The sequence below is a fragment of the Ranitomeya imitator genome, chromosome 1 (genome assembly GCF_032444005.1).
Source record: "Ranitomeya imitator isolate aRanImi1 chromosome 1, aRanImi1.pri, whole genome shotgun sequence".
Classification (NCBI taxonomy): Eukaryota; Metazoa; Chordata; class Amphibia; order Anura; family Dendrobatidae; genus Ranitomeya; species Ranitomeya imitator.
Window position 1 is genome coordinate 255,058,369 of NC_091282.1, and position 144,179 is coordinate 255,202,547.

A 144,179-nucleotide genomic window follows, 5' to 3' on the forward strand; every position below is an offset into this window, starting at 1 on the left:
CTCAAAACCACATTCCAGAAGTTTATTAACCCTTCAGGTGCTTCACAGCAGCAGAAGCAACATGGAAGGAAAAAATGAACATTTAACTTTTTAGTCACAAAAATTATCTTTTAGCAACAATTTTTTTATTTTCCCAATGGTAAAAGGAGAAACTGAACCACGAAAGTTGTTGTCCAATTTGTCCTGAGTACGCTGATACCTCATATGTGGGGGTAAACCACTGTTTGGGCGCACGGCAGGGCTTGGAAGGGAAGGAGCGCCATTTGACTTTTTGAATCAAAAATTGGCTCCACTCTTTAGCGGACACCATGTCACGTTTGGAAAGCTCCTGTGTGCCTAAACATTGGAGCTCCCCCACAAGTGACCCCATTTTGGAAACTAGACCCCCCAAGGAACTTATTTAGATGCCTAGTGAGCACTTTAAACCCTCAGGTGCTTCACAAATTGATCTGTAAAAATGAAAAAGTACTTTTTTTTCACAAAAAAATTCTTTTCGCCTCAATTTTTTCATTATCACATGGGCAATAGGATAAAATGGATCATAAAATTTGTTGGGCAATTTCTCCCGAGTACGCCGATACCTCATATGTGGGGGTAAACCACTGTTTGGGCACTCGGCAGGGCTCGGAAGGGAAGGCGCGCCATTTGACTTTTTGAATGGAAAATTAGCTCCAATTGTTAGCGGACACCATGTCGCGTTTGGAGAGCCCCTGTGTGCCTAAACATTGGAGCTCCCCCACAAGTGACCCCATTTTGGAAACTAGACCCCCCAAGGAACTTATCTAGATGCATATTGAGCACTTTAAACCCCCAGGTGCTTCACAGAAGTTTATAACGCAGAGCCATGAAAATAAAAAATAATTTTTCTTTCCTCAAAAATTATTTTTTAGCCTGGAATTTCCTATTTTGCCAAGGGTAATAGGAGAAATTGGACCCCAAATGTTGTTGTCCAGTTTGTCCTGAGTACGCTGATACCCCATATGTGGGGGTAAACCACTGTTGGGGCGCACGGCAGGGCTCGGAAGGGAAGGCACGCCATTTGGCTTTTTAAATGGAAAATTAGCTCCAATCATTAGCGGACACCATGTCACGTTTGGAGAGCCCCTGTGTGCCTAAACATTGGAGATCCCCCAGAAATGACCCCATTTTGGAAACTAGTCCACCAAAGGAACTAATCTAGATGTGTGGTGAGGACTTTGAACCCCCAAGTGCTCCACAGAAGTTTATAACGCAGAGCCATGAAAATAAAAAATTATTTTCTCAAAAATGATCTTTTAGCCTGCAATTTTTTATTTTCCCAAGGGTATCAGGAGAAATTTGACCCCAAAAGTTGTTGTCCAGTTTCTCCTGAGTACGCTGATACCCCATATGTGGGGGTAAACCACTGTTTGGGCACATGCCGGGGCTCGGAAGTGAAGTAGTGACGTTTTGAAATGCAGACTTTGATGGAATGCTCTGCGGGCGTCACGTTGCGTTTGCAGAGCCCCTGATGTGGCTAAACAGTAGAAACCCCCCACAAGTGACCCCATTTTGGAAACTAGACCCCGAAAGGAACTTATCTAGATGTGTGGTGAGCACTTTGAACCCCCAAGTGCTTCATAGAAGTATATAATGCAGAGCCGTGAAAATAATAAATACGTTTTCTTTCCTCAAAAATAATTATTTAGCCCAGAATTTTTTATTTTCCCAAGGGTTACAGGAGAAATTGGACCCCAAAAGTTGTTGTTCAGTTTCTCCTGAGTACGCTGATACCCCATGTGTGGAGGTAAACCACTGTTTGGGCACACGTCGGGGCTCAGAAGGGAAGTAGTGACTTTTGAAATGCAGACTTTGATGGAATGGTCTGCGGGCGTCACGTTGCGTTTGCAGAGCCCCTGGTGTGCCTAAACAGTAGAAACCTCCCACAAGTGACCCCATTTTAGAAACTAGACCCCCCAAGGAACTTATCTAGATATGTGGTGAGCACTTTGAACCCCCAAGTGCTTCACAGACGTTTACAACGTAGAGCCGTGAAAATAATAAATCATTTTTCTTTCCTCAAAAATTATGTTTTAGCAAGCATTTTTTTATTTTCACAAGGGTAACAGGAGAAATTGGACCCCAGTAATTGTTGCGCAGTTTATCCTGAGTATGCTGGTACCCCATATGTGGGGGTAAACCACTGTTTGGGCACACGTCAGGGCTCGGAATTGAGGGAGCACCATTTGACTTTTTGAATACGAGATTGGCTGGAATCAATGGTGGCGCCATGTTGTGTTTGGAGACCCCTGATGTGCCTAAACAGTGGTAACCCCTCAATTCTACCTCCAACACTAACCCCAACACACCCCTAACCCTAATCCCAACTGTAGCCATAACCCTAATCACAACCCTAACCCCAACACACCCCTAACCACAACCCTAACCCCAACACACCCCTAACCCTAACCACAACCCTAATTCCAACTGTAACCATAACCCTAATCACAGCCCTAACCCTAACCCCAACACATCCCTAACCCTAATCCCAACTGTAGCCATAACCCTAATCACAACCCTAACCCTAACCCCAACACACCCCTAACCCTAATCCCAACTGTAGCCATAACCCTAATCACAACCCTAACCACAACACACCCCTAACCACAACCCTAATTCCAACCCTAACCCTAAGGCTATGTGCCCACGTTGCGGATTCGTGTGAGATATTTCCGCACCATTTTTGAAAAATCCGCGGGTAAAAGGCACTGCATTTTACCTGTGGATTTTCTGCGGATTTCCAATGTTTTTTGTGCGGATTTCACCTGCGGATTCCTATTGAGGAACAGGTGTAAAACGCTGCGGAATCCGCACAAAGAATTGACATGCTGCGGAAAATACAACGCAGCGTTTCCGCGCGGTATTTTCCGCACCATGGGCACAGCGGATTTGGTTTACATGGTACTGTACACCTGATGGAACACTGCTGCGAATCCGCAGCGGCCAATCCACTGCGGATCCGCAGCCAAATCCGCACCGTGTGCACATGTCCTAATTCTAAAGGTATGTGCACATGCTGCGGAAAACGCTGCGGATCCGCAGCAGTTTCCCATGAGTTTACAGTTCAATGTAAACCTATGGGAAACAAAAATCGCTGTACACACGCTGCGGAAAAACTGCACGGAAACGCAGCGGTTTACATTCCGCAGCATGTCACTTCTTTGTGCGGATTCCGCAGCGGTTTTACAACTGCTCCAATAGAAAATCGCAGTTGTAAAACCGCAGTGAAATGCGCAGAAAAAACGCGGTAAATCCGCCATAAATCCGCAGCGGTTTAGCACTGCGGATTTATCAAATCCGCAGCGGAAAAATCCGCAGAGGACCAGAATACGTGTGCACATACCCTACCCCTAACCCTACCCCTAACCCTACCCCTAACCCTACCCCTAACCCTACCCCTAACCCTAGCCCTAACCCTAACCCTACCCCTAACCCTATTCTAACATTAGTGGAAAAAAAAAAATTTTCTTTATTTTTTTATTGTCCCTACCTATGGGGGTGACAAAGGGGGGGGTCATTTATTATTTTTTTTATTTTGATCACTGAGATAGATTATATCTCAGTGATCAAAATGCACTTTGGAACGAATCTGCCGGCCGGCAGATTCGGCGGGCGCACTGCGCATGCGCCCGCCATTTCGGAAGATGGCGGCGCCCGGGGAGAAGACGGACGGACATCGGCAGGATCGGTAAGTATGATAGGGTGGGGGGTGAGCACGGGGGGGGGAGTCGGAGCATGGGGGGGTGAATCGGAGCGCGGGAGGGGTGGAACGGAGCACAGGGGTAGAACGGAGCACGGGGGGGTGGAACGGAGCACGGGGGTGGAACGGAGCACGGAGGGGGGTGGATCGGAGTGCAGGGGGGGTGATCGGAGCACGGGGGGGGTGATTGAAGCACGGGGGAGCGGACAAGAGCACGGGGGGGAGCGGAGCACAGGACAGAGGGGAGCCGGAGCAGTGTTCCGGACAGATCGGGGGGCTGGGGGGGCGATCGATGGGGTGGGGGCACATTAGTATTTCCAGCCATGGCCGATGATATTGCAGCATCGGCCATGGCTGGATTGTAATATTTCACCCGTTATAATAGGTGAAATATTACAAATCGCTCTGATTGGCAGTTTCACTTTCAACAGCCAATCAGAGCGATTGTAGCCACGAGGGGGTGAAGCCACCCCCCCTGGGCTAAACTACCACTCCCCCTGTCCTTGCAGATCGGGTGAAATGGGAGTTAACCCTTTCACCCGGCCTGCAGGGACGCGATCTTTCCATGACGCCACATAGGCGTCATGGGTCGGATTGGCACCGACTTTCATGACGCCTACGTGGCGTCAAAGGTCGGGAAGGGGTTAAACACTATAGGTTGGATTTGGGGGCTTCCTCTGATCTCACATTCGGGTTAAGGGTGCTACAGGCTATAGTCCCTCCCTAAGGTACCTTACATCTCTGTAATTCTCTCGTCGTGCTGTCATGGGAGTCCGAGTAAAGCATTAAGCTACTTACTGGTAGCGGCATTTCTCGGAGGCCCATGACAGCACCCTTAGTTCCCTCCCTATTCACGTGGGGGTTGCACTTCCTATAAATGTATATATCTCACATATGATACCAGTTCCAATAGATGGCTGAAATTTTGTATATAATCTGTATATAGTGTATATTTTTGTGTGTCACTAACCGAGGTAGTCCTCTCAAGACTCTGAAATACAACTGAGGCAAGGGAGAGGTGCCGCCCTTTTGTATCTGTAGGTTTCCTGTTCCTAATGGGCGGATCCCCTCTCTCGTCGTGCTGTCATGGGCCTCCGAGAAATGCCGCTACCAGTAAGTAGCTTAATGCTTTTTGCATACCCCTGGCATCCCAGACGCTGACAGCTTGCTTCACTTACACCTTCCTGGTGAGGCGCTTCCTCACCTAGTCATTGGGACCACTCCCCCCCACTATATACTTCGACCGCAGATTGAATCGCACCCTCCCTATAAGACAACCCCCGACTTTTGAGAAGATTTTATATTTTAACTGGAAAAGTTGGGGGTAGTCTTATACACCGAATGGTCTTATACGCCGGAAAATACGGTATATATTTTTTTTTACACATGTGAATATTTTTTTTTTTACTTTATAACATTTCATGTTATAGTGACAGATTGCTGATCTGACACTTTGCACAGCACTGTGTCAGATCAGCGATCTGACATGCAGGGCTGCAGGCTTACCAACGCTTGCTCTGAGCAGGCGCTGGTAAGCCACCTTCCTGCAGGACCCGGATGTAGCCCCGCGGCCATTTTGGATCCGGGGCCTGCAGGGAGGAGGTAGGAGACCCTCGGAGCAACGCGATAACATCGCGTTGCTCTGAGTGTCTCAGGGAAGCACGCAGGGAGCCCCCTCCCTGCGTGATGCTTCCCTATGCCACCAAAACACTGCAATCATGTTTGATCACAGTGTGCTGGGGGTTAATGTGCCAGGGGTGGTCCGTGATCGCTCCTGGCACATAGTGCCGGATGTCAGATGTGATAGTCAGCTGACACCCGCCAGCGATCGGCCGTGCTCCCCCCGTGAGCGCAGCCGATCGCATATGACGTACTGTCCCGTCACTGGGAATTAAGTCCCAGGTCACCTTGACGGGATACTACGTCATATGGGATTAATGGGTTAAAGATTTTTCTGTATTTTCAGGACTATGAAAATTGTACATTCACACTGAAGGCATCAAAACTATGAATTATCACATGTGGAATTATATACTTAACAAAAGTGTGAAACAACTGAAAATATGTCTTATATTCTAGGTTCATCAAAGTAGCCACCTTTTGGTTTGATGACTGCTTTGCACACTCTTGGCATTCTCTTGATGAGCTTCAAGAGATAGTCACCGGGAATAATTTTCCCTTCACAGGTGTGCCCTGTCAGATTTAATAAGTGGGATTTCTTGCCTTATAAATGGGGTTGGGACCATAAGTTGTTTTGTGCAGAAGGCTAGTGGATACACAGCTATCCTACTGAATAGACTGTTAGAATGTGTATTATGGCAAGAAAAAAGCAGCTAAGTAAAGAAAAAGGAGTGGCCATCATTACTTTAAGAAATGAAGGTCAGTCAGTCCGAAAAATTGGGAAAACTTTGAAAGTGTCCCCAAGTGCAGTGGCAAAAACCATCAAACACTACAAAGAAACTGGCTCACATGAGGACCGCCCAAGGAAAGGAAGACCATGAGTCACCTCTGCTTCTGAGGATAAGTTTATCCGAGTCACCAGCCTCAGAAATCACAGGTTAACAGCAGCTCAGATTAGAGACCAGGTCAATGCCACACAGAGTTCTAGCAGCAGACACATCTCTACAACCATGAATGAAATGATGGTAACGTAGCTTCGGGGACTTGCAGTGCCGTCACCGAAGCTGCGCCTCCTGGTGGCATAAACTCAATTGAACTGTAGCATGAGAAAATATTCAGAAAAATTCCCACGCTACAGTTCAAATGAGTTTATGCCACCAGGGGGCACAGGTTCAGTGATGACACTGCAAGTCCCTGAAGCTACTTTACATCAATTCCCCAGTCTTTTACAGCAGGATCAGCTGCATTAGCAGGCTCCTGGTTGTAACTGTATTTGACCCCTTCAGATGGATTTACATCGTTGGACCTGACTATACGGCGGACAGGTAAGGGATATTGTTGCTTTTTTATTTTCCTTTCAGGAGAACGAGGGTCTTCAGTTGGATTGAGCATACAATAAAGATAATAAAATCCCATGTGTTTATTTATTTCAATAAAATACTTTATTCTTACTGTGTGTGTATTTTTAACCCTTTACTAATATTGGATTAACAATGGATAGGTGTCTTATTTACATCTCTCCATTATTAACCAGGCTCAATGTCACCTTACAATTGCAATATTAATAGTAGGTGATATTAACCCCTTATTACCCCATATCCCACTGCTACAGGGGAGTGGGAAGAGAGTTGCCAGAATAGGCGCATATTACAGATGTGCCTTTTCTGGGGTGGCTAGGGGCAGATGTTTTTAGCCGGGGGGGGGGGGGAGGCAATAACCATGGTCCCTCTCTAGGCTATTAATATCTGCCCTCAGTCACTGGCAATTTTGCCCTTATCTACATAATGGGGAAAAAGTGAAAGGAAAAGTGTTGGAAGCGTCGCAGCTACAGCAACAAAATTTTGCACAGTCACACGACTGGACCCTGAGAGCGTCATAGGCTACGTTGTGAGGTGAAATTTTAACCCCGCGCTTTCCAATTCACCAAACAATTTTGCCCCTATCTACATAATGGGGAAAAAAGTGAAAGGAAAAGTGTTGGAGGCGTCGCAGCTACAGAAACAAAATTTTGCACAGTCACACGTCTGGACCCTGAGGGCATCATAGGCTATGTTGTGAGGTGAAATTTTAACTCCACGCTTTCCAATTCACCAAACTATTTTTCCCCTATCTACATAATGGGGAAAAGTGAAAGGAAAAATGTTGGAGGCAAATTGACAGCTGCCAGATGTGAACAAGGGGGACTTAAAGAATGAGAGCGATGGCGCCAAAGAGTATATACCGTACAGTTGCTAAGGTGGGACCCCGACATGGGATACTCACCACACACGGGGATATGAACACACACACAAAATGCGCCACACACTACCACGTGCTTGAACACATATACCACCCTCAGCACACATTTCACCACACATACACCAACCTCGCCACATAAAAGTCGAAACACAAAAGTCGCCGCTCAAAACTCACCACGCGCAAAACTCGCCACATGCAAAAAATAGGCTCACGCAAAACTCGCCACAAGTGCAAAACTCACCTCATGGAAAACTCGCCACACGCAAAACTTGCACATGCGGAAAAATTGCCACATGCACAAAATTTGCAACACATGCAAAAGTTGCCTCACACAAAACTTGCACATACTCAAAAGGCACCAGACATAAAACTCACCACGCGCAAAACTCGCCATGCGCAAAACTTGCTGCACACAACTTGCTACACTAACCTGTCACATGCAACTCGACACACAAAAAGTTGCTACACACATGTTGCCACACAAAACTCATCTCACAAAAGTCGCTACATGCATGTCGCCACACACAACTCAACACACACAACTTGACAAACGAAACTCGCCCTAAAACACACACAAGTCTGGTATTAGCCTTCAAAAATAAAAATCTGATTAATAAGCAGACAAACTACAAGAGCAACAAATGTACCATATAGGAAATACGGCAGCTGTCAGTCACATGACCTGTCTATTATGTGTATGTGTGAGCTAATATATACTGCCAGGGGGAGGGCTTCCTGTTGGCTGGGGATTTATCAGGCTGCCAATTTATCTTACAAATACTGAGGTAAAAATACTGAGCAAATAACGTGTTAACGAGGTCTAATACAGGAGATCACACAGGTATATACTATATACAGGGGAGATGACACACAGATATATACTATATACAGGAGAGATGACACACAGGTATATACTATATAAAGGAGGAGATGACATACAGGTACATACTATATACAGGAGGAGATGACACACAGGTATATACTATATACAGGAGCAGATTACCTACAGGTATATACTATATACAGGAGGAGATGACATACAGGTATATGCTATATATAGAAGATGACATACAGGTATATACTATATACAGGAGGAGATGACACACAGATATATACTATATACAGGGGAGATGACACACAGGTATATACTATATACAGGAGGAGATGACATACAGGTATATACTATATATAGAAGGAGATGACATACAGGTATATACTATATATAGGAGGAGATGACATACAGGTATATACTATATATAGGAGGAGATGACATACAGGTATATACTATATATAGGAGGAGATGACATACAGGTATATACTATATATAGGAGGAGATGACATACAGGTATATACTATATACAGGGGAGATGACACACAGCAGGTATATACTATATACAGGGGAGATGACATACAGGTATATACTATATACAGGAGATGACATACAGGTGTATACTATATATAAGGGAGAAGACAAACATGTATATACTGAGGTGAAAATGTGAGGTGAAAATGAAAAGGTGTGAGTGCAAAATGAGAGGAGTGAGGGAAAATAGTGTAGTGATCGGAAAATGACAGATGTGAGGTCGAACTGACAAGTGTTAGGCGGGAATGAGAGGAGTGAGGGAGAAAATGAGAGGTGTGAGGGAGAAAATGAGAGATGTGAGGGGGAAAATTAAAGATGTGATTGGGAAAATGAGAGGCGTGATGGGAAAATAAGAGAAGTGACGTGCTATAACTAACCACAGATATTTACTATGCCCAGGCAACGCCGGGCTCTTCAGCTAGTATATATGTATATATGTATATATATATATATATATATATATATATATATATATATATATATATATATATATATATATATATATATATATATATATATACACACACAATGCCTACAAGTAAGTATTCAACCCCCTGCAGATTTAGCAGGTTTAATAATATGCAAATAAGTTAGAGCCTTCAAACAAGAGCAGGATTTATTAACAGATGCATAAATCTTACAAACCAAAAAGTTTTGTTGCTCAGTTAAATTTTTATAAATTTTAAACATAAAAGTGTGGGTCAATTATTATTCAACCCCTAGGTTTAATATTTTGTGGAATAACCTTTGTTTGCAATTACAGCTAATAATCGTCTTTTATAAGACCTGATCAGGTCGGCACAGGTCTCTGGAGTTATCTTGGCCCACTCCTCCATGCAGATCTTCTCCAAGTTATCTAGGTTCTTTGGGTGTCTCATGTGGACTTTAATCTTGAGATCCTTCCACAAGTTTTCAATTGGGTTAAGGTCAGGAGACTGACTAGGCCACTGACACACCTTGATTTTTTGCCTATTGAACCAGGCCTTGGATTTCTTGGCTGTGTGCTTTGGGTCGTTGTCTTGTTGGAAGATGAAATGACGACCCATCTTAAGATCCTTGATGGGGGAGCGGAGGTTCTTGGCCAAAATCTCCAGGTAGGCCGTGCTATCCATCTTCCCATGGATGCGGACCAGATGGCCAGGCCCCTTGGCTGAGAAACAGCCCCACAGCATGATGCTGCCACCACCATGCTTGACTGTAGGGATGGTATTCTTGGGGTCGTATGCAGTGCCATCCAGTTTCCAAACGTCACATGTGTGGTTGGCACCAAAGATCTCGATCTTGGTCTCATCAGACCAGAGAACCTTGAACCAGTCAGTCTCAGAGTCCTCCAAGTGATCATGAGCAAACTGTAGACGAGCCTTGACATGACGCTTTGAAAGTAAAGGTACCTTACGGGCTCATCTGGAACGGAGACCATTGCGGTGGAGTACGTTACTTATGGTATTGACTGAAACCAATGTCCCCACTGCCATGAGATCTTCCCGGAGCTCCTTCCTTGTTGTCCTTGGGTTAGCCTTGACTCTTCGGACAAGCCTGGCCTCGGCACGGGAGGAAACTTTCAAAGGCTGTCCAGGCGGTGGAAGGCTAACAGTAGTTCCATAAGCCTTCCACTTCCGGATGATGCTCCCAACAGTGGAGACAGGTAGGCCCAACTCCTTGGAAAGGGTTTTGTACCCCTTGCCAGCCTTGTGACCCTCCACGATCTTGTCTCTGATGGCCTTGGAATGCTCCTTTGTCTTTCCCATGTTGACCATGTATGAGTGCTGTTCACAAGTTTGGGGAGGGTCTTAAATAGTCAGAAAAGGCTGGAAAAAGAGATAATTAATCCAAACATGTGAAGCTCATTGTTCTTTGTGCCTGAACTAGTTCTTAATACTTTAGGGGAACCAAACAGAATTCTGGTGGGTTGAGGGGTTGAATAATAAATGACCCTCTGAAAAGACTTTTCACAATTTAAAAAAAAAAATAAAGAAATAACATTCTTTTTTTGCTGCAGTGCATTTCACACTTCCAGGCTGATCTACAGTCCAAATGTCACAATGCCAAGTTAATTCCAAATGTGTAAACCTGCTAAATCTGCAGGGGGTTGAATACTACTTGTAGGCACTGTATGTGTGTGTGTGTGTGTGTGTGTCAATTACATACAGTCATGGCCAAAAGTATTAACACCCCTGTAATTCTGTCAGATAATACTCATTTTCTTTCTGAAAATGATTGCAAACATAAATTATTTGGTATTATTATCTTCATTTAATTTGTCTTAAATGAAAAAACACAAAAAGAATTGTCCTAAAGCCAAATTGGATATAATTCCACACCAAACATAAAAAAGGGAGTGGACAAAAGTATTGGCACTGTTCGAAAAATCATGTGATGCTTCTGTAATTTGTGTAATTAACAGCACCTGTAACTTACCTGTGACACCTAACAGGTGTTGGCAATAACTAAATCACACTTGCAGCCAGTTGACATGGATTAAAGTTGACTCAACCTGTGTCCTTGTGTGTACCACATTGAGCATGGAGAAAAGAAAGAAGACCAAAGAACTGTCTGAGGACTTGAGAAACCAAATTGTGAGGAAGCATGAGCAATCTCAAGGCTACAAGTCCATCTCCAAAGACCTGAATGTCCCTGTGTCTATCGTGTGCAGTGTCATCAAGAAGTTTAAAGCCCATGTCACTGTGGCTAACCTCCCTAGATGTGGAGGGAAAAGAAAAATTGACAAGAGATTTCAATGCAAGATTGTGCGGATGTTTGATAAAGAACCTAGACTAACATCCAAACAAGTTCATGCTGCCCTGCAGTCCGAGGGTACAGCAGTGTCAACCCGTACTATCCGTCGGCGTCTGAATGAAAAAGGACTGTATGGTAGGAGACCCAGGAAGACCCCACTTCTTACCCCGAGACATAAAAGAGCCAGGCTGGAGTTTGCCAAAACTTACCTGAAAAAGCCTAAAATGTTTTGGAAGAATGTTCTCTGGTCAGATGAGACAAAAGTAGAGCTTTTTGGGCAAAGGCATCAATATAGAGTTTACAGGAGGAAAAAAAAGAGGCATTCAAAGAAAAGAACACGGTCCCTACAGTCAAACATGGCGGAGGTTCCCTGATGTTTTGGGGTTGCTTTACTGCCTCTGGCACTTGACTGCTTGACCGTGTGCATGGCATTATGAAGTCTGAAGATTACCAACAAATTTTGCAGCATAATGTAGAGCCCAGTGTGAGAAAGCTGGGTCTCCCTCAGAGGTCATGGGTCTTCCAGCAGGACAATGACCCAAAACACACTTCAAAAAGCACTAGAAAATAGTTTGAGAGAAAGCACTGGAGACTTCTAAGGTGGCCAGCAATGAGTCCAGACCTGAATCCCATAGAACACCTGTGGAGATATCTAAACATTGCAGTTTGGAGAAGGCACCCTTCAAATATCAGGGACCTGGAGCAGTTTTCCAAAGAAGAATGGTCTAAAATTCCAGCAGAGCATTGTAAGAAGCTCATTGATGGTTACCGGAAGCGGTTGGTCGCAGTTATTTTGGCTAAAGGTTGTGCAACCATTAGGCTGAGGGTGCCAATACTTTTGTCTGGCCCATTTTTGGAGTGTTGTGTGAAATGATCAATGTTTTGCTTTTTGCTTCATTCACTTCTGTGTTTTTTTCATATACCTGTATGCCATCTCCTCCTGTATATAGTATGTACCTGTATGTCATCTCCTCTATATAGTATATACCTGTGTGTCATCTCTCCTGTATATAGTATATACCTGTGTGTTATCTCCCCTGTACATAGTATATATCTGTATGTCATCTCCTCCTGTATTAGACCTCGTTCACACGTTATTTTGTCAGTATTTTTACCTCAGTATTTGTAAGCTAAATTGTCAGCCTGATAAATCCCCAGCCAACAGGAAGCCCTCCCCCTGGCAGTATATATTAGCTCACACATACACATAATAGACAGGTCATGTGACTGACATCTGGCGTATTTCCTATTTGGTACATTTGTTGCTCTTGTAGTTTGTCTGCTTATTAATCAGATTTTTATTTTTGAAGGATAATACCAGACTTGTGTGTGTTTTAGGGCGAGTTTCGTGTGTTGAGTTGCGTGTGACGACGTGCATGTAGCGACTTTTGTGAGATGAATTTTGTGTGGCGACATGCGTGTAGCAACTTTTTGTGTGTCGAGTTGCATGTGACAGGTTAATGTAGCAAGTAGTGTGCAGCAAGTTTTGCGCATGGTGAGTTTTATGTGTGGTGCCTTTTGAGTATGTGCAAGTTTTGTGTGAGGCGACTTTTGCATGTGTTGCAACTTTTGTGCATGTGGCAATTTTTCTGCGGGTGCAAGTTTTGCGTGTGGCGAATTTTCCCATGAGGTGAGTTTTGCACGTGTGGCGAGTTTTGCGTGAGCCTAGTTTAGCATGTGGCGAGTATTACGTGTGGCGCGTTTTGAGCGGCGACTTTTGTGTTTCGACTTGTGGCGAGGTTGGTGTATGTGTGGTGAATTGTGTGCTGAGGGTGGTATATGTGTTCAAGCACGTGGTAGTGTGTGGCGCATTTTGTGTGCATATCCCCGTGTGTGGTGAGTATCCCATGTCGGGGCCCCACCTTAGCAACTGTACGGTATATACTCTTTGGCGCCATCGCTCTCATTCTTTAAGTCCCCCCTTTTCACATCTGGCAGCTGTCAATTTGCCTCCAACACTTTTCCTTTCACTTTTTCCCCATTATGTAGATAGGGGCAAAATTGTTTGGTGAATTGGAAAGCACGGGGTTAAAATTTCACCTCACAACATAGCCTATGACGCTCTCGGGGTCCAGACGTGTGACTGTGCAAAATTTTGTGGCTGTAGCTGCGACGCCTCCAACACTTTTCCTTTCAATTTTTCCCCATTATGTAGATAGGGGCAAAATTGTTTGGTGAATTGGAAAGCGCGGGGTTAAAATTTCACCTCACAACATAGCCTATGATGCTCTCGGGGTCCAGATGTGTGACTGTGCAAAATTTTGTGGCTGTAGCTGCGACGGTTCAGATGCCAATCCCGGACATACACACACGCATTCCGCTTTATATATTAGACTAGCTGAAGAGCGCAGCGTTGCCTGGGCATAGTAAATATCTGTGGTTAGTTATAGCACCTCACTTCTCTTATTTTCCCATCACGCCTCTCATTTTCCCCATCACATCTCTCATTTTCTCCCTCACACCTCTCATTTTCCCCTCACTCCTCTTATTTCCCCCCTCACTCCTCTCATTCCCCCCTAACACTTGTCATTTCGACTGTTGTGAATTCTGCTCTTGGGCTCCCTCCGGTGGTTATGAGTGGTAGTGCTGCTGTCTTTGGATCGCAGCATTTATCAGGTGTGTCCACTTATTGCAATTTGGACTGGGCTATTTAGTCTTGCTTTATCCTTTAGTCAGTGCCAGTTGTCCATTGTTTTTGGAGGATTCACATCCCTGACTGGTCTCTCCTGTTTTGCTGTTCTTTTCAACAAAGATAAGTTCTGGTTTTGTTTTTGCTGTCCACATGCTGTGGGCCTTATAGTTCTGTGCATTTTCATGTTTTGTCTTGTCCAGCTTTGTCTGTGTAAGGATTTTTTTGCAGCCAAGCTGTATCTCTGGAGATGCAGATATACCCTCCATGTCTTTAGTCAGATGTGGAGATTTGTATTTTCTGTGGTGGATATTTTCTAGTGTTTTAATACTGACCGCATAGTACTCTGTCCTATTCTTTCTTTTTAGCTAGAAAGGCCTCCTTTCCTAAATCCTGATTTCAGTCTGCGTATGTCATTTCCCTCTCCTCTCACAGTCAATATTTGGGGGCTGTCTATCCTTTGGGAATTTTCTCTGAGGCAAGATAGTTTTCCCGTTTCTATCTTTAGGGGAAGTTAGTCCTTAGGCTGTGTCGAGGTGTCTAGGGAGTGTTAGGTACATCCCACGGCTACTTCTATTAGCGGTGCTAAGTTCAGGGTCTGAGGTCAGTACAGGTACCACCTTCTCCAGGGTACGTCACTTGCTGCTCCTAGGCCACCAAATCATAACATTCGACCTCACAGCTGTCATTTTCCGATCACTCCACTATTTTCCCTCACTCCTCTCATTTTGCACTCACACCTTTTCATTTTCACCTCACACCTCTCATTTTCACCTCAGTATATACATGTTTGTCATCTCCCTTATATATAGTATACACCTGTATACCCCATGACGCAATTGTGTTTTTTTCTGATGAGGCACATTTTCACCTCAGTGGGTGTGTAAACAAACAAAATATGCGTTACTGGAGTGAAACAAACCCCAGAGAAGTTCACGAGAGACCTCTGCATTCGGACCGCGTCACTGTGTGGTGCGCCATATCACGAGTAGGCATCATTGGTCCTTACTTTTTTCAGGATAATGGTCGTGCCATAACTGTGAACTCCGAACGGTACTTGTCTATGATACAGGATTATTTTCAGCCGGCTCTTGAGGCAATGGAACTAGAGGATACATGGTTCCAACAGGATGGTGCCACTGCACACACAGCGAGGGTTACCATGAATTGTTTGAGGCAAATGTTTCCTGGACGGCTTATCTCTTTGAGGGGAGATGTGAACTGGCCAGCACGCTCACCAGATTTAGCCCCATGCGATTTTTTTCCTTTGGGGTTACCTGAAGTCTAAGGTGTATATCAACCGTCCCAACACCTTGGAAGACCTAAGGAACAATATTGAAGCTGAAATTGGCAGAATACCAGTGGACATGCTTGTTAGAGTTCATGAAAACTTCAGAAAACGTATGCAGCAGTTTGTGGATAGCGAAGGTCGACATTTGCCAGATACACTATTTAAAACCATGTAATTTAAAAATTCCATTACTGTTCAGTATAATTAAAATATAAAATAAATTTTTCTAATGATCATAATTTTTTTATTTCATTCCCAAATCAGCAAATTACCGCGCTCCACCCTGTATATACCTGTATGTCATCTCACCTGTATATAGTATATACCTGCTGTGTGTCATACAGATATATACTATATACAGGGGAGATGTCATCTCCTCCTATATATAGTATATACCTGTATGTCATCTCCTCCTGTGTATAGTATATACCTGTGTGTCATCTATATATATATATATATATATATATATATATATATATATATATATATATATACATACCTATTCTATGTGTGTAGACATTTATTTTTATCTATTCTATTCGCACCCTCGCAGAAATCTTAAACATCTTGACCTACATTCATTCTCTGAATCCCTCCTCCCTCTCACAGATATAAGTTCCTTATACAATGCGGATGACGCTACCGCTCTATATAACACCACAATAGCTGTAGCTTTGGAATCTGCTGCCCCACTAAGGCTGCCGTCACACTTGCGAGTTTTACGGACGTAAGAGCGCAGAAAATACGTCCGTAAAACTCGCAAAACAAACGGCACAATTATTCCCTATGCCCCTGCTCCTATCTGCCGTATTTTACTGATCAGTATTATACGGCTTTCTACGGCCGTAGAAAATCGCAGCATGCTGCGTTTGTCACCGTATTGCGCAAAAAAACGCCAATGAAAGTCTATGGAAGCCAGAAAAATACGGATTACACACGGACCAGCAGTGTGACTTGCGAGAAATACGCAGCGGTGTTAGAGAGAAAAGCTGGCAATTCAGTGCGGTGTACAGTAAAATCACACTGACCGCTTACATTAGAATAGGTAGAATAAATGTGTACACATAGAATAGGTATATATATATATATATATATATATATATATATGTCAGTGAGACACATATATGTATATATATTATTATTTCATACAGAGCTAGATAGCTTTAAAGCCGGTAATTCAATTGCCGGCTTTTGCTATCTCCTTCCTAAAACCCGACACGATATGAGACATGGTTTACATACAGTAAACCATCTCATATCACCTTTTTTTTGCATATTCCACACTACTAATGTTAGTAGTGTGTATATGCAAAATTTGGCCGTTCTATCTACTAAATTAAAGGGTTAAATGGCGGAAAAAATTGGCGTGGGCTCCCGCGCAATTTTCTCCGCCAGAGTAGTAAAGCCAGTGACTGAGGGCAGATATTAATAGCCTGGAGAGGGTCCACGGTTATTGCCCCCTCCTTCCCCCCCCCCCCCCCCCCCCCCGGCTAAAAACACCTGCCCCCAGCCACCCCAGAAAAGGCACATCTGGAAGATGCGCCTTTTCTGGCACTTGGCCACTCTCTTCCCATTCCCGTGTAGCGGTGGGATATGGGGTAATGAAGGGTTAATGCCACCTTGCTATTGTAAGGTGACATTAAGCCAAATTAATAATGGAGAGGCGTCAATTATGACACCTATCCATTATTAATCCAATAGTAGTAAAGGGTTAAAAAATACACAAACACATTATTAAAAATTATTTTAATGAAATAAACACAAAGGTTGTTGTAGTAATTTATTCTACGCTCAATCCAATCACTGAAGACTACTAACATTAGTAGTGTGGAATATGCAAAAAAAAAGGTGATATGACATGGTTTACTGTATGTAAACCATGTCACAAATCATGTCGGGTTTAGGAAGGAGATAGCTTGAATTACCGGCTTTAAAGCTATCTAGCGCTGTATGAAGTAATAATATATACATATATGTGTCTAATGACACATATATATATATATAGACAGTATATATATATAATTTTTTTTTTTTAACACATGGTTCCCAGGTATAGCAGTGTGTTGGTTTTGCAAGCCTGCGAGAAAAACACGCAGTACGGATGCCATACGGATTACATACGGAGGATGCCATGCGCAAAATACGCTGACACACCCTGCCTACGGAGGAGCTACGGACCACTTTTTTGGGGACTTTTCAGCATATTACGGCCGTAATATACGGACCGTATTGTCTTACGCTGAGTGTGACGCCGGCCTAACACATACCAAAGCTCGCAAAATCAACAGACAGCCCTGGCACACCAGCCTGACCAAAGAACTGAGGCGAGCTTCCAGGGCTGCTGAGCGCAGATGGAAAAGATCCCACTCCAACGAACACTTCATAGCATTCAAACAGTCCCTCAGTACTTTCAAGACCACACTCGCCACAGCTAAACAAACCTACTTCTCATCTCTCATATCCTCCATGTCTCACTACCCTAAACAGTTATTCAACTCCTTCAATTCTCTCCTCCGTCCCCCAGCACATCCTCCCTCCCCACTTATCTCCGCTGAAGACTTTGCCTTATTTTTCAAGCAGAAGATTGATAGCATCAGAGACAGTTTTGGTCAACAATCCCCAGAGCCCTTCCTCCCGACTTCCCAGCCCTCCACCTCCAAAACCAACTTCTCCACCATTACAGAAGATCAACTCTCCACTCTACTCTCAAGATCGCATCTCACCACCTGTGCACTTGACCCGCTCCCATCCCACCTCATCCCAAACCTCACCACAGTCTTCATCCCAACCCTAACCCATCTCTTCAACCTATCACTAACAACTGGTGTTTTCCTCTCAAGCTTTAAACATGCCTCCATCACACCTATCCTCAAAAAGCCCTATCTTGACCCATCCTCTGTATCTAGCTATCGCCCTATATCACTTCTCCCCTATGCCTCCAAACTACTGGAACAACACGTCTACCTTGAACTATCCTCCCATCTCTCTTCTTGCTCCCTCTTTGACCGCCTACAATCTGGCTTCCGGTCACACCACTCCACTGAAACTGCCCTAACTAAGGTCACCAATGACCTCTTAACCGCCAAGAGCAAGCGACACTACTCTATCCTCTTCCTCCTCGACCTGTCGGCTGCCTTTGACACAGTGGACCATTCCCTATTATTACAGACCCTTTCATCCCTTGGCATCACAGACTTGGCCCTATCCTGGATCTCATCATACCTAACAGACCGGACATTCAGCGTCTCCCACTCACACACCACCTCCTCACCTCGCCCCCTATCTGTCAGAGTCCCACAAGGTTCAGTCCTTGGGCCACTGCTCTTCTCCATTTACACCTTTGGCCTGGGACAGCTCATAGAATCTCATGGCTTTCAGTATCACCTCTATGCTGATGACACACAGATCTACATCTCTGGACCAGATATCACCTCCCTACTAACCAGAATCCTTCAATGTCTGTCCACTATTTCATCCTTCTTCTCCGCTAGATTTCTGAAACTTAACATGGACAAAACAGAATTCATCATCTTTCCCCCATCTCACGCGACCCCCCCAACGAACCTATCCATTACAGTAAATGGCTGCCCACTCTCCCCGGTCCCACAAGCTCACTGCCTCTGGGTAATCCTTGACGCTGATCTCTCCTTCAAACCACATATCCAAGCCCTTTCCACTTCCTGCCGACTTCAACTCAAAAATATTTCACGAATCCGTACATTCCTCAACCAAGAATCTGCAAAAACCCTAGTCCATGCCCTCATCATCTCTCGCCTTGACTACTGCAATGTCCTGCTCTGTGGCCTCCCCTCTAACACTCTCGCACCCCTCCAATCTATTCTAAACTCTGCTGCCCGACTAATCCACCTGTCCCCCCGCTATTCCCCGGCCTCTCCCCTCTGTCAATCCCTTCACTGGCTCCCCATTGCCCAGAGACTCCACTACAAAACCCTAACCATGACATGCAAAGCCATCCACAACCTGTCTCCTCCATACATCTGCGACCTCGTCTCCCGGTACTTACCTACACGCAACCTCCGATCCTCACAAGATCTCCTTCTCTACTCCCCTCTTATCTCCTCTTCCCACAATCGTATACAAGATTTCTCTCACGTATCACCCTTACTCTGGAACCCTCTACCACAACACATCAGACTCTCGCCTACCATCGAAACCTTCAAAAAGAACCTGAAGACCCACCTCTTCCGGCAAGCCTACAACCTGCAGTAACCACAGATCGACCAAACCGCTGCATGACCAGCTCTACCCTCGCCTACTGTATCCTCACCCATCCCTTGTAGATTGTGAGCCTTTGCGGGCAGGGTCCTCTCTCCTCCTGTACCAGTTACGACTTGTATTGTTCAAGATTATTGTACTTGTTTTATTATGCATACCCCTCCTCACATGTAAAGCGCCATGGAACAAATGGCGCTATAACAATAAATAATTATAATACCCTGTCAGTGTGATTTTACTGTACACCGCACTGAATTACCGGCTTTTCTATAGGACACCGATGCGTATTTCTCGCAAGGCAGACGTGTGGTCCGTGTGTAATCTGTATTTTTCTTGCCCCCATAGACTTTCAATGGCGTATTTTTAGAGGAATACACTGACAATCGCAGCATGCTGTGATTTTCTCAGCCCGTTAAATACGGCAGAGAAATATACAGCTGATGGAAGCTGCCCCATAGAGAAACATTGGTCTGAGTGCAATGCGTTGTTTTTGCACCGCTCCCTCGTCCGTATTTCTCACTGGTGTGACCCCGGCCTAACAACCACAAATTATGCAGGCACAGGAACTCAAACATAATATACGAGCATACCCAAGATACTAGGACAACACCCGAGCATGCTCGGATAATACGCTATTCGAGCACGTTCGATCATCTCTAGTTATTAATAGTAACTGTAGCTACCAGTACCTCTGATTTATGGCAGGAGCATGTTGGTATATTTGGAACACCACTTCCGCCCTAGGATAATGCCTATGCAGTGCATAGCATAATTTCTGCAGTTTTACTGCAGTGACCTTTATTGCTTAGTTAGTGTGCAATATTGTGGCAGACCTTTGGGCCATGTAGATTTTATATAAAGGAAAGCACAGCCTTCAAGCTCTATGACTGGCAGTGATCAGTTGATATTGCTAAACTTCTTTTGTTCTCTTGGCACTCTGGCATGGCTCTATAGTACTGCAAATGTCTGTCTTTACATGTTACACCTGCCACGCCTTGGCATCACCTTAATTAAATTTCTTCCTGCATACCTCTCTGCCTTCCCTTTCCACACCTATTATCAGTGACATAGTATTGCTCTGTGCAGACACACACCCTTCCTGTGAGGCTAAGTTCACACAAGCATATAAAAAGTCAGATTTTCATCCCCCCCAAAAAACGGATGTTTTTCATCTGTATGGCATCTGTTTATATAGATCAGTAGTTGTTAAAATTAGCAAGAACAAATGCAGCTTCTTGTGTTAAAAAATATTGCAGTGTATCTGTAAAAATCAGTTGCTCTACGGTTGTTGATCATTTTGCATCCTGATTATTTTGTACACCCATAGACTTGATTGGGCGAATCTCATCCTAAATATGGAAAAGTTTAGTGCATGCTGTGATTTTTCACAGGGACATTCTATCCTTGGAAAAAAAAAATCACCTGAACAGCTCTATCAAACACCATTGGTTTGAACGCTGTCAGTTATTTTTCAGACAGTACTCAGACCGAAAACATGGTTGTGAGTGTAACCTCAGGCCGGCGTCACACTCAGTGTAGGGAAATACGGTCCGTATTTTACATGCATAATACGCAGAAATTATCCCAAAACAGTGATCCGTATGTCATCCGTAGACAGGGTGTGGCAGTGTATTTTACGCATGTCATCCTCCGTATGTAATCCGTATGGCATCCGTACAGCGAGATTTTCTCGCCGGCTTGCAAAATGGACATACAACGGATCCATGGGCTCAAATATTCATGAAAACATATATACAGATATCAGGGACGCGGGATTTCCAGGACAGACAGACAGACAGACGGAAAAACCCTTAGACAATTATATCTATATAGATAGATAGATATATATACACACACCCCATATCCCACCGCTACACGGGAGTGGGAAGAGAGAAGCTAAGTGCCAGAATAGGCGCATCTTCCAGATGTGCCTTTTCTGGGGTGGCTGGGGACAGATGTTTTTAGCCAGGGGGGTCCTATAACCATGGTCCCTCTCTAGGGTATTAACCCCTTAGCGACCGCCGATACGCCTTTTAACGGCGGCCGCTAAGGGTACTTAAACCACAGCGCCGTTAATTAACGGCGCTGTGGAAAAAGTCCATAGCGCCCCCCAGAGGCCGATTTTCTCCGGGGTCTCGGCTGCCGAGGGTAGCCGAGACCCCAGAGAACATGATTCGGGGGTTTTTTAACCCACCCCGCATTTGCGATCGCCGGTAATTAACCGTTTACCGGCGATCGCAAAAAAAAAAAGCGATCTCTTTTTAATTTCTCTGTCCTCCGATGTGATCGCACATCGGAGGACAGAGAAAAGGGGTCCCAGGTGGCCCCCCAATACTCACCTAGCTCCCCCGATGCTCCTCGTGTCTCCCGGTGGGCGCCGCCATCTTCAAAATGGCGGGCGCATGCGCAGTGCGCCCGCCGGCCGGCACCGGGAGAATCTTTGGGGTCTCGGCTGCCGGGGGTAGCCGAGACCCCAAAGAGCACGATCGGGGTCGGTATTACCGACCCCTGTTTTGCGATCGCCGGTAATTAACTGTTTACCGGCGACCGCAAAAAAAAAAAAAGTAAAGTGTAATTCTCTGTCCTCTGATGTGATCGCACATCAGAGGACAGAGAAATAGGGGGATTCGGGGACCCTAGCATACTCACCTAGGTCCCTGGATCCTCTTGCTGCTCCTCCTGGCCGCCGGCAGCAGAACATGGCGGACGCATGCCCAGTGCGCCCGCCATCTGTCTCCATCTGCCGGCCGGCAGGAGAACAGCAGTTGGGGCTAAAATTAGGGGTAGGGTTAGGGGTAGGGTAAGGTTAGGGGTAGGGTTAGGGGTGGGGTTAGGTTAGGGGTAGGGTTAGGTTAGGGGTAGGGGTAGGGTTAGGTTAGGGGTAGGGTTAGGGCTAGGGTTGGGGCTAAATTTAGGGTTAGGGTTGGGGCTAAATTTAGGGTTAGGATTGGGGCTAAACTTAGGGTTAGGCTTCTTTCACACTTACGTCGGTACGGGGCCGTCGCAATGCGTCGGCCCGACATACCGACGCACGTTGTGAAAATTGTGCACAACGTGGGCAGCAGCTGTAGTTTTTCAACACATCCGCTGCCCAATCTATGTCCTGGGGAGGAGGGGGCGGAGTTACGGCAACGCATGCGCGGTCAGAAATGGCGGATGCGACGTACAAAAAAACGTTTCATTGAACGTTTTTTTGTGCCGACGCTCCGCCAAAACACAACTGATCCAGTGCACGACGGACGCGACGTGTGGCCATCTGTCACGATCCGTCGGCAATACAAGTCTATGGGCAAAAAACGCATCCTGCGGGCACATTTGCAGGATCCGTTTCTTGTCCAAAACGACGGATTGCGACGGAATGCCAAACGACGCAAGTGTGAAAGTAGCCCTAGGGCTAGGGTTAGGGTTGGGGCTAAAGTTAGGGCTAGGGTTGGGGCTAAAGTTAGGGTTAGAGCTGGGATTAGGGTTAGGGTTTGGATTAGGGTTCGTATTAGGGTTAGGGTTGGCATTAGGGTTACGCTTGGGATTAGGGTTAGGTTTGGGATTAGGGTTAAGGTTAGGGTTGTGATTAGGGGTGTATTGGGATTAGGGTTAGGTTTGAGGTTAGGGTTGAGATTAGGATTAGGGGTGTGTTGGATTTAGGGTTTTGATTAGGGTTATGGTTAGGGTTGACATTAGGGTTGTTTTGGGGTAAGGGTTGTGATTATGGTTAGGGTTAGTGATTAGGATTATGGATGAGGTTGGGATTAGGGTTAGTGGTGTGTTGGGGGTTAGGGTTGGAGCTAGAATTGGGGGGTTTCCACTGTTTAGGTACATCAGGGGGTCTCCAAACACGACAGCCAATTTTGCGCTCAAAAAGTCAAATGGTGCTCCCTCCCTTCTGAGCTCTGCCGTGCGCCCAAACAGTGGGTTACCCCCACATATGGGGCATCAGCGTACTCGGGATAAATTGGACAACAACTTCTGGGGTCCAATTTCTCTTGTTACCCTTGTGAAAATAAAAACTTGGGGGCTACAAAATCTTTTTTGTGAAAAAAAAATATTTTTTATTTTCACGACTCTGCATTCTAAACTTCTGTGAAGCACTTGGGCATTCAAAGTTCTCACCACACATCTAGGTAAGTTCCTTGGGGGGTCTAGTTTCCAAAATGGGGTCACTTGTGGAGGGTTTCTACTGGTTAGGTACATCAGGGGCTCTGCAAACGCAACATAATACCCGCAGACCATTCTATCAAAGTCTGCATTCCAAAACGGCGCTCCTTCCTTCCGAGCTCTGCCGTGCGCCCAAACAGTGGTTTACCCCCACATATGGGGTACCAGCATACTCAGGACAAATTGGACAACAACTTTTGGGGTCCAATTTCTCTTGTTACCCTTGTGAAAATAAAAATTTGGTGGCTAAAAAATCTTTTTTGTGGAAAAAAAAAATATTTTTTATTTTCACGGCTCTGCATTATAAACTTCTGTGAAGCACTTGGGCATTCAAGGTTCTCACCACACATCTAGATAAGTTCCATGGGGGGTCTAGTTTCCAAAACGGGGTCACTTGTGGGGGATTTCTACTGTTTAGGCACATCAGGGGCTCTCCAAACGTGACATGGCGTCCGATCTCAATTCCAGCCAATTCTACATTGAAAAAGTAAAACGGCACTCTTTCTCTTCCAAGCTCTGCGGTGCGCCCAAACAGTGGTTTACCCCCACATATTGGGTATCGACGTACTCAGGAGAAATTGCACAACAACTTTAGTGGTCTAATTTCTCCTGTTACCCTTGTGAAAATAAAAATTTGTGGGCAAAAAGATCATTTTTATAGAAAAAATGCAATTTTTTTTTTCACGGCTCTACGTTATAAACTTCTGTGAAGCACATGGGGGTTCAAAGTGCTCGCCACACATCTAGATAAGTTCCTTAAGGGGTCTAGTTTCCAAAATGGTGTCACTTGTGGGGGGTTTCCACTGTTTAGGCACATCAGGGGCTCTCCAAACGCGACATGGCGTCCAATCTCAATTCCAGCCAATTCTACATTGAAAAAGTAAAACGGCACTCCTTCTCTTCCAAGCTCTGCGGTGCGCCCTAACAGTTGTTTACCCCCACATATTGGGTATCAGCGTACTCAGGAGAAATTGCACAACAACTTTTGTGGTCTAATTTCTCCTGTTACCCTTGTGAAAATAAGAATTTGTGGGCGAAAAGATCATTTTTGTGTAAACAAAAGCGATTTTTTATTTTCACGGCTCTACGTTATAAACTTCTGTGAAGCACTTGGGGGTTCAAAGTGCTCACCACACATCTAGATAAGTTCCTTAAGGGGTCTAGTTTCCAAAATGGTGTCACTTGTGGGGAGTTTCCACTGTTTAGGTACATCAGGGGCTCTCTAAATGTGACATGGCGTCCGATCTCAATTCCAGCCAATTCTGCATTGAAAAAGTCAAACGGCGCTCCTTCACTTCTAAGTTCTGCGGTGCGCCCTAACAGTGGTTTACCCCCACATATGGGGTATTGGCGTATTCAGGAGAAATTGCCTAACAAAATTTATGGTTACATTTCTGTTTTTACACTTGTGAAAATAAAAAAAATGGTTCTGAATTAAGATGTTTGCAAAAAAAGTTAAATGTTCATTTTTTCCTTCCACATTGTTTCAGTTCCTGTGAAGCACGTAAAGGGTTAATAAACTTCTTGAATGTGGTTTTGAGAACCTTGAGGGGTGTAGTTTTTAGAATGGTGTAACACTTCATTATTTTCTATCATATAGACCCCTCAAAATGACTTCAAATGTGATGTGGTCCCTAAAAAAAAATGGTGTTGTAAAAATGAGAAATTGCTGGTCAACTTTTAACCCTTATAACTCCCTAACAAAAAAAAATTTTGTTTCCAAAATTGTGCTGATGTAAAGTAGACATGTGGGAAATGTTATTTATTAACTATTTTTCATGACATATCTCTCTGATTTAAGGGCATAAAAATACAAAGTTTGAAAATTGCAAAATTTTAAAAATTTTCGCCATATTTCCGTTTTTTTCATAAATAATCGCAAGTAATATCGAAGAAATGTTACCACTAACATGAAGTACAATATGTCACGAAAAAACAATCTCAGAATCAGCGGGATCCGTTGAAGCGTTCCAGAGTTATAACCTCATAAAGTGACAGTGGTCAGAATTGCAAAAATTGGCCTGGTCATTAAGTACCAAATTGGCTCTGTCACTAAGGGGTTAATATCTGCCCTCAGTCACTGGCTTTCCCACTCTGGCGGAGAAAATTGCACGGGAGCCCATGCCAATTTTTTCCGTGATTTAACCCTTTATTTTAACAGCTAGAGCCACCAAATTTTGCACACAGACACTTGTAACATTATTAGGGAGGAATATGTTAAAAAATAAGGGATATGAAGTGGTTTACTGTATGTAAACCATGTCTAATATCCTGTCGGGTTTGGGAAGGAGATAGGAAAAGACGGCAATTGAATTACCGACTATTCTGCTATCTAGCGCTGTATCTACTATATAATTGTTTAAGGGTCACTTCCGTCTTTCGGTCCTTCTGTCTGTCTGTCACGGATATTCATTGGTCGCGGCCTCTGTCTGTCATGGAAATCCAAGTCGCTGATTGGTTGTGGCTGTTTTGCCATGACCAATCAGTGACGGGCACAGTCCGGTGGCAACATGGCCGCTCCTTCCTCCCCGCAGTCAGTGCCCGCTCCATACTCCCCTCCAGTCAGCGCTCACACAGGGTTAATGGCAGCGTTGACCGCGGTGTAACGCACTAGGTTAGCGCTGCTATTAACCCTGTGTGACCAACTTTTTACTATTCATGCTGCCTATGCAGCATCAATAGTAAAAAGATCTAATGTTAAAAATAATTTAAAAAAAAAAAAATCGTTATATACTCACGTCCGTCGGCCCCCCAGATCAGGAACCGGCCTTTCCCGCTCCTCGCGACGCCCCAGTGACCGCTCCATGCATTGCGGTCTCGCAAGATGATGACGTAGAGACCGCTACGTCATCATCTCGCGAGACCGCAATGCACTCTTCAGACCGGAGCGCACGAGGAGCGTCGGTAACCGCTTCGATCCGGGGGCCAACGGAGGGTGAGTATATCACTATTTTTTATTTTAATTCTTTTTTTTTTAACAGGGATATGGTGCCCACATTGCTATATAATGCGTGGGCCGTGCAATATATTACGTGGGCTGGGCAATATACTACGTGGGCTGGGCAATATACTACATGGGTTGTTCTATATACTACGTGGGCTGTGCAATATACGCTGTGCAATGCACTTCGTGGGCTGTGCAATATAGTACGTGGGCTGTGCAATGTACTACGTGGGTTGTGCTATACACTACGTGGCCTGTGTTATATACTGCGTGCGTAGTACTGTGCGGGCTGTGCAATATACTACGCGGGCTGTGCAATATACTAAGGTGTGTGTGCAATATACTTTGCGGACTGTACATTATACTCCGTGGGCTGTGCTATATACTCCGTGGGCTGTGCTATATACGCTGTGCAATGTACTTTGCGGGCTGTGCAATATAGTACGCGGGCTGTGCAATGTACTACGAGGGCTGTGCTATACACTACGTGGCCTGTGTTATATACTGCGTGCGTGGTACTACGTGGGCTGTGCAATATATTAAGGGTGGTGTGCAATATACTACGCGGGCTGTGCTATATACTACGTGGCTGTGCTATATACTACGTGGCTGTGCTATATACTACCTGGCTGTGCAATATACTACGTGGCTGTGCTATATACTACGTGGCCGGCTGCGAACGATCAGTGACAGACGCAATCCGGCAGCGAATTGGCGCTGGATTTGAACCACGCTTCGCTAATTGGTCGCGGCCGGCCGAATCCTGTGTATCCAATGTATTATTCTAAAATCTTCATAAATAAACTACATACATATTCTAGAATAGCCGATGCGTTAGAATCGGGCTACCATCTAGTTATATATATATATACATGGTATATATATGTGTCTCACTGACATATCTACTATATAATTGTCTAAGGGTCACTTCCGTCTGTCTGTCTGTCACAGATATTCATTCGCTGATTGGTCTCGCCAGCTGCCTGTCATGGCTGCCGCGACCAATCAGCGACGGGCACAGTCCAGGAGAAAATGGCCGCTCATTACTCTCCGCAGTCAGTGCCTGTCGCCCGCATACTCCCCTCCGGTCACCGCTAACACAGGGTTAATGTTGGCAGTAACGGACCGCTAAAAGCCGCAGGTAACGCACTCCGTTACCGCCGCTATTAACCCTGTGTGTCCCCAACCTTTTACTATTGATGCTGCCTATGCGGCATCAATAGTAAAAAAGTAATGTTAAAAATAATTAAAAAAAAAAAAACCTGCTATACTCACCCTCCGTTGTACGCTGAGCAGCTCCCGCCGGCCGCCATCTTCTGCTGCAGTTTCCGGTGGCAAAGCTGGTATGGCAGAAGGACCTGCCATGATGTCACGGTCATGTGACCGCGACGTCATCACAGGCCCTGCGCGACAAGGACTATGTGGCTGCGCAATATTCTACGTCACTAGGCAATATACTACGTAACTGGGCAATATACTACGTAGCTGGGCAATATACTACGTCACTGGGCAATATACTACGTGACTGGGCAATATACTACGTGACTGGGCAATATACTATGTAACTGGGCAATATACTATGTGACTGGGCAATATACTATGTGGCTGGGCAATATACTATGTGGCTGAGCAATATACTACATCACTGGGCAATATACTACGTGGACATGCATATTCTAGAATACCCGACGCGTTAGAATCGGGCAACCATCTAGTCTACTATATAATTGTCTAAGGGTCACTTCCGTCTGTCTTTCTGTCTGTCACGGATATTCATTGGACGCGGCCTCTGTTTGTCATGGAAATCCAAGTCGCTGATTGGTCGTGGCAAAACACCCACGACCATTGCCATGACCAATCAGCGACGGGCACAGTCCGGCGGCAAAATGGCCGCTCCTTACTCCCCGCAGTCAGTGCCCGCTCCATACTCCCCTCCAGTCAGCCCTCACACAGGGTTAATGGCAGCGTTAATAGACTGCGTTATGCCGCGGTGTAACGCACTCCATTAACGCAGCTATTAACCCTGTGTGACCAACTTTTTCCTATTGATGCAGCGTATGCAGCATCAATAGTAAAAAGATCTAATGTTACAAACAATAATAATAATAATAAAAAGGTTATTCTCACCCTCCGACGTGGCGCGGTGTCCTCGGCAGTGCAAGCGGCAGGTTCCGGTGCTAAGGATGCTATGCGAGAAGGACCTGCCATGACGTCACGGTCATGTGACCGCGACGTCATCACAGGTCCTGTACTCATACCAACCCTGGGACCGGAAGCTGCCGCAACGTCATCACAGATCCTGCGCTCATACCAACCCTGGGACCGGAAGCTGCCGCATGCACCGCACACAGGAGCCAGGACTTCAAGGGGCCTTCGGAAGGTGAGTATATGTTTATTTTTTATTTTAAGTCTTTTTTAACCATGCATATATTGCCCACATTGCTATATACTACGTGGGCTGTGTTACATACTGCGTGGGCTGCGTTATATACTACATGGCTGCTATGTACTATGTGGGCAGTGTTATATACTATGTGGGCAATGTTATATACTGCATGGGCTGTGTTATATACTACATGGCTGCCATACTACGTGGGCAGTGTCATATACTGTGTGGACTGCGTTATATACTACATGGCTGCTATATACTACGTGGGCAGTGTTATATACTATGTGGGCAGTGTTATATACTGTGTGGGCTGCGTTATATACTGCATAGCTGCTATATACTACGTGGGCAGTGTTATATACTATGTGGGCAATGTTATATACTGTTTGGGCTGTGTTATATACTGCGTGGCCTGTATTGATGCATCGGGTATTCAAGAATATGTCGTGGCCTGTGCTATATACTATGTGGCTGCTATATACATACATATTCTAGAATACCCGATGAGTAAGGCTATGTGCACACGTATTCTGGTCTACTGCAGATTTTTCCGCAGCAGATTTCAGCAGATTTGATAAATCCGCAGTGGAAAACTGCTGCGGATTTACCGTGGTTTTTCTGCGGTTTTACAACTGCGGATTTCTATTGGAGCAGTTGTAAAACCGCTGCGGAATCCACAGAAAGAAGTGACGTGCTGCGGAATGTAAACCGCTGCGTTTCCGCGCGTTTTTTTCCGCAGCATGTGCACAGCGTTTTTTTTGTTTCCCATAGGTTTACATTGTACTGTAAACTGATGGGAAACTGCTGCGGATCTGCAGCTGCGGAAGCGCTGCGGATCCGCAGCAAAATCCGCATCGTGTGCACATACCCTTAGAATCGGGCCACCATCTACTATATATATATCTACCTATACTATGTGCAGACATTTATTTACACCACACTGAATTACCGGCTTTTCTATAGAACACCGCTGCGTATTTCTCGCAAGTCACACTGATGGTCCGTGTGTAATCCGTATTTTTCTCGCCCCCATTGACTTTCACTGGCGGATTTTTTGCGCAATACGCTGACAAACGCAGCATGCTGCGATTTTTTTATGCCCGTAAAATACGGCAGAGAAATATACGGCAGATAGGCGCTGCCCCATAGAGAATCATTGGTCAGTGTGCAATGCGTCGTTTTTGCGCCTCTCATACATCCATAAAACTCGCTATTGTGACGCCGGCCTCAGTTAGAGGTTCTCTGTTGCCCTCCAGGGTACGTTCCCACAGTCAGGATTTGCTGCGGCCAGATGTTACAGCATAGTGGATGGGATTTCTAGAAATCCCATGTCCGATGCATGTCTATGTGCACCTCAGGATTACTCGTGGAAACTGACATGCGGCGCGTCTTTCAGATCCACAGCATGTCACTTTCTCTTGTGGGTACGCATATTTTTCCCATAGACTTGCATTAATGAGTAAAAAACATAAATGCGTGTCAGCTAATTTGCATAATAGGTGTGGAAATGGTGCGGACATTCTGCAGGGTTAAAACCGCAGCAGATCCTGAACATGGGAATGTACCCTCAGGCTATATGCACATGTTGCAGATTATTTGCGGTTTTCTAGCGTTTTTGCGCTATAAAAACGCTATAAAACCGCAAATAATCTGCATACATTAAGCATCCTATCATTTTTAATGAAATCCGCAATTTCTGTGCACATGATGTGCGTTTTTCCACATGAAAAACGCATTGCGGAAAAATAATGAACCTGCTCATTAATTTTGCGTTTTTTTTCGCGGTTTTCCCACTGTCTAATGCATTGGGAAATGTCCGGAAAAAAACGCGTCAAAAACGCGCAAAAAAACGCATGCGGATTTCATGCGGAAATCTCCCAGAAATGTCCGGATTTTCACAGGAATTTTCTGCATGAATTCCTGAACGTGTGCACATAGCCTAAATGGCAGAGTGCACAGATATAATCTCTTGTGGCTCAGGACCTTGAGGCTATGTGCACACGTAGGAAAGGAGGTGCAGAATTTTCTGCACAAAATCCGCATCTCCTGGCAGAATCCGCAGCAGCGGATTTGCCGTGGATTTTGTGTGGTTTTTCTGCATTTTTTGAATAACATTATACTGTACATCACAGTGCGGGTCTGCAGCGTTTCTGTGCCGAAAAATTTGCTGCGGATCCGCAGCAAATCCGCATCATGTGCACATAGCCTGAAAGTTCGCTCACACCTTCCCACCATCACCTTAGTCATAAGATAACTTCAATGTAGTTATCAACTGCATCTAATAACAGTAGAATCCTATGGTGATCCAAGTTCAGTCCAGTAGAACCTCTACTAGAGATTTATGTGTTGTTCACATCTCTGCATCTCTGATGATGGTTCAAGCAATGACAGAAACGTCGCCTAATTCGGGCCTTTTTGGAAGCATAAAAAACCTTCAATGTTTGGTCAGGTTGAGAGTTGCTCTAATCTTTTATGGTTTACATTATGTTAACCCTTTTTCAACCTTATGGTGTAAAAGTACATTCTATGACAGGTACAGTTATATAGGGTGGGCTCAGGCATAACACAGCGGACATTGGCATTGAAGGTGTGCAGTCCAACACGGACATCCATGCTACTTGGTTCCCCTGTGACATAATGGCATGATGCCAGTGTCTTGCCAAGGAAGGTAGGGGCCAGTATAGACAGACCCCAGTCACCAACATCTTGGAGTTCTGGTACTGAAGTAAGTAAAATTAGTGACATAAACACCATCAAGCAAAAAAAAAATTAAAACAAATCCAGAATTGCTATTTTTCGGTTCTGCATGTTCCCCGATAAAATGCAATTAAAAGCAATCAAAACATTGTATGTACTTCAAAATGGTACTAGTAGAAAATAAAGCAAATCATGCATAACAAAACAATAGCTTTGTCGAATTAAAAAAAAAAAAAGTTACAGATCTCTGAAAATATAGCGACTATTTGAATAAAAAAAATAACTATTCATGTTCGGTCTCGCTGTAACATCACACTGCCAGGTAACTTTTTCTGTGCAATGAATACTGCAAAATAAAGCCCAAAATACAATGGTGGAATTGCAGGGGGGAGGGTGGGGTTGTCTCCATTTCACAGCACATAAAAGTTTTGTTGTCAATTTTTAGTACATTACATGGCAAAATGAATGGTGTTTTAAAAACAACTCATTCTGCAAAAACAAGTCCTCAGACAGCTGTGTGTCAATGGAAACATAAGAAAGGTTACTCTTAAACTAGAGGAGGGAAAACTGAAAATGTGAATACAAAAATTTGCTGAGGTATTATTTTGGCTGAGGTATTATTTTGGCTGAGCTATTACTTTGGCTGAGGTATTACTTTGGCTGAGGTATTACTTTGGCTGAGGTATTTCTTTGGCTGAGGTATTTCTTTGGCTGAGGTATTTCTTTGGCTGAGGTATTATTTTGGCTGAGCTATTACTTTGGCTGAGGTATTTCTTTGGCTGAGGTATTTCTTTGGCTGAGGTATTTCTTTGGCTGAGGTATTACTTTGGCTGAGGTATTATTTTGGCTGAGCTATTACTTTGGCTGAGGTATTACTTTGGCTGAGGTATTTCTTTGGCTGAGGTATTTGGCTGAGGTATTATATTGGCTGAGGTATTATTTTGGCTGAGCTATTACTTTGGCTGAGGTATTACTTTGGCTGAGGTATTACTTTGGCTGAGGTACTACTTTGGCTGGGGTATTACTTTGGCTGAGGTATTATTTTGGCTGAGGTATTACTTTGGCTGAGGTATTACTTTGGCTGAGGTATTACTTTGGCTGAGGTATTACTTTGGCTGAGGTATTACTTTGGCTGAGGTATTACTTTGGCTGAGGTATTATTTTGGCTGAGGTATTACTTTGGCTGAGGTATTACTTTGGCTGAAGTATTACTTTGGCTGAGGTATTACTTTGGCTGAGGTATTATTTTGGCTGCTGTATTACTTTGGCTGAAGTATTACTTTGGCTGAGGTATTACTTTGGCTGAGGTATTACTTTGGCTGAGGTATTACTTTGGCTGAGGTATTACTTTGGCTGAAGTATTACTTTGGCTGAGGTATTACTTTGGCTGAGGTATTACTTTGGCTGAGGTATTATTTTGGCTGAGGTATTACTTTGGCTGAGGAATTACTTTGGCTGAGGTATTACTTTGGCTGAAGTATTACTTTGGCTGAGGTATTATTTTGGCTGAGGTATTACTTTGGCTGAGGTATTATTTTGGCTGAGGTATTACTTTGGCTGAGGAATTACTTTGGCTGAGGTATTACTTTGGCTGAGGTATTATTTTGGCTGCTGTATTACTTTGGCTGAAGTATTACTTTGGCTGAGGTATTATTTTGGCTGAGGTATTACTTTATATGAGGCATTACTTTGGCTGAGGTATTACTTTGGCTGAGGTATTACTTTGGCTGCGGTATTTTGGCTGTTATTACTTTGGCTGAGGCATTACTTTGGCTGAGGTATTACTTTGGCTGAGGCATTACTTTGGCTGAGGCATTACTTTGGCTGAGGTATTACTTTGGCTGAGGCATTACTTTGGCTGAGGTATTATTTTGGCTGAGGTATTACTTTGGCTGAGGTATTACTTTGGCTGAGGTATTACTTTGGCTGAGGTATTACTTTGGCTGAGGTATTATTTTGGCTGAGGTATTACTTTGGCTGAGGTATTACTTTGGCTGAAGTATTACTTTGGCTGAGGTATTACTTTGGCTGAGGTATTATTTTGGCTGCTGTATTACTTTGGCTGAAGTATTACTTTGGCTGAGGTATTACTTTGGCTGAGGTATTACTTTGGCTGAGGTATTACTTTGGCTGAGGTATTACTTTGGCTGAAGTATTACTTTGGCTGAAGTATTACTTTGGCTGAGGTATTACTTTGGCTGAGGTATTACTTTGGCTGAGGTATTACTTTGGCTGAGGTATTACTTTGGCTGAGGAATTACTTTGGCTGAGGTATTACTTTGGCTGAAGTATTACTTTGGCTGAGGTATTATTTTGGCTGAGGTATTACTTTGGCTGAGGTATTATTTTGGCTGAGGTATTACTTTGGCTGAGGAATTACTTTGGCTGAGGTATTACTTTGGCTGAGGTATTATTTTGGCTGCTGTATTACTTTGGCTGAAGTATTACTTTGGCTGAGGTATTATTTTGGCTGAGGTATTACTTTATATGAGGCATTACTTTGGCTGAGGTATTACTTTGGCTGAGGTATTACTTTGGCTGCGGTATTTTGGCTGTTATTACTTTGGCTGAGGCATTACTTTGGCTGAGGTATTACTTTGGCTGAGGCATTACTTTGGCTGAGGCATTACTTTGGCTGAGGCATTACTTTGGCTGAGGCATTACTTTGGCTGAGGTATTATTTTGGCTGAGGTATTACTTTGGCTGAGGCATTACTTTGGCTGAGGCATTACTTTGGCTGAGGCATTACTTTGGCTGAGGCATTTCTTTGGCTGAGGTATTATTTTGGCTGAGGTATTACTTTGGAGGTTCCATCGCTTTTGATAGAACAGAGCCTTGGAAAATGTCCTCTCTGCGCTGGACCTAATATAGTTACTTAACTACTTTCTCTCCAGCGATGTTTATGCAGAAGACATATCTGCACTCGGACAGTCACTGGGTGGTTAATAATAAAAGAAGTTACATTTTTGTAATAATTCCGCAATAATTTACAAAGCTTTGTTATTAGGGACACATCACAGCACATGCATGTCTCAGCAGCTACAGGAGCTATATTATGTAGTCACATTGCTTGGAACTCGTCAACGTCTGGTCTCCGAGAAAATGGCCGCAAGTGATAAACACTCTAGTGTTTTTATTTCCGGAGAAAGAAGAGGATGACGGATCTTAGCGCATGCGTAGTGAGGGCCACCTAAGTGGTATGTACTTGCCGTATTTCTTGACATCTGTGTGTACTTGAAAGGTGACTTTGCTTCGTCGCTTAATGTCTCCTGTACTTTCTACGCTTCTCAGTTCACCTGCATTCTGTGGGGAGACCCCAGAGTCCTCCTTTGTTTACCGCTAGTAGATAGGGGAGCTATATATGTATAATATGGGGCAGACAGGATGTAAAGCTGTGCCAGCCAATCAGATTACAGCTTCCATTCTTTAAACTGAAGCTTGTAGTTCACAGTTCTGACCAGTGTCTCTGCTGATCGTCACGTGCTGGCTTCTGGGAAGCATATTCCTATTTCAAGGGATTGTCTCATTATAAAAAATATATTTATGCTTTTTTTTCTTTTGTTAAAGCCATCTCCATGACTATATACCATTACCATATGAGGGATATGTAGCTGCTATCAGCATCACTTGCAGCAATGGAGTGATACTGCAGAGAAGTCAGCGGGCTGCTACCTAGCTGCCCACAAACGGCCTCCCATTGATTTCAGTGGGAAATCTGATAAATAACAAGAGGTACAGTCTTCATTGAAATGAATTATATGTGGCAAACTCTGCCGGGCTCCCCTCAGATTACAGGAGGCGTCCGGTGAGAACAGATTATCCGCTATCTGCATTATAAATCACGGATAGTACTGTTTTTTTCACAGATGAGTGAAGGAGGCCTTAAAGGGATATTCCCATCTCAAAGATCCTATCCCAATAAGTAGTAGGTGTAATAATAATTATATTTTTAGCAAATACTTCCAATTACAAATGTACTATAGTTCTTCTGAGTCACTATGTTATTTTCCCATGTGTAGGCATTGCAGTAGTTTAGGTATCCATGGTTATGACTAGTGATGAGCGAGTGTACTCGTTGCTCGGGTGTCCTCCGAGTATTTGACTGCTCGGAGATTTAGTTTTCATCGCCCCAGCTGAATGATTTATAGCTACTAGCCAGGCTGAGTACATGTGGGGGTTGCCTGGTTGCTAGGGAATCCCCACATGTAATCAAGCTGGCTAGTAGCCACAAATCATGCAGCTTCGTCAACATAAACTAAATCTACGAGCATGCCGAAATACTCGGAGACCACTCGAGCATGCTTAGGGAAACCTGAGTAATGAGTATACTCACTCATCACTATTAGTTAGCTGTTAGTGGATCTAGCCATGGATATCTAAGCTACTGCAATGCCTGCACATGAGGTAAGCGACACAGTGAATCAGAGGAACTATACTACATTTCTAATTGGAGGTATTTGCTAATATTATTATAACACCTATTACATATTGGGATAGGATTTTGGCATAACCCTTTATAAGGTTATTGAATAGAGCTAATCTCTATGCTATATGTCATAAAGCAAATCTGTGATTGGATTTTTTTCCATAAGAAAAATCTGTCGTGACTACGCCCTTATATAATGCAACTGTGACAGGGCTAAAAAGTTGCTAAACTTGAATTAAAATAGGTCATGTGTAATGAATTGTGTGACATCACCTGGCTTTAACCTAAAGGTGCTGTTACTGTAGCTTTTTGTAATAAAGTCTTTAAATCCAATGTCAGAAGTTGATTGTAAGGCCCTGTTCACACTGCGTTTATGCAGTGTGTCTTGGGTTTCTATTTGTATTCTGTTTTTTGGTAGTGTTCATATTTTCAGACATAGTAGATTACGACTACAGAGACAGACACTTGAAAAAAAAACACATGGTGTCCTTTTGAACTCCATTTGTGTCATTGCATCTATGGAAATGCTGAAAACTTGACCTGTGGGGGGGCTGTGAGGACACTGGTCTAAGGTACCGTATATACTCGAAAATAAGCCGACCCAAGTATAAGCCGACCCCCTAATTTTGCCACAAAAAACTGGGAAAACTTATTGACTCGAGTATAAGCCTAGGGTGGAAAATACAGCAGCTACCGGTGAATTTCAAAAATAAAAATAGATGCTCCATACCGTTTATTATGGCCCCATAGCTGTGCCATATAGTGCTCTGCACCATTCATTATTGCCCCATAGATGTACCATAGAAAGGTGTGCCATATAGTGCTCTGCACCGTTCATTCTTGCCCCATAGCTGTGCCATATAGTGCTCTGCACCATTCATTATTGCCCCATACCTGTGCCATATAGTGCTCTGCACCGTTCATTATTGCCCCATAGCTGTGCCATATAGTGCTCTGCACCGTTCATTCTTTTTTTTAATTCAAATAAATTTTTATTAAGAATAACAAGGCAATTAACATGTTACATTTACATTTTCAATATAGAGTATTTCCCCCCCTCCCCCTTCAAACAGCCCCCTTCGATCCCAAAGCCCCCCACCCCCACCCCACAAAGCAGCTCATCTTGTTAATTACTACCATCATTAAAACAATAGAGTATCTAATCCCTCAACCATTCGTATAAGCCACACTTCACATTACTATCCCATAGCAATCCATGGAGACCACATTTTATTGAACGTTTCAGTTTTCCCTTTCTTCTTATAAATCCCTTTTTCTAGTGTCAGGCCCTGTTTCACATACTGGAGGAACTCTCCTCTTGACGGCGGCTCTTCCCTAATCCAGTTTCTAGCTATCACCTTCCTAGCCATATACAACAATCTGGCTATAGCTATCTTTAGGTGTTTATCTACTCCAATCTCATCCACGCATCCCAACAAACAGACAACTGGATCCCTTGGCACCGTGCATCCATACGCACCTTCCATACGACTCAAAACTACCACCCAGAAGGCAGCCAACCTCGGACATGTCCACATCATATGGAAAATGTCTGCATCCGTAGACTTACACCTCGGACATTCAGAATCATTACGCAATCCTGCCTTATATAGCACCATCGGAGACCTATAAACTCTGTGTATCACATAGAGCTGTGACAGTCTATACGGTTCACTCAGCGACAGTCTTGGGATCCATTCCAACACCGACTCCCAAGTCTCGTTATCTATTGGGCCCAAATCCCTTTCCCATTTAGCTCTTGCCATTATTGGAAACCCCAATAGAAAAGTGTGCAACAGATCCCTGTACAGAATGGATATGACTCCTCCAGTCGTCCCATCATTACACACATACTCCAGTACTATATCCCTTTGAATCCTAATACCTCCGTTCCTACTCTGAGCTCCAAAGGCATGCCTCATCCGCAAATATTGATACTTCCCTGCAGACCCAAGACCAAATTCCGCCTGCAATTGGGAAAATGATTTCAGTTCACCTTGTTCAATTATTTGATACACATACTGAATCCCTTTGCCCAACCACTCTATCAGTACCCCCAATGCCTCAAATTCTTTCAGTTTGTTATTATGCCATAGCGGCGAGTATCTAGTCAAGTCCGTGATCCCACGTATGTGCCTCAATCTACTCCACAGCTTGCGTATCAACAGCAAAGTCGGATATAGCTTCCCCAAACTCTCCAAGGATCCATCCTCCAAACATTGCACCACTGGCCTTCTTTTTGTCACCACCTCCATCAACCGCTGTACTGCCCCAGATGACCCCTCATGCGCCCAGCCCCTTAAATGCTGACTCTGGGCTGCAAGAAAGTACAACTCAGGGTTAGGCAATGCCAGACCCCCATCATCCTTGGGTCGCTGAAGTGTCTCCAGTTTGATACGCGGATGCTGCCTCCCCCAAATCAGATTCCTAAACAGAGAGTTGATCTGTCTAAATTTCCCACCTGATATCCAAACCAGCGCATTGTGAAGAATATACAGTATTTTCGGCATCAGAATCATTTTGATAAGATTCACCCTGCCTACCACAGACAAATGTAGCTTAAGCCATGCATCCGCTTTTGCCTTGAGGGCACCCAAGATTGGAGTCAGATTCTCATGTATATAGTCAGTGACCGGCATAGATACCCATATTCCCAGGTACTTAAATTTACTCGTCACCTCCAGTCGCCCGTCCTCCAATGGCTCCCCATCCACATCGTCCACCTTAAACAAGATAGACTTACTCCAATTTATCCTAAGTCCCGACACTGATCCGAATCGTTCAATAATCCCAATGGCTCCCTCCAAGGATGCAACCGGGTCAGCCAGAAATAGCAGAATGTCATCCGCATACAACGCCACCCTTTCTTCAATCACCCCATATTTAAACCCCGTCATCTCATCAGACTGTCGAAGTGTAGCGGCCAGTGGTTCCACCGCCAGAGCAAACAAAAGGGGGGAAAGCGGACACCCCAGTCTCGTCCCTCTAGCCAATTGTATGGTCCGTGACAACTCCCCGTTTACCCTAACCCTGGCCATCGGCATCGAGTACATTAATTGAATCCATGATATGAACTGCGGTCCAAACCCCATTCTTCGCAACACCTGCCAGAGATACCCCCACTCCACACTATCAAACGCCTTGTGAGCGTCTAAAGATGCAATAACTCTCTGGCCACAGTTATCGGCTTTGAGTTGCAAGTTCATATACAGCCTTCGTAGATTAATCGCAGTTGACCTATCAGGCATAAAGCCAGACTGGTCTGAGTGTATCAGGCCAGAAATAACACTTGTCAACCTCATCGCCAACACCTTAGCCAGGAGTTTAACGTCGATAGTAAGCAAAGAAATTGGCCGATATGAATCCGGCTGTGTCGGGTCTTTCCCCTCCTTTGGAATCACCACTATTGTGGCCTCCTGCATAGATGCCGGTAGCCTTCCACCATTCGTAGCCTCTTCCAAGACCGCCTTCAATTTAGGGATCAACACTTCCCCCAAGCTTTTATAAATTTCGGCAGGAAATCCGTCTACGCCAGGCGCCTTCCCATTAGCCATCGACTGCAATGCCCGTCCCAGTTCCTCCTCCGTAATGGGAGCCTCCAAATCCTCCCTAGCTGTGTCACTCAGCCTCGGGAGCTCCAACTCCTCAAGGAACGCCACCGTGTCCTCCATTGACCCATCTACCCGAGAGGAGTATAAGTCTGCGTAAAAATCTGCAAAAGTCTCCAAAATCTCTGAAGTCTCAGAAACAGCAACACCACTCCCAGTCACCAAAGAGTGAACAAAGGAAGTATTTCTCTGGGCAGATGCCACCAGCGAAAGCAAATGACCCACTGATTCACCCTCCTGATAATAGGCCAAATTCATGAATTCCCTCTTCCTTTCAGCCTTACTCAGCAAGACCGCCTCTAGCTGGCTTTGAGCTGCCTTTAACCTCCTCCCAGCCTCCAAAGTACCCATTATTACCATCTCATCTTCAGCCACCCTCAGCCCATCTATCGCCAGCCTCTCTGCCTCTCTCGATTTCCGCTTACACCTGCTAATATCCCTAAACAACAGCCCTCTCAAGTACGCTTTCATGGCTTCCCACACAGTAAGCACATCTACGCTACCCTCATTTATCTAAAAAAATTCCACCAATTCCTTCTTAATCTTCTCCAAGTCTATACTGTGTAGCCAATTAGGGTGAATTTTCCACTCACTTCTGCTCCCGTTCCGTGTCCCCACTGATCGAAATTCCACTTCAACTGGACTATGGTCTGAGAGAGCCCTAGGTAAATATCTCACGTCCCTTACCATCGTATCTAGTAATCGGTTACCCAGTGCCAGATCAATCCTAGACAGCGTACCATGAGCTGGTGAGTAGCATGAATACGCCCTTTCCCCGATATGCCTAACTCTCCATAAATCAACCATGCCCACTTCCCCGACATAAGTCCCAAACGTAGTGGTATGTCCCGCCGTCCTATTCTGGGGGTTTTTGTTCTTATCCCAAAAGTCATCACATATATTATTAAGGTCGCCGATAATTAGTAATGGTAACGGTCCCCAGCGCTCTACCCTCTCCAGCACCTCTCTTATCTTCTTGCTTGAGTATGGGGGCGGAATATACATTGCCACTATACACATCAATACTCCATTCATTTTACATTTCACCACCACATACTGACCATCGACATCCTCTTTTACCATTACCTCCTCATACTGCACCCCCGCAGGTATTAACACAGACACACCCCTAGAATACGTCGAGAAAGTAGAATGATACGCCCTCTGTATCCAGCGCCCATTCAGTACGTTCACCCTCTCCCGCACTAAATGTGTCTCTAACAAACATATCATTGAGACCTTCTGTTCTCGGACATACTGCAGACTTGCCGCCCGCCGTGTTTTATCTGCCAGACCTCTCACATTCCAACTCAATATTTTAATACAATCTCCCATCATGTGGCTCATCATTTCTTAAAGTATCCAATTTCCCAAGTATGAGCTGCCCCGGCACAGCAATCGCTTTTTCACACAGGGCCCTGTAGGTTTGGATTTCTTTTTCCATTTTAAGAACATTCATTTAAAAACTGCATTTTGTGTTATGTTTGTCTAATATTCACATTTATTTGGTGATCTAAAACATTTAAGTGTGACAAACATGCAAAAGAATTGGAAATCAGGAAAGGGGCAAACACTTTTTCACATCACTGTATAGAAAAGTCTATTTACCTGTTCCTGAATTCACATTTAATTTTAGTTGTTTAAAAAAAAAAAAACGGCATTAAAATAGCACGTGTGAAAGTAATCTTACATGTTAGAGTTCTTTCACACTTCAGTTGTGTGGCGTCAGTTAGGTCCGACATCGTGGCGGATCGACGGATCCGTCAAATTTGGTGGAAAAACGGTTCTAACGGATCCGTTTTTTTGACGGATCAGCTGCCCCGATCCGTTTAAAAAACGGATCCGTTAGAACCGTTGCGACCGTTTTTACATCCGTTGTAACCGTTTTTTGACGGATCCGTTTTTTAAAAGGGGAGGATTTCAATGTGATTGGCTACTGGATACTACTGCAAAACTAGATATAGCGTGTATTTACACCACATCTTTGAAAGGTTGTAGAGAAAGTGGCAGAAATGGAAGGAGTCCTGGCGAACATTGCAAAGATCTATGCGGATTTTACTTTTGAGGCAAATCAGTTGGCAGTCAGCGTTCGAGAGAGGGAGGAACAAAGACTGCGCATCCTACGGCAGCGGCGGAAGAGAAGGCTGTGGATCCATCCCATCACAGCACAACGTATGACCCGTGGTGTTTATTCCACGCTTTACATGGAACTAAGGGAAAACCCTCAAAAGTTCTTCAATTATGTGAGGATGAGAGCTGAAAATTTCGAGTTTTTATTGGGCTATGTGGAAGACTGTATACGTAGACGAGACACCCAGATGCGATTCTCAATATCACCAGCAGAGCGTCTCATGGTGACTATTCGGTAAGTAATTTTTTTTTTTTTAAATGATTCTCATTCATCAGACTTATAACTGTAATGTTGTTTTTTGAATTTTTTTATTAATTATTGTCTTTTCGTTTTGTTAACAGATTCCTTGCAACTGGAGAGTCGTTCTCATCCCTCCATTTTCAGTATCGACTTGGGATATCCACCATCTCGGGGATCATCAGAGATACCTGCCGGGCATTGTGGGAGTGCCTACAAGTGGAATACATCCCAGAGCCATCACAGGAGAGGTGGCTGGAGATCGCCCAAAATTTTCATCAAATTTGCCAGTTTCCAAATTGTGTTGGAGCAGTTGATGGAAAGCACATACGGATCGTCAAACCTTCAGGCTCTGGATCACAGTTTTATAACTATAAGAAGTACTTCTCTATTGTGTTGATGGCCATAGCCGATGCACAATGCAAGTTCATCGCTGTTGATATTGGTGCGTATGGACGCGCAAATGATTCACAAATCTTTAAAAATTCACCAATGGGGCGCCGTTTATATGGAGAGACATTTGATTTTCCGCCCCCTAGACCTCTCCCTGGAACCACTAGTCCACCATTACCATTTGTTTGTGTTGGAGATGATGCCTTCCAGCTTTCCCCACACTTGCTGAAACCCTTTGGAAGTAGTGGACTGACCCAGAGGAAAAAAATTTACAATTACCGCTTAACCAGAGCACGAAGAGTAGTGGAATGTGCTTTTGGCATCTTAACTGCCAAATGGAGAGTCCTGCTAACTGCAATTAAACTGCAGACTGAAACTGTCGATGATGTGGTCAAAGCGTGCGTTGTCCTGCACAATTTTGTTTTATCAAAAGAACAAGTTTCCCTGGAGGATAATGTTTCTGAAAGCACCTTACGGGATTACCAAAACCCCACTTTTCGCAGTCCAGTAGCAGTCTCCAGAATGCGGGACAGTTTTGCAGACTACTTCATGTCTCCTGCAGGATCAGTTGACTGGCAGTATGAAATGGTGTAAAAAAATTTTTCTTTTTACACTTGTAAAAATACAATTTTTTGTTTGCTTACAAAATCTTTGTACTTTAATGCAGCATTGTATGTTTTGCAACGGTACCCTTTAAACACTGTTATTGTTACTATTGCCATAACCTTGGTGATTTAAAAACTTTACAAAAAAAAAAAGAGAAAGACAATAAAATTGTTTTTAAACCAAAAAACTGTTTATTTATTTACAGATTCTCATGGTTTGGGGTGGAGATAGTAGCGGAGGGGCTGACAGGGCGGACCACGTCGAGAGTGGGGGACAGGACATCACGGGGAGGAACAGAAGTAGAATGGGTGGTGAAAACATGAGGTTGTGTAGAGAGTTGAGGTGCAGATGTGGTGTGTGGGAGGTATGAAGGTGTTGGTGGGATTGGGAACGGAGAAGTTAAAGGGGAAGAATGGAAGGGGGACGGTAAAAACTGGGAAAGACTAAGGGGGGAAGGAACAAATGACGAAGGAGTAGAATGGACGGGAGGAGGACGGACAGGAGGAGGACGGACGGGAGGATAGACGGTGGATTGAGAGGGGAAAGGTGTTGACACATGAAGGGTAGGTGGAGGGGCATGGGACATCGCCTGCGCTAGAGCAGTGTGGCAGCCTTGCATCACATGCATCTGCAGGTCAGGAGTTAGATTTTCCATGTGCCTGAGGACCGACTGAAAAAAACAGTGCCTTGGTGACTGATTTGCATCTGATTGCATCCTATCAAGACGACTGCTGAGTTCAAGTATGCTTTTGTTAAGCATATTGTACCCAGCAGACGTTTGCTCACTCAAAAGCTTGATGGCACTGTGAAAGGATGCATTCAGCTGCAAAAAGTCAGGCGCATAGCTCCTTTCCTGACCTCTCTGGCGCTGCCGTCCTGACCACAAAGTTGGTCTAGATGTTGCGGCAGTGGCAGAGGGGTGGGGTAAAGGGAACTCTAACTCATCACCTGCAGCTTCAAGTGACGAAGTCCGCCCTGCTGCTCCAGCGCTGGTGGATGAGGCTGAGGGATCAAACGAAAGGGAAGGTGCAGAAACAGAGGGGTCGACGTGGTCCCCGGTGGCGGACTCTTGAGGGATCGCTCCAGAGGGGTGCAACTCTGATGCAGGCTCCCGAGTGCTGCAGAAAGTGCTGTTAAAGAAGAAAAAAAAAATTAGTATCTGGATATTACAATTGCCCTTGCTGCAAAAAAAATTGAAGGTTACACATTTTTACAGTTTGACTGAAAATATGTGGTGTTGAATATTTACCTTCTGCTCAGCAGCGTCGACCGGAGGAACGACAGGGCTCTGGCATGTTTGTATCTGCTCCTGCGTCCTCTAGATCCACTCGGGGCCTGCATCTCCTTATTAAACTCCCTCTTGAAGCGATCCCTGAGTGACCGCCACCGCACGATAATCCTGTTACCTGGAAAGAGAAAGCAAAAATTGGTTACTATACACCACATTAAATCATGCCTAACATAAGGTTATGAAGTGTGAATACTTACGCGCTAGATCCTGGGCCCCAGCATCGAGTTCCTCCCAGTTATCCATAACAGCACTGCACACTTCCTCCCATAGCCGTCGGGTGATTAACTGGTCAGCATGGCGGCGGTCCGACATGTTCCACAGCGGCTCCCGACTTTGTACTGCTTCGATGAGGGTGTTCACATCGATGCCCTCCTCTTCATCATCTTGTTCGGGAGCACGCTGTGAAGCCTAACAAAAAGATAAGAATAAAAAGGGAAAGATTACAACACATGAATTTTACATTTTACTAAACACCAAACCAAAAAGGAACTTACTCTTCGGCGACCGCCGCGATTATCATTCCGACGACTATGGGAGGTGCTTTGAGGAACTCTACGTCGAGCCCCGGATTGTGAAGACTAATTTAAAAAAAAAAATAAAATTAATAATGTTCTTTGATCGAGGCATATGTATTGTGTGCTGTGCTGAATGTTTGTGTTGGGTGTAGTGCATTGTATGTGAGGATCGGTCTGTTCAAAACTTACACTATGCGCTCCCGCTCCTTGTATTTCTCCACCCTGTCCGTCTCCTTCTGTTAGCCCCTCTGCTTCATATTCCTGTGAATACAGAATAAACACATAAAGGCTTAAAATACAATTGCCATTGTTGCACCAAAATAAAAAATTTATGAAGAAAACAAATTAACACCTCAGTTTGCTGATGATGTGCTGGGGGGCTCTCAGAAGAAGACATTATGATCTTGCGTCTATATTGGGTTGGTCGGTCCCTTGCTTGGGTCGTCTTGGTCCCTAGAATCTGTAAGCATAAAGGGAGTTCTAAGCTACTATACAAAAGGATAGATAGATAGATGCAGCTTTCAGGACTTTACACTTACATCTGTTTCCAAAACTTGGGGCTTGCGTATAGCTTGGGTCGGTCGGTCCCTTGCTTGGGTCCTCTTGGTCCCTAGAATCTGCAAGCATAAAGAGAGTTCTAAGCTACTATACAAAAGGATAGATGCAGCTATAGGGACTTTACACTTACAACTTTTAAAAAAAAATGGGGAGCCTGCTTGTGTACGTCTTGGGTCAGTACCTACTACAGTACCTACAGTGCCAACTTATTTTTGATTTCCCCCACCACAAAAGAAAAAAAAAATTCTACCGTCAAACTTGATGCACAAGCTGCCAAACCCTCTACCTCCTGTTTCCCCACAAAAAAAACCCCCAAAAAATCCCTTTAACCCCTTCAAGACCCAGCCTATTTTGACCTTAAAGACCTTGCCGTTTTTTGCAATTCTGACCAGTGTCCCTTTATGAGGTAATAACTCAGGAACGCTTCAACGGATCCTAGCGGTTCTGAGATTGTTTTTTCGTGACATATTGGGCTTCATGTTAGTGGTAAATTTAGGTCAATAAATTCTGCATTTATTTGTGATAAACACGGAAATTTGGCGAAAATTTTGAAAATTTCGCAATTTTCACATTTTGAATTTTTATTCTGTTAAACCAGAGAGATATGTGACACAAAATAGTTAATAAATAACATTTCCCACATGTTTACTTTACATCAGCACAATTTTGGAAACAAAATTTTTTTTTGTTAGGAAGTTATAAGGGTTAAAATTCGACCAGCGATTTGTCATTTTTACAACGAAATTTACAAAACCATTTTTTTTAGGGACCACCTCACATTTGAAGTCAGTTTGAGGGGTCTATATGGCTGAAAATACCCAAAAGTGACACCATTCTAAAAACTGCACCCCTCAAGGTACTCAAAACCACATTCAAGAAGTTTATTAACCCTTCAGGTGCTTCACAGCAGCAGAAGCAACATGGAAGGAAAAAATGAACATTTAACTTTTTAGTCACAAAAATTATCTTTTAGCAACAATTTTTTTATTTTCCCAATGGTAAAAGGAGAAACTGAACCACGAACGTTGTTGTCCAATTTGTCCTGAGTACGCTGATACCTCATATGTGGGGGTAAACCACTGTTTTGGCGCACGGCAGGGCTTGGAAGGGAAGGAGCGCCATTTGACTTTTTGAATCAAAAATTGGCTCCACTCTTTAGCGGACACCATGTCACGTTTGGAGAGCCCCCGTGTGCCTAAAAATTGGAGCTCCCCCACAAGTGACCCCATTTTGGAAACTAGACGCCCCAAGGAACTTATCTAGATGCATAGTGAGCACTTTGAACCCCCAGGTGCTTCACAAATTGATCCGTAAAAATGAAAAAGTACTTTTTTTTCACAAAAAAATTCTTTTAGCCTCAATTTTTTCATTTTCACATGGGCAACAGGATAAAATGGATCCTAAAATGTGTTGGGCAATTTCTCCTGAGTACACCAATACCTCACATGTGGAGGTAAACCACTGTTTGGGCACATGGTAAGGCTCGGAAGGGAAGGAGCGCCATTTGACTTTTTGAATGAAAAATTATTTCCATCGTTAGCGGACACCATGTCGCGTTTGGATAGCTCCTGTGTGCCTAAACATTGGCGCTCCCCCACAAGTGACCCCATTTTGGAAACTAGACCCCCCAAGGAACTAATTTAGATGCCTAGTGAGCACTTTAAACCCTCAGGTGCTTCACAAATTGATCTGTAAAAATGAAAAAGTAATTTTTTTTCACAAAAAAATTCTTTTCGCCTCAATTTTCTCATTTTCACATGGGCAGTAGGATAAAATGGATCATAAAATTTGTTGGGCAATTTCTCCCGAGTACGCCGATACCTCATATGTGGGGGTAAACCACTGTTTGGGCACTCGGCAGGGCTCGGAAGAGAAGGCGTGCCATTTGACTTTTTGAATGGAAAATTAGCTCCAATTGTTAGCGGACACCATGTCGCGTTTGGAGAGCCCCTGTGTGCCTAAACATTGGAGCTCCCCCACAAGTGACCCCATTTTGGAAACTAGACCCCCCAAGGAACTTATCTAGATGCATATTGAGCACTTTAAACCCCCAGGTGCTTCACAGAAGTTTATAACGCAGAGCCATGAAAATAAAAAATAATTTTTCTTTCCTCAAAAATGATTTTTTAGCCTGGAATTTCCTATTTTGCCAAGGATAATAGGAGAAATTGGACCCCAAATATTGTTGTCCAGTTTGTCCTGAGTACGCTGATACCCCATATGTGGGGGTAAACCACTGTTTGGGCGCACGGCAGGGCTCGGAAGGGATGGCACGCCATTTGGCTTTTTAAATGGAAAATTAGCTCCAATCATTAGCGGACACCATGTCACGTTTGGAGAGCCCCTGTGTGCCTAAACATTGGAGATCCCCCAGAAATGACACCATTTTAGAAACTAGACCCCCAAAGGAACTAATCTAGATGTGTGGTGAGGACTTTGAACCCCCAAGTGCTTCACAGAAGTTTATAACGCAGAGCCATGAAAATAAAAAAAAAAATTATTTTCTCAAAAATGATCTTTTAGCCTGCAATTTTTTATTTTCCCAAGGGTAACAGGAGAAATTTGACCCCAAAAGTTGTTGTCCAGTTTCTCCTGAGTACGCTGATACCCCATATGTGGGGGTAAACCACTGTTTGGGCACATGCCGGGGCTCGGAAGTGAAGTAGTGACGTTTTGAAATGCAGACTTTGATGGAATGCTCTGTGGGCGTCACGTTGCGTTTGCAGAGCCCCTGATGTGGCTTAACAGTAGAAACCCCCCACAAGTGACCCCATTTTGGAAACTAGACCCCCAAAGGAACTTATCTAGATGTGTGGTGAGCACTTTGAACCCCCAAGTGCTTCATAGAAGTTTATAATGCAGAGCCGTGAAAATAATAAATACGTTTTCTTTCCTCAAAAATAATTATTTAGCCCAGAATTTTTTAATTTTCCCAAGGGTAACAGGAGAAATTTGACCCCAATATTTGTTGTCCAGTTTCTCCTGAGTACGGTGATACCCCATATGTGGGGGTAAACTACTGTTTGGGCACATGCCGGGGCTTGGAATTGAAGTAGTGACGTTTTGAAATGCAGACTTTGATGGAATGCTCTGCGGGCGTCACGTTGCGTTTGCAGAGCCCCTGATGTGCCTAAACAGTAGAAACCCCCCACAAGTGACCCCATTTTGGAAACTAGACCCTGAAAGGAACTTATCTAGATGTGTGGTGAGCACTTTGAACCCCCAAGTGCTTCATAGAAGTTTATAATGCAGAGCCGTGAAAATAATAAATACGTTTTCTTTCCTCAAAAATAATTATTTAGCCCAGAATTTTTTATTTTCCCAAGGGTTACAGGAGAAATTGGACCCCAAAAGTTGTTGTCCAGTTTCTCCTGAGTACGCTGATACCCCATATGTGGGGGTAAACCACTGTTTGGGCACACGTCGGGGCTCAGAAGGGAAGTAGTGACTTTTGAAATGCAGACTTTGATGGAATGGTCTGCGGGTGTCACGTTGCGTTTGCAGAGCCCCTGGTGTGCCTAAACAGTAGAAACCCCCCACAAGTGACCCCATTTTAGAAACTAGACCCCCCAAGGAACTTATCTAGATATGTGGTGAGCACTTTGAACCCCCAAGTGCTTCACAGACGTTTACAACGCAGAGCCGTGAAAATAAAAAATCATTTTTCTTTCCTCAAAAATTATGTTTTAGCAAGCATTTTTTTAGATTCACAAGGGTAACAGGAGAAATTGGACCCCAGTAATTGTTGCGCAGTTTGTCCTGAGTATGCTGGTACCCCATATGTGGGGGTAAACCACTGTTTGGGCACACGTCAGGGCTCGGAAGTGAGGGAGCACCATTTGACTTTTTGAATACGAGATTGGCTGGAATCAATGGTGGCGCCATGTTGCGTTTGGAGACCCCTGATGTGCCTAAACAGTGGTAACCCCTCAATTCTACCTCCAACACTAACCCCAACACACCCCTAACCCTAATCCCAACTGTAGCCATAACCCTAATCACAGCCCTAACCGCAACACACCCCTAACCACAACCCTAACCCCAACACACCCCTAACCATAACCACAACCCTAATTCCAACCCTAACCCTAAGGCTATGTGCCCACGTTGCGGATTCGTGTGAGATATTTCCGCACCATTTTTGAAAAATCTGCAGGTAAAAGGCACTGTGTTTTACCTGCGGATTTTCCGCGGATTTCCAGTGTTTTTTGTGCGGATTTCACCTGCGGATTCCTATTGAGGAACAGGTGTAAAACGCTGCGGAATCCGCACAAAGAATTGACATGCTGCGGAAAATACAACGCAGCGTTCCCGCGCGGTATTTTCCGCACCATGGGCACAGCGGATTTGGTTTTTCATATGTTTACATGGTACTGTAAACCTGATGGAACACTGCTGCGAATCCGCAGCCAAATCCGCACCGTGTGCACATAGCCTAATTCTAAAGGTATGTGCACACGCTGCGGAAAACGCTGCAGATCCGCAGCAGTTTCCCATGAGTTTATAGTTCAATGTAAACCTATGGGAAACAAAAATCGCTGTACACATGCTGCGGAAAAACTGCACGGAAACGCAGCGGTTTACATTCCGCAGCATGTCACTTCTTTGTGCGGATTCCGCAGCGGTTTTACAACTGCTCCAATAGAAAATCGCAATTGTAAAACCGCAGTGAAATGCGCAGAAAAAAACGTGGTAAATCCGCCATAAATCCGCAGCGGTTTAGCACTGCGGATTTATCAAATCCGCAGCGGAAAAATCCGCAGAGGACCAGAATACGTGTGCACATTCCTAACCCTAACCCTAGCCCTAACCCTAACCCTACCCCTAACCCTAACCCTACCCCTACCCCTAACCCTACCCCTAACCCTAACCCTACCCCTAACCCTACCCCTAGCCCTACCCCTAACCCTACCCCTACCCCTAACCCTACCCCTAACCCTAACCCTAACCCTACCCCTAACCCTAACCCTACCCCTAACCCTAACCCTACCCCTAACCCTAACCCTACCCCTACCCCTATTCTAACAGTGGAAAAAAAAAAATTTCTTTATTTTTTTATTGTCCCTACCTATGGGGGTGACAAAGGGGGGGGTCATTTATTATTTTTTTTATTTTGATCACTGAGATAGATTATATCTCAGTGATCAAAATGCACTTTGGAACGAATCTGCCGGCCGGCAGATTCGGCGGGCGCACTGCGCATGCGCCCGCCATTTTGGAAGATGGCGGCGCCCGGGAGAAGAAGGACGGGACCACGGCTGGATCGGTAAGTATGATAGGGTGGGGGGGGACCACGGGGGGGGGGATCGGAGCACGGGGGGGGGGGGAATCGGAGCGCGGGAGGGGTGGAACGGAGCGCGGGGGGCGTGGAACGGAGCACGGGGGGGCTGGAATGGAGCACGGGGGGGTGGAACGGAGCACGGGGGGGGGTGGATCGGAGTGCAGGGGGGGTGATTGGAGCACGGGGGGGTGATTGGAGCACGGGGGGAGCGGGCACGAGCACGGGGGGGGAGCGGAGCACTGGACGGAGGGGAGCCGGAGCAGTGTACCGGCCAGATCGGGGGGGTGGGGGGGCGATCGGAGGGGTGGGGTGGGGGCACACTAGTATTTCCAGCCATGGCCGATGATATTTCAGCATCGGCCATGGCTGGATTGTAATATTTCACCCGTTATAATGGGTGAAATATTACAAATCGCTCTGATTGGCAGTTTCACTTTCAACAGCCAATCAGAGCGATCGTAGCCACGAGGGGGTGAAGCCACCCCCCCTGGGCTAAACTACCACTCCCCCTGTCCCTGCAGATCGGGTGAAATGGGAGTTAACCCTTTCACCCGATCTGCAGGGACGCGATCTTTCCATGACGCCGCATAGGCGTCATGGGTCGGAATGGCACCGACTTTCATGACGCCTACGTGGCGTCATGGGTCGGGAAGGGGTTAAAACAACACCAAAACTACTTAGAACTTGATATGCGCAATGCGCATGCTGGTAAAACCCACCTAAACAAAGTTTAACCTTATAAAAAATGTTCCTCATTCGAAATTAAAATACCAATCCCCAAAATTGTTAATTATGATTACCCTACAGTTTGTATTTTCTAAAACCAGATAACATATTCTATAGCAAAGATTTGCATTACACATTTGTATATATAACCTTTACTGCATGTTTACCCAATATTACATTTATCTTGAAATGAGACTACTGACATATTTGTGAAATTTTTATTACTATATTTTTTTAAATTTTCTTTTTTTTAGGGTACAGTAGGAGCTACACTGCTCTTTATTTGAAATACAAGTACATTATGGAAAACAACAAAGATGCAGAACACATCACACATCATTTATACACACACACAAAACAAATTTTACACCACAGCTATTCAAAATACCAGCATAGTATGAAAAACATATAAACAGGGCAGGCAGGCACACGCACGCACGCACGCACACACAGCCACCTTCTGTCTGTCCCTCGGCACTCTGCTTCTCTGCCCTGTGTAAGCACAGCGGCCGGAAAGCAGAGTGGTGACGTCACCGCTGTGCTCTGCTTTACGGCTGGCTGGCGCTCACAATGCAGAGAAGCACAGCACGGGGACAGACAGTGGAATTTACCTTTTTTTTTTTACTTTTACACTGGTAACCAGGGTAAACATCGGGTTACTAAGCGCGGCTCTGCAGTTAGTAACCCGATGTTTACTCTGGTTACCGGCATCGTTGGTCGCTGGAGAGCTGTCTGTGTGACAGCTCTCCAGCAACCAAACAGCGACGCTGCAGCGATCCGGATCGTTGTCGGTATCGCTGCAGCGTGTGACGGTACCTTTAGTAAATACATCAAAAATCAACATTAACCAATATGGCATTGACAAATGCACATGCAACCAACAAGATGCACACAAACATACCTGCAAGCAGAGTCATAACGCAAGCATAACACATGAACAGGCGTAATATTGACGAAGGCATAATAAGGTGCAGGCACATGAACACATACATACAAAAGCACACAGCAGTACAAAAATACACACACACACGGCCATCAGTCCTCCAGCTGGAGCTTGATATATTCACAGTGGCAGGCCTCGGGGTGGATCTGGACTGTAGCAGGGCACTGGCTGTTGCAGGACGACGGCAGGCCTCAGGTTGGATTCAGGTTTTAAAAGCTCTTGCTGTACTCAGTACGTCATACACAAATGCGCACACACACACACACACACACACACACACACACACACACACGCACGCTGGATGTCAGTACTCACATGGCTGTCTCAGGCAGGGTCTGGCTGGCACGGCCTCTCTGGCTGGCTGGCAGGGCCTCTCTGGCTGGCTGGCTGGCAGGGCCTCTCTGGCTGGCTGGCAGGGCCTGGCTGGCAAGGTCTTGCTTGCAGGGTCTGGCAGTGTGTCTCTGGCTGGCAGGGCCTCTCTGGCTAGCTGGCAGGGCCTCTCTGGCTGGCTGGCAAGGTCTTGCTGGCAGGGTCTGGCTGGGTCTCTCTTGCATTGAAGGGTCTGTCTTGCTGGCTGGTACATTTGGGAATGACCTGTCCTCTTTATATAGTTTTTGGGTTGTCTGGGCAAAGTATCCACTTTTTGGAGCATGCTCAATCAAAAAAAGCGGATTGAGGCGACGGATCCGCCAAAAAGCGGATCGCGACGGATCCGTCGCCCATAGGCGCCCATTCTAAAAAAAAGGCGGACACGACGGATCCGCCGCGGTCCGCCTTTTCGGCGGCGCCAAAAAACGTTACAAAGTCCGTCAATGTCTAGACAACGTCCGCCAAATATCGACAGATCCGTCGCATGGCGGATGGAACGGACGGCCATCCGCCACAATCCGTCTCTAATGCAAGTCAATGGGAAAATAGCGGATCCGCCAAAAAAAAAAAAAATGGCGGTTTTTGACTGACGCCGAAAGACTGAAGTGTGAAAGAGGCCTTACTGCTACCAATGGCGTGGTGCATAATAAGGGGTATTTTACAAGATCCTATAGTAGCCCTACTCCCTCATCTGTATTATCACAAGTCACAGTGCAACTAGGGGTGTTTTGACCAAAAGTAATAGCATCATACAGTATATGCTTATGAAACTGATAGATCCCACAGGCAATCCAAAACTCATGGCCGTTATATGTACATGCAAATTAGTCCTTGGCTTCCCAAGTGTAAGGGCTCATACAGACTGATTTTATTTGCAGCCAGAGTGCAATCCGACAAAACATCGGATTGTACTCAAACCAATGATATTATTCCATGGGACTTTGCAGCATGTAGTATTTTTATCCGTAAATCTGATCGCTCACGGCTTTACAAGTCTATGAGTCCGTGAAAAACATCGGACTGCACTCGGATAACATGCAAGTGTGATCTTATTTTCACAGACTGACAGAATGGAGACCTTTTTTTTCTATTTTCTCCTCATCCGAGCAAATTGTATCACACTCTGATCAAATTCTGTTTGATCATAGTGTGATTTGCATAATCTAGCCGATGCTCTTGGATGAGAGAAAATATGGTGGTGCGACCCTAGTCTACTACAGCAGTGTTCCCCAACTCCAGTGCTCAAGGCCCACCAACAGGTCATGTTTTCAGGATTTCCTTTGTAATGCACAGATGATGCAATTATCACCTGGGCACTACTAAGGAAATCCTGAAAACATGACCTGTTGGTGGGCCTTGAGCACTGGAGTTGGGGAACACTGTACTACAGCATAAGTTTTGCATCCACTCTACAGGCGAGATGTTTCACCCTGACTGCACATACGTAACAAGCGACCTTTCGGAGGGACAGTTCCTCATTTTGACCCAAATTTCTTATTTCCTCTTTGCTCCTTGATGATGGCTTTGCACAGAGAATTTATGGGAAAACGACACTGGAAGTTCTGGATGCCACCAAAAGCAGAAGTGTATTAAAATAATGGGAAATATGAATAAACATTAAGGCTTATTCAGACGCTGGTGTTTGTTTCCATATGCAAAAAAAAAAAGCCCTATTATTTATCCAGTGTAATGGAAAGGGGCAAAACAGAGCTTGACAGAACCCGATATACCCTATTACAAAAGTCAGTGTGGTTCATCGGGTGCCCATGTGCAACAGATCCAGCTGAGCGTTGAGTCCTAAATGGAGGCAGCAACACTAATGTGAACATAGCCTAATTGAAACAACCTGCGCAATACAGGTGATGTTATTTATATTTCGTGGAAAATGTAAAGAAATAGAAAATAAGGTGGAATTGCTCTGCGTTTTAGTGGCTTTCTTTTTTTTTTTTTTTTTTTAATCTGTCTAAACCCACCCCTCCCCCAACCCTTTCAAAAAAAAAAAAAATAAATAATTTGGAAACAAGGAAAAAATAGTTGTGATCTGGTGCTCAGGGCGTTAATAATGTAAGCATGCTGATACTATAATTGGGCCAATGAGCGATGTACAGCGTCAAAGGACATATCTATTATTAATAGTATTTGTCTTTTATTGTACAGATGTTCCCAATCCATGTCGTCGCCCGTCATCTTTTGTTTGCCTAAACTGCTGTCTTGGAAACCATGGATTCCTGCAAAGCAGCTCCATTTCTTAAAACCATGGACTGTGGGGATATTAACCCAAAGAGTGCTGACAAAAGATTCATTCTCTGGTTTACTAGAACTTGATGAAAAAGACTTGGAAGAACAGTTTGTCCGTGGACATGGCCCTGGAGGACAGGCTACGAACAAAACCAATAACTGTGTTGTATTAAAGCATATTCCTTCTGGTATCGTCGTTAAGGTATAACAACAGTAAATGGGAATAGTTTGCAGGACATTGTTCTAGATGTCTAAATGTATATTTTGTTGTTTGTTATTTTGCTTCTTAGAAACCGTAGCATCCGCTGAGTGTGATATCGTAATATTTTTTTCATTGATTTCAGTGGACAAAAAAAATATTCACCAAATAAGAACACGTTTATTTAAGGCTATGTTTACATTGCATGTTTGGCCGTTGTTTAGCTAGTTCCAGACTGCTTATAGACATGAAACTTCTAGGCAGTGTGCACTGATGATCTAAAATGTCAATGCAAAGTAAGCTGCTTGCAGAAGTTTGTGCAGCTTCAGGAGCAAGTGGGACCTGGCTGTCAGACACAGCCAGACTCCCCAGAGAGAAGGCAGAGATGGGTTATTACCATCTCTGCTTTTCTGATTTTGATACACACAGCACTGAACAACTGTTGTATGTAAAGTATATGAATTGTTGTCAGCACTGCCTCCTCCAGACTCAGGTGATCTCTTGGTGTAGGGAGAGAGCAGGAGCTGCTGGGTCTAAGTAGACCCAAGTCTTGTTTTGCTTTGCAGGTAGGTGGTTGAATTTCCCCTGTAACCGCTCTATCGGCCTCAGGTGCAGGGAAAATCAGCAATAGAATGTATTAACATGTTAATATCTTTTAAGACTTTATGGTGAGGTGGGGGGCACAGTGGGTGCAATAAGTACGGTAAATAAAAAAGCAAAGGAGAAAACAAAAAACAGCTAGCCTGAATTGCTAATCATGCGCCACATATGTAAAAAAAAAAAGATGTCCAGTATATAAAAGTCATTTCTACTGAAAGCTGATCACAATTTCAATTTTTTAGCGGTCCCTTATGTCTTATAAAAAAGTGAAACATTTTCACGTATTTCATATTTCTCCCTGATATCTGCAAAATATATAAGGTATATAATCAGAAAGGGGGAAAATGGCCCGGTCCTGAATGGGTTAATATACTGTATAAGCACTACATAAACCCTATTCTTTCCTGAACTTCACTAAGGACCCATAGAGGAGGACGGCAGCAGTGCATATAATATTTAGGCATTAATAGGAGGTTTTCTCTTAGCCTATCCATTAAGGTGATCACATTACAGCAAAGAGAAGTCATCTCCCTACTGCACCTTTATCCATTTTTCTGTTTAAAGAGGTTGTCCACTACTTTTAAATTGATATCCTATCCTTAGGATAGGTCATCACTGTCTGATCAGCTGGGTTCGACACCCGGCACCCTCACCGATCAGCTGTTATTAGTGTTGGTGGCAGGAAGTACTCACTTACTGAGCTGCTCCGTTTACTTGTAGTGGCCAACACAGGGTGCTACACATCCGCCTCCTATTGATTTGAACAGTAGGCGGAGGTACAGTACCAAGCACCGGCCACTACAAGTAGACAGGGCAGCTCAGCAAGCGAGTACTTCCTGCCACCAACACTAATAACAGCTGATCGGTGAGGGTGCCGGGAGTCTGACCCCGGCCGATCAGACATTGATTATGAAAAAGTCTTGCACTCAACTTAAGTGTCAATTTTGTAGATTTATTAGTAGCACTAGAAGTAGCACTGGAAACGTTTCAGTCCATAGGGATGTAGAGAGGAAACTGTGGAATAATAGGTAAATAGGCCACCGCCCCACGCCTGCTACATAGTAGTTCAAGGTATCTATATACTTGGGCACCATGGGCGTATATGGGCATTTCCTTATGCTATGGATATGCTCAACTTCACTCTAGCTAATGGTCAGTTTTTTTACCTATTATTCCACAGTTTCCTCTCTACACCCCTCTCATTTACCCTATCATATTATACGGCGGTATTTGTTTGTAAGTATACCCATCCCTTTATCCGTTTCTCGCTATTACCCACGGATAGCCATATAATCCTGATTTCTTCTGACGCCACATTAGGCATAACACGTGATCCGCTTTCTGATAAAGGAATTGTTGCCACAGACTAATAGGCACAGCACGGTACGTGTTCTATTCTTTTTCTTCTGTTTTCGGACAAACTCCTGTTGTATATCAGAGAGCACATTTAGCGAGGCTATTTAGTACGGTATCACTGCCATGTCTTAGCTAATGCGTGAAATATATCTACTGGCTTATATTTTGTTCTTTTGATATTTTGTATATACTTTGTTTTGCTTTATTTCTTTGGTTGTATATATACCACATTCGAATTTATTTTCTTTAATGTTGTAGTGACTGACGAAAGTCCCTATGGACTGAAACGTTTCCAGTGCTACTAATAAATCTACAAAATTGACACTTAAGTTGAGTGCGAGACTTTTTCATAATTTACTTGATGGTTTGGGTACCTAGTCTCTGCACCAGACTATAGCAGGGCACACGGTGTTTTTTCCGATCAGACATTGATGACCTATCCTAGGTCATCAATGTAAAAGTAGTGGACATCCTGTTTAATATACCTTTTTTCTCAATCGAGATACCATCTATAATATAACGCTGGGAGCGTCACTCTGTCCGAAGCCTCTATAGACTGCGCAAGCGCAAGCGCCGGCGCAGTCTGGGCCTCACAGAGCGACGCTCCCGGGAGATCGCGGTGTGCGTTCACACTGAACACACACCGCGATCTCCACCGCAGAAGCAGGGACCGCCAGGAGGGTGAGTATCGGCCTATATTCACCTGTCCCCGTTCCATCGCTGAGCGGCGCCATCTTCCCGGTCTTCGGTCTGTGGCCTTCAGTTCAGAGGGCGCGATGACGCGCTTAATGCGCGCCGGCGCCGCCCTCTGACTGAACAGTCACGGCCAGGAGACCGGGAAGATGGCGGCGCTCAGCGATGGAACGCCGGACAGGTGAGTATAGTAAGTGCTGGGGGGCCTGAGCTGGCGGCGATACCGGCACCTGACCCCCACAGCGCGCCGGTGTCCCCGCCTGCTCAGGCCCCCCAGCACTCGGCGCCGAGCGGGTCAGAGGCAGTATGGGGACGCAGGATGGAGCAGCACATAAGGATGGGGACGCAGGATGGAGCAGCACATAAGGATGGGGACGCAGGATGGAGCAGCACATAAGGATGGGGACGCAGGATGGAGCAGGACATAAGGATGGGGACGCAGGATGGAGCAGGACATAAGGATGGGGACGCAGGATGGAGCAGCACATAAGGATGGGGACGCAGGATGGAGCAGCACATAACAGTATGGGGACGCAGGATGGAGCAGGACATAAGTATGGGGACGCAGGATGGAGCAGGACATAAGGATGGGGACGCAGGATGGAGCAGGACATAAGGATGGGGACGCAGGATGGAGCAGGACATAAGGATGGGGACGCAGGATGGAGCAGGACATAAGGATGGGGACGCAGGATGGAGCAGCACATAAGGATGGGGACGCAGGATGGAGCAGCACATAAGGATGGGGACGCAGGATGGAGCAGCACATAAGGATGGGGACGCAGGATGGAGCAGCACATAAGGATGGGGACGCAGGATGGAGCAGCACATAACAGTATGGGGACGCAGGATGGAGCAGGACATAAGGATGGGGACGCAGGATGGAGCAGGACATAAGGATGGGGACGCAGGATGGAGCAGCACATAAGGATGGGGACGCAGGATGGAGCAGCACATAAGGATGGGGACGCAGGATGGAGCAGCACATAACAGGATGGGGACGCAGGATGGAGCAGCACATAAGGATGGGGACGCAGGATGGAGCAGCACATAAGGATGGGGACGCAGGATGGAGCAGCACATAAGGATGGGGACGCAGGATGGAGCAGCACATAAGGATGGGGACGCAGGATGGAGCAGCACATAACAGTATGGGGACGCAGGATGGAGCAGCACATGAGGATGGGGACGCAGGATGGAGCAGCACATAAGGATGGGGACGCAGGATGGAGCAGCACATAACAGTATGGGGACGCAGGATGCAGCAGCACATAAGGATGGGGACGCAGGATGCAGCAGCACATAAGGATGGGGACGCAGGATGCAGCAGCACATAAGGATGGGGACGCAGGATGCAGCAGCGCATGACAGGATGGGGACGCAGGATGCAGCAGCGCATGACAGGATGGGGACGCAGGATGCAGCAGCACATAAGGATGGGGACGCAGGATGCAGCAGCGCATGACAGGATGGGGACGCATGATGGAGCAGCGCATGACAGGATGGGGACGCAGGATGGAGCAGCACATGACAGGATGGGGACGCAGGATGGGAGCAGCGCATCACAGGATGGGAGCAGCGCATCACAGGATGGGGACGCAGGATGGGAGCAGCGCATGACAGGATGGGGACGCAGGATGGGAGCAGCGCATGACAGGAAAGGGAACGCAGGATGGAGCAGCGCATGACAGGATGGGGACGCAGGATGGAGCAGCACATGACAGGATGGGGACGCAGGATGGAGCAGCACATGACAGGATGGGGACGCAGGATGGAGCAGCACATGACAGGATGGGGACGCAGGATGGAGCAGCACATGACAGGATGGGGACGCAGGATGGAGCAGCACATACCATGATGGAGACAATATACCAATATAAATGCTCGCCACCCGGGCGTAGAACGGGTTCAATAGCTAGTACAGTATAACAGTGGTATCTGTCACACATAGATATAATGAGGTAAAATTATTTGGAACCTATCACGTCACAGTGCCTCTGAAGCCGGGTGTGTGCTTCCCGGCTTCAAAGGCACACTGCGCATGACCGGAAATGCAGAAGATGGCTCACGTAGATCTTCTGCCCTGTTAGTCGTGCGCCTCTGAAGCTGAGGAGCACACACCCGGCTTCAGAGGCACTGTGACTAGGCTTGAGCGAAACTGATCGGACAAATTCAAAAGTCGCCGACTTTTGGCAAAGTCGGGTTTCATGAAACCCGACCCTAGTGTGGGATCGGCCATGCGGTCGGCGATCTTCGCACCAAAGTCGCGTTTCGTATGACGCGTTTGGTGCCATTTTTTCAGCCAATGAAGGAGTGTGGGCAGAGTGATGACATAGGTCTTAGGGGCGTGCACGCCTATCGCCATCTTCTCGTGTGTGCGAGAGAGAGAGAATTTTTAGTATCAGAAAAATGGAGCTTATAAATACTGGATTTAAGTGACTACTATTATGAAGGGCTGGTTAGGCAGGGAATAGGTGATACATATATGAATGCTGCTGGGTTGGAGGGCATGGGGGACATGGCAGGTTCCCTTTAAAAAAAAAAACCTAAGCTTTTTAATAGGTTTTTATGACGTATCCGTTAAATGGTTGCCACTGTTGTGCATCTGTCATTCAAAAGCTATAAAGACCATTCTTTACTGGATACATAATGAAACGCTCATTATATCCACATTTACTGAATGCAATCCAGTGGCATCTGTTACCCAAAGAATTCTTGTAAAACATAAAAACAATACCTCATAATATACCAAATACAGTAGCATTGTACAGTACACTTCCATACCTTTGTCCATGTGATGATGGATCTACTGCCTTACCCGCAGACTTGTGAAATTTCTATGTGTAAGATCTTCACATCAGATTACTTTTAATGAACTCTGCTGTTTTTTTGTTTGATTTTTTTTTTTTTAGTGCCACCAAACAAGGTCCACAGAGGTTAATAGAATAAGAGCTCGAAGAATACTTCAAGAAAAAGTTGACTTTTTCTATAAAAGAGAAAGCAGCGATGTCTTCAAGCAAAAAGAAGAAACCGAAAAGAAGAAACAAGAGAAAAGGAGAAAAGCCAAAGACAATTTAGAAAGGAAAAAACTGTTCAAAGAGATGCAGAACTTAGAAATAAAGGAGTAGATTGTTGTACGGTAATAGCCATCGCTAGAGATAATTGATACTTATTGTTGGGTGGGTATACGGTTACAAAGGAAGGCTTTCTCAAGTTTCTCCTTCAGATGTTGTGGTCACAATTCTTGATGCAGAAAGAAAAATCAAGGAATAATTATAATATTGCTGCCACACTGATGCATTGGTTAGGGCTACATTCACATATATACAATGTGTTCTGCTTGCTGAATACCCTCGAACTACAAAATACTGTGTTCAGGCTTATACTAAAATGGATGTGATGTGGTAAGAAAATGTCTTTTGATTACGTGCTGTCAGGTTTATGTCATATTGTTGTTTTTTTGTTTGTTTTTTTTATGTGCAAATAATCTTAGTTGCCCCCACCACTCTTTTTGGTTCCAAAAAATGTATGGAATATGTATACTTTTTTTTTTCTCCATTACTCTCAATGAGACGTATTAGGCTATGTGCACACGATGTGGATCCGCAGCGGATTTTTCCGCGCAGAAACGCTGTAGATCCGCACTGTGATGTACAGTACAATGTTATTCAATGGGGAAAAAAAAGCTGTGCGGAAAAATCAGTGCAGAATTGCTGCGGATTTCAAAGAAGTGCATGTCACTTCTTTTGGGCGGATCTGCAGCGTTTCTGCACCCCTCCATGTTAAAAATCTGCATTAATTCCGCATAAAAACCGCACAAAATCCGCATAAAAACCACGGCAAATCCGCGGCTGCGGATTCTGCCAAGAGATGCGGATTTTGTGCAGATGATTCTGCACCTCTTTTCCTACGTGTGCACATAGCCTTAGAATAAATAGTAGCATGTTTCAATATGTCTAAAATGTTTGTTTTCCTATCTGTACTATTACAATCTAATTGAGATTTGTTGTTTATTTCTTAAAGTATACATTTAAAAACAAATGAATATAGATCTAGATGACACATTCACCAAAATTCAGACAAATTTCGCATATTTGTCTGCAGACAATTGTGAGTTTAGTGTAAAATGTAGATCTGTGTGGCAAAACATGTTGAGCTTGAAAAGCAATCAATATGTATGGATTCATCAATAATCTGGAAACCCATTAGTGAAGAAGTATTCTAATGCCCAACATATTGTAAACTTCACAAGCTTTTCTAAAATACAATTGGAGTTTTCATTAAATATTTAATAATACAAACAAAAAAAATCAATGTATTCTATTTCCTTTCATGAGATAAATATGCATACTAGTAAGCAGTATTGTTTTTTTCATCCGGTGTTTGTCCTTTTACCCATTGCTTAATGTCTAGTGAAAAAAGTCCAGTCAGCAATTGAAAATCTTGTGACACTCGTATATAACGATGGCGTCCCATGAATATATAGAGATAAGATGACTGGGGCCCACTTTTCACAAAGCTGTGGTTTAAGCTTTACTCAAATAAAGCATCCTACAAAATGACAGGTTTCAGGTTTGTAGTGATTGGTGAACCCCTGGATGTTCGAGTTCAGCCGAACAGTTAAAAACAAGTTTGGTTCAGGTACCAGAACAGCACCCGAACCCACACCCCATTCACATGAATGGGGGGCCCCGAACATCCATTGTTTGCCACGCTGTCATGTGTATGACAGCACGGCAAATGTTGCCTTTGATCTGCAGAAAGATTAATACCGCCAGCCAGAGCAAGTGGGAAGAGTCGGGCAAAGCGCCAGAATTGACACATCTAATAGATGCGCCTTTTCTGGGGCAGCTGTGAGCTGCTATTTTAAGGGACGGGGGACGACGTTTATGGCCCTTTACCAGCCTGAGAATACTATCTCCCAGCTGTCTGCTTTAGCTTGGTTGGTGGTCAAAAATGGGAGGTACCCCCCAAGCTGTTTTTTAAATTATTTAAAAGGAACCTGTCAGCAGGATTGTGCACAGTAACCTACAGACAGTGTCAGGTCGGCGCCGTTATACTGATAAAAATGATACCATGGTTGATGAAATTCATCTTGTTGTTTGAGTTACATATGCTCGTGCTTCGAGGCAGCCTGTGTGTTGGGGTCTTCATGTGGTGCTCTAATTAGCTATTCCTAATATATTAACATAATGAATACACCCTTTCTGCAGGCGCTGCAACATAATCGCATGAGTAATGTGCATATAATTATTATGGTGGGGGGATCCTGATATTTAAAAAAAAAAAATCCATTTCAAAATGGCGCCTGCTCAGTACCAGCTATCGTGGTATATAGAGGCGATCCGATAGCTGCCACTGTGCACGCGCCACCATCTTGCTAGAGAAAAAAAATCCAGGTTACTGTTACTGTGCACATTCCTGCTGACAGGTTCCCTTTAACCCCTCCATGACCCAGCCTATTTTGACCTTAATGACCTGTCCATTTTTTGCAATTCTGACCAGTGTCCCTTTATGAGGTAATAATTCAGGAATGCTTCAACGGATCCTAGCGGTTCTAAGACTGTTTTTTCGCGACATATTGGGCTTCATGTTAGTGGTAAATTTAGGTCGATAATTTTTGCTTTTATTTGTGAAAAAAATGGAAAATTGGATAAAATTTAGAAAATTTCGCAATTTTCAAATTTTGAATTTTTATTCGAGAGAGTTATGTGACACAAAATAGTTAATAAATAACATTACCCACATGCCTACTTTACATCAGCACAATTTTGGAAACAACATTTTTTTTTGCTAGGAAGTTATAAGGGTTAAAATTTGACCAGCGATTTCTCATTTTTACAACAAAATTTACAAAAAATTTTTTTAGGGACCACCTCACATTTGAAGTCAGTTTGAGGGGTCTATATGGCTGAAAATACCCAAAAGTGACACCATTCTAAAAACTGCACCCCTCAAGGTGCTCAAAACCACATTCGAGAAGCAACAAGGAAGGAAAAAACAAACATTTAACTTTTTAGTCACAAAAATGATCTTTTAGCAATATTTTTTTTTATTTTTCCAAGGGTAAAAGGAGAAACTGGACCCCAAAAGTTATTGTACAATTTGTCCTGAGTACGCCGATACCCCATATTTGGGGGGGAAACACTGTTTGGGCGCACGAAAGGGCTCGGAAGGGAAGGAGCGCCATTTGATTTTTTCAATGAAAAATTGGCTCCAATCTTTAGCAGACACCATGTCGCGTTTGGAGAGTTCCTGTGTGCCTAAATATTGGAGCTCCCCCATATGTGACCCCATTTTGGAAACTAGACCCCCCCCCCCAAGGAGTTTATCTAGATGCATAGTGAGCACTTTGAACCCCCAGGTGCTTCACAAATTGATCCGTAAAAATGAAAAAGTACTTTTCACAAAAAATTTCTTTTAGCCTTAATTTTTTCATTTCCACATGGGCAATAGGATAAAATGGATCCTAAAATTTATTGGGCAATTTCTCCTGAGTACACAGATACCTCACATGTGGGGGTAAACCACTGTTTGGGCACACGGCAGGGCTCGGAAGAGAAGGAACGCCGTTTGACTTTTTGAATGAAAAATTAGCTCCAATCGTTAAGACACCATGTAGCATTTGGACCCCATTTTGGAAACTAGACCCCCCAAGGAACTAATCTAGATGTGCGGTGACCACTTTAAGCCCCCAAGTGCTTCACAGAAGTTTATAACGCAGAGCCGTGAAAATAAAAAATCATTTTTCTTTTCTCAAAAATTATTTTTTAGCAAGCAATTTTTTTATTTTCCCAAGGGTAACAGGAGAAATTGGACCCCAAAGGTTGTTGTCCAGTTTGTCCCGAGTACGCTGATACCCCATATATGGGGGGGGGGGGGGGGAGAAACCACTGTTTAGAGCCCCTGATGGTGGGGTTAGACTTGAGCCACAGCTGGATGCCAGGTGCCACTCCAGGAGAGATTCCGGTACCATGGCAGCTGACCCCAAGGGTCAGGACAGTAGACGCAGACTCGAAGTCCAAGGCAGGACCATATTCTGATGGAACAGATATTGGAGATGTTTCAGATGGGATTAACACTAGTGCTGGTATAGATAATGCGGGTCTCAAGCATGGGTTCTGATTCAGGTACTGTCAGAGCAGTTTTCCAGTTCAGGTACCGTATGCGCAGTTTCAGGTGTGGATACTGCAGATATAGCTTCAGGTTCAGATACCGCCGGAGCGGTGTCAGGTTGAGGTACAGCAGGAATGGCTTTCAGGATCAGGTACCACAGGTGCGGTATCAGGATAGTCGTAAAAGAAACAAGTCATTACATTGCTAGTTGTGCAAAACTCAAGATGTTACAAGCAACTTTACTAAAGAAACCTGATAAAAGCTGTTTGAAGATTGTCTTGGAATTTCCAGTTAATCTGATGTATTCTAATTCCAGCAATTTGCCACGCTGAAATGGCCAAGAAAGAAGTGCGCAGAATGGTTACCGGGGGGGGGTTATTCTCATAGATGTTCTTGGACGTACCATCTAGAAAATCCAGTGGGTTTCACAGTAGCATCATTGTGGGTGAGATTTTACTAACTCTAATTCACACAATGCAAAGCAAATATGCAGCAGATTTCACCCCTTGCAATGCAAATAACGAAATGTGGAAATTTACACTTTTTCCACTGCAAAAGATTTGAAGTGAATAAGTCCTCTGTGACCGTAACATGTTCAGTATTTGGTTGGTATTTTACATCAGTATTTGTAAGACAAAACCAGGAGAGGAACAATCAGAGGCAAAGTATAATAGAAACAAGTCACCACTTCTGGTTTTAGCTTACAATTACTGATGTAAAATACTGACCAAGTACTGAATGTGTGAATGTGGCCTATTGGTGTAAATCTGGCATGGAGAAAGTCATTTAATAAAGTAGCTGATGAGGTTTGCAATAGAATGTCACTTTTTTTTCAATTCCAGCTATTTATTGAGCACGTTTAAGTTTGTAATCATTGTTTTCTTATGGATATATATTAATTAGTTGTAAAATAAGGGTACACCATACAGATCTTTAGTGAAAATAAGCTTTATTACATCAAGTAATAAATACATACAAAGATGCAAATTGTTAGACCTCATTGTTTTTTTTTTCCTTTCATGGACACAGCCTAGTGTGAATCAGAAATAACTATTTGGCTATGTTCATACATTTCGGTTTTGCTGCTTTTTTTTGCTGCTTTTTTATGCAAGTTTTCAGCTGTGTTTTACAGTACCAGCAAAGGCTACGAGATTTCAGAAATCTCATGCACACACACTGGGTTTTTTTTTTCCTGACTGATTTGAAAAACTGCTGCGTTTTGGCAAACTGCAGCATGTCACTTTCAGTGTTTTTGCAAAAAACCCAGGTGTCCGGTTTTGGTGCAAGAACCTAAGGAAGTTGAATCATGTTTTTTTCATGCCCTTAACTTTATCAACATGTACAAGTGACAAATATACCTGACAAAAACGCATTAAACACACAACAAAAACTCAGCAAAACCTCTCTTTACTGTCAAGAGAGCAGGTTTTGCCTGCAGGAAAAAAAAACGCAGCAAAAACGCAACGTATAAACATAGCCTTAGTTAGATTTTTAAATCTACCTATAGAAAAGTTTTTGTGCCCTCTTTCAGGTTAAAGCCGCATTCACATGTCCATGTGTCGTAGTCCGAGTATGGACCATGATTCACGCAGAGGCTGCGGGTCTCTAAACCTGAACTTGACAGCCTCACAGATGTACTGTATATATGGCTGTTGAGTTCGAGACTCATAACCGCTCCATGACTTATGGTCTGAGATGGCAGTGTGAATGTGGCCTAAAGAACACATGCATGTTGAATGGTTAGCAAAGCGTTTACATGCAGGTGCATAAGTCATTGGAAGAAACCTATTAAGAAAAAATAGAATCAACTGTATGTAATAACATTAATAACTATAGACTAAGAAAAAAATACAATGCAGCAAAACGAAAAAGCAACATACCGGAACTTATCCTCATATTTATCTTATAATGATTTGAAAGGAAAGCCATATTCAGAAAATGAGCCATAGATTACATCCGTTTGTGTCAAATGTATTTATTTTTTTTGGCATTTTTTTTCCTTTTCCATATCACAATCTGTATTAAAAATAAAAATAGAAATCTTGCAATTTTCATACAAGTAACTGGGGCTAAAACATGTGCATTAGCTGCCATGAACAGATCCTGACCCGGTCTTTGATATTGATGCATTCAATGAGCGGGTGCAATGGAGATTGTGAAGGTAGGAGGAGCAGCGTGACTTCGTCTATTGTGAATGGTGGATCCTGTAGTATATACTGTGCGTAGGGGTGTTACCTGTCACTATAATCCTGCCTCTGATGATAAGGAAACCGCTGTAAACTATTCCTGAAAGAACAGGAAATAGGAGTCGAAAAAAGCCTCAGTGGCCAGTGTGAATGTTGCATGACTACCAATTTAGTTTTTAATAAAAATTGTGATTTGAGAAAATATTTTTTTAAAACGCATGTAACACAAAAACCTGATTGAAGCAATATGGATTTTCTGATTATAGCTTGCTTGTAAAGCAGCTCTATCACTAGGTTTTAGTATGTATCTTTATACATTATTAAAATGATCTCTTATGAGGCTGGTGTATTTCCTTTGAAAATTAATTTCAAAATGCCTGGATAATTCTGCTATTAAATTGAGCATTTTATATGATATTCTCATTTTCATGTCAGGAGGGAGAACTTTGAATAAAAATGATAGATTCATTCTGACATGACTTTATAAAGGCAAGAACACCTGGCTCATCAGGTCCAAGAGGTATTTTTAATAATATATGCAGCTGGGTTGTCAAATCTGGTGACAGACCTGCTCTGAAAGTAACTTATTGGGCGATTCATGCTGCCTAAACTAGGACAGCATGAATCAAATACTGCTCCATTATTACAGATGTCTAAGTGTCACTCATTGTCCACGTGGTATTATTAAGTGCAGATACTTCTACAATAGTATACAAACATTTGACACCCCGTTTCCAATTTGGTCTGTGGATTTGCTCTTTATGTAATAAAGCCCTATTGTAGTTAACTTACTGAATTTATCATGGTCGACATGGTTTTATCTTTTATTCCTCTATATGCTCGGAAGTATAAAAATGCCAAACAGCTTTTGTGGTTCCAATGCACCTATCCAACACGGCTCTGGTCTTTGTTGATTGGCTGCAGCACTGTAAATAAGATGTCACTGAGCCCATTGATTGGCTGCAGAAGGTATGAGCATGTCATTGCTGCAGCTGATCAATAAAGGCCAAAGCAATGGTGGAGAGGCAGTGCTGGACCTAGGGAGGAGGCAGTGCTGGACCTAGAGAGGGTGGGTCCAACATACATGCTGGCATCGCTGCATGATCGGCAGGCATTGCTCACCTTTTCTATTATTAAAATATGACATGTACAATTACATTTATTTTGTGTGCATGCCATGTCTGCTCCAAATGTCTCCCTGTCTACATATGTTAACAACATGATATCACTTTCAATCCGTGGTCACATGCTGTACTGGTGATGGGAGTAGTACAGCACATAACCACCAGAAGGTCAGAGCTGGATCTGAGAGGAAACCAAGAGAAGGGGAGTATAGTATTTTGTTTTTCTACATTTTCACCTGTTTTAAAACATTTTGGACAACGACTTTAAAGCAAGGATGTAATTCTGTTAGCCTTTAGAAAATACAAAATTGGATAGATGGCTACAAGAAATGTTTGGAGTCAAGAATTTGCGTCATAGGTTGTTGACTGACAGGATGGCACATTTTGTGTTTTCATTTTTTTCCATTAAATTCAGCCAATAAACGATAACGTTGCATTAAATGTTGAAGACTTGTTACATTTGTTTCCTGCAAAGTCTGCTAACTGATTTTCAGTAGAAAATAAAAGCAAACAAGTAATTTGTCCAGGATAATGGTGAAAGTTTACTTTTGCGTACAGCTCTAGGTATCACTGTTAGGATTTGTTTATGTGGTTGGGCTCAGTAGAGAATCGAGAAGTGCTAACCACTTATGCCCCAATGTGCCTACACACTGTAAGGCCAGATTCACACATCCTCGCTTCACTACCCGAGAATGGTCCATGATGCAAGGAGAGGCCGCTGGTTTCCGTACCTAACCTGACAGCCTCACATGCCTATGTGGCAGTTGATTTTGGATCAGGAGATCCGCGATCCGTCCTTGCATTGTCATCTGTATTTGGACAACAAAACACAGTTGTGTCAATCCAGCCTAATAGTCAAACATACAGTTAAAAAATACCAAAAAGAAATGTGACTGTATGTTTTCTTACCATTTTGAAACCTAAACAGTTTGTATTATCATAATGAAGTTGCTTTTGTCTTCAAAATGTTGCCCTACAATCACAAATTAGAACTTTTGAATTCCGATAGGTAATAAATGTCCAATCCGAGGGACCATTTAGGCTGTGTGCACACGTTGCATTTTTTTCCGCGTTTTTTCGCTATAAAAACGCATACATATGCATCCCATCAATTATAATGCATTCTGCAATTTTTGTGCACATGATGCGTCTTTTTCCGTGAAAAAACGCATCATGTTCATTAATTTTGCGGATTTTCGCGTTTTTCCTGCTATTTAACCTTCGTCCGGCTGAGTAGGTACAATTGTAACTATTCCGTTTTAAAATTGCAATAATTTTTTTTTCGAAAAGCCGTAGAGGGCTGAAATTTCGTGACATCTCTGCAGTTTTGGTCCAGAATATATTGGCCAAATTTCAATAAAATATATATGAAGGTACAATTGTACCTCTGCAGCCTGTTAATGTTGTAAAATTATGCAGCCTGACGAAGGTTAATGCATTGGGAAAAAACGCGAAAAAAACGCATGCGGATTTCTTGCAGAAAATGTCCGGTTTTCTTCAGGCATTTTCTGCAAGAAATTCTGACGTGTGCACATACCCTTTTGCCCTCGTTTGGATGAAGTGGCAGTCACACTACCGTGCTGAAACTCCATTCCCTGTTTATGGGATTGAAGAAAGATAGTGGAGAGACATATTCAGGTACCTCAATCAGACCCATAGAGAGTGAATTGACTGCTGTGCCTATGCGTGACCACCACTCCATTCAAACGGGATGCAGGACATCCCTTCCTGTGAACGATGGGGGTCCTAGTCATGGGACTGCCAGACATTTATCACATATTCTGGGGATAGGTGATAAGTTGTGACTGAGGAGTGACTTTTTTAACATGGTGATCAATACTGCAAACAAAAAAAAGTATCAACAAAGAAAAACATGCGTTGTTCTTGTACAACCAGAACAAGGTAATAAGCATCAAATCAGAATGCAGAAAAGTTGTTAGAACCTGAATATCAATGTACAAGAAAGATAAACAAAATATATTGTTGCTTATGATGCAAGAAATCATGAATTTCCTTGGACTCTTAGAAAAAGAATCGGAGAGCCTTCAATACTTTACTACATGTGGAAATTCTAGTTGCTAGTAAAAATTGCATCTTGTGTTTAGCAGCTTTACAGTACATTAGAGGGATACCAAGAGTTAGTGAATCCCACTGGCTAGATATTCAGAAAGACTGCCCTGAAGATAAAAAAAAAACAAAAAAAACGGATTTAGCTTTGTATGCCTCAGAGAGGTTTCACTTGGCATGGCTAGGATCTGGCATTTCGCTCTGTCTCAGCCAAACATTCTCGTACTAAACCCCTTGCATGAATAATTCCTGAAGAAGAAGAAGAAAAGTGTATTGTTATTACACAATGTATAGAGAAATCGGATTAATGTTACACTTTACATATTTCTGTATAACACATACAAGCTAGGTACAGTTTTTGCATGCAGTTTTGGATTGTAAGTCTCCCTTAAATATTTTCATTCTATATATGTATACTAAATGCACCAAAAATATATTTGAACAAGTCTTACAGCTTGATATAAGCATCATGTAAATATCTTCAGTGAATCGCCAAAAATCTAATGATTATTCAGCAGCCAAACTGAGGTGTCTACCAGCTCCCTTATTGTACAATAAAACAATTTATTGTTTAATATTGATTACGCTCCTGCAGTGTGTAGCACTGACAAGAGAAAGATAGCTGACGTCACCGCTCGCTGCGTGATGTACGCTTACAAAACAGAACAATTCTAGCATCTTCGCAGCACCTAAATTGCACAAGTCTTCTGAATCAATAATAGGTCAGTAATCTGAAGTTATTCTATATTTCATTCCACACAAGCCCTTTTTGCAAGCTCCTTCCCTTTCTTTCCTTATTGCCCCCTCTTCCCCCCTCCTCCCCCACCCCCATCTTTACTTTTGATTGATTTAACTATGTAATAACCTACTGGTGGTGTATGTTTATACAAACTACTATTGTTCATTTTTACCCATGTCTGCTATTGTTCATTTCTACCCATGTCTGTTTAAATTGAATTTCATTTTTGCTTATATTTTTATAATCTTGTAAAGTTGTATATACCATATGATTGATTTATATCTACTTGTCTTTCAGCGTCGTTTGAAAAAGACACTATAAGGGGTCGAAACATTACACGCTTCTTGATCCTCTGTTTTACACACCAAACTCAAATTTCTTTTTTTGTGGTGCCAAATGTTTACTTATTAAACAATTTTTGCAAACAAAGTGAGAGTGCAGCCGTTTTGACCTTCTGTACAAAACAAAGCTGACAACAACCCCAATACTATTACCCCACTTGCCCCAGGTCAAGTGGAAAGAGCGGAGGCCAAACTCCAGAATTGGCCCATCTAAAGGATGCCCAATTTCTGGGGAGGCTGATGTTTTTAGTCAGGGATAGGGTCAATATCCATGGCCCCTTCCTAGGCTATTAATGTCAGCCCACAGCTGTCTGCCTAGCTTTTCCTAGTCATTAAAAATAGGGGAACCCCACATAATTTTTTTGGGAGGTCATGGCTTATTAACCCGTTTCTGACATTGGGCACTGAGCCCACATCTTTCCAGGTATATGCCAGCTGTTTTGAACAACTGACATGTGCCTCTAACAGCCACAGATGGAATCGTGTATAAAATAGAAAGGTGGCTGACAGCACTCACTTATTGGGATGCCCGTTCCATGTCAAGGGAACCCTCCTGGGTAATCTAGATAATCCAAATCAGAAGAACAGTGCTCCAGCCGGGTGTAGTAATCAAGTAGAAAAGGTCTTTATTCAGCCATGGTAAAGCGACGTTTCGACAACAAGTCGGTCTTTTTCAAGCATACAAAATGGTGTCAAAAGCTGTCTTAAATAGTGTGGATACCACGCAGGTCACCAATCACTATTAAGTCACAGCCCACATTAAAATACCATACAAAAATATAGCAAATAACAAACATCAGACACTTGTGTATAAACAAATCTCATATGGACATACCATCACCACATAAATCAATATAATAATCAATATACAAATATAAATAAATGCCTTGTTTTATCCTATAGTCTGCAAATTCACTGGATGCATCTTCGTTCCCATGGAGATCTTCCACCAATGGATCCCTTTCTGTTGTGGACTTCCCGTTTAGTTAGATCCAATAGAAGCTAGCGGCGCCAAAGGGACAAACAACCTATCCAACACCTTCATATAACTCGGCGCTTCTCTGCTAATCAATCCAGCATATTTACTTATAATTAGCATGCTTACATCATCGCCAAGCGTCCTCTCTCCAGCATCATTGCTGCGCCGCAGATCATTGCATAGACCACTGTGTGTGAGCGCAGGCGCAACACGTCCCAACCGCACTCCATCACAAGATCGAAATGGAGCCACGCCCAGACGTGACGCGCATCCGCGTCATCCAACAGCGGCCACACGTGACCGCCACTCAGACTGGTTACCTGGGGGACGCAAGTAAACAACATGGCGCTTCACTAGTGACCAGTCCGGTACACCTACTCATCTATAGCTTGTCTATATCGGCATGAAGCGTCCATATCACGGCAACAGCACTGAGCTGTAGACCGTTAGAGGCCCCAGCGCATATGCGCAGGCGCATCACGTTACAGCTGCGCTCCATCCCTTATTGCGATGGAGACACGCCTGCACGTGATGCGTGCCTACGCCACACAACAGTGGTCACCTACGATCCCCACCCAGACCAGTTACCCAGGAGGCCCTAATGAGTAACAAATAGTAATTCACAACATAAAAAGTATCTACAAAACGTGATAGACTTAAGAAGGAAACATAATAACTATAGAGAAACACAATCATGCTAATCAACAGTGGGAAAAAAACAGTAGAAAGAAACCACAGACATGACAAACATAATGGGACAGTCAGAATATAGACAGGAGGCAGCAAATATAGCATCACCATGCTTTATATAAGATATATTCCATGTGCCAATCATGCACATAATCCACATCTTGAATCATCCTAAACCTCCGTCCACCGACAGTCACATTCATTGTCCGCATCTAATAAAACAAAAACATATATTAAAACACAAATACATACACCCGTGTCATAAAAACATCATAAAAACAATGACGACAATAACCTTAAAGAGAGGAATCATCATATTAAGGGGTACAGCTATGTAAATTAAAATCTATATTTAAACCCCTAGGTTGTAATGAGCCCAGGGTATAGATCCATCTCATTTCCTTAGTCTTAAGCATCTGTAATCTATCCCCTCCCCTCCTCAAGGTTGGAACACTATCTATGACTCTAAGGGCTCCTTCCCACTTGCTAGAAAAAACGGATGTAACGTATGCGATTGTCATGTGAGTGTCATGTGATTCGTATTGCTGTCCGATTTTTATGCACGGGTCTCCTTTGAAAAGCCGGTAATTCAGCGCAGTGTACAGTAAAATCACACTGACAGGTTAGATTAGAGTAGATATATACACATAGAATAGGTACATATACATATATGTCAGGGAGACACCTATATATATATATTTATATTTAATACAGTGCTAGATAGCTTAAAAGCCGGTAATTCAATTGCCGGCTTTTGCTATCTCCTTCACACACCCGACATGATATGAGACATGGTTTACATACAGTAAACCATCTCATATCCCCTTTTCTTTTTGCAAATTCCACACTACTAATGTTAGTAGTGTGTATGTGCAAAATTTGGGTGCCCTAGCTATTATATTTAAGGGTTAAATTGCGGAAAAAATTGGCGTGGGCTCCCGCCCAATTTTCTCTGCCAGAATGGTAAAGCCAGTGACTGAGGGCAGATATTAATAGCCTGGAGAGGGTCCATGGTTATTGCCCCCCCCCCTCCCTGACTAAAAGCATCTGCCCCCAGCCACCCCAGGAAAAGGCACATCTGGAAGATGCGCCTATTCTGGCACTTGGCCACTCTCTTCCCATTCCCGTGTAGCGGTGGGATATGGGGTAATGAAGGGTTAATGTCACCTTAATAATGGAGAGGTGTCAATTATGACACCTATCCATTATTAATACAACTGTATGAAATGGTTAAAAAACACACACACACATTATTACAAAGTATTTTAACGAAATAAAGACACAGGTTTTTGTAATATTTTATTATACTGGTAATCCACCTGAAGCCCCTCGTTCTGTAAAAAAGGTAAAATAAAAAAACAACAATATCCCATACCTTCCGATGATCAGTCTCGTCCCACGCTGTAAATCGAATATGAACTCGAGCCTGGGAACTTTTCTGAATATTTTCCCACGCTCAAGTTCATATGAGGACTTCCAGCAGAGGGTGCATAACCGCAACTGAAGGTAACTAATTTTACAAGTAGAAGCTCTGCTAATGCAGCTGTGCTCCTGCCTGTAAAACCCCAGGGAATTAATGGAATGTAGGTCAATGACCTGTAGTTACCTTCAGTTGCGGTTATGCACCCTCTGCTGGAAGTCCTTTTTTACAGAACGAGGGTCTTCAGGTGGATTACCAGTATAATAAAATATTACAAAAACCTGTGTCTTTATTTCATTAAAATACTTTGCAATAATGTGTGTGTTGATGGATAGGTGTCATAATTGACGCCTCTCCATTATTAATCTGGCTTACGGTAATGTCACCTTACAATAGCAAGGTGACATTAACCCTTCATTACATTACCCCATATCCCACCGCTACACGGGAATGGGAAGAGAGTGGCCAAGTGCCAGAATAGGCGCATCTTCCAGATGTGCCTTTTCTGGGGTGGCTGGGGGCAGATGTTTTTAGCCAGGGGGGGCCAATAACCATGGACCCTCTCCAGGCTATTAATATCTGCCCTCAGTCACTGGCTTTACCACTCTGGCGGAGAAAATTGTGCGTGAGCCCACGCCAATTTTTTCCACGATTTAACCCCTGAATATAATAGCTAGAGCGCCCAAATTTTGCACATACACACTACTAACAGTAGTGTGGAATGTGCAAAAAAAAAGGGATATGAGATGGTTTACTGTTATGGTCTGGTGATTAAGGAGCGACATGCGACTAGCTCTGAGCAGGTGGTAACTATACTGACCGCAGTCCCTAAGCTCGACACAACACTAGAAGTAGCCGTGGAATGCTCCTAACTCTGCCTAGGCATCTCGTCACAGCCTAAGAGCTAACTACCCCTAAAGATAGAAGCAGGAAAACTATCTTGCCTCAGAGAAAATCCCCAAAGGATAGATTAGCCCCCACAAGTAATGACTGTGAGAGGAGAAGGAAATGACATACGTAGAATGAAACAAGATTAAGCACAGGAGGCCACTTCTAGCTAGATAGAAATAGTACAGGACAGAACGCTGTGCGGTCAGTAATAAAAACTAGAAAAAGTCCACCGCAGAGGAATGCAAAAATCTCCACACCTGACTAAAGGTGTGGAGGGCAAACTCTGCTGCCCAGAGCTTCCAGCCTAGCTGAATAGATCCACACTGATAAGCTGGACAAATGAACAAAACATAGAAAGTGCTGAACAACAAAGTCCACAACAAGTGAACTGCAAAAGGACAAGCAAGGACTTAGCTTTTGCTGAACTTGTCAGAGTGTCAGGAAAATCCTAAGAGCAATGACTCCAGGCAGGAACAATTGACAACTGGCATTGAATGAGGGATAAGGCCAGACTAATATAGCCGAGCCAGAAAGACGATCAGTGAAAACAGCTGCTGAAGCTAAATCCAAGAAGCAGCCATACCACTCAAAACAACAGGAGGGAGCCCAAGAGCAGAACTCACAAAAATGCTACTTACAACCACCGGAGGAAGCCCAGGAGCGGAATTCACAACAGTTTACTGTATGTAAACCATGTCTCATATCATGTCGGGTTTATGAAGGCCACAGGGACAGGTAATCATATAGATGACGTAGCTCGATGTACAGGTATATCTCTCTTTCAAATAAATCTTTTTCCCAGTATGGGGATGGCAAAAAAATTCTCCTTTCAACATATTGTTGCAGCAAGCGCAGCCAAGACATGGGAAATTCCCATTTCTTGGCGCGCTTAAAGTCTGTTGACATGACACTTTAGATCAAATCTGATCTAACCAGTTTGTCACCCAGATTCCTTCCCCTCCTATAAGACATCATAGGAAATGATTTAAAACCTGAGACTTGGGGTAAACCATATTTGAAAGAGAGATATACCTGTACATCGAGCCACGTCATCTATATGATTACCTGTCCCTGTGGCCTTACATATATTGGGGAGACCACTATGGAAGTGAGGGCCCGCATCAGTAAGAATAAAAGTACCATAAGGACGGGGCTTACTGAATTGCCGGTCCCTAAGCATTTTTTGGAGAGTAAACACTCGGTAAATCAACTAAGATTTAGAGTCATAGATAGTGTTCCAACCTTGAGGAGGGGAGGGGATAGATAACAGATGCTTAAGACTAAGGAAATGAGATGGATCTATACCCTGGGCTCATTACAACCTAGGGGTTTAAATATAGATTTTAATTTACATAGGTGTACCACTTAATATGATGATTCCTCTCTTTAAGGTTGTTGTCGTCATTGTTTTTATGTTGTTTTTATGACACGGGTGTATGTATTTGTGTTTTAATATAATCAAAAAAGAAAAAAAGAGCAGAGCTGCACAACCATACATCAGTGCCAGCCACAATCCATCCGTGGTGTGATAAGAAAGCCTGTCTTCAGAGCGGAGGTGCTTGCATGAAAACAAGTGGTAAATCCATAACAATCAATAGAAACTGCGGCAGCACTTACCGGTCTTTGTGTGGTCCAAGTCCTTTATTAAAGACAATTAAAACGACAGCATTATCACGGTTCGGGGGAATAGAAACAAAAGGGAGGTGAGCAGGGATTGACGACGGCCGTTTCGCGCCAACAACAGCGCTTCCACGGGTCTCAGAGACTATTATGTTTCCTTCTTAAGTCTATCACGTTTTGTAGATCCTTTTTATGTTGTGAATTACTATTTGTTACTCTTTAGGGCCTCCTGGGTAACTGGTCTGGGTGGGGATCGTAGGTGACCACTGTTGTGTGGCGTAGGCACGCATCACGTGCAGGTGTGTCTCCATCGCAATAAGGGATGGAGCGCAGCTGTAATGTGATGCGCCTGCGCATATGCGCTGGGGCCTCTGTAGCAGTCTGCAGCTCAGTGCTGTTGCCGTGATATGGACGCATCATGCCGATATAGGCAAGCTATAGATGAGTAGGTGTACCGGATTGCTCACTAGTGAAGCGCCATGTTGTTTACTTGCGTCCCCCGGGTAACCAGTCTAAGTGGCGGTCACGTGTGGCCGCTACTGGATGACGCGGATGCGTGTCACGTCTGGGCGTGGCTCCATTTCGATCATGTGATGGAGTGCGGCTGGGACGTGGTGCACCTGCGCTCACACACAGTAGTCTATGCAATGATCTGCGGCGCAGCAATGATGCCGGAGAGAGGATGCTTGGCGATGATGTAAGCATGCTAATTATAAGTAAATATGCTGGATTGGTTAGCAGAGAAGCGCCGAGTTATATGAAGGTGTTGGACAGGTTGTTTGTCCCTTTGGCGCCGCTAGCTTCTATTGGATCTAACTAAACGGGAAGTCCACAACAGAAAGGGATCCATTGGTGGAAGATCTCCATGGGAACGAAGATGCATCCAGTGAATTTGCAGACTATAGGATAAAACAAGGCATTTATTTATATTTGTATATTGATTATTATATTGATTTATGTGGTGATGGTATGTCCATATGAGATTGGTTTATACACAAGTGTCTGATGTTTGTTATTTGCTATATTTTTGTATGGTATTTTCATGTGGGCTGTGACTTAATAGTGATTGGTGCCCTGCGTGGTATCCACACTATTTAAGACAGCCTTTGACACCATTTTGTATGCATGAAAAAGACCGACTTGTGGTCGAAACGTCGCTTTACCATGGCTGAATAAAGACCTTTTCTACTTGATTACTACACCCGGCTGGAGCACTGTTCTACAGATGGAATCGTGATCCACCCGTGGCTGTCAACCTGTTAAATACCGCTGTCAATCTCTGACAGCGGCATTTAACTCGTGCTTACCGGAAGCACGCCGGAAATCCCGCCCATCGGTGACCCCGTCACGTGATTGCGGGTCACCGATGGGTTGGTATAACAACCAGAGGTCTCCAAAAGACCTTTATGTTTGTCATAGCCAGGTTGCTATGAGCACCGCCCGTGGCCAGCGATCATAGCAAGTGAGCATTTCTGCTACACACAGGCGATCTGATCATCGTGTGTAGCAGAGGTGATCAAACTAGTGCAGCTTCTAGTCTCCCATGGAGACTATTAAAGCATGCAAAAAGTAAAAAAAAGTTTAAAAGTACATAAAAAAATTAAAAATATATAATAAATGTTCACCCCTTTTTGTCCCATTCAAAATAAAACAAAAATAAAATAAAATGCACACATATTTGTTATCATCGCATTCAGAATCGCGCAATCTGTCAATATAAAAAAAGAGTTTCGGCGTAACGAGAAAATTCAAAACGTCAGAATTATGTTTTTTTGGTCTTTGCAACTTTGCAATAAAATGCAATAGCAAGCGATCAAAAGATCGTATCTACACCAAAATGATATCAATAAAAACATCAGCTCGGCGCACAAAAAATAAGCCCTCACCCCACCCCAGAACATGAAAACTGGAGACGCTACAGGTCTCAGAAAATGGTGCCTTTTTTTTCACCAAAGTTTGGATTTTTTTTACAACTTAAATATAAAAGAACTTAGACATGTTTGATGTCTATGAACTCATAATGACCTGGAGAATCATAATAGCAGGTCAGTTTTAGCATTTAGTGAACATGCTAAAAAAAAGAAACAACAACAACAACTGTGGAATTGCACTTTTTTTTTTCAATTTCACCACACTTGGATTTTTTTTCCCATTTTTTTAGTACACGATATGTTAAAACCAATGGTGTTGTTCTAAAGTACAACTTGTCCTGCAAAAAACAAGCCCTCGCATGGCTATTTTGACCAAAAATTTAAAAAGTTATGGCTCTGGGAAAAAAGAGGAGCAAGAAACGACAACGCAAAAATCGAAAATACCTCCGGTCATGAAGGGGTTAATAGCAAATAAAGGCTAAGTAGACAGCTGTGAGTTGATTTAATATTCTGGGAAGCTCCATGTTTATTATCACATTCTCAGACTAAAAAACATCAGCCCCCAGCTGTCAGCTTTCTCTCAGCTGGTTAAGAACAATATGGGGGATTCCACACTATTGTTTTCTTTGGATTTTTTAATTTGTACTAAAATACATGCACAGTAAACCATACACGTACGGCATTAATTATATATTTCACTGACATTATTATCTATGTATCTATCTATATCTGTATATAAGATTGTTTTATTAGTTTGAAAACTAGCTTGAAATTACTGTATGTAAAATAGACTTTCTGTTCCACACATCAGATGATTCAGAAAGGCTGAGTGAGTGACACAAGATAGAACAGCGGTCTTCTTTATGGAATTTCTCTACGTTCTGAGGGGCAGCTTCATTTATTGGCACTTGTATTTCCCGTACATCCTACTTGTACTTGATCGGATTATATATCAGATTCCTCAAATCATATTAATGCAAAAATTATTTTATCTTGCTGAAAAGCCCACTGTCAATATGGAATGCCATCACCATGAAGGGGTGTACTATGTCCTCAACAAGGTTTTTATACACAAAAGACAGAACCCTAGGTTTCTAGAACAAGCCTAAAGTACTACCCTGCGTCCTCTGGCTTGCCTTCTTCACATAGATATCCTGATTCTCTCTCTTTCCCAGATAAGTAAGGCATACTCTAATACACCCTGGGCTGCTTCGCAATCTTTGGCTAGCCTTGTGATGATTTGTAAATCAAATTGATTATTTTTGTTTTGTTCTTAGATAAACATAGTTTACTCTTAATAAATACATTTTTATTACAGATTTTATTATACAAATACTAAACCACAATAAAAACCAAAGCAAGCGGGAAGACTGAGGCTGCGCCAGATTTGGCACATCTTGTGGATGCGCCATTTCTGGGGCGGGTGAGGGCTGATGTTCTTAGTCTGAGAGGGGGCCAATATCCATGGACTGTTTCTAGCCTAACCCACAGCTGTCTGCCTAGCCTTTGCTGGTTATTAATTATAGGGGGAACCCCATGTCATTTTTTTTGGGGGGGGTCCCCATTTTAATAACCAGTAAAGGCTAAGTAGAAAGCTGTGAGCTGATATTAATAGCCTTCGAAGCTCCAGGGGTTTTACCACCTTCCCGGGCTATAGACATAAGCCCCCCAGCTGTCGACTGGCTATTAAAAATTCGGTCATACACAGCAGGCTGCAAATTTTTCCTCACCCAAATTCCAGGTGAGGAAAAACTCGCAGATGAGCACTGCCTCATTAACTAACATTGTAGCAAGTGCAATGCAAGGTTTCTTCACATTGCACTTGCTGAGTTTAAGCGATGATGTGAGCATGCATCAGGTATGAAGAGCATAGAGGGGCAGAGTCACAAGAGGAATACGAGGAAACCTGCTCAATCTGGTGCATTGAGCAAAATATGTGTTTTTAGAAATGATACTAGTTGGATGTCTTTTTTGGGAAGAGAGAGGATGATGATCTGAGAATGGAGATTTTGAAGGTGAAGATGAGTGATGGAAGCGTAAGAGGTCAAAGCGGTGTATGTCATTATCTCTCTAGAAAGCTTACTACTCATGTCTTTAAAGACTTTATTCAATTCTTTTAGCAGTGGCCTAGTATCATAGAGGTGAGTATGTCCAACTAGGAGGACAGGATTACCTCGGCAGGGATGATTCACTGGAGTTGAGGCTGAAGGTGTCTGTAGATCATCCAAGCAGAAGAGTAAGTAATTGTTCAAATGGCTGACCGGGGTTCTATTTTGCAAAAGTTTTGGAAGTAGCCTGGTGCACATAGCCCTGATTCCTTGATTTATTTTGTGAGGTGCTCATTGCTGAAGAGTGTTGGCAGGCTGGGAGACACTTTACTGTTTTCTACTGCTCTAACACAGTATTTTGGCCATTATTTACTGGAAAAAAAAACCTCACAGAGTGTGAGCAGAGTTGAACTAGTGTTGAGCCAATTTCAAAGGATCATGGCCTGCAGCTTATTATTATTTGTACATTGTACACATTTGTTTGCTACTGCCAATACCTGTGTGTATATAAGACATGTAGTAGATTTATGGGCTAAAAATTGTATTAATGGAAATCTGTCACCAGGTTTTTGTTTTTTTCCCATCTGAAAACAACATAATGTAGGGGTTTCAGTGATGTGTCACTTAGTGGGCTTTTTGCTGCAGTTTTGATAAAATCACAGATATCTCTGCTGATCACCCAGTTGTCTTAATGCTGAGCTGTGTATAACCCCGCCCACACCTGGCAGCTTTCAGTGGACACAGTGCATAGGCAGAAAGCTGCCAACCAGTAGTGGGTATGTGGGTGGACTACATGACAGCAGGTTTGCTAGTCAACTAGTGATAACCTCCTGCTGATAAAAGAGTGATTTTCTAAAAACTACAGCAAGCAGCCCGGAAAGTGACACCATGCTGGAATTATGCTCTAGGTATCTGTCAGATTAAGCTGCTCTTAGATTAGGTAGCAAAAACCTTTTGAGATTGTTTTTAACATTTTCTTCCTGAAATACAACTAGTAGACAAGTAACAACTCATACCTTTACTATAAAGTGGCATGTAAAAGTTTTGGCACCCCTGGTAAAAATTACTGTTATTGTGAACAGTTATGTAAACTGAAGATTAAGTGATCTCTAAAAGGGCTCACGTTAAAGATTACACATTTTCTTTCTAACTAGAAGACGCACTTTTTTCCCCCAAAAATGTGTAGGAAAATAGGGATTTTTGTGTACTCACCATAAAATCTTTTCTCCAAGCCACTCATTGGGGGACACAGGACCATGGGTGTTATGCTGCTGTTGCTAGGAGGCTGACACTAAGTTGAGACAAAAAAATTAGCTCCTCCCCTGCAGTATACACCCTCATGCTGGCTCCCGGAGATCCAGTTCAGTGTAAAAGCAGTAGGAGATTATTAACAACACATAACATCATATTAGAGTACAACATGTCAGAGTAAGGAAAAAGCCCAAAAGCAAGCCATATGGCTAACAGGGTGGGTGCTGTGTCCCCCAATGAGTGGCTCGGAGAAAAGGAATTTACGGTGAGTACACAAAAATCCCCATTTCTCCTTCGCCACATTGGGGGACACAGGACCATGGGACATCCCAAAGCAGTCCCTGGGTGGGTAACAACATAACCGATTAACTGCGTGTACCAACTGACTATATATGCAAGACAGTCGCTTGCAGAATACGTCTGCCAAGGGCTGCATCAGCAGAAGATTGAGTATGGACATTGTAGTGTTTCAAGAAAGTATGCAGGCTGGACCAAGTTGTGGCCTTGCAAACCTGTTCTGCCGACGCCTGATGCCGAATGGCCCAGGAAGCACCCACGACCGAGTTGAGTGTGCCCTAATCCCCGCCAGGATAGGACTGCCCCTGACCCGGTAAGATTCTTGAATAGCTGACCGAATCTATCTGGCTATCGTGGCTTTAGAAGCGGCTAAACCCTTTCTGTGACCCTCAGGGAGCATGAAAAGAGAGTCCGACTTACGGAAGGGTGCAGTTCTCGAAATGTACCACCTGAGAGCCCTCACTAAGTCCAGGGTGTGAAGGGCCTTTTCAACACGATGTCTTGGCTGTGGACAAAAGGTGTGGAGAACGATGTCTTCATTAAGGTGGAAAGATGAAACCACCTTGGGTAGAAAAGACGGAGATGGACGAAGGGCCACTTTGTCCTGGTGGAAGGTAAGAAAAGGCGCTCGACAGGACAGAGCAGCCAGCTCGGAGACTCGTCTGATAGAAGTTACTGCCACAAGAAAGGCAACTTTCCAGGAAAGAACTGTCAGCGAAACATCTCGCAAAGGTTCGAAAGTAGTCTCCTGAAGAACACCCAGGACCAAATTAAGGTCCCAGGTTTCTAACGGCATTCTATAGGGGGGTATTACGTGGGAGACCCCCTGAATGAAAGTTCTCACTTGTAAATTTGAAGCAATCTTGCGTTGGAACAAAACGGATAATACCGAAATTTGACCCTTGATGGAGCTGAGCGCCAAACCAGAATCCAGACCAGACTGGAGAAATTCCAGAATGGAGGGAACTGAGAATACGAGAGGAGGACGCCCATGGGGCCTGCACCATGAGAAAAAGGCTTTCCAGGTGCGGTGATAGATGCGAGCAGATGTCGATTTGCGAGCACTAATCATGGTGGAAACTACTTGTTGGGAGAAACCGGCTTGAGGTAGGATCCAGGTTTCAACAGCCAAGCCGTTAAACGTAGGGCCTCTGAGTTCTGGTGGTAAATCGGACCTTGACGGAGCAGATCTGGGCGATCTGGAGGCCGCCAGGGAACGTCGGAAACGAGCTGCACTAAGTCCGCGTACCACGTGTGGCCAATCTGGGGCGACTAGGATTAGAGGAACCCCCTCTATCTTGATCTTCTGGATAACCCTCGGTAGTAAGGGAAGCGGAGGAAACACGTACGGGAGACGGAACTGATGCCACGGGAAGACCAGTGCGTCTACCCTGATGGCCCTTGGATCCCGAGATCGAGCTATGAAATTAGGAACCTTTGCATTCAGCCTGGACGCCATCAGATCCACGTCCGGAGTCCCCCAGCGAAGGCAAATTTGCTGGTAGCCCTCTGGATGGAGTTCTCACTCTCCTGAGGCGAGGCCCTGACGGCTGAGAAAATCCACCGCCTAGTTCTCCATGCCCGGGATATGCACTGCAGAAATTACCGAGTGGTTGTTCTCGGCCCAATGGAGAATGTGAGACACCTCGCGCATTGCCGCTCTGCTGCGGGTACCTCCCTGATGGTTTAAGTACGCAACCGCTGTGACATTGTCTGATTGAATCCGAATGGGCTGACCCGCAAGGAGGGAGTGGAACCGTCTTAGGGCAAACCTGATTGCTCGAATCTCTTGAATGTTGATCGGAAGTCTCGACTCCCAATTCGTCCAACGCTCCTGGGCGATGTGATGACGAAATACTGCTCCCTAGCCGAGGAGACTGGCGTCGGTAGTCACCACCAGCCAGTGAATTGGGAGAAAGGACCTTCCCTGGGTGAGTGCTGATTCCAACGTCCACCATTTTAGCGCCTGATCCGCAGGGACAGAGAACATGGCCGATTGAGGGATGAGGGATGAGGGACTCCTGTCCCAATTGTCCAGAAGTGCCTGTTGTAAAGGACGGAGATGCCGTTGGACAAAAGGAACAGCTTCTATTGCTGCTACAATTTTTCCCAGGATCCTCATGGCAAACCGAATGGAATGAGGGGAGGGACGACAAAGTGTCCGGGTTCCCTGCTGAAGGGCTTGGGCCTTGGACCGAGGGAGCAGGACCAGCCCCTGGGACGTGCCCAGGATCATGCCTAGGAAGGAGATCCGTTGGGCTGGCATGGGAGAGGACTTGTCCAAGTTTATCAGCCAGCTGAGGCGTGAAAGAGTATCCAAGGTAATGCGGATGCCTTCATCGCAAGCCTGATAGGAGGGACCCTTGATGAGGAGGTCGTCCAACTATGGCAACACAACCACTCCTCGGGAGTGTAGGATGGCCATGACGGCCGCCATGACTTTCGTGAATACCCTGGGGGCGGTGGCGAAGCTGAAGGGTAAGGCCATGAATTGGAAATAGTCCTCCTGAATGGCAAAATGCAGAAACCTGTGATGCGGCGGAATGATTGGGATATGAAGATGAGCATCCTTTATGTCGATCGATGCCAGAAACTCCTGTTTCCATTGAAGAAATGACCGACCGAAGGGATTCCATCCTGAAGTGCCGGACCTTGACAAACCTGTTTAACAACTTTAGGTCCAAAATGGGCCGTACCGCCCCGTCCTTCTTTAGAACAACGAAGAGGTTCGAGTAGAAATCTCTGAACCTCTCGTGTTCTGGAACCAGAACAATTACCCGTTTTGCCGGAGAGAATCGATGGCGCAATAAAGTGCGTGAGCCTGAGCCGGAGCCTCTGAATGTGGTAGTCGAGAAGAGAAGAACAATGCCGAAGGAGAGGCGGAAAATTCTATTTTGTAACCGGAAGACACCAGGTCTCTGACCCATTCGTCGGGGATGATGGAAAGCCAGACATGCTGAAAAAGAAGCAGGCGGCCGCCTTACTTTGGTGGTATCGACCGGATAACTCCGCGAGTCATTGTGAGGAGAACCTGGAGGGCCTGGCTCCTCTGGGTCTGGATTGCCTAGGTTTACCTCGCCAGGGCTGATTGGGCATGTACGAGACCCGGGGCTCTCTCTCTGAACGAGGTGATCATCCCGATCTTGACGAGGCTGTGGAGGTAGACCAAAACGGGCTACTGCGAAAGGATCGGAAACGAAACTTGCTGGCGCTGAAAAGTCCGCTTGGGCCTTTGCTGTGGGAGAAATTTGCTTTTCCCTCCTGTAGCATCGGAACTAAGTTGGTCTAACTTTTCTCCAAACAGTCATCCACTCTGAAAAGGCAGAGAAAATAAGGACTTTTTAGAAGAGGAGTCCGCTCGCCACTCCCAAAGCCATAGTGCTATACTAATGGTGATGGCGTTTGAAGCTGCAAGAGCCGCGCAGTTCGCTGCATCTAGGGACGCATACATCACATAGTCCCCGGCCATGGCAATTTGTTTGGTGAGATCCGCTGACTCAGACGGAATAGCCTTGTCCTGAATGGAGTTTGCAAGAGCCTCTGCCCAGAAAACCATTGCCTTAGCGACCCATGCCGCAGCAAAAGAAGGGGAGAGAGAGGAACCTGAGGCCTCGTAAACAGAGCGAGCAAGGGAATCTATTTGTCGGTCTGTGGGATTTTTAATAGAAGCCCCATCAGGCAAGGATAAAAGCGTTTTGGTTGCTAAACGCGACACCGGAGGGTCCACCAATGGAGGCTCCATCCAATCCTTGATAAGATCTGCAGGAAAGGGGTATTTTCCCTGAAGGGACTTTTTTCCCGTAAAATGCCTATCTGGTCATTCTCTGTGTCGCTGGACTATGTCTATAAATTCAGGATGAGATGTAAACACCCTATGAGATTGCTTGGTTCTTTTAAAAGACATGTTCCGAACTAGGGTCATCGTCAATCTTTAGGGCGTGATTGACGGCTTCAATGAGAGAATCCACCGTAGATTGAAACTCCGGAGAATCTGGGTCCAGAGATGCCTCTGACTCATATTCTGAGTCTTGATCGCTGCGAATCCCTGGAGAGGGTGAGCGAGAAGCGGAGCTACCAGAGGCTAAATGGCGTGAATGCTCAGGTGAGGTAGAGCGGATCCGTTTTCCGGATGTCCATACCTCCTTCAGGTGTGAGCGGCCCCTGCTGGCCGATGATTCCCCTGTAAGGTGGGAGTCTCTTAACACCGGTAGGCGACTACCCTGTTCCGCAGAGGGGTCTTGTAGGGATTCAATCGCATTGGCCAATGATGCCATGGATTGTAACAGTGACGCAGCCCACTCCGGGGGGCTAGGTACACTGGGGTCGGTAGCGGCGGAGGGCTCCTGAGCAGCTAATGCTGCTAGGGAGAGAACTGGGGGATAGAAAAATGCAGGGAAGCACCTAGTGCAGTCTCCTTACCCAGGTCCTGTGTCCCGCAATCAGATGAGGAGGCACGCTGAGTAGGGGAGAAGACCGGCATCCAGGGCTGCTGACACGTGCAGAAAAAAGGCCGCCCGGAGCAGAGTGGTGCTGTGCAGGGAAGATGGCTGCCGAGATTTGGGAGACACTCTCGCATAGAGCAAAAAGCACCAGGTCTGTGGGCAGAGCCACTGGAATGATGTGGGCGGGGCCTATCAGGATGCGGCCTACACTAGGCCTGAAGCCAGGGACTAAATGTATGGCTTCGGCCGGCGTGCACCCGTGGACCGCCAGAAAAGTGCTGTGGAGCCCTTTGATGTCCCTGCCGCTATGGAACCCTCCTATAACTGCCGGGATCGACCCCCCACCGACCGCCAGGATCCCCATGGCACTTACCCCGTAATGCAGGGAATTGCAGAGCAGCTGTGCAGCAGGTTATAGCTGTGCTGATCGGAGTTGTTGGGACGGTGCAGGGTTGGAAAGCCTCAATCCACCATCCCCCTAAAAGGGGGGGTGGAGAGGAACCATCCGCCTCCTTCCATCATCATTTTTTCAGAGGTGATGCAGTGGGGGCTGCACGGATGCCAAGATGGTGCCTCTGTACATCCAAGGGACTGGCCTGGTGGGCAGGGCAAGTTGTCCGGCAATAGGCCTGGCTGCAGAAGAGGGTACATGGAGGCGACACTCAATGTGCTCATCTGTTAAGAGATGCGGAGAGATTGGTGCCCTTGAAGGGACCCGTCGCCCCTAAAAATCAGCCCAGGCAATTGCATCCCACGTCGCAGGAGAGGATACGGAGAGGCGACACTCTCCATGCTCGCCTGTTGTAGGTTCGGGGAGATCGGAGCCTTGAGAGGTTCCATCGCCCCTTCGTCCGGTAAAAATTAAAAAAAAAAAAAAATAGAAAAAGATCTTTGGTCTGAATAGCAGACCGTGTGTGCCTCCTACAGACACTAAGCTTGAACTGGATCTCCGGGAGCCAGCATGAGGGTGTATACTGCAGGGGAGGAGCTAACTTTTTTTGTCTCAACTTAGTGTCAGCCTCCTAGCGGCAGCAGCTTAACACCCATGGTCCTGTGTCCCCCAATGTGGCGAAGGAGAAATGGGGGGAGCCAGCGGCTGCTGTTAATTCCCATGCCCGCTATTAAAGAGCAATCAATATTCACTGCTCTCCACGCACATAGTCCTGCTGTCGAGATCAGTTATTATTCCGGCTGCTGTCCTCTGCTTGTAAGCAGCACATGACATCCCTGCTATGTGCCGCTTACAATCATAAAGCAGCTGCTTGCATTTCAACAAGACGCGAGGGAGCACAGGAAGGTAAAAGTATAATGTTTTATGGGTTTTTTAATGTTTTTCTGGAGGGAACCATGCATACCAGGATAAGGATGGGGCCATGCATACCACGACGGAGATGGGTTCCCTGCATACCAGGATAGGGATGAATGGGCCATGCATACAAGGATGGGGATGAGGCCATGCACAGCAGGACGGAGATGGGGCCCTGCATACTGGGATAGGAATGAGAGGGACCATGCCTACCAGACTAGGAATAGGGGGGCCATGCATACCAGGATAGGGATGAGAGGGCCATGCATACCATGATAGGGATGAGGGGGCCATGCATACCTGGATAGGGTGAGGGGCCATATATACCCGGATTTTAAGTACAGAACTGACCATATTTTTTGCTTAAATTTTTTTTCTTATTTCCTCCTGTAAAACCTACAGTAGGTACGTCTTATGGTCCAGTGCGTCTTATAGAAAACTATGGTATATTTTCATTTTTTCAATTTTAAACATTCCGAACAGAATAATGGGCCAATGCAAAATGTGTGCACTCTGATAACTATGACCAAGGTTTCACACCTTAATGCGCCTGTTAGGGTTATGACCCCTATCATTGTTAGGAAAGGCCAGGTGATGCAAATTTCCCTGCTTTATAAAAACCTAGCCTCTTCTAAACTTGTGCCAAAAACTTGAGGTATTTTAGAGATCATTTAATCATCAACTTGCTTCACTGTTCACAATAACAGTAATTTTGACCAGGCGTGCCCAAACTTTTACATGCCACTGTCAGTGAAACACATTCTTACCTCGTTTTAGTCTCTCCATTGCACTTTTACTGCCAGCATAGGTTGGTCTAATTTCTTTACCCAGTTCTTCTATGATGAGGAGGAGTTCTGCATACTTGCTTTGGGGTACCTGATTACTAGAAGTGCCCTGCAATATCATAGGAGATGGAAGCTGAACAAAATTCAGAATGATTTTAATACAAATATAAAAATAGGCAGGTCATTGCATCAAACATAAAATTACAATAAAATAGTTTGTTTGGATGTGATTTTTTTATCGCTGACATATACATTTTGAACAATGGATCACATGCCAGTATGTTGGATCAATTATTATTAACAGAGGATGCAGCAAATGGGAGACACCAATGGATCCACATTTTACATAGCAGCTGCTGTTTTTTTTATCTACCATAATGTATTAACACTATTAGGTTCCAATTCAAAAAAACATTTTTGCCAAAGTTCTTTTGTAAAACAGTTTGAAATGTTGCATTTTTTGCACATTTCATAGTTGCAAAAATACTTGCAACTTTTGGGAACTATACAGGAAAAAAATATGAATTGATCAGGTGATTGGACCTATACTACAACTAGACAAATAGAAGAGCAGGGGTGGACATATTGGTGCAAGAGGTAAGTGGGCCCATCTCCAATGCAGGTGGAAATGTGCATTATGATGAGACATTGCCCTGCAAACGGCTCAAAAACTGTTCTGACACAGGGGTCCTTTTTAAAGAGGCACTCTTCCTCCCATCAATTTTTTTTCCCTCCTAATATATTGCTGTCATATTATATAGCACTATGTACTTACAATTGTCCATTTTGCCCTTCCACCCAGTTAATTTTTATGCTTTCAATTAGGTCTATGACATCACATTATTAAAATCTGGCTAGCTGAATCCTTCTAAGCTCTATGTAGAAACAGGAGGTCAATTTGATGGTGCTATATAAATAAATAATAATAATAATTTTCCCTGTGTGACTCATAGGTCCCTAAAAAGTCAATGGCAGGGGAAGGAGGAGCAGCTTGGTCAGGAGTTGAAGAGGGGGATGATTTTTCCAGGGATAAGAGACTTCCTGTTTCTACATAGAGTAAAGAAAAGAATTAGCTGGGTAGGATGCCATAGAGGATAAAAAAAACTTTGATAGGGGTGATTCTTAAATGATACTGTTGAGCTGAGGGGGCGGTTGGTGCACTTTTCAGCCATAGGTTTCTATGGGAAACCTGAAAAAACAGTAAAAAAAACAAAAAACTGTTGACGTGCAGAATCTGAAGAAGTGGTTCTGCACAAAAACTAAAGGGCATTAAAAATGCTGCTTCAAATCTGCACTTTATGGGTAAGTTCACACTGGGCGTTTTTTCCTTGGTTTTTCTTGCATTTTTTGTGGCTTTTTTTGCATGCTAGATTTGCCTCTTGTGCATGCTGATTATTATTATTATTATATATTTATATAGCACCATTAATTCCATGGTGCTGTACATGAGAAAGGGGTTACATACAGGGTTATAAATATCGTTTACAGTAAACAGGTTTACAGTGACGGACTGGTACAGAGGGGAGAGGACCCTGTCCTTGCGAACTTGCGAAACAGCTGTCTGTGGATGGATACCATGCTTGGCATAGGTGGCTTTCCTTCATAGGATGCTGCCCTTCCCGTGGTTGTTCCTTCCCGGGGAAAGGCCTGGCTATTCACTGCTTGCGTCGAGAAACACGTGATGGTGTCTCCGCGGTGTTGGATGTTTTGGTCTCCCCGAGGCCAATCATCTGTGCCTTTATAGCCTTTTTACTAGGCACTGCTCCTAATAGCCAGATTCCTACTCCACACTGATGAGGGGCAAAAACCCCGAAACAGCTGTCTGTGGATGGATACCATGCTTGGCATAGGTGGCTTTCCTTCATAGGATGCTGCCCTTCCCGTGGTTGTTCCTTCCCGGGGAAAGGCCTGGCTATTCACTGCTTGCGTCGAGAAACACGTGATGGTGTCTCCGCAGCTTCTTTACATGCACTTGCGAACTTACAGTCATGGTCAAATGTATTGACACCCCTGCAATTCTGTCAGATAATTCTCATTTTCTTCCTGAAAATGATTGCAAACACAAATTATTTGGTATTATTATCTTCATTTAATTTGTCTTAAATGAAAAAACACAAAAGAGAATGAAGCAAAAAGCAAAACGTTGATCATTTCACACAAAACTCCAAAAATGGGCCAGACAAAATTATTGGCACCCTCAGCCTAATACTTGGTTGCACAACCTTTAGCCAAAATAACTGCGACCAACCGCTTCCGGTAACCATCAATGAGTTTCTTACAATGCTCTACTGGAATTTTAGACCATTCTTCTTTGGCAAACTGCTCCAGGTCCCTGATATTTGAAGGGTGCCTTCTCCAAACTGCCATTTTTAGATCTCTCCACAGGTGTTCTATGGGATTCAGGTCTGGACTCATTGCTGGCCACCTAAGAAGTCTCCAGTGCTTTCTCTCAAACCATTTTCTAGTGCTTTTTGAAGTGTGTTTTGGGTCATTGTCCTGCTGGAAGACCCATGACCTCTGAGGGAGACCCAGCTTTCTTACACTGGGCCCTACATTATGCTGCAAAATTTGTTGGTAGTCTTCAGACTTCATAATGCCATGCACACGGTCAAGCAGTCCAGTGCCAGAGGCAGCAAAGCAACCCCAAAACATCAGGGAACCTCCGCCATGTTTGACTGTAGGGACCGTGTTCTTTTCTTTGAATGCCTCTTTTTTTTCTCCTGTAAACTCTATGTTGATGCTTTTGCCCAAAAAGCAAAGGGAGGTTAGCCACAGTGCCATGGGCTTTAAACTTCTTGATGACACTGCGCATGGTAGACACAGGAACATTCAGGTGTTTGGAGATGGACTTGTAGCCTTGAGATTGCTCATACTTCCTCACAATTTGGTTTCTCAAGTCCTCAGACAGTTCTTTGGTCTTCTTTCTTTTCTCCATGCTCAATGTGGTACACACAAGGACATATGACAGAGGTTGAGTCAACTTTAATCCATGTCAACTGGCTGCAAGTGTGATTTAGTTATTGCCAACACCTGTTAGGTGCCACAGGTAAGTTACAGGTGCTGTTAATTACACAAATTAGAGAAGCATCACATGATTTTTCAAACAGTGCCAATACTTTTGTCCACCCCCTTTTTTATGTTTGGTGTGGAATTATATCCAATTTGGCTTTAGGACAATTCTTTTTGTGTTTTTTTCCATTTAAGACAAATTAAATGAAGATAATACCAAATAATTTGTGTTTGCAATCATTTTCAGGAAGAAAATGAGTATTCTCTGACAGAATTGCAGGGTGTCAATACTTTTGGCCATGACTGTACATTCTATGGGAATGCTGATAAAGTTTAGTGTTGAAAGAAAAAAAGTCCTATTCCATACAATCAGGTTTTGGCATAATAAAACGCAGCAAAACACAATACCTGAGTTTTGGTGTGTTTTTTCAGAGTTTTTTCACCACCCATTCAAATGGGTGGAAAATGCTGAAAAAAATGCTGAAAAAAACGCTGAAAGTAGTGACATGTTTTATGTCCAAAAAAACATGCAAAGCACAAAATACTGAAGATAAAAAAACAATGTGCGTGCATGATATTTCTGAAATCTCATAGGCTTTGCTGAAACAGTAAAAAGCAGCTGACAATTAGCATTAAAAAAAACGCAGCAAAAACGCTGAGTGTGAACTTAGCCTAAATGTGTCAAAAAAGGAGAATACAGGTGGGCGTGGTTTGCCAAGGGACAGGAGCAGACGTGCTTGTCTGGAGCTCCTGCTATTCCCTTGTTTGCTACTATTTATACATACTTAAACGTGGACTATCTTACTCCCCAGCCTATGAGAACATGTCAGGACCAGGGGGGATGAAGAAAAATGCCGGCACTCCGACGAAATCTCCCTTATTTGGGCTCAGAAATACCCGGGAGAATCTCAGCAATGGCGGCCGCAAACTTTCCTCTGGTGAGAGAGGAAGTAGTTCCGTGACTCAGAGCAGCGGAGCGGCTGGTCGGAATACTACGGACCTGCAGCCCCAAAGACCACCGAAGACCACCCAAGCAACTGTGCGGAGGTCCCCTGTCCCTGCCTCTACCCCGGCACAGACTGCGGACAAGCCGGTAGGAAACAGAGACACCGCCGGGATTCACTAAGCAGCGTCGCGGCGGAGGGATCCCACAAATAGTGCAGCGGCGCCAGCGACGAGGATCCACCTGCAGCCCCAAAGACTTTTGAAGACCACCCAAGCGACTGTGCGGAGGTCCCCTGTCCCTACCTCGGCTCCGGCACAGACTGCGGACAAGCCGGTAAGAAGCAGAGACACCGCCGGGTTCCATCTTGCAGCGTCGCGGCGGAGGAATACCGCAAACAGTGCAGCGGCTCCAGCGACGAGGATCCCTGCACCCGTCCAGCTACCGCTGACAGGCGGGGAGGTAAACAGAAGACTCCGAGAGTCTGCTCCAGCGTCGCGAGCCCAGACATCGCCGAGGAAGCCGACAGAGGAGACACAGGCAGCTCAGCTGCTCAGCCGCGGAGAGATCCCCCTGAAACACCGGAGCACACTAAGGTACGATGCCCAAGAGTTCGTACCTGGACATGAAGGGGGCAGAGGGGATCAATCAAGGGTAGTGGCGGCAGAGGATAGTGAAGCTGGAGAGCGGCGACATGGATTAGCCACTTCAATACACCCGGAAGGAGAACATTACAGGTGCCAAGCACCCTTTCAGAGCAGGTGGGGGAAAATGCCTTATGATAAAAGGAGCGGCAATAAATGTAATACATCAGACTGGGACAGACCCCTTAGGGGTGGGACAGAATCTTACACACAACAGGGGCATAATTACAGAGACAACTCCCTTTCACCCCCAGTGTTGCATTTGGAGGAGGAAGAAGAGGTACTATCACTGGAGCTGGGGATCCAGCTCAACACCACCAATGATTGTGTATCATCAAAAAATAACTCTAATTTGTGTAGGAATAAATCCTCTTCTATAAGAGAAATGGCAAAAATAGCTGCACAACTTGTTACCCTTACTGGAGGGATAACTAAAGATCAGCCCAACACTGATTATTCCCAGTTAACCCCTGACCCACCCATGTCATCTCTGGGAGAGAATTATGCCTCAGTCTCCTCCGACATTGACAACAATGGTTCCTCTGATGACTTTGACAATGAGGACTTATCTGGCTCAGATGGGTATTCAGAGGGGTCTGGTGACTTTGAGGATTTGAGCGGCTCAGACGACATATCAAAGTCCTCAGATAATAGTGACATGGAACACGAACAGTCTTGCTATGAGGTCCCTAAATACGCCTTGATAGACAAAATCTCAGCCTCTGACGATTACCCTTCAGTGAAATTTATGGTCAATCTAAGTAAGGCTCTCCTAACATCTATGGACATTGCGGGAACCAGAGCATCTGAGAAAACCTTCAAAAAACTATTTAAAGACATTTTTTCACAAATGAATGATATTCCAACCTCAAATCTTAAAGTGTCCTCTGTCAAACCTCCCCTCACCCTGAAAAAGCTTGACACCTCTAGGGATCGTCACGAGTGTAAGTCTTCTCTTAATACAGGAGGTGAACCTATGCAACCAGATCTTATGACCAACTTAAAGAAGGATATAGACATTTTTCAGAATAACTTATCAGATTTTGAAAACTTTAAAAGAAAGAACAACCTGAAAATCCGAGGAATCCCAGAATCAGTGGGAAAACCCCAACTGGGAGAATATGTCTCATCTATGATAACCTACTTGCTCCCTAATACGAAAGGGAAAAACTTAGTTGCGAAAATATTCAGGATACCCAGACCAGCGTCTCTCTCGTCAAATCTAGCTGCAGATGTAATTGTCTCATTCTATCCCAACTGGTTAAGAGACGCACTGCTCGATGTCGCAAAGAAATCAAAATTTCTCTCCTCCCCATACAGCCACTTGTCTTTCTACAGGGACTTGTGTAGGGATACTCTACAAAAACGAAAATCATTTCAATACGTCACTAATAGACTACAGCAGGCTGGAATTCAGTACATTTGGCACCAGTTCTCCAGCCTAAGATTCTTTTTTGCGGCAAAGTGGCGCACCTTCACTTCTCCAGACGGGGCGGCGGACTTCCTGGACTGTGCGGGAATTGGTCCTCCTAGATCTCCTCCTGGTCCTGCGTCCAGACCCAAACCAAATTGAGAACTTTGAGGGACATCTCATTTCTTTACGTTTAGTCCACGTCACAGCCTGTATTTGAACCGAACATTTTGCCCACAAAGTCCTTAGGTCATCTGATGATGTCCGGGAACTGACAGGCCTTCACATAATCCTCATCTCTACTGGACAGATTTGAGACATCTATATTTACATATATAATATGCTATCACTGAACAGCTCCAGAGCTAATGCATCTATTATGTCTATGTTTTTCTTGACTAACCCTGTTTGTTTTTAGGTTGTATACTTGGAGCTGCAACATATCGTCTTAGGTTGTATACTTGGAGCTGTAACATATCGTCAGAGTTATTTAATCAAGCTTAGGTGTGACTTTCATATTTATGTTTTTCGTATGTAAAACAACGGTCACTACACTACTCTACAAACCTACTATGATGCTTTATCTTAATGCCACTCCAATTTTGTATATTCTTACTGTATTGTGTGACGGGCTGTCTCCCCTATTTTTATAGGGGTATTTTCCCTACACTCATATCCCTCCCTTCCCCTCCCTTCCCCTCCCTTCCCCTTCCCCTGATCTACCCTCCCCAGTTAAAAGTTTGGAAAACCCAATAAATTCTTTTGAAAAAAAAAAAAAAAAAAAAAAGGAGAATACATATTTTAAAAAAAGGCACAGAAATAAATGGAATAATCACAGAAGATTTGTGATTGAACATTTTGGTGTGGACACCTGCAGATAAAACAGAGCAGGAGAAAAAAAAGCAGTGTTTTTGGATGTGGGAACATTGTCTTAGTGCTTAGTAATTCAGTAGGCAGATCTTCCCAGTGATTGTGAAACATTGCTGAATTACCTGAAATAGAAATCCTTTGGGAGGAAATAGTCAAGAATAGGGAGCGGTTGAAAAATGAGTCAGGAAGGTGGGAAACTGTAGAATGTAACTTTCCATCCCTGATTTACGCTTCACAAGTGGGTGCTAAATTGCTTATTGTGAAGGCTTGCTCTATTATGTACAAATACAGTGAGGAACCTTGGTCTAACACGCAGATCCCCAGTTCAAGCAAAAAGGAAACTGGATGTCTAATCTATTGTTTTATTACAAAAAAAAGTTATTATCTTGTGACACAACAGAATAAAATGGAATGTGAACTAAACGGGTTGTCTCCTCTAAATAATCCCTTTTTCTAAGAAAGACCCCTGAATATAAATGCCCCACTGCTGTAATCCGGAGGGAGATTGGACGATGAGCTCAGATGGAAACAGAGGTTGATTCAAGGGTTTTTTGTGTTTTTCTAAAGCTGACGACAATACATATTAGTGATCTCTTCCAACCCTTCTTAACCACAGCCATGAGATTTGTGTTGGCAGATCCTAACAATTTCACAATTACATGTCTATAGTGACCAGCAGAATTCCCCCAGTTTCTGTCATTGAGGAAAGAGCAATGGGATGTTCTGGATTTAATTTTGTCTAATCACAATAGATGGTGCCAAAAGTTGAACAATATAGTTGAAAAATAGAAATATAAGTATTGTGTCAAATAGTGAATGGTTTCCATTTTACCTGTGTATATCCTAGGGATGGAGGTCCGTAATCATTCAACAGCTGTCTGTATTGTGCAGAGGATGCCATGCTAGTAGAAGGCGAATGTGCACTTACAGTTACTGCAAAACAGAGAACATAGTGACATGTGAGCAAACACCTAGCAATCAGAATAAAGCACAATAGGCAAAAAAGAAAATAAAGCGCATACTAAAAACTGATAAACTATATCTGCTCAAGACCAAAAATTCCTGCAGTCATTGAGGAGTTTAAGGAATTATCCCCTTCACAAAAGAAAGCTCCACAGACAGTGGGGGGTCTGAGATCCTTAGCAGCGCTCCACATGGTCACATGCAGTGATTGCCGCATGCTGATGTATGGACGTAATCCAGAAATTTCATGAAATTTGTAACAGCTTTCAACTTGATTATTAAAAATCCCATGTACACTTCTATCCTATTGTTAATGGTCATACAGTGGGGAAAGTAAAGGTACTGTCACACTAGACGATATCGCTAGCGATCCGTGACGTTGCAGCGTCCTCGCTAGCGATATCGTCCAGTGTGACAGGCAGCAGCGATCAGGCCCCTGCTGGGAGATCGCTGGTCGGGGAAGAAAGTCCAGAACTTTATTTCGTCGCTGGACTCCCCGTAGACATCGCTGAATCGGCGTGTGTGACACCGATTCAGCGATGTCTTTGCTGGTAACCAGGGTAAACATCGGGTAACTAAGCGCAGGGCCGCGCTTAGTAACCCGATGTTTACCCTGGTTACCATCCTAAAAGTAAAAAAACAAACAGTACATACTTACCTACAGCCGTCTGTCCTCCAGCGCTGTGCTCTGCTCTCCTCCTGCTCTGGCTGTGAGCGTCGGTCAGCCGGAAAGCAGAGCGGTGACGTCACCGCTCTGCTTTCTGGCTGCCCGGCGCTCACAGCCAGACCAGAGAAGCAGAGCGCCGAGGACAGACAGCGGTAGGTAAGTATGTAGCGTTTGTTTTTTTACTTTTTAGGATGGTAACCAGGGTAAACATCGGGTTACTAAGCGCGGCCCTGCGCTTAGTTACCCGATGTTTACCCTGGTTACCGGGGACCTCGGGATCGTTGGTCGCTGGAGAGCTGTCTGTGTGACAGCTCTCCAGCGACCAAACAGCGACGCTGCAGCGATCCGGATCGTTGTCGGTATCGCTGCAGCGTCGCTATGTGTGACGGTCCCTTAATAAGTATTGGACACACTGACGATTTTGCAAGTGTTCCCACCTAGAATTAATGAGAGGGCTGTAATTTTTATTGTAGGTACAATTCAACTATGAGAGACAGAAAAAAGAGGGGCATCTCATAACAGGGTTATACTGAGGGTAAGGTTGGTAATCTGACCCTATCAAGGCCTATGACTATAATAGCAATAACAACAACAAAAAATTGCAAGGGAATACAGACAGAATTCGAGCATCTATCATGGATCTATCTATCATGGACCGGATTTTTCAGCCTTATCTTACCTTAGGTATACAACAGATCTGCTGACCAAATTGGATGGTATGACCATGGATGACAACATGATTCTGGCATTGATAGATGTAGAAGCGCTGTATAGCAGCATCCCCCATACTGCAAGTATCTCTGCTACAAAATACTATCTTAAAACCAGAGTTATACATCTTAGATCACATAATATGTTCATTTTGGAATTGTTTGATTACATCATTAGCCACAATTTCTTCATGTTTAAAAAAAATATCACCACGAACTCAGGTGCACTGCAATGGGGAGCCCCTGTGCCACCATGTATGCAAATCTGCTCCTGGATTGGTGGGAGGACATACGGTAATTGTATTCCGTGAGGAGGAGGATGTGTGGAGCCCCCGGATCATCTACTGGGGCCAGTATATAGATGATGTCCTAGTTATTTGGTCAGGAGATAAGTCATGTTTTGAAGCCTTTGTAGCCTACCTCAATATTACCAAAATGGGTTTGGCATTTACCTGTGAGGTACGGGGAGACAGAAATGCATTTTTGGATTTCTTGATATCAAAAGAAAAAGATGGCTCCTTAAGAACGTACAAACAAACAATCTGCTTAGATAGGAGAGCCATCATCGCACAAGTCTAAGGAAAGTGATACTTAAGGGTCAATTCCTTAGACTCAGGCAGAATTGTTCAAATTTCACGGATTTCGGTAAGCAAGGGAACAACCTAAAAAAAAGATGGGGGTACCCTGCTAATACTGTGAGTGCAGTCTATTATCAAGCAATGTCAGTAGACAGGAGTACTCTTATCACCCCGACCTAAACAAGAAAATGAGATTACATGCCTTATTGGAACCCTCGAGACATTCAGATAAAATTATGGGCATTTTGAGAAGGTTGTGTGGTATTTTGAAAGCAGATCCGAATATTGGACGCTGCATCTCATCCCTGCCTTCTGTCACCTCCAGAAGAGGACCAAGAAACTGTAGGAGAAATCAGCACAAATAGGGTCTTATCCAAGAAATACAGTTAGTTTAGCACTCAGATTAAACGAGTCAGCAAGTGAACGTCAGACTGTAATGGGAGGTAGTGGACAATATTGCGCGCTGACGACAGAATGGAGACGTATATCCCAGTATGGTACAGTAAGTATATAACTTCTTCAGGAAAGACCACATGTAGGGTCATTGAGGTCATCATCCCCCCCCTGTGAGTCTAGGGGACTGGGACAAGAGAATCTTGCAGCATGAGGCCAGATGGACCTGTCGGTTGGAATCTGTGGCCCCAGGAGAAATTAATGAACAGTTGAGCTTTGTTAGTTTTATATAATCTCCTCTCTGTGTCACATTAATTCAGGTTTACTTTATGCAAAGTCTCAGCACATAGGTTTCTGTAGCCATGCCATGCTATGCATAATGACAGATGACTATGTATATTTATTTTTTTTTTAAATTAATATTTCTTGCTTCATATTGTTGGGGCACGTTTAACCCTTTATATCAACTGTATACCTGGGGCTATAGAATTCATGCCCCCCATTCTCCTAAGTAGTACTTCACATAAACACATTGTGTAGAAGGTCCTTCCTGGCTGGCTGGGAACGCAGTTCTTGTTCCATGATGTATATATACAATATAGTGAGTGCTGGGGATGATACCGGCATAATGGAGTGCATTTGCGTTCCAGCAAGGCCGGGAACTTCCGGCCATGTGTGTTTATTTTTTAGGTGGAGTGCGTGCTGGGACCGACATCTTCCAGTCACATGATGGTCTTGGTGACCATGTTATAGCTGGTCATGTGCCCGCTGGAGCGCATTTGCGGCCCACAGCTTCAGTAAGAGAATTTTCACTTAAGCAGTGAGTATGAACGGGGGTTGGGCCAGATGCCATTGGACAATGGTGTATCTCACCTGGAAAAGGTGGACCTTAAATTGACCCCTACACTCCTATATATAGGAGATAGCTAACTAATGATCATTTAGTGCGTTACAGACAATGAAGGCTGCTATATTGTTCATAAACCTGTCCACTGATGAACCTCTTTAAAAAGAGGAGGGATATAACAGGGTCACTGAGGGAGAGCCGACGGTGAGCGAGGCCGCCATATTGCAATCTTAGAATGCCAACCTCCGTGGTAAGGTAGGGTAAAGGTACCTTCACACTGAACAATTTAACAACGATATCGCTAGCGATCCGTGACGTTGGAGCGTCCAGGATAGCGATATCGTTGTGTTTGACACGCAGCAGCGATCTGGATCCTGCTGTGACATCGTTGGTCGGAGCAGAAAGGCCAGAACTTTATTTCGTCGCTGGATCTCCCGCAGACATCGCTGAATCGGCGTGTGTGACGCCGATTCAGCGATGTCTTCACTGGTAACCAGGGTAAACATCGGGTTACTAAGCGCAGGGCCGCGCTTAGTAACCCGAAGTTTACCCTGGTTACCAGTGTAAATGTAAAAAAAAACCCAAACACCACATACTTACATTCCGGTGTCTGTCCCCCGTCGCTCTGCTTCCCTGCACTGTCAGCGCCGGCCGGCCGTAAAGCACAGCGGTGACGTCACCGCTCTGCTTTACGGCCGGCGCTCACAGTCAGTGCAGGAAGCAGAGCGCCGGGGGACAGACACCGGAATGTAAGTATGTAGCGTTTGTTTTTTTACATTTACACTGGTAACCAGGGTAAACATCGGGTTACTAAGCGCGGCCCTGTGCTTAGTAACCCAATGTTTACCCTGGTTACCAGAGGACTTCGGCATCGTTGGTCGCTGGAGAGCTGTCTGTGTGACAGTTCTCCAGCGACCACACAGCAACGCTGCAGCGATCGGCATCGTTGTTTAGATCGCTGCAGCGTCGCTAAATGTGACGGTACCTTTAGTCATAGGCCTTGATAGGACCAGATTACCAACTTTAGCCTCAGTATAACTGTTTTAGTGGTATTGAATTAAATTGTTGTAAATAGAAGGGTATTTTTTAGCTGTGCTAGCACAATTTGGGACCGGTTAATAATTGTTTGTTTTACTTTCTGCTACTATTTGTTGACCCAGACAATACCGAAGGACTGCAGATAAGATTATTCCTGACTGAGGTTCTACTTATTGCCTGAAAATGTGAGGCCAGACATAGGATGTCATCAACAGTACCAACCAACCCACCAATGGAAATCAGTGGAAAACCTCTCCCTTGCTTTCAAAACCAATTATCAATATACACCGGAGCTGTCCTGGCAAATTCCAAAAAAATTGGGGTAGATGGATTGATTTCCCCCATCTAACCAATGGGAAAATCAGAACAATTTTTGAATATGAAAAATGCATTGACATCTGAAGGTAACCTAAGTAGCGACTGTGCCTGGCATTAGACCTTAAAAGGGTTGTCCACTACTTAGACAACCACTTCTTGATGAATATGTTTGCCCCCCATAAAATAATAAGGCCTATACTCACCTCCTGTGCCAACACCATTCCCGTGTTGGCATTTGCAGTACAGGGCATGGGCGGACATACCGCCTGTTCAACCGCACAGGGGCCCAGAGCGGGAGGGGGCCCCCGACGGACATACAAAGCAATGAATGTGAATGACAGCTGGCGGCATTATTACTGCTAACAGGAGAAGCAGGGGGGCCCGCTCTGCTGCACGCATGTGATATGACAGTTAAACGGCCCCACCGGCTAGCATATATTATGCTGCTGTCCAGCCGGCTGTCACTGTTGCGGTCTGCGGTGAGGTGACGGGTAGCAGACGATGGACCAGGAAGAGAGGAGGGCCTCTCAGTCACAGTGAGTCACTGAAGCTTGCTCTGCTTGTGACTCACTGTTGCTGTGCACGTGCAGTAGTTTGTGCACTCTTCCCAGAGCCTTAGTGATCCGCAGGACATGGTCTTTACATTACACATGAAAATGGGCGGTGAGGGAAGGAATGAATTAATCAGTGGTCTAGGTAGGGGAAGGGCCGGCCCCCCTGGAATAAATGTATTGAAATGATCGATCCACTATATAGGGGGTGGATGGGGATAGAGACCTACAGAGCACCTGGTTACTGATTGACAGCCATCTCCCCATTGCATAACTACGGGGAGTCAGCTATTGAACAGCATAAGGTCAGCAATCATGCCCCATAAACAGAGCAGCCCAGAACATGAAGAGCTGCTCTATTGACATGAAGCAGCAGGATCTGTGGCAGGAGCAGTCCTTGACCACTCTAGGCCAGCACAGAACTGATGGATAGTTAGCAACTACCTGCCTATCAGTTCATAGCTTCATAGTTAAATAATAACACAGTCCTGGACAACCCCTTTACGTTTTGAGAAAAAATAAATCCTCCTCACTTCAGTATTATTTCCTCCAGTTTATAAAGTAATAACAGTCTGTGCTGCTTGATAAGTCATAGGCCACAATAAGCAAATCCAGATTTGCCAGATATGACATCATTTGCATGACTGCTTTGTGTTATATTCAGTTGTTAAGTATGGAACTTAAATTTATTATTTAGAGTTGATAGTTGTGTTATAAACTGATAATAAATATTACAACCTATATATTTACATAACTTTGTTGCGCTATGGAGGGGGGGCCCGGTAAGAATACTTGCACAGGGGCCCTCTGCAGTCTGTGTGTACTTCTGGTATATACTGCACTTGGCCAGGGGCTGGCCTAACATTGGTGCATCCTGTGCTGCCACACAGGGGCCCAAGAGGTAAAGGAGCCACTTCTAGCTCCAAACAGGTGGAATTATGCATTATAATGAGCTATTGGACTGCAAAGGGTCCATATATGGTTCTTACACAGGGACACTTCTTCTGTCTGTATCCACTCATGTGTTGCCATTATATGTCTGTATAAGATTTTTCAACTGTATGTATAACTCTTCATGCCTTTCAATACAAGGCACAAAAATAAGTGTTTTTATTTCCATTGGGAGATTATGGCAGATGGATGATGCTGCAACTACGGCCCTGTTCAAAAAATGCATCAAATCTAGACCCCAAATTGGAGCTGTACAGGGACAAAAGTAGATACTGAATGGTTTCTGTGGGACCCCCTTCTTTCTGTGAGACCCCCTTCTTTCTGTGGGACCCCCTTCTTTCTTTTTTCTGTGATTGGGGAGGCTGATAAATCTGCACAAACAGTAATAGATTCTCTGAAAGTTACTAATAGTCTATATTACGGCCTGTATATAGCGATTACCGGGGTAAAGAGTAACTAAAATTTCAGGAAGTTTTTTCTCATTTTGCCGACACTTTGCCTGCCTACTGTTGGTCCTGATCCCGAAGCCCCCACTGGTCATTCAATAGACCCCTGAACGGCGCGCGGCTCAGCAGAGGCGAGCACAAGTCCTGCCTAGAAAACAACCAGATACAAGTGTGCTATTGCCGCAATTGTCCTGACCAGCAGACTCACAACTCCAGGTCATTTTTATCTAAACAATCAACGCCGTAATAACTGAATCGAAAATATGACGGAAATATTGTTTTTCTTATTTTTCACAGTTTCACCCCATTATACAGTAAAGTGAATTGTATCGTTTGAAATAACCGCTTGTTCCGCAAAAAAAATAATAAGTTATGGTTCTTTGAAGAAAAGTATGAAAAAAACTTGAAATTGTGAAAAAAAAATTAAATTAAATTTAAAAAAATGCCAGGTCCTTAAAAGCTTTCCTGATGCCTTGTGATAAAATACACATAGAACAGAAATGATGTGAGGTGTCCAGAGCCAGAAAGGATGAGGCTGAAGTAGTGAGCAGAGTGTGGGGTGAGCACAGTGTGGGGTGAGCACAGTGGGGGGTGAGCACAGTGGGGGGTGAGCTCAGTGGGGGGTGAGCTCAGTGTGGGGTGAGCACAGTGTGGGGTGAGCACAGTGTGGGGTGAGCTCAGTGGGGGGTGAGCACAGTGGGGGGTGAGCACAGTGGGGGGTGGTGAGCACAGTGTACAGTGTGGGGTGAGCACAGTGTGGGGTGAGCTCAGTGTGGGGTGAGCTCAGTGTGGGGTGAGCTCAGTGTGGGGTGAGCTCAGTGTGGGGTGAGCACAGTGTGGGGTGGTGAGCACAGTGTGGGGTGGTGAGCACAGTGCACAGTGTGGGGTGAGCACAGTGTGGGGTGAGCACAGTGTGGGGTGAGCTCAGTGTGGGGTGAGCACAGTGTGGGGTGAGCACAGTGTGGGGTGGTGAGCACAGTGCACAGTGTGGGGTGAGCACAGTGTACAGTGTGGGGTGAGCTCAGTGTGGGGTGAGCACAGTGTGGGGGTGAGCACAGTGTGGGGTAAGCACAGTGTGGGGTGAGCACAGTGTACAGTGTGGGGTGAGCACAGTGTGGGGTGAGCACATTGTGAGGTGAGATCAGTGTGAGGGTGAGCACAGTGTGAGGTGAGATCAGTGTGAGGTGAGATCAGTGTGAGGGTGAGCACAGTGTGGGGTGGTGAGCACAGTGCACAGTGTGGGGTGAGCACAGTGTGGGGGTGAGCACAGTGTGGGGGTGAGCACAGTGTACAGTGTGGGGTGAGCACAGTGTGGGGTAAGCACAGTGTGGGGTAAGCACAGTGTGGGGTAAGCACAGTGTACAGTGTGGGGTGAGCTCAGTGTGGGGTGAGCACAGTGTGGGGTGAGATCAGTGTGAGGGTGAGCTCAGTGTGGGGTGGTGAGCTCAGTCTGGGGTGGTGAGCTCAGTGTACAGTGTGGGGTGGTGAGCTCAGTGTGGGGTGGTGAGCACAGTGTGGGGTGGTGAGCACAGTGTGGGGGTGAGCTCAGTGTACAGTGTGGGGTGGTGAGCACAGTGTACAGTGTGGGGTGGTGAGCTCAGTGTGGGGTGGTGAGCACAGTGTGGGGTGGTGAGCACAGTGTGGGGGTGAGCTCAGTGTGGGGTGGTGAGCACAGTGTGGGGTGGTGAGCACAGTGTGGGGTGGTGAGCACAGTGTGGGGTGGTGAGCACAGTGTGGGGTGGTGAGCACAGTGTGGGGGTGAGCTCAGTGTGGGGTGGTGAGCTCAGTGTGGGGTGGTGAGCACAGTGTGGGGTGGTGAGCACAGTGTGGGGTGGTGAGCACAGTGTGGGGTGAGATCAGTGTGAGGGTGAGCTCAGTGTGGGGTGGTGAGCTCAGTGTGGGGTGGTGAGCTCAGTGTGGGGTGGTGAGCTCAGTCTGGGGTGGTGAGCTCAGTCTGGGGTGGTGAGCTCAGTCTGGGGTGGTGAGCTCAGTCTGGGGTGGTGAGCTCAGTGTACAGTGTGGGGTGGTGAGCACAGTGTACAGTGTGGGGTGGTGAGCTCAGTGTGGGGTGGTGAGCACAGTGTGGGGTGGTGAGCACAGTGTGGGGTGGTGAGCACAGTGTGGGGTGGTGAGCACAGTGTGGGGGTGAGCTCAGTGTGGGGTGGTGAGCACAGTGTGGGGTGGTGAGCACAGTGTACAGTGTGGGGTGAGCTCAGTGTGGGGGGCAGGACTGGCTCCTCTGCTCCCCCCTCCCTGGCGGGAGCTGCAATACCGAGAGCGGCCAGCAGAGGTCTCAGCGGCGCTCGCTTGTTTCAGATCAATCAGCAGCCCTGGGGAGCCGATCATGGAGACGCTGGAACGGACTTGATCAAAGGGCTCCTGCTGATCCGTGTATGCCGCGCCTGTCACCGGGGCCACGGACTGGCCGCCTGCCTCCCCTGGAGCCGCCCCGGGACTCCCGCGCTCTCCGGCCTGTCCTCCAGCCGGCGAGGAAGCACGCCAGTGGCAGGATGTGACCTTATTCCACCGGCCAGCACATCAACTCCAGGCTGGGGCTCTCCCCAGGTATCTCCATCCACCTCCCTCCTCCTCCTCCGCGCCCGGGCCCGAGCCCCGGCTCCCCCTGACTAACTTGCCCGGTGTGCACGGTCACTTACCCGGAGCCCCGTGGTTGCCGTGGAGCTGTGCGTTCAGGTTGGGCTTGTAAGACATTCCCAGAGACATCTCCCACCACAACAAATCCAATGTCCTGAAATCCTGCGAAGCGTCTCCTGTCTGTCTCCTCAGACACTTTTTGTTGTTTACAGCGGCGGCACCGGCAAATATGGCGTCACTTGTACTGACACCCACAATGCAATGAAGCCTGCAGACACCGTGTCCCTGCACAGACCCCCAGTCCCCTCACCCTGGGGGGCTCCAGCCCAAAATGCAATACAGACATGTGGCTTTTAGCGTGTTTTTTGTGGTTTTTTTTAATTTTTTCTCTCCAGACATTTTCCCCTTGCAAGCCTAATAATGCTGCCAGCTTCTTCTTCACCAGCCATGCCCCCTGATTGTGCCCAAACTTACACATCCTGTCACGGCATCACCAGGGCATTTGCTGTTTTTTTTTTTGTTCGTTTTTTTTTTTTTTGTTTTTTTTTTTTCAACTTTTCACAACTTTTTTTTCCTCACTTCAGAATTTTTCTCTCATGACATTACGTAAGAATGTTCGAAAAAAAAAAAAACGAGGTTTTTTTTCTACTTTAAATCTCACAATTGTTTTTTTTTTAATGTTGCCATTTTTATTATTTAGGCCTTTGTTTATTCAGTTCGAAAAAATATTTTTAGTTGTTTGACATTAAAAAGTGTTTGTTTACAAATATCGGTAAATATTTAGATTTTACTTCTTTTGTGTCTTTATTATTATTATTATTATTATTATTATTATTAGATGGAACATCCCCCGTTACTAACATTTTATTGTGTTTTGCGAACAGAGAATGCTGGAGGATTTTGTTCCAGAAAGTATCAAATTATTTCTTGGTCGTAGATGGATTTATAAATTTTATTTTTTATTTTTTGAAAAATGTTAATATATATTTTAGTTATTTTAGTTTTTCTGTGATTTTTCTTTCCAGCCAGTGTAATAAAGATGGTAACGGTTCTGTGTGCCCTGGAAGACCCCGCGTCTGTCCGTGTCTCTGGGGATCGTCGGATATAATCGTTGCATGAGAATTGCTGAATCTCCGATGTGTAAATCTTTATTTCCCGCGATCTCGTGTCATTCATTGTGGTGAAATTGCACATTATTGCGAGGCAGTAAAATGCCTGCTCCTTTATGCTGGAGGTGCTTTGTATACAGTGTGAACTAGGTTTATGTCTCGGATGAATGATTTTGTCAGTATTAACAGCCATTTTGTGACGTATGGGCTCAGAGCAGCTAATGTGACTGCAAGAGAATAAAAGAGAGCAGAAGATGGATGTCAGCAAAGAGCAATCACTGCATAATCTTCTCTTTATGTAACCTGTATGGTGGGGCATTCACATGCATCACGTTCAGCTGCTCGCCTGACTTCTATAGCAGCAAATAGGTCAATGCTAATCACAGAATTTCTTTCACATGTTCACCCATGTTAGATCAGGAAGTGGATATTGATATTTACATGTATAAATCTATGTATAATTGTAAACAAAAAAAAAAATCATTGTTTTCAGTGTTACATTATCTGAGCAGTTCTACCAGCATCACAGTATAACAAGTAATATTTCACTTTGCAATATTTTGTGCAAATGTTTGTCCATCAGCATATTTTAAGATTTTCAGATCTTTATTGATTTTAGTCTGCTGGCCGCATATCCATAATAGATGTAGGCCACATTTGGACGTTCATGAGTTACATACATATTCTGTGATTTTACACTTATAGGCTTATGTGCCCATGTTGCGGATTTGTGTGCGGATTTTTCTGCCGCGTCTTTGAAAAATCTGCGGAATTCCTGCGGTTTTTGTGTGGATTTCACCTGCGGTTTTACACCTGCACTGTGTTTTACCTGCGGATTTCCAGTGTTTTTTGTGCGGATTCCTGTTGAGGAGCAGGTGTAAAACGCTGCGGAATCCGCACAAAGAATTGACATGCTGCGGGAAATACAATGCGTCGTTTCCATGCGGTATTTTCCGCACCATGGGCACTGTGGATTTGGTTTTCCATAGGTTTACATGGTACTGTACACCGCATGGAAAACGGCTGCGAATCCACAGCGGACAATTTGTATTTTATTTTTATTAAAAATTGAAACATAATAAAATTTAAAACAAAAGCTAATGCATTTCCGGCACTTCAGTGCCCTAAGACTAAGAGCACTAACGTGCCAGAAACGCATCAGGTTTTGTTCTAAGAAAAAATTTGTTTTGATTTTCAATAAAATTTTGATTTTACTACCTGGATGGTTGTTCTGGACTCCACCTCTTCTCATCCATTGCTTCCATAGATCTGCAATGTGTAAAATTAGGCTTGTTAGCATCTCATCTACATAGCTGGTATTGCACTTCTGTACAGATGTTCTGAACACAAACCTCTACCAAATACAGCGACATGTCACATTTACACATCCCGTTGTCAGACTGAGGCATATGTCAAATTCGGGTTGGGAGACGCGGCATGTCTATACTATACCATGACCCACGGATGTGTGACTGTGTCATTAAGGCCAGGTTCACACTGTATTCTGGCAGTCCGTTAGACGGACTGGGTTACACGTGGTGTAACGCAGTCCGTTAACGCTGCCATTATCCCTGCCATTATCCCCTATTTCGGGCGCATCGCTAGTGCACTCCTATAATGGGCGTGCGCTAGCAATGTGCCGTCATTAAGTGACGGACCCTGGGCCGCAGGCTGCAGCGTTTCCGGATCCGTCACCGCTAGCGCAGATAGAGTGAATTTCGGCACTTGCGTTAACGCAGCCCAGTTAACGCATGTGTTGAACGGGCTGCTTTAACGCAGTGTGAACTTAGCCTAAGCTGCTTATACACCACCCAACAGGTGTCTGGTCATTTTGTCAATAGGCCGTCTTTCTGAACACCCCCCAACCCCCCTTCATACACGTGCATGCTTGAATTGGACAATTGTATATCTCTTTTCTAAAGTGGGAGGGAAGTAAACCAGTGCCAGTTTCCTCTGGTAGTGACTTATCTCACATGAAAATAGAAGTATCAATCGTTGAACTTCAGCATGTTAAAGTCTTTCCCATTATTATTTTCTGTTTGGCTAGTCAGGAAGTCCTTGTACACACAAATAGCCAGTCCCAGTTAATTTGCCGTGTTCTGATGACTTTGCTCTAATGTGAATAGGCAAATATTCGGTATGGGTCCATGTGCAAAAAAAACCCAGCAAAATTCTTAATCATTTTGTTGCTAAAAGGTTGCATATTTCACCCTTTGTGTTGCAAAGTGTGAAATCAATTGACATGTTGATATTTACAAAAGTGGAAATATGCCCTTACGCCTTGTGATTCTAGTGACGTCCCTGAATTGTTATTTGGGGTCCATAAAGAGACCTAGAGGTACAAATAGTTCACATTCTACTACATTTAAAGTGCAGTGCCTACTCAGTAATAATAGCCGCACATACCGGTACCATTGAGCCTATAATGTTATACATTTGTATGGAATTGCACTATATGTATGTGTATGTATATATGAATTATATACTTAACAAAAGTGTGAAACAACTGAAATTATGACTTATATTCTAGGTTCTTCAAAGTAGCCACCTTTTGCTTTGATGACTGCTTTGCACACTCTTGGCATTCTCTTGATGAGCTTCAAGAGGTAGTCACTGGAAATGGTTTTCACTTCACAGGTGTGCCCTGTCAGGTTTAATAAGTGGGATTTCTTGCCTTATAAATGGGGTTGGGACCATCAGTTGTGTTGAGCAGAAGTCTGGTGGATACACAGCTGATAGTCCTACTGAATAGACTGTTGGCTGCTTTTTTCTTGCCATAATACAAATTCTAAGTAAAGAAAAACAAGTGGCCATCATTACTTTAAGAAATGATGGTCAGTCCGAAAAATTGGGAAAACTTTGAAAGTGTCCCCAAGTGCAGTTGCAAAAACCATCAAGCACTACAAAGAAACTGGCTCACATGAGAACCGCCCCAGGAAAGTTAGACCAAGAGTCACCTCTGCTTCTGAGGATACGTTTATCCGTGTCACCAGTCTCAGAACTCGCAGGTTAACAGCAGCTCAGATTAGAGACCAGGTCAATGCCACACAGAGTTCTAGCAGCAGGCACATCTCTACAACAACTGTTAAGAGGAGACTTTGTGCAGCAGGCCTTCATAGTAAAATAGCTGCTAGGAAACCACTACTAAGGACAGGCAACAAGCAGAAGAGACATGTTTGGGCTAAAGAACACAAGCAATGGACATTAGACCAGTGGAAATCTGTGCTTTGGTCTGATGAGTCCAAATTTGAGAGCTTTGGTTCCAATCACCGTGTCTTTGTGCGAAGCAGAAAAGGTGAACGGATGGACTCTACATGCCTGGTTCCCACCGTGAAGCATGGAGGAGGAGGTGTGATGGTGTGGGAGTGAAGGCATACTGAACCAGCATGGCTACCACAGCATCTTGCAGCGGCATGCTATTCCATCCGGTTTGCGTTTGGTTGGACCATTATTTATTTTTCAACAGGACAATGACCCCTAAACACACCTCCAGGCTATGTAAGGGCTATTTGACCAAGAAGGAGAGTGATGGGGTGCTACGCCAGATGACCTGGCCTCCACAGTCACAAGACCTGAACCCAATCGGGATGGTTTGGAGTGAGCTGGACCGCAGAGTGAAGGCAAAAGGGCCAACAAGTGCTAATCATCTTTGGGAACTCCTTCAAGATTGTTGGAAGACCATTTCTGGTGACTACCTCTTGAAGCTCATCAAGAGAATGCCAAGAGTGTACAAAGCAGTCATCAAAGCAAAAGGTGGCTACTTAGAAGAACCTAGAATATAAGACATATTTTCAGTTGTTTCACACTTTTGTTAAGTATATAATTCCACATGTGTTAATTCATAGTTTTTGATGCCTTCAGTGTGAATTTACAATGTTCATAGTCATGAAAATACAGAAAAATCTTTAAATGAGAAGGTGTGTCCAAACTTTTGGTCTGTACTGTGTATATATATCTACTATATAATTGTCTAAGGGTCACTTCCGTCTGTCTGTCTGTCCTTCTGTCATGGTTATTCGTTCGCTGATTGGTCTCGGCAGCTGCCTGTCATGGCTGCCGCGACCAATCAGCGACGGGCACAGTCCGATTAGTCCCTCCCCTACTCCCCTGCACTCACTGCCCGGCGCCCGCTCCATAATCCCCTCCACTCACCGGTCACACAGGGTTAATGGCAGCGGTAACGGCCCGCGGTGTAACGCACTCCGTTACCGCTGCTATTAACCCTGTGTGTCACCAACTACTTACTATTGATGTTGCCGATGTAGCATAAATAGTAAAAATGTCATGTTAAAAATAATTTAAAAAAAAAAAAAAACCTGCTATACTCACCATCCGCCGCCTTTCCTGCTCCTCGCGACGCTCCCGGGGCCGCTCCATTGCAAGCGTCAGCTTCCGGTCCCAGGGCTGGTGTGCGACAAGGACTTGCCGTGATGTCACGGTCATGTGACCGCGACGTCATGACAGGTCCTTGTCGCACACCAGCCCTGGGACCGGAAACTGACGCTTGCAATGGAGCGATCCCGGGAGCGTCCCGAGGAGCGGGAAAGGCGACGGAGGGTGAGTATAGCAGGACTTCAACGAGCCTTCGGAAGGTGAGTATATGTTTATTTTTTTTTTAAGTCTCTATACTACGTGGCTCTGTGCTGTATACTCCATCACTGTGCAATATACTCCGTGGCTGGTCAATATACTACGTGGCTGGGCAATATACTACGTGACTGGGCAATATACTACATGGCTGGGCAATATACTACGTCGCTGGGCAATATACTACGTTGGCTGTGCAATATACTACGTGGCTGGGCAATATACTACGTGGGATGTGCAATATACTACGTGGCTGGGCAATATAGTACGTGACTGGGCAATATACTACGTGGGCTGTGCAATATACTACGTGGCTGGGCAATATACTACGTGGGATGTGCAATATACTACGTGACTGGGCAATATACTACGTGACTGCAATATACTACGTGGCTGGGCAATATAGTAAGTGACTGGGCAATATACTACGTGGGCTGTGCAATATACTACGTGACTGGGCAATATACGTCGCTGTGCAATATACTACGTGACTGGGCAATATACTACGTGACTGGCCAATATACTATGTGACTGGCCAATGTACTACGTCGCTGGGCAAAATACTACATGGACATGCATATTCTAGAATACCCGATGCGTTAGAATCGGGCCACCATCTAGTGTATACAGGTCCTTCTCAAAAAATTAGCATATAGTGTTAAATTTCATTATTTACCATAATGTAATGATTACAATTAAACTTTCATATATTATAGATTCATTATCCACCAACTGAAATTTGTCAGGTCTTTTATTGTTTTAATACTGATGATTTTGGCATACAACTCCTGATAACCCAAAAAACCTGTCTCAATAAATTAGCATATCAAGAAAAGGTTCTCTAAACGACCTATTACCCTAATCTTCTGAATCAACTAATTAACTCTAAACACATGCAAAAGATACCTGAGGCTTTTATAAACTCCCTGCCTGGTTCATTACTCAAAACCCCCATCATGGGTAAGACTAGCGACCTGACAGATGTCAAGAAGGCCATCATTGACACCCTCAAGCAAGAGGGTAAGACCCAGAGAGAAATTTCTCAACAAATAGGCTGTTCCCAGAGTGCTGTATCAAGGCACCTCAATGGTAAGTCTGTTGGAAGGAAACAATGTGGCAGAAAACGCTGTACAACGAGAAGAGGAGACCGGACCCTGAGGAAGATTGTGGAGAAGGACCGATTCCAGACCTTGGGGAACCTGAGGAAGCAGTGGACTGAGTCTGGTGTGGAAACATCCAGAGCCACCGTGCACAGGCGTGTGCAGGAAATGGGCTACAGGTGCCGCATTCCCCAGGTAAAGCCACTTTTGAACCATAAACAGCGGCAGAGGCGCCTGACCTGGGCTACAGAGAAGCAGCACTGGACTGTTGCTAAGTGGTCTCAAGTACTTTTTTCTGATGAAAGCAAATTTTGCATGTCATTCGGAAATCAAGGTGCCAGAGTCTGGAGGAAGACTGGGGAAAGGAAATGCCAAAATGCCTGAAGTCCAGTGTCAAGTACCCACAGTCAGTGATGGTGTGGGGTGCCATGTCAGCTGCTGGTGTTGGTCCACTGTGTTTCATCAAGGGCAGGGTCAATGCAGCTAGCTATCAGGAGATTTTGGAGCACTTCATGCTTCCATCGGCTGAAATGCTTTATGGAGATGAAGATTTCATTTTTCAGCACGACCTGGCACCTGCTCACAGTGCCAAAACCACTGGTAAATGGTTTACTGACCATGGTATTACTGTGCTCAATTGGCCTGCCAACTCTCCTGACCTGAACCCCATAGAGAATCTGTGGGATATTGTGAAGAAAAAGTTGAGAGACGCAAGACCCAACACTCTGGATGAGCTTAAGGCCGCTATTGAAGCATCCTGGGCCTCCATAACATCTCAGCAGTGTCACAGGCTGATTGCCTCCATGCCACGCCGCATTGAAGCAGTCATTTCTGCCAAAGGATTCCCGACCAAGTATTGAGTGCATAACTGAACATTATTATTTGATGGTTTTTTTGTTTGTTATTAAAAAACACTTTTATTTGATTGGATGGGTGAAATATGCTAATTTATTGAGACAGGTTTTTTGGGTTATCAGGAGTTGTATGCCAAAATCATCAGTATTAAAACAATAAAAGACCTGACAAATTTCAGTTGGTGGATAATGAATCTATAATATATGAAAGTTTAATTGTAATCATTACATTATGGTAAATAATGAAATTTAACACTATATGCTAATTTTTTGAGAAGGACCTGTATATATATATACATATATATATATATATATATATATATATATATATATATAATATGTGTATACACCTCAAAAAAATAAAGGGAACACTCATAACACATCCTAGATCTGAATGAACAAAATATTCTCATTGAATACTTTGTTCTGTACAAAGTTGAATGTGCTGACAACACAATCACACAAAAATCATCAATGGAAATCAAATTTATTAACCAATGGAGGCCTGGATTTGGAGTCACACACAAAATTAAAGTGGAATGTAATGTTCTTAAAACGAGTCCAAATGATGCTCAGTATTGTGTTTGGCCTCCACGTGCCTGTATGACCTCTCTACAACGCCTGGGCATGCTCCTAATGAGGCGGCGGATGGTCTCCTGAGGGATCTCCTCCCAGACCTGGACTAAAGCATCCGCCAACTCCTGGACAGTCTGTGGTGCAACGTGACTTTGGTGGATGGTGCGAGACATGATGTTCCAGATGTGTTCAATCGGATTCAGGTCTGGGGAACGGGCGGGCCAGTCCTTAGCTTCAATGCCTTCATCTTGCAGGAACTGCTGACTCATCTCTGTACCTAATGGCAGTCAGGCTACCTCTGGCGAACACATGGAGGGCTGTGCGGCCCTCCAAAGAAATACCACACCATTACTGACCCACTGCTAAACCGGTCATGCTGAGGGATGTTGCAGGCAGCAGATCACTCTCCACAGTGTCTCCAGACTCTGTCATGTGCTCAGTGTAAACCTGCTTTCATCTGTGAAGAGCACAGGGCGCCAGTGGCGAATTTGCCAATCCTGGTGTTCTGTGGCAAATGCCAAGTGTCCTGCACAGTGTTGGGCTGTGAGCACAACCCCATCTGTGGACGTCGGGCACTCAGACTATCTTCATGGAGTCGGTTTCTAACCATTTGTGCAGACACATACTCATTTGTGAATCCAACAAGAAAATAAGTATCCAACAAACTATAACAAAATATAAACTTTATTAAATAGTAAGTTTAACAACATGATTGCACAACATAATTAAAAAGCATGTATAACATGCTAAACAAAATATAAAACCATTATTACAATATGACATTACATTGTGATTTTTTTGTACTTCACCTGCTTCACTGTGTTTACCGCATGGCACACGATGGATATTACTATTCGCATCATCATTTGTGTTATCTCATAAATGTGAATATGATGCTATTTTGGATTGATTTGCCATCTGGTGTTGCAGTAATTGATATTTCTCGCCAATCAATATTATAGATTTCTTTATTGGATATTTGTCATATTTTCTGTAGGTATAATTAATATCTTTTAAATGTACTGCACTATGCAGATATATATATATATATATATATATATATATACATACATTATATGAATTAGCCTTCCAGACATTGATATATTAAATATTTACTACATATTTATCCATTATAATTGGCATTATTGGTATGAGTTTTTGATATCAATTATCTATTCAATTGTTTTACATTGTGTATAAATTCATGCTGGCCGGTTTACACATTCCCCCCTTCCCCCTTATATATTTTGTATTTTTTTTATCAATTGGTTTTATATTTTGTTTGTTATTTTATTTTAGTTAAAGTTTATATTTTGATATATTGTTTGTTGGATACTTATTTTCTTGTTGGATTTTTTTGTGCTTTTTGGTATCCTATTTTCTATTTATTGCTATTATTGGTATTTCTTTTCTATGTAGGTTTACATGCTCATTTGTGGCCTGCTGGAGGTCATTTTGCAGGGCTCTGGCAGTGCTCCTCCTGTTCCTCCTTGCAGAAAGGCTGAGGTAGCGGTCCTGCTGCTGGGTTGTTGCCCTCCTACGGCCCCCTCCACATCTGGTGTACTGGCCTGTCTCCTGGTATTGCCTCCAGCCTCTGGACACTACGCTGACAGACACAGCAAACCTTCTTGCCACAGCTCGCATTCGCATTCAGGTGGATAAGCTGCAGTACCTGAGCCACTTGTGTGGGTTGTAGAGTCCGTCACCTGCTACCACGAGTGTGAAAGCACAACCAACATTCAAAAGTGACCAAAACATAAGCCAGAAAGCATTGGTACTGAGATGTGGTCTGTGGTCCCCACCTGCAGAACCACTTCTTTATTGAGTGTGTCTTGATAATTGCCAGTAACTTCCATCTGTTGTCTATTCCATTTGTACAACAGTATGTGAAATTGATTGTCAAACAGTGTTGCTTCCTAAGTGGACGGTTTGATTTCACAGAAGTTTGATTTACCTGGAGTTATATTCTGTTGTTTGTGTCCCCTTTATTTTATTGAGCAGTGTGCGGTGTATATATATGTGTTTGTGTGTGTGTGTGTGTATATATATATGTATATATATATATATATATATATAGTGAAGTTTGCATACAATAATGTCACAGTGCTCACAGAAAAGTTAAAGTAGGGTAGCGTTAATGCAAATGTGCAAGAGACTGTCCTTGTAAGGCTGGTTTCACAATTGCGGTTGTGTCCGCAGCGTTTCTGACGTATATATCCGCATGAGTCTTGATTTCCTATCTTTAACATTGTAGATGCAGGTGCATGCGTCTTTTGGCGATGTGCGGCAGGGCGCTTCTAACGCACCATGTTGCAATTTTTGAGGTGGCAAATTTCCGTCAAATATGTGCAGGCATGCTCATGCGGATGAGTGCGTTAAAAACGCATTACTCTCTATGGGAGCACATGCGTTCGATGTGCTTGCGTACTTCGGACTGCGCATGTCCAGGAACTGATTTAGACACACCCTCCTAGAAATATCAAGCGCATGCAAATGCTGCATTTTTTTGCCGTCATGAGCTGATGCAGATACAAAATGCTGCGTTATGATGCGTTTACATGCGTTTTTGCATGCGGTTGCGGACGATATGCTGCGGACTCAACCGCAAATGTGAACCTAGCCTAAGAAAATGTACTTTGCTGCTTGGTCTTGCATTGCTCTCAGAGAAAATACCTCTGCAAGAAGGAACTACAGGTACTGGACTGCAGGGGACTGAGGTAAGTGTTTTCTCTGATGATGCTCCTTCTGACTCTTTGGAACATCTGGAAGCATGATTGTCCTGAGAGTTGCCATGAGCCCTGTGTCATCCCAACAGTAAGGCCTGTGGTTAAACACCTACGTAAAAAAAAAACAGTACTGTATCATCAGTGTTTTGGATCTGTGTGTCTGTTTTTACAGTCTGTGTGTCATTGGTGTTTTTCTGATATGGAGAAATAAATGACAAAGCTTCTATACTTTGCAGTGTTAAACATGGACAGCACACTGATAGCATTCGTGTGTACATGTTTTTCACAGACCCATAGACTTGTACTAGTACTTGTCATCCGTGCTGCCGGAGAGGAACGGACATGTCTATGTGTTTTGCACAAACACATGGTCGATGTAAAAACACGGACATGTGCACAGCACCACAGATTATAATGGATATGTACTGGAAAGACTTATTTGTAAAGGCCTAATGCATCCTGAGACCATTATTGTGCGGAGCTGCTTTTCATCCAAGAACACGGCCATGAGTAGAGAGTGGGATCTAAACTTATTTAGGAGCAACTTGGTGTGATGGAGCACCATATCACAAGGCAAAAATTATAACTAAGTGGCTTGGTAAACAAAACATTGACATTTTGGGTCCATTGCCAGGAAATTCCCAAGAGCTCAATCCCAATCAGAACCTTTGGTCAAAAAAAAACAGGCAGACAAAAACAGAGATTGAGGGTATGTGCACACGTTCAGGATTTCTTGCAGAAATTTACTGACAAAAAACGGACATTTCTGCCAGAAATCCGCATGTGTTTTTTTTTTTTTTTTTGCGTGTTTTTTTTTTGCGTTTTTTTTTCCGGAGCTTCCCAATGCATTAAATAGCGGGAAAAACGCGAAAAATCCGCAAAATTAATGAACACGCTGCTTTTTTTTACCGCAATGCGTTTTTTTCGCGGAAAAAAAATGCATCATATGCACAAAAAATGCGGAATGCTTTCTAAATGATAGGATGCATATGTATGCATTTTTTATGCGTTTTTTTCGAAAAAACGTGAAAAATCCTGAACGTGTGCACATACCCTAAGTCTTCAGACACACCTAAGGTTTGTCAATAAAAGTTGAAAAACTCGTGAACTGCTTATAATTGTACAAAGGTGGGTCATTTATAAAGTTGCATCCAAAATGGCCGACTTCAAAATGGCCGCCATGGTCACCACCCATCTTGAAAAGTTTTACCCCTCCCATATACTAATGTGCCACAAAGAGGAAGTTGATATCACCAACCATTCCCATTTTATTTAAGTGTATCCCTATACATGGCCCACCCAGATGTATCCATATAAATGGCCCACCCTGTACTTCATTAATCTTGGTAACATCTGACTAAAATATTGAAATACATTGAAGCAGAAAACTTAGTTTTTACAAACATTTGAGTTGGTATCAACCCCACAAGTGTGTGCGTCTATGTAATATATACTGTATGTTGTTTTCTTTAAGACTGTTTCAGGTGTTCACTCTTTAGCTGCAATGGAGGATGCAAAAGGGAAGGATTGTGACTGCTGCCAGGAGACATTACATAGATCTCATCTTATATAGTTCACAGGAAATCAGGGATTCACTTCCTGTCTGCATAATAGTGAATGAGCTGGTGATCTCCGCTAAAATGGAGAAAAGTATAGATAAAACAGAGGTGGGATGCTATACATTAGACAATTAGAATATTGATGGTAAGTAAGCAATACATGTGCAAAACAACCCTGGGTAGCTTCAAACTTCTTTTTGCTGAGGCTGAATTCACTAGTGTAGTATTGGTTCAAAGCGTTTCACCATACAGTGGCTTGTAAACGTTTGGGCACCCCTGGTCAAATTTACTGTTATTGTGAACAGTTTAGCAAGTTGAAGATGTAATGATCTCTAAAAGGCCTAAAGTTATAGATGACACAATTCCTTTGTATTTTAGGCAAAAAAAGTCATTTTTTTACACGTTAAAAATTACAAAAAGGAAAATGTGCAAATGCAAAATTTTGGGCATCCTGCATGGTTAGTTCCTAGTAGCACCCCTTTTGCAATGAAAATAATTTTTGTGGCCAGCCAAGAGTCTTCCAATTTTTGTTTGTGGGATTTTCATCCATTCTTCCTTGATACATTCTTACAGAGAGATTCCTGGGTTATCTTGCATGCACTGCTATTTTGAGGTCGGTCTTACCACAGATTTGCGCCTTTTGAGGTAGTCTATTGTGGATTTTTGTGTGTGTTTAGGATCATTATTCATTTGTAGAAGCCATCCTCTCTTCAACTTCAGCTTTTTTATAGATGGTGTTATGTTTGCATCAACAACTTGTTGAAATGTAATTGAATCCATTCTTTCCTCTACCCATGAAATTTCTCCCATGCCATTGGCTGCAACACAACCCCAAAGCATGATTGACCCACCCACATGCTTAATGGTTGGCGAGATGTTCTTTTCCTGTAATTTTGTGCCCTTTTTTCGCCACACAATCCTTTGATCATTGTGGCCAAAGAGTTCTATTTAAAGGGACTCTGTCACCTGAATTTGGAGGGAACAATTTTCAGCCATAGGGGTGGGGTTTTCGGGTGTTTGATTCACCCTTTCCTTACCCGCTGGCTGCATGCTGGCTGCAATATTGGATTGAAGTTCATTCTCTGTCCTTCATAGTACACGCCTGGGAAAGGCAATCTTGCCTTCCGCAAGCGTGTACTATGGAGGACAGAGAATGAACTTCAATCCAATATTGCAGCCAGCATGCAGCCAGCGGGTAAGGAAAGGGTGAATCAAACACCCGAAAACCCCACCCCTATGGCTGAAAATTGTTCCCTCCAAATTCAGGTGACAGAGTCCCTTTAACCATATTGGTCCACATGACTTATTTTCAAAATGTATCAGGCTTGTTTAGATGTTCTTTTGCATACTTCTGACATGGAATTTCATGGTGAGGACACAGGCAAGGATTTTTTCTGCTGACTCGTCAATGAAATCCATATTTGTACAGGTGTCTCTGAACAGTAGAACAATGTACCACAACTCCAGAGTCTGCTAAATCTTTCTGGAGGTCTTTTGCAGTCAAGCACAGGTTCTGATTTGCCTCTTTAGCAATCCAAAGAGCAGCTCTCTTCTCATAATTTTTTCTTGATCTTCCAGACCTTATCTTGACCTCCATTGTTCCTCTTAACAGCCATTTTTTAACTACATTTTGAACTGAGGAAAAGGCAACTTGATAATGTTTTGCTATCTTCTCATGTCCTTCTCCTGCTTTATGGGCCTCCACCATTTTCTTTTTCAGAGTGGTAGGCAGCTGAAAGAAAGAAGCTATGGCTGCTGTTTTTGGCACAAGGTTAGAGGGGGCTGGGTTTTTATAAAGCTTGGAAATTTGCATCACCTGGCCTTTCCTAACGATAATGGTGATCAAGCCATAACCCTAACAGGCCAAATAAAGTCTGAAACCTTGGTCAAAGTTATCTGAGCATACAAATCTCCAAGGGTGCTCACACTTTTTCATCTGCCCATTTTCCTTTTTGTAATTTTTAAAATGTCAACAATGACTTTTTAGTTTTGCCTAAAATACTAATTAAATGTGTCATCTTTAACTTCAGGCCTTTTAGAGATCATTTCATCTTTAACTTGCTTAACTTTTCACAATAAGGGTATGTGTCCACCTTCAGGATGGCCGGTGGTTTTGATGGAGCGGCGAACTAGCTCCGCCCAAAGCCCTGCCCCCTTCTGGGGACGCGATGATGCCGGATGTGTTCATTGCACACATCCGGAATCATCGCACCCCACACATAGGGCCCAGTGTTATACCTTGCAGCGGCGCCGCAAGGTATACAGACATGCTGCGATTTTAAAAGACGCACCACGCCGCATGTCCGTAGTTGCAGGGCCGCCGGATGCGTGTTACCACGCATAGTGGAGACGGGATTTCATTAAATCCCCTCCACTATGCTGTAACATCTGGACGCTGCGTGTTTGACGCTGCATCTCTATGCAGCGTCAAACACGCAGCGTTTCCTGAACGTGGACTCATACCCTAACAGTAATTTTGTCTAGGGGTGCCCAAACTTTTACATGCCACTGTAAGTTCCTTTTAAGAAAAAAACCTGCAACTCATATATACTATAAATCTCCACTCACACATTTTCTGTTACAGAAAAAACTTTTCCTCATAGACTGTGATGCAAAATTTCATTATTTTAAAATCTGCACTGAAATTTGCAGCAATTTTTGCTTTTTTGTCATTTCGCTCTGAAAACCACATTTTTCTGTCAATGTAGTGATGTGAAGGCTTGTTTTGTAATTTTTAATGCCACTCTTCTGAGGTACATATTGGTTAACTTTCTTGATAAGAAGAACTCCATAATTTCTCCATGGTCTTTTTTTATGTTTTAAGCTTAATGATAAAGAGAAAGATTGAGCCTCGTCCCTCATTATGTTGGTTTGGATGACACAGTAGTTAATGACCAATGCTTATATTGGGGTCAGACACTGATTCTGGCTGTTACAACTGACACGCTGCTGATGGTGCAGGCTCGGCTTTTGAGCCCTCGGCATCACTGCAGTGTAATCACTCAACTAGTTAAGTTAAAGGCCACTTTCCCACAACAAAAATATGTTATGTAGGGGGAAGTGGTTAAAGGGGTTGTCTGGTCTTGGGCTACAAGTCTATGTGACTGCAAATTTGTTAATCTTCACGGCACGCGCACTGTGAGGATTCTCCGGGAGCGTTCGGTCATGTGAACATAAGTATGCTATTTGCATATTTCCGGCTACATTCCAACTACTCTTGTCCAGCCTCGATCAATGCACTTGGCACTTGAATTGAGCAAGACTGGGCATTGGACCGCATGTATGCAAATCCTCGCAGTGCACATGCTGTCAGGTTTCACAAGTCTGTAGTCACAAAAAGTGACTGCAGACTTGTACGCTAAGGCAGGATAACCCCTTTTTAAATTTCGTTATGCAAGCAATATACAGTTACTTGTATATTGCTGTAGTTACAAAATAACATTAGTTCCTTGGTTTCTTGTATACGTGGTATAACTGTAACTTTCACAAATACATACTATAAGGCCATGTACATGAGCCCTGACTAAGGAGTTCAGAACTAGTGTGTGAGAAGCAACAAATTGTTGTTAACTTAGCTTTATGAACACTTTTTACTGGCTTGTCCCACAATTAGATATTACATTACTATTCATGTTAGATCCTGCAATAAATATTTTTCAATTGAAATAATATTAAGAAAATTTGTCTAAATATTGCTGTTCTTTGTTACGTTGCCCCCCTGCTGTTCTTCTGTTTTCTCTCAAAGTCCTCTAATGTGACAAATACTGGTGAGAAATTAAATGTAATATTTAGAGGAGTACTTCAGGACAAAAATCAAAAACGAAACTAAGAAACATGATGTACATAGTACCTTTTACCTAATACAAAAAGCTTAAAAACTACAGTACCACGACAAGTTGTACCTCATATGGATGGTCTCACATGAAATGGGGAAGAGATATGAACCAGGCTTAGCTCTTATTGAAACCTTTCTGTTAAAGATTGTAGGACAATGGGAGAGTATTGGCAGTTTAACCCCTTAGTGACAGAGCCAATTTGGTACTTAATGACCGAGCCAATTTTTGCAATTCTGACCACTGTCACTTTATGAGGTTATAACTCTGGAATGCTTCAACGGATCCCGCTGATTCTGAGATTGTTTTTTCGTGACATATTGTACTTCATGTTAGTGGTAACATTTCTTCGATATTACTTGCGATTAATTATGACAAAAACGGAAATATGGCGAAAATTTTTAAAATTTTGCAATTTTCAAACTTTGTATTTTTATGCCCTTAAATCAGAGAGATATGTCACGAAAAATAGTTAATAAATAACATTTCCCACATGTCTACTTTACATCAGCACAATTTTGGAAACAAAACTTTTTTTTGTTAGGGAGTTATAAGGGTTAAAAGTTGACCAGCAATTTCTCATTTTTACAACACCATTTTTTTTAGGGACCACATCACATTTGAAGTCATTTTGAGGGGTCTATATGATAGAAAATAATGAAGTGTGACACCATTCTAAAAACTACACCCCTCAAGGTTCTCAAAACCACATTCAAGAAGTTTATTAACCCTTTACGTGCTTCACAGGAACTGAAACAATGTGGAAGGAAAAAATGAACATTTAACTTTTTTTTGCAAACATCTTAATTCAGAACCATTTTTTTTTATTTTCACATGTGTAAAAACAGAAATATAACCATAAATTTTGTTATGCAATTTCTCCTGAATACGCCAATACCCCATATGTGGGGGTAAACCACTTTTTGGACGCACCGCAGGACTTAGAAGTGAAGGAGCGCCGTTTGACTTTTTCAATGCAGAATTGGCTGGAATTGAGATCGGATGCCATGTCGCGTTTGGAGAGCCCCTGATGTGCCTAAACAGTGGAAACCCCCCACAAGTGACACCATTTTGGAAACTAGACCCCTTAAGGAACTTATCTAGATGTGTGGTGAGCACTTTGAACCCCCATGTGCTTCACAGAAGTTTATAACGTAGAGCCCTGAAAAAAAAAATCGCATTTTTTCTACAAAAATGATCTTTTTGCCCACAAATTTTTATTTTCACAAGGGTAACAGAAGAAATTAGACCACAAAAGTTGTCATGCAATTTCTCCTGAGTACGTGGATACGCAATATGTGGGGGTAAACCACTGTTTGGGCGCACCGCAGAGCTTGGAAGAGAAGGAGTGCCGTTTTACTTTTTCAATGTAGAATTGGCTGGAATTGAGATTGGACGCCATGTCGCGTTTGGAGAGCCCCTGATGTGCCTAAACAGTGGAAACTCCCCACAAGTGACACCATTTTGGAAACTAGACCCCTTAAGGAACTTATCTAGATGTGTGGTGAGCACTTTGAACCCCCATGTGCTTCACAGAAGTTTATAACGTAGAGCCCTGAAAAAAAAAATCGCATTTTTTCTACAAAAATGATCTTTTTGCCCACAAATTTTTATTTTCACAAGGGTAACAGAAGAAATTAGACCACAAAAGTTGTCATGCAATTTCTCCTGAGTACGTCGATACGCAATATGTGGGGGTAAACCACTGTTTGGGCGCACCGCAGAGCTTGGAAGAGAAGGAGTGCCGTTTTACTTTTTCAATGTAGAATTGGCTGGAATTGAGATTGGACGCCATGTCGCGTTTGGAGAGCCCCTGATGTGCCTAAACAGTGGAAACTCCCCACAAGTGACACCATTTTGGAAACTAGACCCCTTAAGGAACTTATCTAGATGTGTGGTGAGCACTTTGAACCCCCATGTGCTTCACAGAAGTTTATAACGTAGAGCCCTGAAAAAAAAAATTGCATTTTTTCTACAAATATGATCTTTTTGCCCACAAATTTTTATTTTCACAAGGGTAACAGGAGAAATTAGACCACTAAAGTTGTTGTGCAATTTCTCCTGAGTACGTCGATACCCAATATGTGGGGGTAAACCACTGTTTGGGCGCACCGCAGAGCTTGGAAGAGAAAGAGTGCCGTTTTACTTTTTCAATGTAGAGTTGGCTGGAATTAAGATTGGACGCCATGTCGCGTTTGGAGAGCCCCTGATGTGCCTAAACAGTAGAAATCCCCCACAAGTGACCCCATTTTGGAAACTAGACCCCCCAAGGAACTTATCTAGATGTGTGGTGAGAACTTTGAATGCCCAAGTGCTTCACAGAAGTTTATAATGCAGAGTCGTGAAAATAAAAAATATTTTTTTTTTCCACAAAAAAGATTTTTTAGCCCCCAAGTTTTTATTTTCACAAGGGTAACAAGAAAAATTGGACCCCAAAAGTTGTTGTCCAATTTGTCCTGAGTATGCTGGTATCCCATATGTGGGGGTAAACCACTGTTTGGGTGCACGGCAGAGCTCGGAAGGGAAGGAGTGCCGTTTTGGAATGCAGACTTTGATAGAATGGTCTGTGGGCATTATGTTGCGATTGCAGAGCCCCTGATGTACCTAAACAGTAGTAACCCCCCACAAGTGACCCCGTTTTGGAAACTAGACCCCCCAAGGAACTTATATAGATGTGTGGTGAGAACTTTGAATGCCCAAGTGCTTCACAGAAGTTTATAATGCAGAGTCATAAAAAAAAAAAAAAATTTCCGCAAAAAAGATTTTGTAGCCCCCAAGTTTTTATTTTCACAAGGGTAACAAGAGAAATTGGACCCCAGAAGTTGTTGTCCAATTTATCCCGAGTACGCTTATGCCCCATATGTGGGGGTAACCCACTGTTTGGGCGCACGGCAGAGCTCAGAAGGGAGGGAGCACCATTTGACTTTTTGAGCGCAAAATTGGCTGTCGTGTTTGGAGACCCCCTGATGTACCTAAACAGTGGAAACCCCCCAATTCTAGCTCCAACCCAACTCCAACACACCCCTAACCCTAATCCCAACCTGATCCATAATCCTAATCACTAACCCTAACCATAATCACAACCCTTACCCCAAAACAACCCTAATGTCAACCCTAACCATAACCCTAATCAAAACCCTAAATCCAACACACCCCTAATCCTAATCTCAACCCTAACCTCAAACCTAACCATAATCCCAATACACCCCTAATCACAACCCTAACCTTAACCCTAATCCCAAACCTAACCCTAATCCCAAGCGTAACCCTAATGCCAACCCTAACCCTAATACCAACCCTAATCCAAACCCTAACCCTAATCCCAACTCTAACCCTAACTTTAGCCCCAACCCTAGCCCTAACTTTAGCCCCAACCCTAACCCTAGCCCTAAGGCTACTTTCACACTTGCGTTGTTTGGCATCCGTCGCAATCCGTAGTTTTGGACAAGAAACGGATCCTGCAAATGTGCCCGCAGGATGCGTTTTTTGCCCATAGACTTGTATTGCCGACGGATCGTGACAGATGGCCACACGTCGCGTCCGTCGTGCACTGGATCAGTTGTGTTTTGGCGGACCGTCGGCACAAAAAAAGTTCAATGAAACGTTTTTTTGTACGTCGCATCCGCCATTTCTGACCGCGCATGTGTGGCCGTAACTCCGCCCCCTCCTCCCCAGGACATAGATTAGGCAGCGGATGCGTTGAAAAACTACATCCACTGCCCACGTTGTGCACAATTTTCACAACGTGCGTCGGTATGTTGGGCCGACGCATTGCGACGGCCCCGTACCGACGTAAGTGTGAAAGAAGCCTAACCCTAAATTTAGCCACAACCCTAATCCTAAATTTAGCCCTAACCCTAGCCCTATCCCTAGCCCTAACCCTACCCCTAACCCTACCCCTAACCCTACCCCTAACCTTAGCCCTAACCCTACCCCTAACCCTAGCCCTAACCCTACCCCTTGGGACACAGGTGAGTATGCTAGGGTCCCCGAATCCCCCTATTTCTCTGTCCTCTGATGTGCGATCACATCAGAAGACAGAGAATTACACTTTACTTTTTTTTTTTTTTTTTTGCGGTCGCCGGTAAACAGTTAATTACCGGCGATTGCAAAACAGGGGTCGGTAAAACCGACCCCGATCATGTTCTTTGGGGTCCCAAAGATTCCCCCGATGCCGGCCGGCGGGCGCTCTGCGCATGCGCCCGCCATATTGAAGATGGCGGTGCCCACCGGGAGCCATGAGGAGCATCGGGGGAGACAGGTAAGTATTGGGGGGCTACCTGGGACCCCTTTTCTCTGTCCTCCGATGTGCGATCACATCGGAGGACAGAGAAATTAAAAAGATCGCGTTTTTTTTTTTTTGCGATCGCCGGTAAACGGTTAATTACCGGCGATCGCAAATGCGGGGTGGGTAAAAAACCCCTGAATCATGTTCTCTGGGGCCTCGGCTACCCCCGGCAACCGAGACCCCGGAGAAAATCCGACTCTGGGGGGCGCTATTCACTTTTTCCACAGCGTCGTTAATTAACGGCGCTGTGGTGTAAGAACCCTTAGCGACCGCCGTTAAAAGGCGTATCGGCAGTCGCTAAGGGGTTAATGAGGGGAGTGCTGATAACCGGGTGGTGTAGGATGCCATGAAGACGGTTCTGAGGGCCCTCTTGTTTCAGGAGATCTCTAGATGTAAGTCTAAAGCTAAGTTAGAGGATCGGGAAGACATAGAGGCCCTGGAGAGGCAGAAATGGATATGATAGCGAATCTGTCAGTAGAAAATCAGAGTAGGCTTAGGGGAGCCCAGGAAGACGTTGTAACAACTCTGCCGGCATCACTGCATGGCCTTCCATTCCCCACCTGCCTGTTACATCAACTCACTCACCCAGTGCCATGCTGTGAGATCTGTCTGCCGCTGGCTCCATGCCATGTGCTCCATGGATGCTTACTCTGTGTACACTTCCTGGCTGTGTGCGTAGGGGGGCGGCGCCAGCAACTCCGGATTCTTATTGAGACTGTGTGCACCTCCCTAAGGTGTCCCTGGCTAATAGCCTAGAGGCCTCTGATACTTAAGGCATCCTCACCCATTGGAGGATGCCTGAGCAAACTTTTTCCCTCAGCACTTGCTACTGAGCTGCCAGGTCGTGTCTGTTTCCTGTCTCTGAGGGCTGCAATTCGCAGGCCTTCATCTGTGTTCTGTATGTGTATCTGTGTCCATTCCTGTCTGAACTCTGGTCTATGTCCGGTCCTGTTTCTTCTTTGTCATCCGTTCCTGTTTCTTCTTTGTCATTTGTCATTTCCCACTCTCCTGTGTGTGTACCTCCGCCTTATCTTTCTGCTCTGTTCGCCACTGTCTGTGGCTCTGCTTCTCTCTGCTCTGTTCGCCACTGTCTGTGGCTCTGCTTCTCTGCTCTGTTCACTACTGTCTGTGGCTCTGCTTCTCTCTGCTCTGTTCGCCACTACACTGTGGCTCTGTGCTTCTCTGCTTTGCTCACCACTACCTGTGGTTCCCTGCCTTCTTACTCTTGGCATTGCCTTCTGCGGTTCTGGCTCTTAGCATTGCTTCCTGCGATTCTGGCTCTTGGCGTTGCCTCCTGCGGTTCGTTCTTTGCTCCGACTCCAGCGTCTCTGCTCTTGGCTCCACCTCCTGCGACTCCGTTCTTGGCTCCACCTCCTGCGACTCTGCTCTTGACTCCGCCTCCTGCATCTTCGCTCTTAGCTCCGCCTCCTCATCTGCCCAATCCTTCTCTGCTCTTATCTCAGACTTCGCCATCTCTGCTCTTAGCTCTGCCTTCTCCTTCTTTGCTCTTAGCTCTGCCTTCCCCTTCTCTGCTCTTAGCTCTGCCTTCCCCTTCTCTGCTCTTAGCTCCGTTTTCTCCTTCTCTGCTCTTAGCTCCACCTCCTGCTCTTACTCCACCTCCTGTGATTCTGCTTTGCATCCGCTCTTGCTCTACCTCTGTTCAGCAACTTGCCGTACAGGTCTCTACCTGTTTCTTTATATTCACCAGTCTGAACAGGTTCTTATCTGTTTCCATACATCTGCCTGTATACCAGTTCCTACCAGAGTATCAGTCCTGTCCGCCTGTCTGCCAGAGTGCCAGCCATGCCTGCCTGCCAGAGTGCCAGCCGTGCCCATCTGCCTGCCTGTATCTCCGTCAAGCCAGTCTGCCCGTCAGGGCCTCTGCCATACCCATCCGACAGCCATTGTCACAGCCATGCCTGCCTGCTTGTGTCTTGTCCCCCGGTGGGATCACCATCCACAGTCAGACTCCACCCTGCAGTGGTACCTAGTAGCTTCCTATTGCACAAGTCTGACCTCACCATCAGAGGCTCCAGCGAACCTAGGAAGCTACTTAGTTACGCCCCTTCCAGGGAAGTTTGGTCTGTGGCCAGTAAGGCCACACCCCCGCACGCCCGCGTCAACCAGTCTGGAGTGCAAGCGTTACAAAGGTTAATAAGCTATATATCAAAAAAGCAAAGAGGAGGAGAGCCTTCCAGAAAACACAATTTTATGATGAAGGTGAAAGAGTGGGGCATTTGTTGTCAGTTGTGACAGCAGGTCAGAAGGAATCGTCCTATGTATATAAATTAGAGACTGATGAAGGAACTGAGGTAGGGGATACAGAGGATATTTGGGGGAATTTAGATGATTCTACAAGCAGTTGTATTCTTCTGGGTCAGGGGACTCATTCGAGGACATAGAAGGGTTTCTTGAGGCGGCGGGACTCCCTAGTATTAAAGAGAGTGACAGGAGGAGATTGGAAGAACCATAACACAAGAGGAGATTAAGATCGCTATTATGTCTATGGCAAATAATAAGGCCGCAGGGGCAGACGGTCTCCCGGGTGAGATTTATAAACAATTGGTAGAGATAGTAGCACCCAAACTGAAGGTAGTTTTTGAGGAGGCACTACGGGATGGTGAATTACCGTTGTCCATGAGGGAGGCAGTGGTGGTGGTCATTCCTAAAGAGGGTAGAGATCTGGGGTTGGCGAAGACCATTTAGTTGCTGACAGCGGATGTTAAGATTTTAGCTAAGATTTTGGTCGCCGTCTGGCAAGTGTGGTTAAAGATCTTATCCACCCTGACCAATCTGGGTTTATGCCGAATAAGTCTACAGTGATAAATTTGCATGATTTGTGTTATCATATGCTTCAAAATTATGGTTTGGTTGCGTAGACTCTTTCTGAACTTGCAGGGGCCATCGGACAACAGGGGTCGTAGAGTTGTGGTGTCGCTGGATGCACGTAAAGCGTTTGATAGTGTTGAATGGCATTATTTTTGAAGGGTACTGAGTTGTTTTGGATTTGGGCTGACTTTTATATCGTGGATACGGCTGTTTTATACCTCCCCGACCGCTAGGGTTAGAGTTAATAGACAAATGTCTAGAAGTTTTACACTTCATAGGGGGACTAGACAGGGGTGTCCACTGTCTCTGCTGCTTTTTGCTTTGGCAGTGGAGCTCTTGGCGCAGACAATCAGGGAAGCGGCCTCAGTGAGGGGGTTTAGATATGGACTAATAGAGGAAAAAATATCCCTGTATGTGGATGATGTGCTGCTTTTTCTAGAGGACTCGAGAGATTCGTTGTTAGAAGTGATGAATATTCTTGAGACATTTGGGACTATATCAGGCCTAGAAATTAATTGGGAGAAATCCAATATTCTAGCCGTAGATGAATGTAGCGATGATCTGCTGTTACCAAGGGAGGGTAGTAGGTTGGCAGTGGTGCGACAGTTTAAATATCTGGGCATTCAGGTATCACTTTCTCTTTCGAGCTATATAGACTTGAATCTGATTCCACTGCTGGGTAAGTTTAGGAGTAAAATAGGGGCATGGTGTAAATTGCATCTTTCAGTGGTGGGAAGAATACACTTGATTAAGATGATTCTGATGCCACAGCTGTTATACGTGTTACACAATGCCCCCATATGGTTTCCCAAAAGATGGTTCCGTATCATTGATTCTATATTTAGAGACCTTGTGTGGGGGAAAAAACAGTTAAGGATTAGGCTTGAGATATTGCAGAGGCCCAAGGATGGAAGGGAATTGGCACTTCCAAACCCTTGGATTTATTATTTAGCTGCTCAGGGCCAACAGATGAGGGGGTGGAGGGAAGTAGCTGGCTTTGGATCAACACAAAAGTTGTTGGTTCAGGTGCTGGGGATGGACCCATTGATTCAGGGGCTAGAGGAAGGTAGTTTTAGGAGGTTGGGATTGCTATACCACACGTTAGCGCTGATACATAAAGTTTGGGAGGCAATAAAAAAGATTAGGGGATTGGAGAATTTGAGAAATTTTTCCCCGGTATAGGAATTTGAGAAATTTTTCCCCGGTATAGCAAAATGAAACATTGCTGGAGTTTAATAAAAAGGGGGAATTTTAAAATTGGAAGAGGCTGGGAATACAATGCGTGGTTCAGGTACAGGACAACCAAGGACTAGTGTCCTTTGAAAAGTTACAGGGAGACTATGGGCTACTGGAGGTCTGTAGGTTCCAGTAAGGACAGCTTAGACATGCATATGTAACTCAGAGCAAGATGGTTAGTTTGGAGATCCAGAAAGATATACTGGTGGACTATGTTTGCACAGAGGGGGGAACAAAAGGGGTGGTGTCAGATATTTATAAGGATTTACTATATACCTTCTTAAATAATTATCCAATTAAAGCACAAGGAAAATGGGAGGAGGAGTTGGAAAGGATAGAGGAGGACAAATGGGAGGTGATCATGGAATATATACCCCAACTGTCGTTGACTGAACCTGGCAGCCTCTCGCAGATATTTTGTACTTTATAGAATTTATGGGACTCCAGAATGGCTGTCTAGAGGAGGTCTGAGGCAGACTTCTGAGTGTCCTCGATGCCAGGTTGAAGGGGCAGGGATCCTCCATATGCTATGGCAGTGTCCAAGGCTGAACCCATATTTGATAACAGTGGTTAATGCCATTGAGGGAGGGTATAGCTGTAGGACTGAGAGGAATATTCAACTACATAATAAATACATAATATACATAATGTATAATGGGGCAATAGCTAGATTATTATATATTGCGGGGAAACTAATTGCCAGATACTGGACAAATGATGAACCTCTGACGCTAAAGGTACCTTCACACATAACGATATCGTTAAGGATATCGTTGCAACGTCACGCTTTTTGTGACGTAGCAACGATCCCGCTAACGATCTCGTTATGTGTGACAGCGACCAACGATCAGGCCCCTGCTGGGAGATCGTTGGTCGCTGGGGAATGATCAATACCTTTTTTTGGTCGCTGATCACCCGCTGTCATCACTGGATCGGCGTGTGTGACGCCGATCCAGCGATGTGTTCACTTGTAACCAGGGTAAATATATATTTACCCTGGTTACCATTGTAAAAGTAAAAAAAAAAAAACAGTACATACTCACATTCTGATGTCTGTCACGTTCCCCGGCGTCCACAGGGTTAAAACTGCTTTCGGCAGGAGCGCTGCTAATGCACGCGCTCCGGCCGAGAGCTTCCCTGCACTGACTGTCAGTGCCGGCCGTAAAGCAGAGCACAGCGGTGACGTCACCGCTGTTACTGCCGGCGCTGACAGTCCAGTGCAGGGAAGCTCTCGGCCGGAGCGCGTGCATTAGCAGCGCTCCTGCCGAAAGCAGTTTTAACCCTGTGGACGCTGGCGGGGGACGTGACAGACATCAGAATGTGAGTATGTGGTTGTTTTTTTTTACTTTTACAATGGTAACCAGGGTAAATATCGGGTTACTAAGCGCGGCCCTGCACTTAGTAACCCGATGTTTACCCTGGTTACCCGGGTGCTGCAGGGGGACTTCGGCATCGCTGAAGACAGTTTTAACGATGCCGAAGTCTTTCCCCGGATCGTTGGTCGCTGGAGAGAGCTGTCTGTGTGACAGCTCCCCAGCGGCCACACAACGACTTACCAACGATCACGGCCAGGTCGTATCGCTGGTCGTGATCGTTGGTAAATCGTTTAGTGTAACGGTACCTTAAGAGAATTTCTTAGACAATCTGATTCTATTGTGAACATTGAGAAGAGTATTTATGTTAAAAGAAAAGGGAAAAAAAACACTTTAGACATTGTGGACACCATGGATGGAGAGAAAATGTTCTCGACTGAAGGCTGTATTATTAATCATTTGCTGTTCATATATGTAATAGGAGGGGAGGGGGAGAAAAGGTTTACTTTGAAATTTGTGACCCTGTTGAATTTGGCAATATTAACCCCTTCATGACCTTGGGATTTTTTGTTTTTCCATGTTCGTTTTTCACTCCCCTCCTTCCCAGAGCCATAACTTTTTTATCTTTCCGTCAATTTGGCCATGTGAGGGCTTATTTTTTGCGGGACGAGTTGTACTTTTGAACAACATCATTGGTTTTAGCATGTCGTGTACTAGAAAACGGGAAAAAATTCCAAGTGCGGTGAAATTGCAAAAAAAGTGCAATCCCACACTTGTTTTTTGTTTGGCTTTTTTGCTAGGTTCACTAAATGCTAAAACTGACCTGCCATTATGATTCTCCAGGTCAGTACGAGTTCAAAAACACCTAACATGACTAGGTTATTTTTTTATCTAAGTGGCGAAAAAAAATTCCAAACTTTGCTAAAAAAAATTGCGACATTTTCTGATACCCGTAGCGTCTCCATTTTTCATGATCTGGGGTCGGTTGAGGGCTTATTTTTTGCGTGCCGAGATGACATTTTTAATGATAGCATTTCGGTGCAGATACGTTCTTTTGATCGCCCGTTATTGCATTTTAATGCAATGTCGCGGCGACCACAAAAAAAGGAATTCTGGCGTTTTGAATTTTTTTCCCGCTACGCTGTTTAGCGATCAGGTTAATGCTTTTTTTAGTTGATAGATCGGGCGATTCTGAGCGCGGCGATACCAAATATGCGTAGATTTTATATTTTTTTTATTGATTTATTTTGATTGGGGCGAAAGGGGGGTGATTTAAACTTTTTTATTTTTTTTATTTTTTTAACATTTTTTTTCAACTTTTTTTTTTACTTTTGCCATGCTTCAATAGCCTCCATGGGAGGCTAGAAGCAGGCACAACTCGATCGCCTCTGCTACATAGCAGCGATCTGCTGATCGCTGCTATGTAGCAGAAATGGAGGTGTGCTGTGAGCGCCGACCACAGGGTGGCGCTCACAGCCACCGGCGATCAGTAACCATAGAGGTCTCAAGGACCTCTATGGTTACAATGGAGACGCATCGCCGACCCCCGATCATGTGACGGGGGTCGGCGATGACGTCATTTCCGGCCGCCCGGCCAGAAGCGGTAGTTAAATGCCGCTGTCTGCGTTTGACAGCGCCATTTAACTAGGTAATAGGTGTGGGCAGATCGCGATTCTGCCCGCGCCTATTACGGGCACATGTCAGCTGTTCAAAACAGCTGACATGTCCCGGCTTTGATGCGGGCTCACCGCGGAGCCCTGCATCAAAGCAGGGGATCTGACCTCGGACGTACTATCCCGTCCGAGGTCAGATAGGGGTTAAGATTGTTTATTATTTAAAGTTTTTTAATAAAAATTTATCTGATTAAAAAAAAAAAAAAAAGATTGCTGGACAAGCAGGCACAGCCTGAGAGGGGGCGCCACACAGCCCAATACAAACCACAAAAAGGAACCGCACACCTTCAGTATTAACCCCTTCATGACCCAGCCTATTTTGACCTTAACCCCTTCACCCCAAAGCCTGTTTTCACCTAAGTGACAGGGCCAATTTTTACAATTCTGACCACTGTCACTTTGTGAGGTCATAACTCTGAAACGCTTCAACGGATCCTGGTGATTCTGACACTGTTTTCTCGTGACATATTGTACTTCATGATAGTGGTAAAACTTCTTCGATATGACTTGCATTTATTTGTGAAAAAAAAATTTTTTAGCAATTTTCAAACTCTTAGTTTTTATGCCCTTAAATTAGAGAGTTATATCACATAATATAGTTAATAAACAACATTTCCCACATGTCTGCTTTACATCAGCACAATTTTGGAAACATAATTTTTTTTTGTTAGGACGTTATAAGGGTTAAAAGTTGACCAGCGATTTCTCATTTTTGCAACAAAATTTGCAAAACCATTTTTTTACGGACCACCTCACACTTGAAGTGACTTTGAGGGGTCTATATGACAGAAAATGCCCAAAAGTGACACCATTCTAAAAACTGCACCCCTCAAGGTACTCAAAACCACATTCAAAAAGTTTATTAACCCTTCAGGTGCTTCACAGGAATTTTTTGAATGTTTAAAAAAATTGAACATTTAACTTTTTTTTCACAAAATTTGTACTTCAGGTCCAATTTGTTTCATTTTACCAAGGGTAACAGGAGAAATTGGACCACAAAAGTTGTTGTACAATTTGTCCTGAGTACGCCGATACCCCATATGTGGGGGTAAACCACTGTTTGGGCACATGGCAGAGCTCGGAAGGGAAGGAGCGCCATTTGACTTTTCAATGCAAGATTTGCTGGAATTGAGATCGGAGCCCATGTCACGATTGGAGAGCCCCTGATGTGCCTAAACAGTGGAAACCCCCACAAGTGACACCATTTTGGAAAGTAGACCACTTAAGGAACTAATCTAGATGTGTGGTGAGCACTTTGAACCTCCAAGTGCTTCACAGAAGTTTATAATGTAGAGCCGTAAAAAAATTGTTTTTATTAATTTTCACAAAAAATGATCTTTTTGCCCCAAATTTTTTATTTTCCCAAGGGTAAAAGGATAAATTGGACCCCAAAAGTTGTTGTGCAATTTGTCCTGAGTACGTCGATACTTCATATATGGGGATAAACCACTGTTTGAGCGCATGGCAGAGTTCGGAAGGGAAGGAGTGCCATTTGACTTTTCAATGCAAAATTGGCTGGAATTGAGATCGGACGCCATGTCGCATTTGGAGAGCCCCTGACGTGCCTTAACAGTGGAAACCCCCCACAAGTGACCCCATTTTGGAAAGAAGACCCCCTAAGGAACTTATCTAGATGTGTGGTGAGCACTTTTAACCCCCAATTGTTTCACTAAAGTTTAGAATGTAGCATTGTGAAAATTAAAAAATCATTTTTTCTTTCCACAAAATGATGTTTTAGCCCGCAATTTTTTTTTCCCAAGGGTAACAGGAGAAATTGGACCACAAATGTTATTGTCCAATTTGTCCTGAGTACGCTGATACCCCACATGTGGGGGGGAACCACCGTTTGAGTGCATGGCAGAGCTCGGAAGGGAAGGAGCACCGTTTGAAATGCAGACTTTGATGGAATGGACTGCAGGTGTCATGTTGCATTTGCAGAGCCCCTGATGTACCTAAACAGTAGAAACCCACCACAAGTGACCCCATATTGGAAACTAGACCCCCCAAGGAACTTATCTAGATGTGTTGTGAGAGCTTTGAACCAACAAGTGTTTCACTACAGTTTATAACGCAGAGCCGTGAAAATAAAAAATATTTTTTTTTCCACGAAAATGATATTTTATCCCCTATGTTTTTATTTTCCCAAGGGTAACAGGACAAATTGGACCCCAAAAGTTGTTGTCCAACTTGTCCTGAGAATGCTGATACCCCATATGTTGGGGGGAACCACTGTTTGGGTGCACGGCAGAGCTCGGAAGGGAAGGAGCGCCATTTGAAATGCAGACTTAGATGGATTGGTCTGCAGGCGTCATGTTGCATTTGCAGAGCCCCTGATGTACCTAAACAGTAGAACCCCCCCACAAGTGACCCCATATTGGAAACTAGACCCCCCAAGGAACTTATCTAGATGTGTTGTGAGAGCTTTGAACCAACAAGTGTTTCACTACAGTTTATAACGCAGAGCCGTGAAAATAAAAAATATTTTTTTTCCACGAAAATGATATTTTATCCCCTATGTTTTTATTTTCCCAAGGGTAACAGGACAAATTGGACCCCAAAAGTTGTTGTCCAACTTGTCCTGAGAACGCTGATACCCCATATGTTGGGGGGAACCACTGTTTGGGCACACAGGAGATCTCGGAAGGGAAGGAGCACTGTTTTACTTTTTCAAAGCAGAATTGGCTGGAATTGAGATCGGACGCCCCCTGATGTGCCTAAACAGTGGAAACCCCCAATTATAACTGAAACCCTAACCCCAACCCTAAACCTAGCCCTAACCCTAACCCTAGCCCTAGCCCTAACCCTAGCCCTAACCCTAGCCCTAGCCCTAGCCCTAACCCTAGCCCTAGCCCTAGCCCTAACCCTAGCCCTAACCCTAGCCCTAACCCTAGCACTAATGGGAAAATGGAAATAAATACATTTTTTTACATTTTATTATTTTTCCCTAACTAAGGGGGTGATGAAGGGGGGTTTGATTTACTTTTATAGCGTTTTTTTGGTGGATTTTTATGATTGGCAGCTGTCACACACTAAAAGACGCTTTTTATTGCAAAAAATAGTTTTTGCATCACCACATTTTGAGAGCTATAATTTATCCATATTTTGGCCCACAGAGTCATATGAGGTCTTGTTTTTTGCGGGACGAGTTGACGTTTTTATTGGTAACATTTTCGGGCAGATGACATTTTTTGATCGCTTTTTATTCCGATTTTTGGGAGGCGGAATGAACAAAAACCAGCAATTCCTGAATTTCTTTTAGGGGGGGCGTTTATACCGTTCCACGTGTGGTAAAATTGATAAAGCAGTTTTATTCTTCAGGTCAGTACGATTACAGCGATACCTCATTTATGTAATTTTTTTTATGTTTTGGCGCTTTTACACAATAAAAACTATTTTATATAAAAAAATAATTGTTTTTACATCGCATTATTCTGAGAGCTATAACTTTTTTATTTTTCTGCTGATGATGCTGTATGGCGGCTTTTTTTTGCGGGACAAGATGACGTTTTCAGCGGTACCATGGTTATTTATATCCGTCGTTTTGATCGCGTGTTATTCCACTTTTTGTTCGCCTGTATGATAATAAAGCGTTGTTTTTTGCCTTGTTTTTTTTTTTTTTTTTTGCGGTGTTCACTGAAGGGGTTAACTAGTGGGATAGTTTTATAGAGCGGGTCGTTACGGACGCGGCGATACCAAATATGTGTACATTTATTGTTTTTTTTTTTTTTACATAAATAAATGGATTTATTGGGAAATGTTTTTTTTTTTTATTTGGGGATTATTTTTTATTTTTTTTTACACATTCAATTTTTTTTTTTTTTTACTTTCTAACATTGTCCCAGGGTGGGACATCTCTGTATTAGATCAGATCGTTGATCTGACACTGTGCATAGCACACTGTCAGATCAACGATCTGACAGGCAGCTTAGCTGGCTTCCAGTGCCTGCTCTCAGCAGGCGCCGGCTAGCCAGGTCACTTCATGACCCGGAAGGAGTCCGGCGGCCATCTTGGATCCGGGGACTCCTTCCGGGTCACCGGAGCAACGCGATCTCATTGCGTTGCTCCGGTGGGAGAGCGCAGGGAGCCCCCGTCCCTGCGCCATCCCCCTCTATGCCGCTGTCACTACTGACAGCGGCATCAGAGGGGTTAAATGCCCACGATCGGCGATAGCGCCGATCGTGGGCATTGCTGCGGGGTGTCAGCTGTCGTATACAGCTGACACCCGCACCCGATCACCGCGGCGCTCAGCGCGAGACCGCGGGGATCGGTGCGCCGTACTAGTACTGCTGCTGGCACTAATGCAGTGCCGGCAGCGCAGTACTAGTACGGCGCATGTCGCGAAGGGGTTAATGACCTGGTCGTTTTTTGCAATTCTGACCAGTGTCCTTTTATGAGGTAATAACTCAGGAACGCTGTTTTTTCATGACATATTGGGCTTCATGTTAGTGGTAAATTTAGGTCGATAATTTTTGCATTTATTTGTGAAAAAAAAATGGAAATTTGGTTAAAATTTTGAAAATTTTGCAATTTTCAAATTTTTAATTTTTATTCTGTTAAACGAGAGAGTTATGTGACACAATATAGTTAATAAATAACATTTCCCACATGTATACTTTACATCAGCGCAATTTTGGAAACAAAATTTTTTTTGCTAGGAAGTTATAAGGGTTAAAAGTTGACCAGCGATTTCTCATTTTTACAGCAAAATTTACAAAACCATTTTTTTTAGGGACCACCTCACATTTGAAGTCAGTTTGAGGGGTCTATATGGCTGAAAATACCCAAAAGTGACACCATTCTAAAAACTGCACCCCTCAAGGTGCTCAAAACCACATTCAAGAAGTTTATTAACCCTTCAGGTGCTTCACAGCAGCAGAAGCAACATGGAAGGAAAAAATGAACATTTAACTTTTTAGTCACAAAAATGATGTTTTAGCAACAATTTTTTATTTTCCCAAGGGTAAAAAGATAAACTGGACCCCAGAAGTTATTGTACAATTTGTCCTGAGTACGCCAATACCCCATATGTGGGAGGGGTAACTACTGTTTGGGCGCACGACAGGGCTCGGAAGGGAAGGAATGCCATTTGACTTTTTCAATGAAAAATTGGCTCCAATCTTTAGCGGACACCATGTCGCATTTGGAGAGCCCCTGTGTGCCTAAACATTGGAGCTCCTCCACAAGTGACCCCATTTTGGAAACTAGACCCCCCCAAGGAACTTATCTAGATGCATAGTGAGCATTTTGAACCCCCAGATGCTTCACAAATTGATCTGTAAAAATTAAAAAGTACTTTTTTTTTCACAAAAAAATTCTTTTAGCCTCAATTTGTTCATTTCCACATTAACAGGATAAGATGGATCTCAAAATTTATAGGGCAATTTCTCCTGAGTACACATACCTCACAAGTGGGGGTAAAACACTGTTTGGGCACACGGCAGGGCTCGGAAGGGAAGGAGCGCCATTTGACTTTTTGAATGAAAAATTAGCTCCAATCGTTAGCGGACTCCATGTCGCGTTTGGAGAGCCCCTGTGTGCCTAAACATTTGAGCTCCCCCACATGTGACCCCATTTTGGAAACTAGACCTCCCATGTAACTAACCTAGATGTGTGGTGACCACTTTAAACCCCCAAGTGCTTCACAGAAGTTTATAACGCAGAGCCGTGAAAATAAAAAAATCATTTTTCTTTCCTCAAAATGATGTTTTAGCAAGCAATTTTTTATTTTCACAAGGGTAACAGGAGAAATTGGACCCCAATAGTTATTGCCCAGTTTGAACTGAGTATGCTGGTACCCCATATGTGGAGGTAAACCACTGTTTGGGCACACGTCGGGGCTCGGAAGGGAAGTAGTGACGCTTTGAAATGCAGACTTTGATTGAATGGTCTGCGGGCGTCACGTTGCATTTGAAGAGCCGCTGATGTGCCTAAACAGTAAAAAAAAACACAAGTGACCCTATTTTGGAAACTAGACCCCAAAGGAACTTATCTAGATATGTGGTGAGCATGCTGCAGAATGTAAACAGCTGCGTTTCCGTGCGTTTTTTTCCGCAGCATATGCACTGTGGATTTAGTTTCCCATAGGTTTACATTATACTGTAAACGCATGGGAAACCGCTGCGGACCCGCAGCAAAATCCGCAGCGTGTGCACATACCCTTAGTGTTCCCATCTAAGAGAAATGGACTGTTTTGCTTTTGTTTTTTTAATTTTTTATCCTAGTTGCTTCTGTTTTTCTATTCTGTTTTTTTTTTTTCACCTACAGGTGTGCTTGCTTCCAAGCCAGTAAAAAGCCTTTGTAAGGTCACAAATTTTTATTCAACTTTATCGCTAACCAAAGGTCCATGAAATTTGGATGCAAAATGGAAGCAAATCGGAAGCCTGATTTGCCGAGTCTGATCTCCAAATTAGTTCAGAACGGGATCTGGTCTGAGTGTTAAGGACCTCACGCTAGGACCCCTGATTTTAACAGATGTGAGAATACGTGCATTCCACTCTGTGGGTCCATGTGATATTCGAGAAAAAAATGGACAGCACTTGGATGTGTCATGCGGATGTGTGAATATAGCCTAAGACTTATGTTTACGTGTACATATTTTCATAAAATTACCAGAAATGGATAAACAAGACCATAAGTTTCAAGCTACTTTAAATATAAATTTGTGTCAAAATTTCACATAAAATAAAGGGTTTATTTAAAAAAAAAAATAGACCAAGGGTTATACAATATTTGGCAATCAGCAACAAGTATGGAAAAAATTATACACTGCACGCTGGAAACTGCTATTGTTGCTACCTAGTTCTACACTTTTATGAAAGCGCTTAGCATAACATATATAAAAATACAACTTAAAATGTAATTATTTTCAGGTGATTGTTATAGAATAAAGTTGTCATGCGTATGTACATGAGTAACATTACTATTTCTGGCCATTATATTACTTGCATATTGCATTTGTAATACTTTCTTCACATTTGGAGCCTTAGTGCATTTTCTCTTTGTGTGTCTCCTTTTTTGCTCCATCCAGCTTCTTCCCCCTCCCCTCTGAATTAGGCTTTTCAAGGCACTGCATACAGGTTTGTTAACAGATTTAGGCCTCATTCATATGTCAGTGATTTTTCAAATATTCAAAAACAACCAAAAAACAGTGTTAGGCTGCCGTCACACTAGCTGTATTTGGTCAGTATTTTACATCAGTATTTGTAAGCCAAAACCAGGAGTGGGTGATAAATGCAGAAGTTGTGCATATGTTTCTATTATACTTTTCCTCTACTTGTTCCACTCCTGGTTTTGGCTTACAAATACTGATGTAAAATACTGACCAAATACTGTTAGTGTGACAGCAGCCTTAGTGTCATCAGACTTTTTCATTTGAGTCTCATTAGTATTTGGTCAGTGTTGCATAAGTGATTTTCACGTGTGAAAAAATAAAAAAAATTGCAAAGTTTCTCCTATCCATTGCAGTGTTAATCACAGAAAGCACACTGACGTCATCCATCTGCTGTCTTTGATTTTCACAGACCCATAGACTTGTATAGGTAATTTTTTATCTAAAATTATAAAAACGGCATGTCTCCAGGATTTTTTTTTATGGACATACGGTCTGCAAAAAAACACGGACATGTGAATAGCTCCATAGATAATAATGGGTAGGTATTTTGACAATCACTGAAAAAACATGTACATGAAAAACTGAACGTAGCCTTAGGCTTTGTGCACATAATGCCTTTTTAAGGTAGATTCTACTTCGGAAAACAGAAAAACCTACGAAAAATGTTCAAAGAATGAACATAAGCAATTCTTTGTAAAAATGACTTGCTGTACATATGTTCAGGCTTTGAACTTCTTTTAACCACTTCCAGTTTCTAAATATGCCTAGTGGTTAAAAGAAGTAGCATCCATTCTTTTGGCGTTTTTCCTCTGAGGAATGGCAAAGCTCAAAAGATACCCAGAAGACGATTCCTTTACTCTTGCCATAGTTTTTGCCTAAAAAAACTAGTGGTTTCTTCATTATTCATTCAAGTGAAAAAATCAACCTGGTAATTACAGCAAAAAAACTTCTAGACTCTCCAAATATCTGTCAAAACCATAGGTAAAACCCTCCGGAAACTACCGAAAAAAATAACACAAAAATGCATTAGGGACAAAAACTCCAGAATTTCCTGCAGCGTCCTCTGTTTGAAAAACTCGTCATGTTCTCCTGAGTTTAACCCCTTAGTGAATGAGCTAATTTTGACCTTAATGACCAGGCCAAATTTTTTAAATTTGACCAGTGTTATTTTATGAGGTAATAACTCTGGAGTGCTTCAACGTATCCTAGTGATTGAGAGAGTTTTCATATTAAACTTAATGTTAGGGCTCTTTCCCACATCCTGATATTTCATATTGTCACGGATACCTTCTCCGTAGTGTCACTAATTCGTCACGTGTCCGCTCTCACACGTGACTTGGGGATGTGCCTGCAAGGGTTATCTATCTCTCCTCTCTCAGTCCAGCATTCAACCTCTGTCCTATGCTGTAATGGGAGCATAAATAACACACTGACCCAGGCCACACACCCGCTTATACACGCTGATACCACTCACCGAATACACGGACGATGAGTCCCAGACTATTAATACTAGTAATGTCTATCACTCATAAGGCTCACACACCTTAGGCTATGGATTCTTTTAGAACATTCAAGGTTCAACTTGTTAAAGTTTTATACTTTAATAACAAAAGGGTCAGTGCTTACAATAAGAAAAAGGTATAAAAACATGATAATAAAAAGACATACAACTTATGCAAAACTGTATAAAAATAAAGAGGAGAAACTTACAGAAATTATCTAACTGGTAGCTGCTCCCTGAGGGTAGGACAAATGTCCCAAGGAAGTACCTATTAACCCCTAGGTGCAACTTGCCTTCAGGACAGATGTTACATTATCACCAGTCACACATATAACCCTAGACATATGTCACTACACACACATAGATATATATACACATATTTCACCACACATATACTGGAGAAAAAAGTACCGGAGATATGTGTGTGTGTTTAATACATGTGGCAACTGTGTGCCTCATCAGTATCACATGTACCAGCATCTGAGAATCAGCAGTACTGTTTGCACTGTTCCCCGGTGCCGAGTGCTGCAGCCAGCTCACATCATTGCCCTCTGCACGCACTGCGATCAGGGGACAATGTTAAGAGTTGTATTCAACTGTTAAGCAGGCGTTAAATAATTAAAAAATACAGAGTGGGGACCCCACTATTCTTGATAACCAGCCTTGCTGACACACTAACATGTAAAAGGTTCTTTATTGGTAAATTTTGGTCAATCTGATTTGCGTATATCTATGAAAATATTGAAAATTTGACAAAAAATGTCAAAGTTTGCAATTTTCAAACTTGAAATTTTTATGCCCTTAAATCAGATAGTTATACCACAAAAAATAATTACCGGTAAATAAAATTTCCCATATGTCCACTTTACATCTGGTCTTTCTCATTTTTTAAATATAATATATTTTTTGTTAGGATGTTAAGGGGGTTAAAACTTTAGCAACAATTTCTAAATGTTTCAACCAATTTATAAAACCTGTTTCTTTAGGGACCTATTCAGCTTTAAAGTGACTTTGAGGAGCTTATATATTAGAAACCTCAAAAAGTGATACCAATTTAAAAACAGCAAACCTCAAATACTTCAAAACTGTTGTTGGAAAAAAAATTAAACCTTCAATTGCTAAACATGAATTAATGCAAAGTAGAATGAAAAAAAAATAAATTAATTTGAATTAAAATTTTACTTCTAAAATCTTGATTTAGCCCCAAATTTCTAACTTTTGCAAGAGGTAACACCAAAAAGTTGACTCCACAATTTGCTACACAGTTTCTGACGAGAACGGCGATACCCTACATGTAGTATAAAAGATCTGTTTGGACAAACAGTAGGGCTCGGAATGGAAGGAGCAATATTTGAATTTTGGAACACAAATTTGACTGAAAGAGATGGCAGGCACCATGTCACATTTGCAGCGCCCCTAAGATGCCTAAACAGCACAAAAAAAACACAACTGACCCCATTTTGGAAACTACACCCCTCAAAAATTTTATCCAGTGGCATAGTGAGCATTTGGAACATAAGTACGACACATAATTTGATAACATCAGGTCTTCATATTGAAAAAGTTTATTTTTTTTCACAAAAATCTTGCTTTA

The 144,179-nt window shown here is 43.9% G+C and overlaps 3 protein-coding genes and 1 long non-coding RNA gene across 7 annotated transcripts; 3 read left to right on the forward strand and 1 right to left on the reverse strand.

The window, feature by feature from the left end:
- The first annotated feature begins 35,166 nt into the window (after window positions 1–35,166).
- On the forward strand, window positions 35,167–66,241 carry MTRFR (mitochondrial translation release factor in rescue). 3 transcript variants are annotated; one of them, XM_069755867.1, is made up of 3 exons: window positions 35,167–35,210; window positions 55,255–55,537; window positions 61,096–66,241. In XM_069755867.1, exons 2-3 carry the CDS (start codon window positions 55,268–55,270, stop codon window positions 61,309–61,311), a joined length of 486 nt encoding a protein of 161 aa, XP_069611968.1. In that variant the 5' UTR covers window positions 35,167–35,210; window positions 55,255–55,267; the 3' UTR covers window positions 61,312–66,241. The 3 variants fall into 3 exon arrangements, with proteins under 3 accessions (XP_069611968.1, XP_069611973.1, XP_069611977.1); XM_069755872.1 differs by lacking the exon at window positions 35,167–35,210 and adding an exon at window positions 35,217–35,254; XM_069755876.1 differs by lacking the exon at window positions 35,167–35,210 and adding an exon at window positions 35,626–35,745.
- Window positions 41,674–43,578, forward strand: LOC138667761 (uncharacterized). The gene is made up of 2 exons (XM_069755860.1): window positions 41,674–42,412; window positions 42,520–43,578. The coding sequence occupies exons 1-2, from the start codon at window positions 42,060–42,062 to the stop codon at window positions 43,400–43,402; spliced, it is 1,236 nt and encodes a 411-aa protein (XP_069611961.1). The 5' UTR covers window positions 41,674–42,059; the 3' UTR covers window positions 43,403–43,578.
- Window positions 66,242–68,098: 1,857 nt separating the features above from the next.
- CDK2AP1 (cyclin dependent kinase 2 associated protein 1) lies at window positions 68,099–106,533 on the reverse strand. Of its 2 annotated transcripts, none has more exons than XM_069755900.1 (4): window positions 106,353–106,533; window positions 97,066–97,166; window positions 89,339–89,465; window positions 68,099–70,925 (listed from the first exon to the last, which is right to left on the reverse strand). In XM_069755900.1, the coding sequence occupies exons 1-4, from the start codon at window positions 106,417–106,419 to the stop codon at window positions 70,858–70,860; spliced, it is 363 nt and encodes a 120-aa protein (XP_069612001.1). In that variant the 5' UTR covers window positions 106,420–106,533; the 3' UTR covers window positions 68,099–70,857. The 2 variants fall into 2 exon arrangements, with proteins under 2 accessions (XP_069612001.1, XP_069611994.1); XM_069755893.1 differs by having other exon boundaries at window positions 89,339–89,489.
- Window positions 105,985–107,451, forward strand: LOC138667817 (uncharacterized). The gene is made up of 2 exons (XR_011318946.1): window positions 105,985–106,260; window positions 107,316–107,451. It is a non-coding gene; the product is annotated as an uncharacterized lncRNA (long non-coding RNA).
- Window positions 107,452–144,179: the final 36,728 nt, after the last annotated feature.

Excerpts from the sequence above, each read along its gene's own strand:
- LOC138667761 (XM_069755860.1), top strand. The coding sequence starts at position 42,060 with ATGGAAGGAGTCCTGGCGAACATTGCAAAGATCTATGCGGATTTTACT. Across the intron at positions 42,413-42,519 it reads CGTCTCATGGTGACTATTCG|ATTCCTTGCAACTGGAGAGT; the intron begins GTAAGTAATTTT and ends TTTTGTTAACAG.
- MTRFR (XM_069755867.1), top strand. The coding sequence starts at position 55,268 with ATGTCGTCGCCCGTCATCTTTTGTTTGCCTAAACTGCTGTCTTGGAAA. Across the intron at positions 55,538-61,095 it reads CTTCTGGTATCGTCGTTAAG|TGCCACCAAACAAGGTCCAC; the intron begins GTATAACAACAG and ends TTTTTTTTTTAG.
- CDK2AP1 (XM_069755893.1), bottom strand. The coding sequence starts at position 106,419 with ATGTCTCTGGGAATGTCTTACAAGCCCAACCTGAACGCACAGCTCCAC. Across the intron at positions 89,490-97,065 it reads CATCCCTAGGATATACACAG|CTTCCATCTCCTATGATATT; the intron begins GTAAAATGGAAA and ends AATTTTGTTCAG. Across the intron at positions 70,926-89,338 it reads AATGGAGAGACTAAAACGAG|GAATTATTCATGCAAGGGGT; the intron begins GTAAGAATGTGT and ends CTTCTTCTTCAG.